At 47.8% G+C, this 142,426-nt stretch overlaps 3 protein-coding genes across 10 annotated transcripts in view; 2 read left to right on the top strand and 1 right to left on the bottom strand.

Moving 5' to 3' along the window:
• The first annotated feature begins 21,638 nt into the window (after positions 1–21,638).
• Positions 21,639–84,145, top strand: ACSF3 (acyl-CoA synthetase family member 3). Of its 6 annotated transcripts, none has more exons than XM_081920200.1 (10): positions 21,668–22,000; positions 25,277–26,005; positions 27,190–27,345; positions 38,216–38,370; positions 40,496–40,641; positions 45,739–45,851; positions 57,506–57,632; positions 78,645–78,779; positions 79,508–79,619; positions 83,783–84,145. In XM_081920200.1, exons 2-10 carry the CDS (start codon positions 25,307–25,309, stop codon positions 83,898–83,900), a joined length of 1,761 nt encoding a protein of 586 aa, XP_081776326.1. In that variant the 5' UTR covers positions 21,668–22,000; positions 25,277–25,306; the 3' UTR covers positions 83,901–84,145. The 6 variants fall into 6 exon arrangements, 5 of the variants coding, with proteins under 5 accessions (XP_081776329.1, XP_081776326.1, XP_081776325.1 ...); XM_081920199.1 differs by having other exon boundaries at positions 21,669–21,898; XM_081920201.1 differs by lacking the exon at positions 21,668–22,000 and adding an exon at positions 22,006–22,126.
• Positions 84,146–112,647: 28,502 nt separating this feature from the next.
• On the top strand, positions 112,648–133,719 carry CDH15 (cadherin 15). Of its 2 annotated transcripts, none has more exons than XM_081920175.1 (14): positions 112,648–112,799; positions 121,478–121,633; positions 122,861–123,016; positions 124,129–124,273; positions 124,894–125,054; positions 125,969–126,097; positions 126,903–127,088; positions 127,664–127,917; positions 128,598–128,737; positions 130,008–130,226; positions 130,699–130,938; positions 131,690–131,826; positions 132,283–132,447; positions 132,978–133,719. In XM_081920175.1, the coding sequence occupies exons 1-14, from the start codon at positions 112,746–112,748 to the stop codon at positions 133,173–133,175; spliced, it is 2,340 nt and encodes a 779-aa protein (XP_081776301.1). In that variant the 5' UTR covers positions 112,648–112,745; the 3' UTR covers positions 133,176–133,719. The 2 variants fall into 2 exon arrangements, with proteins under 2 accessions (XP_081776301.1, XP_081776302.1); XM_081920176.1 differs by lacking the exon at positions 112,648–112,799 and adding an exon at positions 113,861–114,002.
• A 168-nt stretch (positions 133,720–133,887) lies between these two features.
• The window catches only part of SLC22A31 (solute carrier family 22 member 31), a 10,834-nt gene continuing 2,295 nt past the window's right edge, over positions 133,888–142,426 (bottom strand). For both annotated transcript variants that reach the window (XM_081920198.1, XM_081920197.1), the window contains 7 exons: positions 141,688–141,842; positions 141,316–141,484; positions 139,213–139,358; positions 137,513–137,621; positions 136,309–136,523; positions 135,629–135,740; positions 133,888–134,603 (listed from right to left, as the gene is read on the bottom strand). In XM_081920198.1, coding sequence (XP_081776324.1) covers positions 134,174–134,603; positions 135,629–135,740; positions 136,309–136,523; positions 137,513–137,621; positions 139,213–139,358; positions 141,316–141,484; positions 141,688–141,842 — 1,336 coding nt within the window. In that variant the 3' untranslated portion in view covers positions 133,888–134,173. The remainder of the gene's footprint in view (positions 134,604–135,628; positions 135,741–136,308; positions 136,524–137,512; positions 137,622–139,212; positions 139,359–141,315; positions 141,485–141,687; positions 141,843–142,426) is intronic.

The following is a 142,426-nucleotide window of genomic DNA, read 5'->3' as shown; positions in this document are numbered from 1 at the left end:
GGAAATCCACAATTCTTATGTCTTCTTCTTCTTCTTCTTCTTCTTCTTCTTCTTCTTCTTCTTCTTCTTCTTCTTCTTCTTCTTCTTCTTCTTCTTCACAGTAGGCCTTTCTGCAACATAACCTGATACCTGCACAGACATCTAAAACAGCCTCATTGTACAATAATGTGCATTTCCTCCTCACACAGCCTGCCTTGAAGACTTTCAGCAGATGAGACCACCAGCCAAATCTCTCCCTACTCATTCTTCCTGCTCTGTCCTCCACCTACCAAATAAAGGGTTGACCTTTATTTGGGTTGACCTACCAAATAAAGATATTGCCCTAACATGGTGCTTATAACCAGTCAGAGAGAAACTGGTGGCCCTTATCCAGCACCAGTGCACTGGTTATTCTTTCGGCATCTCTCCAGCATGGCATGTAATCATCATGTGGGATGGGGGGAAAGGCAGCTCCACAACTTTATAATAGTCTGGGTTCATTCCAGTGCTGGGTTACCCAATAGGCAAATTAATCATGTGTTTAGGACACCAGCAAAGCAGAGACATAAAAAATAATAATAATGAGATTATTGTTATTTTTGAAATAATTTGACATTGGAATTTTTTTTAAAGCATCGAAGCAGTCATCATGGGAAAAATCAGAACTTTCTTGGACATCTTTACACTCCACTATACAGTCTTCCTTCATTTTTCTGTTTTTAAAAAAAATTCTCTTCCTTACCTAATCCAGAAGGCATCCTGCTAACCTAGATGAAAATAACGCAAGGCAATCAGATCCTGTCATGTGTTGCAATAAATGTTTTGTTTTAAATTTTTATTGTGCCATTCATTATGGTTTTTATCTTGTATTACCTATGGTGGGCATCAAACTGTTTTGGTGCCTGGGGCCTCTAAAGGTCTTAATCCAGGCCTGTTTCCTCCCACTGTTCCCGGCCAAGCCTGAAGTGCCAGAGATAAGTCTTTCACCAAAGTCAGACCGCAAAGTCATCTTCTGTGGGCAATTTCCACCTGGCCTGATCTGCAACATCACGGCAGACTTGAGACGACTAACACAGAGCTAGGCCAAGCCAGGATAATCCATTTGGCAGGGATTTTATTGTTATTATTTTTTACAATTGCTGAACCTGCATTGAAGCAACCCTGTTTCAGTGCCCTCTCTCTCACAGTGAGAAAATCTCAGGGAAAGCAGTTATTTTTTTCCTAATAGGCCTATGCCTACCATAGCTGCCCCGATTTCAATTGCTTCGCTGTCCTACATTATTTGACAGCATTTCCCTGATATGTGTGGGAAGAAAAGCTGAAATGTGTGTGTGTGTGTGTGTGTGTGTGTGTGTGTAAGAGAGAGAGAACGCATTCTCAAGCAATATTCAACCACCTCATTTTTGCCTGCAAAACTGACATTTCTGTTACCCTGAGCTGAAATGGCTTTAAGCATCCCCAGCTACAAATTCTGTAGCAATTAGGCATTTTAGGCGAAACAAATATTGAGTTTGGCCAACGAATGTTGTTTCTGTAATCCGCCAGGTTTCAGAGGCTGGGGTTGCCGGGGAAGTATCAATGTTGAATTTCCAAAGTGAAATTTCAACGTTTGGAATTTTGTCCCATCTTTGCACTTGTGCAACATTGCATTTTGGCTCAAGGCAGGAAGCAAATTCTTACCCCTTTGGCTGTGAGCGCTGTTGGGATTTCCATGGGATGCCAATTTGCATAATCTATTGTGGAAGGCCCAGAGTGGATACAGGAGGTCCCAGGTTCAATCCCTGGTGTCTCACACTTGAAATCTTGAGCTGTTGCCAGTCGGAGTATACAATACTGAGCTAGATGGACCAAGGCAGATTCCTATGTTCCTCTGCTCAGCATGCAAGGCTTTCAGCCACTGGTGTGTCCCACCTTTGCCTTATCTTTATGGATGCCAGCCCCCAATTCCACCCCACACTGAGCAGGCCAGTCCAACTCCATACATTGCTGGAGAGTGGATTAGTCCACCTCCATTCACTGAGCTTGTTCCAAGAGCAAGACTAATGTACTGGATTTGGGGCTGCGCCATCAAAAGGTCTGTTCAGCCTTGCTGAGGCCCAAACTGGAGGGGGGAACTATAAAATCCAGCCCCATGCCCAGACTGAGACAAAACCTTCCACTGCCAGGGGAAATGGATGGGTGCTGAAGACAAACCTAGGCAAGGTTAGACTTGTAGGCACAGAGAACACAAGCAAGAGAGGTAGAAAGCCCAGGCAATATCACAGGCTGCAAGATGTGGCTTCTTCCATGGGAGCAATGCCCAGCAGCCCAAGCTCTCTTCTGCTCGAGAGGCATAACCATGCACAAAGGCACACCGGTGTGTCACTGCACACTCGCACACTGCTGGCAGGCAAACAGCCATGCACACAGATGGACACACAAACACAGGCACACAAACGGTCTTTTTTTTCCTTGGGATAAAAAAAAATGAAGGAAGGCAAATACCTTTTTCTCGTTCCTCCTCCGGATTCACTGCCTGCTCGCTACCTGCCATGCCTTTCCAGATTCCCTGCTTCTTCCTTCCTTCCTTTCTTCCTTTCTCTCTCTCTTTTCCCTCTCTTTCGCCTGGGCTGCCGCGTCTCGGCAACCCATCCTCCATGGCACCTCTGCCAACTCAGCTGCCACCTGCTTCGCAGTGGGCTGCCAGCTTCTCAGCCTCGTATGTTCCTTTTGGCCCCATGCTGCCTTCTGGCATCCTGGCAGAGAACACCGCTCTGTCGATGGCATGGGTCCATTTTTTTTCTCCCCCTCCTTTTGCGATCCAGCCTCCCCGGCTTCTTCCTTTGGTTGCCACCGGAGCTGCCTGCAGTGCCAGCTTGAGCTCTTAGAGAAATTGGCAGGGAACAAACCCAGAGTACTGTGATCCTTTCAGCAGCTGATTGTGGAGCCACATATTTTTGGAGGAGGGGGAAGAAAGAAGGAGAAGGAGAGGAAGAAGAAGAAGAAGAAGAGGAGCCCACGAACATCCCTTCTGTTTGGAGCAAATGCCGAATCCAAGCTGGCTGGGGGGCACAGGGGGCTGCGGTGGGCTTGGCAGACGTATTCCAGGAAGAAGCACACCAGCTCCGCTTTTCCCTGCTCATGCCAAAAACGAAAGGCGGGGAGGGAGGAAGAAAAGGAATGTTGATCAATTTCGCATCCCAGATTTTCAACAAAAAGGCCGCCGTCCTTCTTGGCACGTTCCAGCAAATCCTACCCTCCTATCCTTCTCTTGGTATGGAGGTCACCAGAGACCTGTCAGGCTTCTGAGCAGAATATTTGCCCCCATTGCTTTCATCTCCATCCCTGTCTTGCTGCGCAGAAAGAGGTGTGTATGTAGGGGGAAATTGTGCTCCAGTAACACAGCAGCCCAATCCCTGGCTACTTTCACAAACAAACATCGGTCCTCCTGATGCATTGCAACAGGAACTGCCGAAGACACACCCCTTACCCATCGTTCCTCTGTGCCTCAGGTTTGCAGAGACCTTGGCGCTGAGAAGTGTCTTTGCACTGAAGGTTTGGGGAGGCAGCTAGTTTTAGCCCAGGCCAGGGCACAGGAATGTCCCCCAGGGAGGCTGGACACATGACCCACTGGAAGGGATCAGCTGATGTGCCTCTGGCAGCCAATCCCTGTGAATATTAAGAGACACACTCACACTTCCACAATGCCACTAGAAGCAAGTCTGAGTTTGTAGACAAGAGGTGGCAATACATTTCTTACCTCAGGGACAAAGTTGCCAACTGCACAAGAACCCCAAGCAAGGCCTCCTGTGTGTTTAAGACATTGCAGGGTGGTGGGCAGGCAACAGGTGTTATCAAGTCAGCAACAAGGGCCCATCCATCCCTCTGTTAACTCAGTTTGAGATTTCAGTCAACCATCTGAAGACTGGGTAGACCAGGAAACTAAGTTGGTCCCTCAAATTTGCAAAGATTGCATTCTACCATGAAGCTGCAGTGCCTGCAATGCTGGAGCATATGAGAAGGGATCTTCCGATAAAGACTTGAACATGTACAAAAAGCTATTTGTATCTGCATTCTTGGGGATGTGCATCATGGCAACAGCCCAGTTTTTGCAGACAAGGGTCATGAATGAATAAATGAGCAGTAGACGGCTATTCTGTTAAGCCATATATCCTAAGCATCCTTCCCAACCTGGTGCCTTTCGGATGTTAGATAGATAGGAAGTTGCCTTGTGCCAAGTCAGACTATTGGTCCATCTAGCTCAGTTGTGTCTGCACTTACTACCCGCAGCTTTCCAGGGTTTCCCCTGACCTACTTTGGAATGCCTGGGACCTTTTGCACGCAGGGCAGACGCTGCTGCACTGACCTACTCACCTGCCCCATGCAGCCAGGGGGTGATGGAAGGGCAAGAGGTTAAAGAAGGCTGTCCTAAATGGAGCCAGGGGCAGGGGCCTGCTCCATACTTCCAAGTCCATTTTAATGTTGACTTTGAAATTAAATGAGTTGCAACTAGCTTTGAGGGTTTGGTTCGCTGCTTTCCCAACAGTCTTTCGCTTAATGGCTGTGTGGCATTCATCGTATTATAATTGTAAACTGCATTTATATTTTTCATGGAATTGCAGTGTACAGATATTACGAAACTTTATGAAATCTGTAAATAAATAAGTATAAGCCACGGTGACAGGAGATCCAGCAGCAGCAATAGCAATAGCCAGAACAATAAATAAATGCACACTCACACACACTCGGAGTTGTTCTTCACTTGCTATGGCTTTGGCAGCCCTTGATAACAGTTCTGGACGCCTTGGGTTGTTTCCCAGGGAGAAAAGTCTTCCTCTGGGCTTCTCTCCCTGACCAAGTCCTGTATCAAGAAGCTCCTTGACTGCAAGGGCCAGATGGCATCTTACATGTGGCTGCAGTTGAGATCCAAGCATCACCAAAAGTATTCGCCTAATTTCTGTGAACAAGGAACTAATCTCCATCAATTATCATTTGATACAATTATGGTAATGGAGCAATTTTGCTCTTCCTCCTCCTTCCAAGTGATGTGGCAGCCACTTGGTGCAAGCACTTTACACTGAGGTGCTCTGGTCTCCTGGGACTTCATGCTGATAGCTACATCTCTGCAGTCTTTGGGAGGGGACTGGCATTTACAAGGACTGGTAGAAGATAGGGTTGTGTCTCATCATGGCTCAAGACTCAGATTCCCTGCTCTCAAAGGAAGGGCTTGATGACATAGACAATGGGGAAGATTGGGGGCAACAACCTTAGAAGTAACTCCCACTCCTAAAAACAACAACCTCTTAATGGAGAGAGAGAACCAGGTAAGTTCTGCCTTCACTTGCACAGCTTGTGGAGGTCAACCTGCCTCTTCCTTGGATTGTTAAGAACATAAGAAGAGCCAGATTCCCATCTAGTCCAGCATCCTGTTTTCACAACAGGCAACAAGATGCCCCAATGGGAAACCTGAATGCAGGACTTGAATTCAGCAGCACTCTCCTCACTCCTGATTCCTGGCAGCTGTTATTCAGGAGCACACTGCCTTTGACAGTGGAGGAAGAATGTATCCATCAGAGTTAGTAGCCACTGATACCTTTATCCTCCATGGATTTCTCTAATATTCTTTGAAAGCCTTCCAAGTTGGTGGCCATCAATACCTCTTGGGGAAGCTTTCTTTTGCCTGCCCTGAATCTTATGACATTCAGCTTCATTGGATGTCCCCAAGCACTAGTGTTATGAGAGTGGGAAAAGAACTCCTGTCCACTTGCTCCATGCCATGTATACTTTTAGACATATGTCGCAGCTGACTTGCCTTTTCTGAAAACTAAGCAAACCCAAATGTTGTAACCTTTTCTCATAGGGATGTTGCTCCAGTCCCTTGTTTATTCTTTTTCTGCCCTTTTCTGAACCTTTGCCAACAGAAAGGGGCAACCAGAGTAATGATGAGGATCACCTTCCCCAGAACTCTCTCCATCTCCCTCGGAGGCAGGGCTTGAGGAATAGGGCATAGCACCTTTAATACGCCCACTGACCAAAATGGCTAGAGTTTGGGACACCAACCTGACAGCAGGACTACTCAATTGGGACCAGGCCTTTGCTGGAGCAGCATTCCAAGCCTGATGCTTACGCATGTCTTGTGTCCAGCCTCAGTTTATAAAATAGTGAGGCAAAGAGCTGACCGTGGTCCTGAAACTCCTGGGAACTAACCTGAACGCTTGCCAGATTTTACCTCCTGGAGGTCCCAGACTAGAACAAGATACCATCATCATCATTTTGGCACTCCTTCAAGGAGTGCAGAGGGACACATGGGTTTTCCTTACTCCATTTTCTCCTAAGAACAACTCTGTGAGGCTTAGGAATAGGTGACTACCTCAGTACCACCAAATCAGCTTCATGAGGATTTAAAATTGGTTCTGCATTGCTCCTACTCCAGCACTCTAACCTCTGCACCACACTGGTTCTTAATATTAGGGGACCTTCCTCATCTGCATTCTCAAATGTATAAGAGAACGGAAACAGCTTTTATTTCTAATGCAAGCCCTGAGTTGGATTCACCGTCTCTGAAAAGTCCATGAAATGGGTGGCTCCTCCATATAAACAAATCTTAGAAGATTAGCCATGTTCATCAGTTGTGCAAAAACAACCCAAAGTCCTGTGATGTGTGAAATCTAACAGATTTAATTGTGGTATAAGCTTTTGTGGGCTAGAGCTGATGCCAGAAATGCATAATGTGACTGGGAAATGTATTTGCAGAGGTCTAGTTATGCATTATGTTAGTAAAATGACTGGCTGGGAGTTAGTTTGTGATTTCCCTGCAATGTCTTAAAAAGAAAGAGCCCTCGGTGTAGGGGAAGGTAACAAACCTTCCAACCATAGGGGGGAGGCAGGGGTGTGTGTGTGTGTGTGTGTGTGTGTGTGTGTGTGTGTGTAGAAAACCAGGGTGGAATTCTAACTCAAGAAGAAAGTAACCCCCCACCTCCGATTACATGTGGTGCCCGACACTTTGTGCCAAATTGTCCTGGCATTCACTGCCAGATAAAGATCTAGAATTCACAGTCCAGTTTCTGTCAAAGCCTTTAATGGATAAATCAGACCAGTGCATAGGCAAGGCATAGATTACAAGGTGCATCAGGTAAATAAGAGGTACAGATGCACAGCTAAACATGAGCTAAGACTTTGATCCAACAAGCAAAACACCCCCTGCATCTTCCTTTTGAAGAGCAGGGCAGGCACAGCCTTAGCACAGCCAGAGTCCTAGGAGTGGGCAAGCAAATGGGTACTCCTGGGGGGGGGGTGTTTTCAAAGTCTGTGTTACCATCCTATCCTTAGAGATGGAGTTAGTGTTGGCATCCGTTTTACTCTCAGTTGCCTCTCAAAAGGGGGGAGGGAGATGCCTCACAGCAGGAAGTATGTGACATGGAGGTCACAGGGGCTGAGCACTCCTTTGCCAACCCTCTTGGTTGCTCCCCTGGACCCAACTTTTCTCCCACTTGGCAACTGGCCCCCTTCCCAGACTCAGACACTTCTTGGGGACCCAATTTTACCTCTCCCATCTTTCTAGGACCCTCCCCAGGGTCCAGTGGTGTCACAAGGTGGGGGCGGGGGGTCTGTGCACCCCAGGTTCCATGTCTGGGGGGTGACAAGAAGGTATCCCATTGGGGTGCTTGCCCTGCTGCCTCGGCCTGGGCGCGGCAGCTTGAGCAGCCATCGTGCCACCGCAGCCTCATGTGGGGGGTCCTCCGTTCATGGCTGCAACCACGAGCAAAGAATCCTGCCACTGTCCATATGGCGTTCAAGTGGTGCCGGCGGCAAACTACTACGTACAATGCAAGTGCGGTGTTGCACGCATGCATTGTACATAGCGACACTGCACACGTGCTGTACATAGCGGTTTGGTGCCGGCACCGTTGGAGCGCTGTATGGATGGCGGTGGGATCCCTCCGCCGCTGGCAGGAGCAGTTTATAGCGAGCTGGGGGGCCCTCCCAGTTCCCCTCCCTCCGCAGCTCACCCTAAGCGGCTCCCGCTTTGCTGCTTTAAAGTGAGCCGGGGAGGGAGGGAGGGGGACGGACAGGAGCCATGGCTCCCAAGAGGATGATGTGCGCAGCTTTGCCAACGCCCCGGCAAAGCGGCATAGCTCTCCACTTCCCCCGATGGCTTGGGGTACTTGGAGGTCACGGGGGTGGGGGTACAGAGGCGTAGGAAGGGGAGTGGACCACTGCAGGTGTAATCGCTGAGGGGGTGACATTTGGCACCTGCCTGTGATTCCCAGCCTACCTATACCTATATAAGCTGTTGATGTGGGGGTGATAAAAAAAATTCTGCACCGGGTACCACCTGCGCTTGCTACGCCTCTGCCAGGGTCTCCCAGCTCCAAAATCCCCAAGCTCCTCCCACTCCTGGTCAAGATCCAACCACCCCCTCTATAACACAAATTGTGAGTCCTGGGCCATCATTTTGCTTTAATCTCCGCGGCCAAACAGGAAGAGCTGAGCATTCACAGAACAGGCATATCTTCCACTCCTATCCATCGCCATTGTGCCTCATGAGCCAAGCTGTTTAAGCTTGGGAGGGATTGCAAAGCGGGAGAGTCCTGATCTTCCTTGTAAAGCTGACAGGCATCCTGTGCATTCTTGTCCAGGCTTCAAAGCAGAAGCCGTTTCCCTTAGCAGGACTCACATTGTTATGGCTTCAGCTAATAATTAGAGATGAACTCAAACAATCCCAGGGAGCCTGGCTGCCTTCGGATTTAACTCATTCAAATTGAGCTATAAAATTCCCTCCTAGTTGTTGTCCAACCCCCGCCCCCCATGCTTTGCAACAAGCCAAGTTTCTGAAAGGGGCATTCCCTAAACAAACCAACCTGGGCTTTCTTGGCACCTGTGCCTCAGCACCGAGCTTTGCTTTTTCTGCACCAGCCCCTTGCTTATTTCACAGGCTCTTCCCAAGCCGATTCATCTTCCTCTTATACTAGCGACTTTTGCTCGTCTCTTCTCTAGTCTGCAACACTTTACAATTATCCTTGCTGAATTTCATTTTACAGCTATCAGTCTCTCAGCCCTGCAGTTTATTCATTTTGAATTTCTAGCTTTTTCCTCCTGGGTCGGGCTCTGTTTAATATCTTTGATAAAGCAGCAAACGGTACACTTATCAATTTCACAGATGATGCTATGCCAGGAGGGATTTCAAAGCCTGCATTTATTTGTTTACCTTTTGTATCCCATCCAAGCACGATTGCTTTCTGAAAGGGGAAGCGGCAGCATCAGGCCCTCAGCCCTGGAAACACTGGTCCTAATCCCCAATGGATGGCAGCTGGCTGTTGTTTCCCAGGGCTCTGTGTGTGCCAGGGGTTATGTCCCAAGTACCTTTCATACAAAACCAGAGGGCCAGCCCTATTGTTAGGCAATTGTCAAGACCCACAGCGATGCCCAACACCAAGGCTGTGCCTCTTGCTTGTCTGGATGGGGAACAGAGATGGGTGTGTGAGTGTGTGCAGAAACTAGCCTACTTTTAAAAAAGGTAAAAGGTAAAGGTACCCCTGCCCGTGCGGGCCAGTCGTGTCCGACTCTAGGGTTGTGCACCCATCTCACTTAAGAGGCCGGGGGCCAGCGCTGTCCAGAGACACTTCCGGGTCACGTGGCCAGCATGACGAAGCTGCTCTGGCGAGCCAGCACCAGCACAGCACACAGAAATGCCGTTTACCTTCCCGCTATAAAGCGGTACCTATTTATCTACTTGCACTTAGGGGTGCTTTCGAACGGCTAGCTGGGCAGGAGCTGGGACCGAAAGATGGGAGCTCACCCCTCCGCGGGGATTCGAACCGCTGACCATACGATCGGCAAGTCCTAGGCGCTGAGGTTTTATCCACAGTGCCACCCGCTTCCCTAGCCTACTTTACAAAGGTAAAATGTGCATTTGTTGCTCTGCCTACCTTAGCCTTTTGCCCTACCTGCCACTGGCATATGGCCCTGGAAGAAGGGTAAGTGGCTCTTGGGCCAAAAGAAGGTTTCCCATAGGAATTCATATCCACACAATGTTATCTAGCTCAGATCCTACCATGGAGAGAAACAGAGCAAGGCTCACTCCCCACACAGACCAAAGGGTTAAATCCCACTTGCTTGAGCTCTGGAAGATATGAGGAAGGAAGGCTCTGCAATGGTGAATTAATGAATTGGGTTTCTCCTGACTCAGAGCATATGGCTGCCTGACCCTCCTGCCCAGCCACCCCCCAGCTGCGGCCTGACACTGACTTTTGCCCTTTTCCTCGGCCCTCCACCTACTCTGATTAAATCACTACTTTGCGCCCAGGGGGAAAGGGAGGATGGGGGAGGAGACAGCTCTTTGGACCCCAGATATCAACTGGGTGGGGGTCCCTTCTGTGGAACAGATTAGGGCAGGATTAAAGATTAGAACCCCTGGCAGATGGAGGCAGAGAGGAGGGAGACAGGGAATATTTTACACTGCGGTGTTTATTGCAAACACCATAAGGAATTCAGCTGTCGGAGCTGTTGGACATAGGAAAACATCTTTGTGTTTGTGTTTGGGGCGTGGGATGGGGGCGGGAGGAAGAAATGACCCTGCTTGCTATAGTGTTCTTCTGTTGCAGCGACAGGGTATTTAATGGTTAGAGTTTCAGACTATGTGGTGTAACATTACACCAGTGTTGTGTAGTGGTTAAAGTGTCGGACTATGACTGGACAGACCAGGGTTCCAATCCCCAATCAGCCACGAGGCTCACAGGGTGACCTAGTCACTGTCTCTTAGACTAAAGGGGGAGGGGAGAATTATGTACTTTGAGCCCTTTGGAGGAAAAGGTGGAATATACATATGAATATAAATAAATAAATAAATATCCAAACTTCCCAAATAGATGAATGGCATTATTAGTAATAATAATATCACACTTCCCTTCAAAGGAGCTCCTGGAGGCATACATGGTCCCTCTCTTCCCTGTTATCCTCACAGAAACCCCGTGTGGGAGGTCAGGTTGAGAGCTGGTGATTGGCAAGTTTCATGGCTGAGTGGGAATCTGAACCCAGGTCTGCCCAGTTCTAGTCCAAAACTCCAACCCAGCCTTCCCCAGCCTGGAGCTCTCCTGATCCATTTCCCATCAGTCCCAAATAGCATGGTCAAGGATGATAGGAATTGTAGTCCACCAATATGTGGCGGGCAAGACACTGCCCAACCCAGGCCTAGAGTGGATCTGGAGTGCAAGTTTTAAAGTGAGGAGTTGAGGCTCATTGGCTGCCAGCTGGTCATCATCTGCTTCCAGGGCTCCGGCATTAGAAACCCACCTTGGTTCTGCTTCCAGGGCAACTGGATCGGTCTGCTTCACAGAATCTCACTACAGTATCTCTGTCAAAGCTCAGTGGCAGAGCACCTGCTTTGCAACCAGAAGGTCCCCAGCAGCATCTCCAGATAGAGCTAGGGAAAAGACTCTCTGCCTGAAACCCTTGAAAGCCACTGCCAGTCAGGGCAGACACTTCTGAGCTAGATGGACCGATGGTCTGATTTGGGATATGGTAATTTCCTGTATCCCTGCAGAGCCTAAGACATTTTTCTACTGTAAGCAAAATGCCCTGGTGACATCCCTGCCTCTCTGCAGATCCAGACTCACTCACCCCCCATCACACCTGCGCTGCCACCAGCCTCACCATCATCACCACTGCACTTTGCCGGAGCCTCTACTCCCACCACAACCCAGCAGCAGCAAGGGCACAGTGGGTGCAGTGGCAAGGTGGCGAGGATGTTGGTGCTGCAGCAGTCCCTGCAGGGCTGGCAGCAGTACAGTGGCAGGAGCAGTGGTCAGATCTGCCACCTGAAGCAAATGGCTTCACCTTGCTTCGTGGAAGGGCCACCCCTGGCATTTATAGGAGCATTGGAGGATCTCTGATCTGCCAACTGTCGATGTACTGCAACTCCCACCATCCTTGCTCATTGGCCATACTTGCTGGGGCTGATGGGAGTTGTAGTTCAGCAGCATCTGGAGGGCTAAAACTTCCCTGTTCCTAGTTTAAAGGAGGAAGGAGGAGCCGTGTGCCCTGAAGGTGGGAGAGGCACACTGTTCTGATGGAAGGCAGGCATTCTAGGCCGACCCCTGGGTCTCAGAGCAGGACATCAGAGCAGACAGGCCAGTTTCTTGGCACAATAAGAACCAACATTCTCTGATTAATTGGATTAAACTGCCCCCCATCTGTCTCTTAGGAGCTGGCCTCTATGGTTGTTCAGGGTGGTGATAGACCCCAGGCTGTGTTATTAAAGGGACAGATTGTATCCCTTGGCCCATGGATAGTTGGTTGCCAGACAGAGAGACATTTGTGCAGCCTGGAAAATCCCATCCACCCCATCCATGCACCTGTTGCATGAGCTTGGTCCATCTGGAGTCCCCTGTATGTTCCTCCAGATGGGTCTGTTCCCCATCTTTTCCCCACTCCATGCAGCCGGAAGGAGTAAATTGCTGACAGGGCCTGGAAAAGGGGCCTTTCTGTCTATCTCTGAAAGAAAAAGGGGTGCACTCAAGACTCCCCAAGTGCTTTCTCTGAATTGCTCGTTTCTGGATGTGCCTATGACTTGCCAAATCTATTAGGAGCAGAGACAGGGGAGAATTCAGTTCAGGTCACATTTAAAAGGAAAAGCTCCCTAATGTGCACTTTCCAGAACAATACAGCAACTGAAACAAAACCATCCTTCAGAATTCACACCCCTCTGAATTTTGCAGTGCAGTTCTGCCCAGTTCCTTGGGGAATTATGGTGTTCTGAATAAATTCCAGAAAAGGAGGCTGATGTACTAGGAAGGAAGAGTCTGGCTGGTGGCTGAAACTTTAAAACTAAGTAATGAAATGAAATGAAATGAAATGAAAGCAGGAGTTTCTTTCATTAGGCTACAGCCTAAAGCATGACAACATGATGTGGAAAGCAGGTCAGAGGTCCTGAAGAGGGAGACTCCTGCCTATGAAAGCTCATGTCACAAAAGAATTATTTGTTGCAAGACTATCCTCTATATTATTGCTTTGACGGTGCCTTGTTTTAAAGGTAAAGGTAAAGGTACCCCTGCCCGTACGGGCAGTCTTGACAGACTCTGGGGTTGTGCGCCCATCTCACTTAAGAGGCCAGGGGCCAGCGCTGTCCGGAGACACTTCCGGGTCACGTGGCCAGCGTGACAAAGCTGCATCTGGTGAGCCAGAGCCGCACACGGAAACGCCGTTTACCTTCCCGCTGGTAAGCGGTCCCTATTTATCTACTTGCACCCGGAGGTGCTTTCGAACTGCTAGGTTGGCAGGCGCTGGGACCGAGCAGCGGGAGCGCACCCCGCCGCAGGGATTCGAACCGCTGACCTTTCGATCGGCAAGTCCTAGGCGCTGAGGCTTTAACCCACAGCGCCACCTGCGTCCCATTGTTTTAGGAGCAAGCAATTACAGTATGTGGTATGGGTGGGGAAGGGCCATAGTTCAGCGATAAAGCACCTGCTTTGCATGCAGAAGATCCCAGGTTCAATCTCTGGCAGCATCTCCAGGCAGGGCTGGGAGTGTTCCCAACCTGAAACCCAGGACACCTGCTGCCAGCCAGTGTAGATAATATTGTGCTAGCTGCACAAATGGTCTGACTCAGTATAGGGGGTTTCCTATGTTCCTGTGCCCCTGATCAGCCTCACTGTTATTTTGTTCTTGGGGTTTTTTTGTTTGTGCAAAAAGCTAGCCACTCATGCTCGTCCCTCCCCATTTTTTGCCTCACTGATATTTGTAGCCTCCTTCCCCACGTGCCTCCAGTGGTCCTTTACGCTTTCTCCCCGTTCCTTCCTCTCTTTCCCCTACATTAAGCAGCTCCTTGATTAATTATAGATTGAAGCAGAAGCTTTTATTGCACTGAAGTTTACTTGCGACAGTGTCCCTATTTATTTTTTAAAAGTCATTACAAACGTGGCATAAAAGTTGCTGCTTTATATTGGAGGCTAAATATGCAATGGGGTCAGAGGTGTCATATTAGTGTCGATTAGGGAGTCCCAAGAATGAGCTTCGAAAGCTGGCTGAGAGACTGGGAGGTGGGCCTATCTTCTGCCCAGCAGAGAGCTCTGCATTCAGGGGGAAAGCAAAGCTGTTTGCCTGGTTTCCCTGACCCATGGAAAGGAAAGTGGTGTTTTCCTATGTAGGGTCTCCTACTGCCTCTTTCCGCTTTCTGTTTTCCTTCTGCGTTGCCTTTTCTTGGTACGTCACATTCTCACTTTGCACCTGGCAAAGGTTGAGATAATTCAGGGCTACAAAAACTGCTCATTCCCCCAGCACCACCCGCTCCCTTTGGTCTCCTGGGCAGTTTGTGCAGAAGTGAATTCCTGACTTTTGCAAGAATTTGGGCATGGCATGGCACAGCACAGCACGGCACTTGTTAATATTCCACCCCAAGCCATGCAGAAGGGGAGCTTGGCATTTTCAGCATTCCCCACTGACAATGGCAGCTCCTGATTGAAATGTTTTGTCTCCCACTTGACAAACGCATTATTGCCAGTTCACAGGCTCCTTCCTCTTCAAGGCCTGTGGGATAATGTTACCTTTGTATTGAAAGCGTGTGTGCATGGAAGAGGCCAGGGAGGAGGTATATGGATGCGCAGTGTGCCTGTGACCCTGCAAGGGCATTGCAAAGGAACACAGAAAACTCCCTTATAAGGAGCCAGTCCATTGGTCCATCTTGCTCAGCAACATCTACACGGACTGGCAGGAGCTTTCCAGGGCTTCAGACCAGTGTGTATGTGTCCCCTTTCACAGCCCCACTTGAAGATGCTAGGGACTGCACCTGGGACCTTCTGCATGCAAAACAAGTGTTCTTATCAGTGCACTATAGTAAGATAGAGAACATAGCAAGCTGCCTTATACTGAGTCAGATCCTTGGGCATAAGAAAAGCCTGCTGGATCAGGCCAATGGTCCATTTGACCCAGCATCCTGTTCTCAGTGGTCAACCCATTCTCTCCCAGCCCTGCCTGGAGATGCCGGGGTTGAGTCTGGGATCTTCTCCATGCAAAGCATCAAGGAACTTGATAAGACTCCCTGAATTGCTCTGCCTTTTCCTGGAACCCTAGTAGAGAGGGAGAGGGAGACCTCCCTCATTACCCACCATGGCAGAAGATGCCCCTTTGTCCAAATTTAAGAAAAGGGGGCAGGTGAGACCCCCTCCCAAGTAATCACTATGCCTAAAAAGAAGAAGAGTAGGAGGGAGAAACCCCAAGATCACCTGAGCCCATTGTTCCAGAATGGAAGTAGGCGACATGGGAGTGTCATTGGAGTAAGAGTTGCTCCTGGCTTGCCCCATTCTAAAACTGAAGAGCAGATTTCAATCTATGCTGTTCTGCAGCTTACAAATTATGCTAATCCTTTTAAGGCTTCTCTGATCAGAACTCATTTGCACAGGAGCAAAATGCTTGCTTTTGTTCTAAAGCTTGCTTTCGTAGGGTCCTATAGGTTGCATCTGTGCCATACATATAAAGCACGTTTAAAATTCATGACTTATACCCAAGGATCCTGGGAGCTGTAGTTTACCCCTCAGAGCTACAATTCCCACCACCCACGTCAAAGTACAGTTCCCATGGTTCTTTGTGGCCACATATGAAAAGCTGACCTGTCACCAGTACAAAAAAACAACAACAGGAAGTTTTCAGACATGTGGACTGAAAACATTTGCACGACTGCTGGAGTGGTCTGGGCCATCAGTTGCACCACCTCTCTCCTTCTTTGCCACAACTGGGTAACACAAAAAACATTTTGTTTCATTATTTTTTATTGTGTCTTTTTTTTACTGTGATTTCCTTTCTTTGGTCTGCTTTATGCACTTCTGGTTTAGTGCAAAAGCTCCAAGCCAAGAGCTACCCTGCAAACCCACTTTGTAAATCGTATTTCCTTTCCCCCATATTTATTTGCAGAGGAGCTGGACTCTTTCAGTATCCTGCCTTGGCTTTCACCCACAATATCATTGCAAAACTTTGCTTATACCTTTCTTATGGAAGTTGAGGAAAATATTTTGTTGCCATAGCTGGGAACAGACAGGGACAAGCAGGATAGTTGCATTGGCCAACTCTTTGGCTGGTTTTTAGGGGCTGTCTCAACCTCTCCACCAGACAGCCCCTAAAAACCAGCCGAAGAGTTGGCCAATGCAACTATCCTCACAACCCAGACCCCAGCCATGTGCTGGGAATTGTCACTGAACACCACTGCCCTCTGCTGGATGGCAGGGTTATCCTTTATTGTGCTCAGCCAGCCTTAGACATCCAGGTAGACTTGCCCATTTCATGCTGCCTCCTTGTTTGAAGGGGCTTCTCTTACTGCTGTCAAAAGCACTCTTTGCTTCCACAGCTTCCTTTTGTTTCTCTAGCTTGAACCAAGCTCCTTCCTTGCCTGCTTAGGGGCAATGCACTTCTGGTTCCCACTGACACCTGACTCACTGAGGGGCTTTGAAAAGGGCCTACTCAGCCAGAAACATGCTTGTCTTGCTTGAATGTGAGGAGGCTCAAAATCCTGCTTTATTTTTGGTTAACGTTGTGTACCTTTAAAGCACATTGCCCCCTTCCCTTCCTGGGAACAGTAGTGTTGAATTTTAAGAACATTATAATGCAAGAAGAGTCTCGTATGTTGGCTTAGACCGAAGGCCCATCTAGTTCAGCATCCTGTTTGCACAGTGGGCAACCGGAAACTCCAAAGGGAATCCCATAAGCAGAAACTTCCCACTTGCATACCCCCCCCCAACATTTCTCCAATGAAAATAGGGAATGCCTAAGGAAAAGTGGGACATTATTGGATCAAATCAGAAACCGGGACAGCTTCTGTAAATCCTGGATGGTCCCTGGAAAATAGAGACACCTGGAGGGTCTGAAGTCACTTGTGATTCCCAACAGCAGGTATTTAGGAGCATTAATGCATCCAGCACTCTTGGCTAGACTCCAATAGGCTAACCTTAGCCTATTGATTTATTTAAAACCATTTATAAACCGCTTAATAGTTTAAAAATCTCTAAGCGGTGTACTATATAGACATTATCTCTCTCTCTTTTAAAAACAACCATCATTAAAATGTCTTTGTAAACCGTTGAGGTACTTGTTTCTTAACAATCAAGTGGGGCATAGATTTTATGAAATAAATAATACAGCCTAAAATCAATAAAAGGGCAACGAAAAAAGCATTAAAAAATGTAATTGAGTGATTCATACAAATAAAACAGGGTCTAATCTTAAGGTTCCAGGAAAGGCTGGTGCAAACAGATGAGTCTTTACAAGATGTCTGAAGCAACTGATGGTTAATGCTTCACATATGGCAGAGGGAAAGGCAACGACAGGTTGCTGGAGAATGATGAAGCATTGTTGAATTATTTAACCGGAATCTGCCACCCCAGTATCGTCAGCCAAAAAGTGGGATTTAAAAACAAGCCAGCGAAAAAACAGAACGAGCGGAAAAGGCACGCTCCGAAAGCATGTGCCACTATTTGGAAACAAATCCGTTTTGCAGCTGCCTGGTGCTACGGCCGCAGCCACAGGTAGCTGACAAAGTGTTACACTGCCTGATTTCCCTCAACCAGAGTGGCAGAGTGGAGGCAAAGAGGCAAGCCCCCTTTGCAGCTGCTTTTGGAGCTGGCAGATGCGCCCAACGTTCTGCCATGTGTCTGAAAGCAGAGCCAGAGTCTCGAAAGCACAGGGCTGTGCCAAGGCCGCTCACGTCTGCCACACAACGCACATGCTCCGGTGCAGCAGGAATCCCCTCGTAGCTTCTGCACAGTCCAATAAGCTTTCTCCATGCCAGGCTGGCCAGCACACTTGCAGTAGTGCAGGGCCTCAGCTGTCTCTGCCCTGACTTGAGGACCTATCTCCAATCCCAGGTGTTGGGAAGCTGCCTCTGTCTCTGTGTGCAGAAGCAGTATACCTCCAAATGTCAGAAGCTGGTGGAAATAACCAAGGAAGTCTAGTATCTTGCTGCCCCACTTAAGGGATCATCTAGATGGCCACTCTTGGGAAGAGAATGCAGGACTAGAAGGTAAATATTTTCTGCCCTCCGGTGTCATTCTGAATTTGAAGAGTGGCTTGCAGATCTAAAAAAAGGAACAGAACAAATTATCCATAAAATGCAATATAATTTTAAAAACTTGAGCTAAGTCTACACTTGTGTGGAATGATGAGAATGAGGTGTGATCTAAAAACAGCAGCAGATTAACCTAAGTGCAAAGGAGGAACCGCAACAGTACAAAAATATCCCAGGGTAAGGTCTGAATTCACAGAGCCCACTGCCTTGCTGACACTAAGCAGGCCTGAGTCTGCTGATGGGAATCCACTTGGGAACCATTTATATACCATCTTGCATCCCAGAAATGTAGGATATGAATGTAAGATTTTTTTTTAAAAAAATGAAAGCAGAAAAAATAGAGGATTAAAAAGACCAGGGTAGATAAAAAGGTCTTTATTTGATACTGAAAAGGCAGTAGGCTTGGTGCCTGACATGCCTCTCAAGGAAGAGAAACTATAGGCTGGGTATCACCACTGAAAAAGCCCTCATCCCCATTCACCACCCGCCTCATCTCAAGTGGCAAGGGTTGAAGATGCTCTATAAATAATGTTTAAAAGGTAGAAAGCCCCAGTGGAAAAAGGACTGTATTGCTTAAGGATGCAGGTGAATTGCTTAAGGATGTAGGGGAAGAATGGCAGATGAAGTTGATGGACTATATGGAATTGGCGGAAATGACTGGCAGAATCCAAGACCAGGGAGAAGAGTTGGTGGAAGAAGACTGGAAAAAAATTAAAGATTATTTACAGAAATACTGTAAAATCAAAGAATGTTAGAAAAATGTTGGAATGAAGATATATGGCTTTAGCAGAAATGTTATAAGGAACTAAGTACAAATAGATTGTTAATGCATTAAAGGGAAAAATAAGGTTAGAATATGTTAAGATAAATATAGTATATAAAATAGAGGAAGGAATTGCTGAAACAGTTAATTGAAGTGGAATACAAAAAGGGAGGTGTGAGGAGGTTGCTGAAACAAGTGATGAAAGATAAGATATCGAATTTACTGGATGTGTTTTTAATTGTTTTGTTTTGTTAATTTAATGTCTTTTGTAGTGTTTTTTGTTTTTGTAATGTATTGTTTTGTCTTGTTTAATTTTTCTTCTTTTTTGTAATCTTTAAACTGTTAATAAATATTATTTTTTTTTAAAAAGAATTGCTCTCTTATGTCTGTTTTTTCAAAAAAACAAATAACCTCCCTGCAAATAGAGAGCTAGCACATCAGGGAGAAAGGTTCTAGGAAGGCCCTTTGGTGGCTGTGCTGTTGTATGTGCGTTGTTGTTGTTTAGTCGTTTAGTCGTGTCTGACTCTTTGTGACCCCATGGACCAGAGCACGCCACGCACTCCTGTCTTCCACTGCCTCCCGCAGTTTGGTCAGACTCATGTTTGTAGCTTCCAGAACACTGTCCAACCATCTCATCCTCTGTCGTCCCCTTCTTCTTGTGCCCTCCATCTTTCCCAACATCAGGGTCTTTTCCAGGGAGTTTTCTCTTCTCATGAGGTGGCCAAAATATTGGAGCCTCAGCTTCACGATCTGTCCTTCCAGTGAGCACTCAGGGCTGATTTCCTTAAGAATGGATACGTTTGATCTTCTTGCAGTCCATGGGACTCTCAAGAGTCTCCTCCAGCACCATAATTCAAAAGCATCAATTCTTCGGCGATCAGCCTTCTTTATGGTCCAGCTCTCACTTCCATATATCACTACTGGGAAAACCATGGCTTTAACTATACGGACCTTTGTTGGCAAGGTGATGTCTCTGCTTTTTTTTTTTGTATGTGTAATTTTTATGAATTCACAGCGAGTTTTAAAATATAAGGCAGCATTTAAATCTGAGACCTCCCATCTTTAGTCTGGTGACACAGTCCATTTTCCCACCTCAGGATTCTAACACTTCGTACTTGAAGTGTGCGTAGACTAAGCTTGACGTAAAGGGCCCTAACAAGTGTACAGTGTTTCACAGATGTGTGAAGGGGCAACAAGGGTTTGGCAGTCCCAAAGGCTGATCAATTATACATCACACCTCCAGGAAGAAGAAAAAAATCATGACATTGACTTAAAGATCACAAGGCCTTTATACCAGAATACTCTAGGGGCCTGCTTAATTGGCGTTTTCGTTTCTGAGCCTTTAGGGTCTCTGTTCCAGTCAGGTTTGCAAGCTGCTCTGTGCATTTGTGATGGGCTTGACATAGGCCTTGTTTAAATGAAAGCTGAGATACAAAAAACAGGGAGATTTAAGATGAAACTGTGCTCTGGAAGACTTCTGTAGGACATAATTCAGGGAAGCATCTGGATGAAACCCTTTTCTGTCCTCTCTTTTTGACAAGTACTCTTAAACCATTGAGTGGTGGGTTATTAAAATAGTAATATTTAAATAAATGAATAAAACACACCTGCCTCTAAATTTCTGAAGACCTAGGAGCAAGACTAAAAATATATATTGCTGCAGCACCTCTTGCATTGCTGATGCACTAAAATTTTGTACCTATAAATATTTGAAAGAGAAAACTATGTATAAGAAAGCACAAAAGTGAAAATCTTCATTCAGCTTGAATGTATTTTTAAAACAATAAGTTCAGAATACAAATAGTTCCACAACTCTGAAAGACTCCCTTAATATTTAGACATCATTAATGTTAAGTTGTGGGTTGACATAGCAGACGACACAGCGATTTCTCCAAAGCAGCTCTTTATTTTGTAAGCTGGAACAGAACTAAGCTGAGGAGCTCAGTCAGCCTGTTTATATAGAGCTCCAGAACAATGTAACTGTTGCCATTTTCTAAAACTATGCAATCACTGAACGTCACTTTTCGATCCTTCATTTGCATACAAAACTATCCAATCACTGAACCTCACTTTTCGATCCTTCATTTGCATAACTATCTACAGTATCCCCCTGCTGGCCCAGGGTGAGAACTTCAGTACATAACAATTAATTCATAGATTTTTTTATTATCCCACTATTATCATCTCACTCCAGAAGCATAAACAGGACCACAATCCAAAGTTTACCGCTACATAAAATTCAAATTTTAATGAACATAAGCAAATTCTGTGTTTCAAGTGTCACGTCAGAGAGGCAATGGGGATCTCTTTTGTATCCTTGGAACAAAGAAACATCACTTTAAAATAGTGTACAAAGATGCATACACTTTGCATATATGCAAATTTAGTAATAATTGCTATAATTTAAATAGAAATACAACATACATCACTCCAATGGGCACAACTACAACCAGGTGATCTGTGTGCCTGCTCATTCCTCTGCCAGGTGCTAACTGTGGATGGACAGCTTCAAGGTGCCTGGCCACATATTTATATTTAAATGAGACTTGGACCAGAAAGTCCTTCAAACCCAGCTGCCCTTCAAATACTGTAGATGACTGTGCACAGGTCACATGGTCAGCACTTACAAGTCTATAGTATAGCTGTGCCAACCAAACTGTAAAAGATGGCAAGTAAATTCTAATATTAGGCACAGGTCCGATGACGTGGGGAGGGGGGCAGCAAAACAATATATGATGAGACAACGATGGGGGTGCTGAGTGTTTATTATGCTTATTATGGTGCGTTTGTTTTCTCTGCAAACCAAATTCTGCATGTTGAGAACCTCCGAATTGTGATCCTGATCCTCTTGGCTCAACACATGAAGACGTCATAGACAATGTTGCCAAAAAACGTCATCACAGGACACCAATGACATCAGATCGGACTCCTCCACCCTAACATCCAATGACGACGTCCGGGCTCTGCAGCTACGTCAGGCGCGCGAGAGCTGCCCTCCTTCCCCGACACCTTCGCCGTCCCACGCATGCCCCGGAACTCGCGTGGCCGCTCCTCGTTTGCACGGGGGACGTCGTTGGCGGACGGACCGGCAGGTCGAAGCAGGAACGCTGTCCGTCCGTCTTGATTTGCGGGTGAGAACAAAAGCGGGGGTGGAAGCGGAGGCTGACCCGGAGAAGGGAAGGGGCTTCCGTCTTCTTCTCTGCTGGGGAGTGGAAATAATGACCGGCGGCGGGGTGAGAGGAAGGTGTCACTGCTCTTTCCTTCCCCTCTCTGGTCCCTGAAAGTGAAGCGGGGACCTTTCACCTCCACCTCCACCCGCCCCTTCCCCAGCCCAGGCGATGCACCTCCTGTCTCTTCAGGTGCATTAGTTAGTTGACAACCTGGGCTCCTTCGGGAATATAAATGGAATAAATAAATATTACCCTCTCTACACATAGGGCGTAGGGGCGGGGAGGTATTAGGATTTTCCTTTCCGTCACCCTCCATCTTCCAGCACCCTCACTGCTCTTGCCTGACCACATTTTGCAGCTAAAGTCCCCCTCCCTCCACCATATTTCTCTCTCCGTTCCAGGAAAAGCTTCATTTGCTAAAACTTTGCAGTTAAATTGCACAGGAGCAGGGCTTATTTATTTTCTAAACCACATTTTCCTCCAAGGAAATGCATGCCCCCCCCCCAAAAAAATCCTCACAACAACCCTATGAAGCAGGCTAGGTTTAGAGACTGGCTTGAGGTCACTCAAAATGAGCTTCATGGCCAAGCTGGGATTTGGACCCTGTTCTCCCAGGTCCTTTGCCAACCCTCTTAAGTGCTACACCACACTTGGTTGTGGTAGAGGGAAGTGGCAACCCACAGCCTATCCCTCTGTGTAGGAACTATTTATTTGTCTCTGTGGGGGATATCTATTCTGATGGCAGTGCTATATTTTGTGCTGTGCTTTTGTTTCTATGAAAATGGTAGACCAACAGTAGGGGTACCCCCACTTTCTTGCCTGTTGACCCTCCTTGGGGGTCACATTAGTTTTTTACAGCATCATGATCACTGTTTACAATGCAGGTCTTGCCAGTTGCTTTTAAAATAGGATGTACATTTAAAGCACAGCTTGGGTAAACTGGAAGAGGAAACTGAATTCCCTTCTCCTGAAGCTTTTGAGACTCCGGTACCGCAAGAAGTAGTGACAACCTAACAGGAATGGCTTTAAAAGAAAGCAAGGCAAATATCATCACAGGGATTGTCCTGATGTGATTAGTTTGGGAAATTGATAGAGAATAGGGCTATCAATGACTACTAGCTATGATAGCTATGTTCTATCTCTGGTGTCGAAAACAATAATGCCTCAGAATACCAGAGGGTCATATTTCCCTCAAGTCCTGCTTGCCCCAGAAACAACTGGACATCGTGAGAGCAAGATGCTGAACTAGATGAGCCTTTGGGAGAGATAAAGTTGCGACCACACTTGGAATGCAGTTCTGGTCTGAAAAGAAGTATCATAGAGCTGGAAAAGATGCAGAAAAGGGCAACCAATAGCTTGAACAACTTGTGTTTAAGAAAAGGTTACAAATTTTTGGGTTTTTTAATAGTTTAGACAGAAGGTGAATATAGGGGCACATGACAGAGGTATGTACAATTATGCATGAAGTGGACACAGAGAAGGCTATGTCCCTTCTCATATTACTAGAACCCAAAGGGGTCATCCAGTGAAGCTGAATGTTGGGAGATTTGGGACAGACAAAAAGAAAGATTTTGTTGCACAGGCAAATTATGGAATTTGCTGCACATTCATGGAAGATAAGGCTGTTAATGGCTACTAACCACGATGACTGTGTATTGTCCCGTATGAGAGGCGGTATGCCTCTGAGTACCAGTTGCTCAGGAATATGACGGGAGAATGCAGTTGTGCTCATTTTCTGCTTGTGGTCTTCCCATTAGGGCCTTTTATTCACCACTGTGAGAACTAGATGGGTCTACATCTGATCTAGCAGGGCTGTTCTATTCTTATTAAAAGGGTGGGAAATTAGCATAATTTCACAACTTTGGTTGTGAGAACAGAAGGTTAATATGTATAAAAGGGTATCTAATATGTGCCAGATTTCCTGAATTTGTGCTGTTTGTGTATATACACAGAAAATCCTTTGATAATTCCATTCCAGTGTAGCAACTCGCACCACAGTATTTTCTGCTGAGAATATGTGCCCTATTATGGATTGGTTCCATGCATGTGGAAGATATATAAGATATACACATTCCCAATTAGCACCCTTGTTAACAGCTCTCTCACACACCTTCAGCAGCAAGAATTTGTCTTGGGGAGGGGGCTTTAAAGTTATAAAGAAGGTGATTTGGTTTTTGCTAACGAACCTCATTGTTAGGTACACACACACCTTCTTAAAGTTGTGCTGCTAGGCTAGGAAGGAATGTGTGAAATGGGAAGAGGGTAAGCTGCTGTCATCGGATGTGTTTTTCCTTCTCCACTGGTGCGTGACACATTTGGTTAAAAGCCCTTCCCACGCAAAATCAGCAGCTTCTTTCAGAGTGGTTTAAAAAGTGGAGAATGTTGAAGCCAAAAAGTTTATGGCTTTTAGCTTAGAGGAAATTAAGGCGGGTGGAGAGAATTAAGCTTGTTGTCAGCAGTTGTGCACATCAATGCATACAACTTGGCCAAGCTGGGCTTCATATTAAAACCACACCTTGTTCATTAATGCATTGAATCTTGGAAAGTTTTTCCCTTTGAGCTTTTAAATCTAATTGTGAGGTGGCTATAAACAGTCCTATAAATTGCTTCAGTTCCTGTGAGCAGCCCCCCAACATGCCATCTTACACTCGGTTCCTGCTTAAACTTTCAGCTTTATTACATCCTCTGGCTTAGTGTTCCTTAAGTGAATCGCCTGGATGCATGAAAACACCTCACATTTTTGCTGTTTCATGCCAACATTTTCCGCTGGGTTACATCACTACAACAGTACTGCTGAGCCCTAATTACCTCCTACCCCAGGGTTTCCCATTCTTAATGTTCAAGATGAAACACATCTCTAGATCCGGCAAGGTCACTTCTCTTGTTGGACCAATGTCTGTTAAACTGAAAACACAGTATACTTCATGGCCCATCTTGTATCCTGAAGGGCCAAGTCAGCTTTGAGAACAGAGCACTGGGGTGCATGATATTTTCCTGGCAGCACTTCTGTGATGAGAAATTATTATTCAGTCCTGCAGAATGCTGCATGTTTTTTCTTTACGATAAAGATGCCATTGGCAGTCTTTAATCTGAAAGGAAACATGTCTTGCAGGGTGATACCATTGCCCTTCTTGTGTGTAAAATGTAAGAAGAGCCTGCTGGATCAGGCCAGGGGCCCATCTATTCCAGCACCCTGCTTTCACAGTGTCCAACTGGATATCCAATGGAAGCCCACAGGCAGGACTGAAGCGCAGTAGCTTTCTCCCTTCCTATGGGCTTTGAGCTGATCTTTTGGTCACGCTCTGCATATTGACTGAGTTTTTTTGTTTCTTTCTCCAGCACCACAGCTAGCCAGGAGGCACCAGAGAAATGTTAGGCTCCTTGATAATTTCAAATAGGAGCTATCTGGCCAAATGTCTAATTCGTGTCTTATGCCTTCGAGGCTGGAACTCCTCTGGCCTAAGAGCTGCTCACTGCATCTTTAAAGGCCTGCATACTAGCAGGACACCTTGTCATGGAAAGGTTGCTCCTGTCTTCACCAGAGCACTGGCCTTTGGAGATAAAATTGCCATTGTTGACCAACATGGAGAGCACTCCTACAAAGATCTGTACGCCCGAAGCCTCCATCTATCCCAGATGATCTGCAGGACTCTCGGGAACTCAGACGGAGACTTGAAGGGTGAACGGATTTCATTTTTGTGCCCCAATGATGCTTCCTATGTAACTGCACAGTGGGCTTCATGGATGAGTGGAGGCACAGCTGTTCCTCTTTACAGAAAACACCCTGTGTCGGAACTGGAGTATTTCATCAAGGACTCTCAAAGTGCTCTCCTTGTTGTAGAGGAAGAGTATGTGGAGAAGATCACCCCTAGTGCTGGGAAACTTGGGGTTCCTGTGCTTTCGCTTCCCAAATCTGGGAAATGTGGTTCAAAAGTGGATGCATCCCTTTTCGAAGCCAGTTGCCCCATTTCAGAGTGGAAGGGCAGGGGTGCCATGATCATTTACACAAGTGGCACAACTGGGAGACCCAAAGGTGTCCTCAGCACCCACCAGAATGTCCAAGCTGTGGTGAGTTTATTCTTCACCTACTCAATAGCAGCTCACTTGGGAACCTGTTTTGTTGTGGATGGGCTCAACTTTAGTAGTAGTAGGAAAACATTAGTAGTAGTAGTAGTAGTAGGAAAAGAGAGGGGTGCCTTTGAGTCTGTGTGGGGTGATGTTTGTTTGTTTATTTATTTGTTTCATACAATTTATATACTGTTTGATTGTAAAAAAACAACAACAAAAAACCTCTGTTAATCACAGCCATCATCCCTGTGTTTAGGATCAGGAGCAGAGCTCTAGGACAGGTTTAAACACCATCACTCTAATTTTAAGACACTTCCCAGCACTCTGCTGTATTTCTTCCCCTGCAGAGCAGAGGTGACAGTTCCAGCTTGGAGCAGTTTCTTCTCTTACCCATTTGCATTGCTACAAGATGACTACAAAGGCATCTTGAAAAGTCTGTTTACTCTTTAGCTGTGTATCCCCAAGGCAGAAAAAATCCATTAGCTCCCTGAGCAAAAAAAAAAAAAAGTTAGAAGTTTGGAGTCTTGCTGACTGCCATGGCAGCACAAGGTCTCTGCCTGCAGTGGAAAAAAGGTACCTTTAGGGAGGCAGAAACACACAGACCTTGTGGCTTGAACAAATCAAAGAGCTTGGAGCTCTTTTTTCCATACATGCTCCACAGTCTGTGGGTTTCTGTTGTTTACAGATCATGGTTAAGAAACACATTTCTTTTCTTTCTCTGCAGTAATAATAATAACAAAAACAATAGCAACTAAATTCTAACAGGTTTTTTTTTAAAAAAATCACCAATCACATGCCTGCTTTTTCTGTGGCTCATGGTAAAATGGGCTGTTGGCCCTCCTGACAAGGACCTGAACAAAGACCTGCTGTAGAACAGGGCTCAAAGCAGACACACCGGCTGCAGTTTAAATCCTGCCAATTTTTAGTCTAAAGCTCTGTTCAGAGGGGATGGCAAAGAGGTAGCAGGTTGATGCAGAAGGAGATGCTGTAGATGCCCACCAAACGTGTCAGGCTGGATAAACTGTATTTCTAACACACCTTAAAGGTTTCCTCTTTTTTTTTATGTCTCCCACTGACAGTAGTTTAAGCTCTGGGGCCCTCACTTTTGAAACAAATGGTGTGCATGCTTGTTTGTAGCCTCTACTCCTAATGCTGCTTGTTTGTTTGTTTAAATATCCTTGCAGATAACTGGGCTGGTTAACAAATGGGAGTGGACAAAGGATGACATTATTCTCCATGTTCTGCCTTTGCATCATGTCCACGGGGTGGTCAACAAGCTGCTATGTCCCCTCTGGGTTGGCGCAACATGCATCATGCTTCCTGAGTTCAGCGCAAAGGCAGTAAGTTTGCCAGGGTTGCTGGGCGGGGGGCTGCCACTTGTCTGCTAACCTTTCAGATGAAGTGCGGCAGGAGACTGCATATTAGAGTGAGGTTGGGGTGGGTGGGGGGAGGCTCGCTGTAAATAGGCTCTCACAGCAGGTAACAATCTCTTCCAGATGAGCAAAACGGGAAGCCTTTGTAAATTAAAATAAACAAGAATGGGATCTTTTCTTTTAGACTGGAAGTGGGCAATGAATGATAAATATAAGAATTTTGTGGGAGGCTAAAGAAAGTCTTAGTGGTCCAGTATCTTTTGTGTCATGACCTCAAAGGTGCACAGATTGTGGTTCATTGGCCCAAATGTGTTTTGAGTCCATTGTCTCTCTTCATTGGAGTAACTACAGTAATTTGACTTTTCCAACAAATGACCAAAAACATCTTCCCATCACATACCCATCACCTGAGCACCTTTTGAGGTTTCCTTTCTGCATCCCTTCATTTGCTGCCCTCGCATCTTTCCTTTTCTGGTAGTTTTTGTGGTCTTCCTTCAGAATGATGTTGTTACTTCATGCTCTGATCGGCTTGGGCCATGTGTCATGTGGTGAATCCTAAAGGCTTCAGAGTTCTTGTTGCCCTAGGTAAGATTGGCTGGTTGTCTCTGGTAATTTGTGCTTTCGACTCTGAGGTATTCTGCAAATGTTGATTCATTCATCCATGCTAAGACTAAGCAGTAGATCTTTTTCTTTGCTCCTGATAGCTTAGCCTTACCTCACATATACCAGCCCAATTATTACATTTGACTGGAATGGCACAGCTAAGGGTAGCCCATGATATATGCCTGGTTTCTTTAAGATACAGAGGATATGTAGTGCATCTGTGCCTCAGTTGTGGATCTTCTTGCCTGCTACTATCAAGCAAGCACCAGCAGTGCTTAGTTTTCAACACCTGCCCAAGACCGTTCTGTTTACACAACCCTTTTCTGATGTGCAGCTCTGGCATCAGTTTTTGTATATCACTGTCCAGATGTTGATAAAGTTTTTTTTAAAAAATGATGCTTTACGGATGTGTTACATTCACTGCCAACATGCTTTTTCCCACTGTGTGGTATACAAGCCAATAAATAAATAAGCAAATAGAGGAGAGGTTTAGCAAAATGGAGACGCCCTTGGAATTTCAAAAGAATAAAGGGCTGCAAAGTCAAACTGCCCTTGCCAGCTCAGGAGCAAGGAAGTTCAGCTAGCATCACTTCTGTGCCTGTGTTTTGCTTCCCTCTGGCTGGAAGTGCAGATATTGCAGCAATTCCTCAAAGGGTAGTTGTTCTTTTAATGGTATGGTATAGTTTGTTTATCTACTGCTTTGGCACCCAAAGGCTCCCCAAAGCTATGAACAGCATTAATAAACATTATGAAAGAAATATACACTAGAAACGTATATATCTCAGAGAGAGTGAGAAAGAAACAAGTCTGGCTGATGGCATGGCCTTCCCCATGCTTTTGACAATTTTCCAGGGAAGAAGTGAGTCCCACCATGTGCTCTTTCTAGCCAGTTCAGTGCCTTGTGGCGATGTGGGGGGGGCATTAACAGGAAGGACACCCTGTACTGGTTGGCCTCTCTCGCACCCAGAGGCAGGTGTCCCTTTGTCACCCATTGCTGTGATGATGGAAACTCTGTGCCAGATGTTGAGATCATGGCTCCGCAAGAGGAGACAGCTTTGATGTGCACTCTCCATCCCTGGAGACAGCGCCACAGTGGAGCAGATGAAAAGCACGGCAGCAGCCCCTTCATCAGCGCTTGTGATGTGAGATGGTACTGAAGGAGATGAAGAGGCCTGAGCATTTGGCGACGGCATTTACTCCGAGGAGCCAAACCCGCTTGGATTATTTAGGAGGGAAAAGGGGTTGTTTTCTTAAAACGATCTGTCTGTCAGGTACGAATCCAGGTGCTTCTAGGAACAGTGAAAATTTCAATGCAAAACAGTTTTAGCAAATGCTGCCTGCCTGCAGTATATTGCACAGACACTTGTTCTAGAACAGGTATGTGTGGGCAGGGGTCCAAGGAGAACATCGGGTGCCATTCAACCATAGGCCTGCGCAGAATAGACCCATTGAAGTTAATGGACATGACTAACTTAGGTTCATTCCCTTACACACTTGAGTTTTTCTGCATCTCCTTCCCAACATCTGCACGTTGCAGCCTGTGTTCTGGTGGGTGGGGAGAGGGAGTCCAAACTGATGTGTGCTGACTGGAGAGCTCAGTGGAGTCTGACAAGCAAGGGCAAGAGAGGGCACCAACTCGAGATGGTTAAGCGATGCCCTCACTTGCCCTGCCTTGGCCCAAGAATGGCTGGCCAGGGACCAGCTGCCTGGCCTGTTCTCTTCCACAAGCTCTCTAGTGCAGTAAAGGCCTTGGGAGGACTTATTTTTGTGCCTTTTTATTTTTGTTTACTTTCCCCCCTGTTTCTCTATCCTTTTTGTGAGCGCCTCCCGAGGGAGCAGGAAAGTGGTTTGATTGACATGACAAAGGAGGTGCAGGAGGGTAAATCGGGCTTTCTTGTGGAGTTTAACACAAGCCGACTTTGAGTTCCAGTCTATTTTCACCAGCTGTTTACAAAGTGCCCTTTTGCTACCGAAATCGGCTCTTGGGAAAGCAGCACAGTTTCAGCGGCGGATTTCGCAGAAGGAGCCTGAGCTTTTCCTTCCGCCTTTTGTATTTCTGTTTCTTTGCACCTCGAGAGAGCAGTCAATTACAGGGTGATATAAAGAAACCCGAATGGCAGCTCAAACACTCGACACGCCGATCAAAACAAAGCCGGGAACCTTTCCTCCAAAGCTACTGCTGCCTCCAGAATCAGCTTTGAGTAATACTGGCAAGGGTTCAGGAGAAACCGCAGCAGTGTGCCCAACCTTTCTAATCACTAACACTTCATTATGCGCAATAAATACTTTATTATTACAGTGTTTATTAGATTACTTAATTCACGACGTGCCTTTACAGTTACACGTACATGTGACAGCCTGGTTCGGTTGGTCTTTGTGACAATAGGCTCCTCGCAGGGTCAGCGCAGTGGTGCCCTTAGGTCACGAGTCATTGTAGCATCTTTCCCTGTGGCCCGTCTGTGCATCCAAGGGAAACAGCAAGAACACCCCAAGAGACGCTTGTAGTGGCTGCTTTCCTCTTCTTTCAGAGAATTTGGCATTAGTGTTTGGTGGGTTCCCAGTGGAATTATGCCCTTGTGAGCAGAATATCAGAAATGCTCAAAATCTCCTCCGGCTGGGGTGCTGCACATCTCTTCTAAGCAAAAGTTTATTTGAAGTCAAATAGAAGCAGCAACAGCGACAAACTGCAAGGCCAGAAGGGACCCTGGAAAGCAGGATATCTTGTATATGGGGAACCTTCACAATATGATCATTCAGGCTCCTCTTGAAAGCTTCCAAGGAAGTACATCGGAACATAAGAAGAGGCTGCTGGAGCCTTTCAAATTCAGCATCCTCTTCTCGCAGTGGCCAGCCAGATGCCTATGGGAAGCCAGCAAGCAGGACCTGAGCACAACAGCGATCTCTGCACCTGGTATCCAGAGGTTTACTTCCTCCAACAGAATAAATCTGGTGCTAATGCATTATTATTGTGTCAATAATATGTTGCAGAATACACCTGTGGTAAAACACCAGACTGGAGGGGTCCTCCTCCTGGGATTGGACCCTCCGGGTGTGAACACTGCCGGCTGGTTGGTTGGGGTTTGCCTCTTCCTTTCTGCACTTGTTCTAACAGCTTCCTTTGGGTGCTCCAGTTCCTGTTCCTGAATCTCACCTCCCGAGTCCCTTATTCCTGGCCTTTCAGGAACCTTGGTACAATGGTGGGATATGCCTGTGGGATAGGCAGCAATCCCTACCATCCTTCACGTGCTCTCCCCACCCCCAGGGACTGCCCTACAGTCACTACAGGGAACCAGGTGTGCAAATTACTTAGCTCCTGCCTGTCCTCTATGGCTGAGGAAGGACCAGTTTGGGTTTCGAATGCACCAGCTGTATGGACTGGATAATGGGTAAATGGAATTCCAGGGCATATTTCATGGCATATGTCTGGGGCAAAAACCCTGGCTCTAGGAAACAGGTCTCTTTTATTAAGGAGGGGGTTTCCCAATCCTATATTTCCTGGAGAAAGTTGTTGGTGGTTTCATCCCTTCACTTTCTTTAAATCTCATTCTCTACCCTCCACCCCCCTACCCCATCTGAAAGGGGACACGGGCAGGAGCATAGAAGGGGCACATCAGCATTGAACAGTTTATACTGGATCCTTTTTCACAATCCTCAGCTTGGGGAATGGGTGAAAGAAAAAGTTATATCTTCTTTTCCTTCTTGCCAGATCTGCCATTTGTCCTCAGCATCTGTTGCAGAGTAATGCCTTTTGAAGTGTGAGGGGGGAGAAGGGAGAGGCAGGAGGGAGGGAGATGATGAGAAGAAGAAGAAGAAGAAAGGAAACTGGAGCCTGTCATATTTTGTTAGATTCCTGGGTCCTGGGGAAAGTGTTTGCTCCTTTCAGCATGCCCGCAGCGTAGCGAGGGTTTAAAAGCTGTAGCCTGGGATGCTCAGGGAACAGCAGAGCCTGCAGATGAATAAGTGATTAAAACAGAATCATGCAGAGCACACAAACAGTTGGAGGGTATCACAAACAGCAAGAGCTCAGGCCGCTTTTGGAAGAAGGAGGTTTTTCCTTCCCCCTCTGTGCTGAAAACCTCTTGCCTTAGCCGAGGAGTCAGTGGAGACTCAATGGGCAGGGGTGGTGAAAGAATTGCTAGGTTGCACCAGATCCTTGGTCCACCTATCTCAGCATTCTGCCTTCACAACAGCAGCCAAGTAGATTCCTGCAGGAAGCTCCCAAGCTAGCCATTGCAGGGTGGTATCCCTGCCCTGTCATTTGTACCTGGTATACAGTAGCAGCATGTCGGGATTTGATCAACCAGGTGGGGGGAGTATGAACAGAAGTTGGCAGTGACTGAGCAGACAGGTGCAGTCTTGTCATCTAGAACTTAGCAATGCCTTTGTGGATGGGAGCAGAGCCACCCACCCCAATGGAGCAATCTCATATTCCCACAAGGCAAGAGAGTATCGCGAGTGAGCATGCCATGCCTCATCTTTAAAAGCTTAGTGGGAGGGATGGGGAAACTTGTTGGGATATCTTTGTTGCCCCCATCCGTTTCGGAACTCCTTTTCCTGCTCCTGAAATCCTGAATCGTGACTCCTGGAACCTGTATCTGCTGCTGAACTTGTACCATTACCTTCCTGAATAAAGATCTCTTACTTAGATACGGGTGGCGCTGTGGTCTAAACCACTGAGCCTAGGGCTTGCCGATTGGAAGGTCAGCAGTTTGAATCCTTGCAATGGGGTGAGCTCCTGTTGTTCGGTCCCAGCTCCTGCCCACCTAGCAGTTCGAAAGTGCGTCAAATGCAAGTAGATAAATAGGTACTGCTCCAGCGGGAAGGTAAACGGTGTTTCCGTGCGCTGTTTTGGTTCACCAGAAGTGGCTTAGTCATGCTGGCCACATGACTTGGAAGCTGTCTGCGGACAAATGCCGGCTCCCTCGGCCTATAGAGCGAGATGAGCTTGCAACCCCATAGTCGTCCGTGACTGGAGCTAACAGTCAGGGGTACCTTTACCTTTACTTACAAGTAAGAGCCTCTGTCTGCGTGTGTTAGGCGGGAGCCAGGGCACTTGCCTCTGAGCCCAGCAGCTGTGTGTTTAGCTGTTATGACAAGAGAGAGATGGGGAACATCTGGCCCTCCAGATAACACTGGACTACAACTCCCATCAGCCCCAGCCAGCATAGCCAATCGTCAGTGATTATGGGAGTTACAGAAGAAAAACATCCACAGGTCCCCCATATCTGAAGTAAAGTGAACTTTGCTCTCCATGTATTCACTAAAACCAGAGATTGGGAACCTGCAACCCTCCAGATGTTGGACTCCAACTACAATGCTCTCTGGCCATTTGCTGTGTTGTCTTGGGTAGGTATATGAAAGTCCAACAATGCCTAGAGGGCAACAGGTTTCCCCACCCCTTATCTGAACCCTTTTAAAACCATTTGGGGTTAACTGCTGTCCTAACGCCATGTTGCAGTGAGTTCCATAAGTTAACTATACATTGGGGTTAGAAGGGCCAAATGCCAAATCCAACTTTAAGGCTGGATTCTTGAGGCATCTCTCCCCACCAAAATCCATTAGCAGAGAATGGCAATAAAGTGTTTGTATAACAGTGGGACGCGGGTGGTGCTGTGGGTAAAACCTCAGCGCCTAGGACTTGCCGATCGTATGGTCGGCCGTTCAAATCCCCACGGCGGGGTGCGTTCCCGTCGTTCGGTCCCAGCGCCTGCCAACCTAGCAGTTCGAAAGCACCCCCGGGTGCAAGTAGATAAATAGGGACCGCTTAGCAGCGGGAAGGTAAACGGCGTTCCGTGTGCTGCACTGGCTCGCCAGATGCAGCTTGTCACGCTGGCCACGTGACCCGGAAGTGTCTGCGGACAGCGCTGGCTCCCGGCCTATAGAGTGAGATGAGCGCACAACCCTAGAGTCTGGCAAGACTGGCCCGTACGGGCAGGGGTACCTTTACCTGTGATAAAGTGGGATAAAGACAGCATTAGGTGACTCAAGGGTAGGGATGGGCAAATATGTCAGTTTTAGTTACTTGTTTCTAAATTTTAAGTTCAGTTCTTCACATTTCTACATTGGTCATGAAATTCAGTTTTGGGCAAAAAAATTTTTTCCATCTGAACACGTTACATGCAATTTTTCCCAATTTACACATTTTTGCAAAGCAGTTTCCCCTACTGAATCTGTGTGTGTTATTTTCACCAATATATGCATTTCTACAGAAACTTTAATCTGCTGTGTGCACTTTTATACGCATTACTTGGGTGGAGAGCTCCATTGCAGAATTTGGAAAAGTGCAAATTTCAAAGGATAAAATGTGAAATTTTAGAAGCGAACTGAATCAGATTTCTCCCCCCATCCTTGCTCAAGGGAACCAAGTTCAAAAAGCAAGTCTCTGCACAAGTTTTTTATCCCACGAAGCAGAACACCACCAAGTAGCACTATTCAGTTGGACATATTTTGTCACGAAGATGCTCAGCTATCTGGATCAGACTGAAAGCTTTAGAGAAGCTGGGGGTGAGTTGGGATATGGAGAGAAGCCTGGCAGCATTTTATTTCTTTCTTTGCAGGCGATGTAACTAGCACCCTGTCAGTCAAGACGGAAACACAAAGCTGCCTTGGAGATCAAAAGAAAAGTAAAGGGATGATTTAACATGCATTAGAAGATTGTTACTTGTGAAAAGGCCCCTTTTCCCTTTTCTGGGTAACAACATGAATTGATACGCCAATTTGCATTTGGTTCACCAAAGAGGCCCTTGTGGATTGCATATAGATACAGTTATCTGCTTAGGGCAGGGAGGTTGGGGTTCCATCTTTGGTTTTTGTTTTTATTTAATTGGAAATCTGATTTGAGAATTAGAAACACTCCAAAGGGAAAGCTTGGGGGGGGGCTGTTTAGATGAGAGAGCATGAGAAAAGAGATTGAATGGAAACCATGATATATTTCTCCGGAATTTCTGTATTAACTTGTGCTATTGTGCACCTTTGTGTGTTTGTATCAGGGATCAAATCCTTTTTAAAAAATATTTATATTTTATTAAGGTGATTTCAGTTAAAAGAAATAAAGTGATACAGAAAAAAAGAAGGGAAAGTTAGAAGGAAGGAAAACAACAAAAACGATTTGTATAAAAGTGAAAATATGCACACACAAAAAGCAATATACGATATTCCCATAAATTCATGTATAAATTGGTATAGTGTTATTGTCTTAGTGCTTATGTAAATGTTAATAGCCTACTACATTTAGTATAAACTCATTCCAAATGTTATAGTATTTATCTATACAGAGTCTGCGCCTGTAATCAGTCCGTTCATAAATTGCCAGTGATGTCATATCATCAATCCATTGACTGAAAGGTATCATATCTTTATTTTTCCAATTCCTCAATTTCAATCTCTTGGCCACCATTAGGGCACGGGAAATCTATTTCTGTTTTCCTGTTGATAATTTCCATACTGCAGGGATATAGTTCAATAAAATATTCTCTGATGAAAGGTTTAACTTTTTCTGCACAGTCATAGTTACACAGTCCAGCACTTTCTCCCAAAACTTGTTAAGTAAAGAACACTGTACAAGTATGTGTTTCAGAGAGGCATTGTCTAAGCCACATCTCCAACACTGAGCTTTCTTAGCTAACCCTTTTTTATACAACCGTAAAGGAGTCCAATAAACTCTGAATATTATTTTCTGTTGTATTAGTCTTAATTTTAAATCTAATGACACCTTAGGTATTGAAGCTAATACATTTTCCCACTGTCTGGATAATAATGAAAGTTCCAACTCTTTATTCCAATCATCTCTTGCAGTCTGCATATTGAACTTGTGTATTGTTAATAGATATCTATAGAAAGTAATTTGCTGGCTTTTTATTTTTGAATTGAGTTGTCCAATTGCTCCAATATCTCAGGTATCTCAGAAGCTGAAAGAGCTGGCAGCCCAAACACACTTGTAGATGTTGTAATTGAAGATTTTGCCATTGGGCTGCATCTGATAGATGAAATTTTTGTCTTAAAGTAGCAAAAGCATAAAATTCATCTTCCCCATCTATCAGTTGGTCCAATGTTGATACAACTGCGAGCCAGTGTGGTGTAGTGGTTAAGAGCGGTAGTCTCGTTATCTGGGGAACCGGGTTCGCGTCTCCGCTCCTCCACAAGCAGCTGCTGGGTGACCTTGGGCCAGTCACACTTATTTGAAGTCTCTCAGCCCCACTCACCTCACAGAGTGTTTGTTGTGGGGAGGAAGGGAAAGGAGAATGTTAGCCACTTTGAGACTCCTTAAAGGGAGTGAAAGGCGGGATATCATATCCAAACTCTTCTTCTTCTCTTCTTCCATCAATTTTTTTCATATCACAATCTTTTTTGTAATTCTTAGTATGGGGTTTCCCCACAAAGTAAGTTTAGCATGTGAAAATGGATCAAATTTGTTTTTATTAATCAATATATTCCATTTTTCTAAGTGATTTAATTGTTTCCAGAGTCACCTGGGATTTCATATATTTTGATCCTCATATTGTTCAACCAACCAAAGGTGCTATGTACATATATTCTAGGGTTGCCCACATTGGAAAATTAGGGCCAACAGTGGGATTCCAATATAGCTTCCGGCAGCCAATCAGAAGCCGTGCTTTGGTTTTTGACCTTTTGGAAGTCAAACAGACTGCTGGAACAGGTTCAACTTCCAGAACCCCTGTGGTTCTCAGAAGGGGTGGCGAGCCTCGTGGACCTGCAGCTAGTTTCTTCACGGCCACTTCCTTCCAGGCATCGTAAGGAAGGTCTCCCTCGACAGATGCCTCTGAATGCCAATTGCTGGGAGCCACAAGTGGGAAGAGAGCTGTAGCGCTCGGGTCCCGCTTTCAGACTTACCGTAAGCATATGGTTGGCCCCTGTGAGAACAGGGTGATGGACTAGATGGGCCATTGACCTGACCCAGAAGACTCTTCTTTTGTTCAGAGCACCCTCTAGATATGAGAGTCATCTTTCTTGGATGTACTAGAAGGCATTTCTGAGATATGGGATGACAGAGGTTGGGATGGCGCTTTCAAACCCCCTCCGTGGCCCTCGTATCCCAGGTAAGAATCTAGCGAGGGCTGCAAGCTGCCCTACGATGGTTAAAGTGCTTTAGGTGCTGTACGTTTGGAGAAAAAGGGGGAGGTGCTTTCAGATCAGGACTGTGCTAAGGGTCTGTTTTGGCAAGTAAACCCTTGTCCCTTGTCTTGGATGTACTAGAAGGCATTTCTGTGGCTCAAAGAGCTGATGGACAGAGCTGGCATCAGAAGAAGGGAGCTTGGTTTAGGAAAGAAAGTGGCTTGATCACCTTCAGTCATATCATGCCTTCCTTCCCTGTTGCTTGCACCTCTTTGTGCCTGAGCATGCTGAGCTGGCGGGGGGGGGGAAGCACCATGGTGTCATGAATTGTTAGAGAATACATTTGTCAGCAATGGGGCAGGAGCCGGGAAGAAGGGGAGGAGGAGGAAGGTTACCATAACAGAACAGGCAAGGGCTGTCTCGTTATTTATTTATGGGGTTTCTCCCTCTTGCTTGGCAGCACTGAGGGAGATGAGCAACAGCACTGGGGGCACACTAGCCAAGGTTAAATATTCATTTCACGACTTGGTCTCCCGATGCTCTCGAGGCCGGCTGCTCAGTCAAGCCCAAAGACCCCAGAATCAGCTTAGCTAGATGTGGGAGTCTGACCCACTTTGTGCCTGTTGTGGGGCACTGCAGGTGAGCAAGATGTTTCTTTCCCCCTTTTTGGATGTGAAGTGGCTATTTGTCATTCTCTGAGTTTGATCCCAAAAGAGCTTAGGTATGGCTGATCAGGTTCTGCTCTCAGTGCAACTCACTCTGCTTCTGCCTGGTCCTTTTGAGTCCTCTTCTCAGCTTCAGGGGGATGGAAAAAGCTTTCCTAACAGGCTGATACCCCACAGTGCCAGTGCTTCGCATGTGCCCTGGCTTCCGTTGCATTTCCAGACCCAATTCAAAATGCCAATTTATTTATTTATTTATTTTTAAAAAATTAGATTCTCTTCCAACCATTAAAAAGTGAAAATCACCATAACAGAAACAATAGTAACAAACACACACACACAACTATATGCCAGTTTCAACCTTGAAAGCTCCAAATGACTTGGGGCAGGATTCCCACACATTCAACAGGGATAAAGGATACAGAGAGACCCTTGCAGGAAGCGTTGTTTAGCTTTGTTGGGTTGCCTTTACAAGTGGCTTTTCCATGTCCTTGTTCCAGGTCTGGGAGGCATTTCTGAAACCCCAAGCTCCCCGGGTGAATGTATTCATGGCAGTGCCCACCATTTATGCCAAGCTGATGGAGCATTATGACAAGCATTTCCGACAGCCTCACGTCCAGGATTTCATTCATGCTGTCTGCCGGGAAAATATCAGGTAGGTGGTCCTACCTGAGCCAAAGCCACAGCCATGTTTCCTCTCCCTCTTCCCCTGACTTGAATTTAGTTGCATAATGGTAACTTTTTATCCCTTCCTAGGTACCCACCCTATCCCAGAAATGGGCTAATTTATTCTGTATTGAGAGGCTGGTACTGGTTTGTTGCAGTTGAAAGGAAGGCTCTCTGCATGTGCTTAAGGTCACCTCCAGCCCCTCTGAATGCACAGAGGACAATCCACCTCAACACATGCTCAAAACCCAGATCTGACGCTGATGGGTTCTGCCTTGAATTAAGCATGTAGGCCTTTCCTTCAGTTTAGCAAAGGCACACTACCTTTGCTGCAGGGTGGGTGATGTCCACATCATGGGCAAGGGATCAGTTCCAACAGCAGGCAGATCACCTTGACTTCAAGTTGGAAAAAAGGGTGAAATCATGGGAGGGAGATGTGCCAATTAGCAGACTCTTTTCTTCTCATTTTTTCCAATCTTAAATTCAGTTCTCCACATCTCTTTTTCAGTTTGTGATTTTTTTTAAAAAAATGCATCATCATGAACATTCATCAGCGTTTTAGTAAGAATTTCTCATAATGTACACATTTCTATGCAATGCACATTTTTGCAGTGCTGTTTTCCCAAATAATGCTATTTTCACTAATTTATTGGGTTTTTATGGACACTTTACCCCAGTATATACACTTTTGTACACATTACATGGCTGGAGAACTGCATTGCAAAATGCGGGAAAATGCAAATGTTTCAGTTCTCGCATATTGTTTAGGAAAGGGTGTATTAGGTAGACTTGCCTTTAAATGTGAACTAATTGAAATTTTTCCATGGCCCCTGCCAGGCCCTTTCTGAGAGCTGTGGGAAAGAGTAGTCCAGAGACCCATGGAGCTGCTGTGCAGATTGCAGAATCTGATTTCCTAGATTTCAGTGGGCACTTCTTTTGGCCCCCGCTCTGAAGGTCTCCAAGGAGGTTTGCAGTTGTGCAGTGAATTATACTGCCCACCACAGATGATTTCCTTCTTTCAGAAGGAGGCTTTCAGAAGGCTGAACCAGGCACCTGGCAGGGGATACTTCAGGGACAGGATATTCTGCTTCTGGGGCGGATGTTGAGCTACATGGTCGCCTTCCAATCTGGTGACGCTGAGCCTATGATTCCGTACAGCTTGCCCTCCGAGAGACAAGAGCCAGGGATCCAGCTTATTCTCCAGGCTAACCTCCTACTATCTTGTTAAAAACCATCTGTCATGTCTCTGCTCTCAGTTTGGGTTCCAAGATGTAGATGCAAAGCCCTTTTTCTGTTCTGGCAGGTGCCCAACCCTCATCGTGCTGTCACCACTTTGCAGCAGCAAATGCCGCCCTGTTTTCTTCTCTGCTTGTGGGGCGATTGCCAGGGAACGTCTTGCTCCGGGGCAAGACTGGCCTTAGAGAGTAGCCTGTCCAGTACGTTTTGCTTTCCTGGTGGCGTCTCATGTAGGTGTTTTTTCTTGGTTACATTTTGTCCAGAGGCTGTTCCTGTGCTCACGGGGGACCAGCACTTCTTGCAACCTGTATTGCATTTGCAGGAAACCAGGTCCATTACTTAGTTATGCAGAAGTTTTGGGGGAAAGGGCCCAAAGAGGCAAACATGGATATTCTAAACTGTAGGCCGAGATTCACATTTAAAATGTTAATATCAACTGATTTCCCATCCAGATCACCGCAGATCAATTCTTCAATTAACCTGCAGCCCACCACAGATCACTCCAGATCAGTTTCTCTTACATTCATTTACCCAACTTAATTTCCCAACAGATCGTGCTCCAAATCAATTCAATTCCTTTTCAATTACCCCCATTCATTATCTCTACCAAAGTCATCTTCTATTGTTTTTTTCTCACCACCCCCAGTTAATATCCTACTCGGTTACCCACCCAGACATGTCCATTCTGTATGAATCCATCCTAAGGTGTAAGGGAGTGGTAGCATGAAGCGGAGTTTCCCTTTTGTAGGTAGTGCTGCTGAAAGCAGAATCCAGCAGGCCCCTGCACTTGGTTCTAAATAGATATTGAACGGCTGTGGCAATAATCCTGCTCTGCAGTTGTTAAACAACTTAACTCTCGCTGGCATCCCTCCTTGCAGACTGATGGTGTCAGGGTCTGCAGCCCTCCCAGTCCCTATCCTGGAGAGGTGGAAGAGCATCACTGGGCACACGCTGTTGGAGAGATATGGGATGACGGAGGTTGGGATGGCGCTTTCGAACCCACTCCATGGCCCTCGTATCCCAGGTAAGAATCTAGCGAGGGCTGCAAGCTGTCCTACGATGATTAAAGTGCTTTAGGTGCTGTACGTTTGGAGAAGAAGGGGGAGGTGCTTTCAGATCAGGACTGTACTAAGGGTCTGTTTTGGCAGGTAAACCCTCGTCCCTTTAAATCCACAAATAAGGCTGCTACTGCTGTTTAAATGTGTATATATCAGGACTGGGAAAGCCTGTGGCTCACCTGATGTTGTTGGACTCCAGCTCACATAATCCCTGACATATGAGCTGTGTTGTCTGGAGCCAACAGGAGTTGGAGCCCAACAACATTAGAGGACCATAGGTTTCCCATCCTTCCAGTAGATGAACAGGCAAGAGACTGAGACTAAGCAACTTCTCCAAGGCCACACTGTGATTCTGAGGCAGAGGTATGACCTCCCAGGTGCTCATTCAGCTCTCTCCCCATTGCATCAGAGTCTGTCTGTCTATCTATCATCTATCTATTGATCTATCATCTATTTTATTTACTTCTGGAGACCCAGTTTAGATGGTGCGGAGGCCACAAACTTATAGGATAGCCCAGCCTCTTTCCTACAACCTGGTGTCCCGCCAGCTGTCTTGGAGTACAACTCCATCAACCCCTGCCATCACAGCTGATCTGGCTGGTTCTGATGGAAGCTGTCGAAAGCACTAGTGGGCCACCAGGTTGGGGAAGGCTGGCCTGGCCTGGCCTGTTGTATTGCTTATTTCCACCTGGAGCAGAACTCTGTTGCCCCTTTAGACATAAGAACATAAGAAGAGCCCTGCTGATCTGGCTAATGACCCACAAGTGGGACCCAAGCTCAACAGCACTCCCCTCCCCAGTGGTATTCAGAAGCATACTGCCTCCACCATGGAGGCAGAGCATAGCCGTCAGGGCTAGTAGCCATTTGCAGCTTTCATGAATTTGTCAGATGGCTTTAAAAGAGGATCCAACACATTTGGTAGCCATCACTGCCTCATTTGAGAGTGCATTCCGTAGTTTAACTATGTGCTGAGCTCTTTGGTTTTCCCAGAAAGTTCAGCTTTATTGGATGTCCACATGTTCTAGTGCTATGAGAGAAGGACAAAAACTTTTCTCTATCTGCTTTCTCCATGCCATGTATAATTTTTATATGCTTCTATAAGTTTTCCTCCTGCTCTTCTGTGAGCTGAAAAACCTCAAATGCTGCAGCCCAGGTCAGCAAAACACTCATCCTCAAACACATCTTCAGCTTATGTGTGCGGATATTGCTCCCCGGAGACTCTTTCAGCCACCGTGTCGTAGCAGACCCAAAGAACAGGGTTTCTTTAGAACTGCCCAGCGGAGGTGGCGAAAGGCAGCATCCTGGGCCCTGTGATTGCAGCTTTTCAGGCTAAAGGTGTTAAGAAGCAGTGGAACGATCAAAGTGCTCCAGCGCCATGACGCTCTTCCAGCGCTGTGTTCGGTAGTAGGATGCATGCCAAGAATCTCCCTAGAGACAAAGATGAAAAAGGAGCGAGATGCTGAGGTTGACACAACACAGACAAAAGAGAATAATTAGAACAACCAAAAGCTTCAGGACTGGACAGCTGGCACTGCGGGGTATGGAGTCGTCAGGCAGCATGAGAAAACGTATTGCCAAGTCAGTTCCCAGGGAGCCTCACCATGGGGGCAAACCTGTGCAAGGCCGGACTTCTGAACTCCATACTAAAAGAACAACTCCAGCGAGTCTCTGTTTGGAAGGAGCGTGAGCAGATAGAGGAGGCGCTCAAAGAAACCTGTGGCCTGTGCCCTTGGATAACCTCTCTCAGGAACCTGGCTGGCAAATGGGTGCCCAGATGTGTACAGGGTGTCTCATTCATTCCAAAGGCAGGTACAGCTCTGCACATGCAAAGGAATGTTCCCCACAGATCTGCTTTCTCTGTTGGAATGACAGGGGAAGCTGTTGTGTGCAGGCAGATCTGCCTGTGTCTTCTGCTGCCAGGACTCATACCCCTGCTCAGTTTTTCACATGTAACATACGTGTGCAATATATTTTTCATCCCAAACATATTTTAGAGTGCTGGTGGGGGGGGGTTCCCCTCTCCTCCTGCCGCCTTTGCAATTTGCAGAGGCATTTACGCCCCAGCCTCCCTCTCCACTGCCTCCCAGTTGTCTCCTTTCCACCCTCCACCCCTAGCTCCAGGGACCATGTCCTGTCATCTGTAGAGCCCTGACGCTTCTGTTCTCAAGGTGCTGAGATCTAAAAGTATAGGAGAGGTTCTGTCTGAAAGAAGAGGAGAAGAAAGATTTGGAGATAAGCGCTTTGCTCGTACATGGTTAAAACCCTGCTTAAAATGCTTCTGTTTTCTGCAGTGTGCACACACTCTTTCTCTCTCTTCTCCTCTCTCTCTCTCTTATCCCCCCGGTGTTGTTACTGTGAAGGGAGATGAATAATTCATGGCCAGCGAATGCCTCACTGGGCCTAATCACCACTTTAATTGGAGGTTTAGATCAGAGGCGGCTAATAGCTCCTACAGCGGGGACTCCATAGATTGTTGACAGGGAGAGTGCTGAGAGCCTTATCGTTGGCCTGTTTCAATTCTCCGAGGACACCACCACACATAACAGCATCCAGGTCCCCTGATACCAAAGGACACAGACCGCAGGGCCAATTAAATTTATCAGGGAAGAACTGACAACTAACTTAAACAGGGGTGGGGGGAGAAGTGGTGGAGGGCTAATAGGGTTGCTCCCTTCTCTGACGGCTGCCTGTCTTGGGTTGCCGGGGCTGATGCTTAGCTTGGCAGGCAGCTTGCCAAAAGTCCAGGAGCTCACAAACTAAAAGGGGACAGGCGCAGACACCTCTCCCCTGGTTTATATGGTGAGATTCCGGGCAAGAATCAGAAGAGGCCAAAGCTGCTTAAAAAAACAACAACAACCAAAACATCTCTCCATCTGCATAGGATTGAATCTTTCTTTCTCTTCTTCCACTCCCACCCCCTGGCCATCTTTGCCTGGCATCACCGGGGAGCCGAATTGGACCCTCTGTTACCCATACAGACTTAATTTTTATATGTCACTCGGCCCCGAGGAGCGCGAGTCATTGTCTTTGCACGAAGACTTTAATTGCACTGTCGTGCTGGTATCGCTATAATTAACGTTGTCAGCGTTTCCCAGCCTTTTATAGACCTCTGCTTTCAAAGGTTTGTCATTTTGGGTTGGGAGGGGAGAAAAAAAATAGACCCTTTCTGGAAAGAGTGCGATAAGTCAGCTCTCAGCGGGTAGCTTTTTCCTTTTAAAATATATCTATACATTGAGTTTATTTTGGCAATATAGGGACTGAATTAAAGTATGGGAGACTTGCGGTTGGTTTTCCTCTGCACGGGAGGGGGGGTTGTTGCATAGTCTGAGTACAGAGACCTCCCTATCTTTGCAATAATTAAATTGCTGTCATGTCTTCAGAGCGCATGCAGTGGTTGTGAATCAGGCACGCATGTACAGCTCACTCAGGAAGATGCACCATCCATTGTTTCCATCTTTTGTAAATTGGTGTTGAAGGAATCTCTGTCAAAACACTGCCGTGCCTTCAGGTCCTGGGTGCGGGTGGCTGGAGTCCTTTCATTTCTGATTGATGCAGCAGCTTCAAAGCCAGTTGTCAATAGGTTAGTCAAAGGGCAAGTTTGAAATGGTCGTTCTCTTCAGAGGCAGCCACAGAAAAAGCTGCTGTTGGGCCAGCACTCTCCACTCCAGTCTTCTGGATGCAACTGGTGACACCCCAATAGGGATGTTGGAGCTCACATTCTACCAGTTAGTTTCCGGGCTCAGTACAGAGTGCTGGTTTGGGCCTTTAAAGTAGGGCTGCCATATGTCTGGATCTTCCCTGACATTACCGGGATTTCAAAGGTGGAATGGATGTCTGGGGGGGATTTCTGAAAGGCGGCGCTTTGTCCTGGATCTTAGACAAGTTAATAGAAAAATCGCTCAACAATTTTGGGGTTTTTAAAAAATATGGCAGCCCTATTTAAAGCCCTATGCAGCTCAGAATACAGTACCTCAAGGACTGCCCACACCCTTCATTAGAGGGCCCCCCTCTGTGTGCCCCCCTCGAGGGAGGTACAAAGGATAGCCACCAGAACAGACCTTTTCAGTAGTGTGTCCCCTCTCCTCCCCCTGTAGAATGCTTTCCCTAGGAAGACACACCTGGCACCATCCCTGCCAGTCTTTTGACACCAAGCTAAAACCTTTTGGTATAATCAGGCCTTTGCCTGCTATGCTGGTGGTCATTTTTTAGTGAGGTGGGTAGGACTTGTCCTTATTATTATGTTACTGGATGGGAAGTTGATTTTTGGGTGTGTTGTTGATCATTTTAAATTTTTCAGGTTTTTAAATTGCTTTTGTGCGTTGCATTTTATCTTATCAAGTTGATTTGATACTTTTTCTTTTGCATAAGGCAACTGATAAACGTTGGCATAATAATGATAATAATTCTGCTGGGCCCCTGCTAGTATGCAGTATCCTTGGTCCTTGGCTGCCTCTGCCTGTTGCTTGGTGCTCTCCCCTGTCATGTCAGGGCTTTTGTGTCCCCATTGCATCCTCCCTCATGGTGTTGATGCAAGCCGGCATCAGGGCTATCCTGCCTCTTCTCTGCATCACATGACTTCCAGGTGAAATGAGAAGTGTGTGGCCTTTCTCCTGCTGCTGTGCCTTTACCATCTTGACTTCCCCAGCTCCAGCAGGGTTTCTCTGCACAGTTTGGGGCCCTCTTCAGCTTGCCTGCCCCTTTGTAACTGGACCCAGGGCTGTGCTGCTGTACTAATTCCCAAATTCGGTGCCAAGAGAACTACGTTGTGCCATCTGATTCAAATTAAAAAACCAAACTGGGCAAAAGCTGTCCAATATTTCTTTAATAGTAAACACTTAGGATTTTGTGTGTGTGTGTGTGTGTGTGTGTGTGCTTTTATGGAAAGCCACAGTTGAGAGAACTCTGAAAATGGATTTCCACTGGAACAAGGAAATGTTCTGCAAATGTCCTGATCTAAATAGCTCACATTTTGACCCATTGCTGTTAGCGGTTGGTGCTGGGCTTGGTGTCTGTCCAGTTGCTCCACCCACCGGCTTTCAACTTCCTCTTTCTTTTCCCCCTAGGGTCGGTGGGGCTTCCACTGCCCGGAGTGCAAGTGCGCATAGCCTCAGAAAGCTCGCAAAAGGAAGGCCCTGCCTACACCATCCATGCTGAAGGCAATGAGAATGGCACAAAGGTATTAACAAACTTGTGCAGAGGACAGGAAGGGCAAAGAGGTTAGGAAAGGGTTATTTTCTCCTGTCCGCTTTGGTCCCCTTGCCAGGAGGAGTGAAGTATCACTGAGGCTACTTTGGGGGCAGTTGGTGTTTTCTTCTTTTTGTTAGGTGGAGAGGCAAACTCAACTTATGTTTCTGAGTAGGCCTAGGCCCCCTGAACGCATGTTGTGAATACTGGAAAGGGGCCATAGCTGAAAGCCAGAGCACTAGCTTTGCATACAGAAAGCCTCCTGGTATCTCCAGTTAAAAAGTGGGTCAAGCAGGAGGTGATGGGAAAGGTTTATCCGCCTGAAACCCCAGAGAGCCACAGCCAGTCGGAGCTGACAGTACTCTGCTAGAAGGCGGCTTCCTCTGTTCCTACTATAATACTGATTCAAGTGGTGAACCTCCAAAATGTGGTTTCTTGGTTCAACCCAACCTGGACAAATGCCAGCACATTCAGAAGACCAGCTGAGCACTCTAGAATCTACCGGGAAAGTTAACTCAGAGGAGCTTGGCCATGAAAGAAATGGTTGCATAAATCACTTATTTAGTCTTTGGCCTGGCATGCTCATCTAGCTAGCTAGCTATCTAATATAAATAAAAACATTTTTCTAGTAAAGAAAGCCATACATGGCAGAACAAATTTCTACAAATTTAGCCAATGGTTTTAATCTTTTATCTCTTTTGCAAGAAGGCACTTTGGTCAATCATGCATTTCTCCAGGTCCACTTGTGCTGGAGGTTGTGCTGTGGGTGATTTCCAGACAGAAGCAGTGCTCATTCTAGCTGACATTAACAGGCTGCCCATTCCTCGCTTCGCTGCTGCTCCCCTCCCTAAACCTATCGATTTTATTTTTTTGCATTTTCTTTTTAAAGGCTGGAACCAAAATAAGTTATGCAAAGTGATGAAAATGTTTCTCTTTGAAAAAGTTGGAGTTCCTGGTTGTGGAATTCGTACTCTCTCCCCTTTCATTCTGCCCCTGTCAGCCACATCCACAAGAGGGCATTATCACTAATGCAGCAACTTTATACCGTATTTTTCGCTCTATAAGACGCACCAGACCACAAGACGCACCTAGTTTCTGGAGGAGGAAAACAAGAAAAAAAATATTCTGAATCTCAGAAGCCAGAACAGCAAGAGGGATCGCTGCGCAGTGAAAGCAGCAATCCCTCTTGCTGTTCTGGTTTCTGTGATAGCTGCGCAGCCTGCATTCACTCCATAAGATGCACACACATTTCCCCTTACTTTTTAAGAGGGGAAGAGTCTTATAGAGCAAAAAATACAGTAATAGCAAGAGAAATCTTATTGCTATACTACTGCTTGCCCAAAGCACAAGAAAATAACAGGTTTGGGGTTTGGTGCGTTACAGAAAAGCAGGCACCTGGCAAATATATCTGCAAAGGAAATTTCAAAATTGGATCAGAAGAAGCTGCCTTAGACCTGGTCAGACTCTGAAGGGTCCATCTAGTTCAGCACCATCAAGTATGACCAGCAGTGGCATTACAGTGTTTCAAACAGGGAGTCTTCCCCAACCCTACCTGGAGATGCCAGAAAAGCGGTGCTCTGCCACTTCCCATGGCTCTTCCTCATAATTGGGACACCTGCAAAGAAACGGTCCAGTCCGTAGTTGCTGCCTGAGGAATGAAGGAACACCTGGAGCAGCATCCCAGATGGTGATTTTAAATAGTGGATGGGCTCATGTGGTAGAAGGTGGTCCTTCAAAAATGTTATGAATGACCAGTTGTTGCTTAGAACACTTCCTTCCTCCACCTGACGTTTTTTCTTTAGAACTCCAATGTTTGGACGTGGTCTAACTTACTTGAGCTTTTGCTTCTGTAATTCCTGCCTCCAGTTTATGAGAGCCATAATTAAACCTGCCTCTCGAAAGAGAGAGAGAGATAGAAAGTTTAACCCACAGGATTAAATTCCATGGACAAGATTCTTGCAGTCATGTCAGAAAGTTGCACTTGGAAGTCCGAGAGCCGTGCGATAGTGTGCCAAAAGAGCTGATGTCATTTGCAAAGCTAGTTTCTGGCGCAGCCCAAAGATCAATAAGCTACTTAGCGGGAAGTTTGCTGGCGCTGCCTCTCTCTCCTTTCTCCCACTTTGCTTCATTAGAGAAACCTCACTCTGAACCTCGGCACCATCCACAGTTTCCGATTTGGCTTCAGCGGTTCTTTGGCTTCAGTGATTATTAACCTCCATCCCATACTTTTGCCCTTGATATACGCTTGAAGGAGGGCAAGGATCAGCATCAAGCCCCACTGCACTGTTGCTAATAGTTCCTTTTAAAAGTATATTTTATGCGATATTATATATTATTGTGATTTAGTGCCTTTATAATACAAGTAAGAAAACTATAATGCACAAATTTCCAGAGCGGTAGCTGCATTAGTGTCTTGTAGCAAAAACACTCAGATCTTTGTGGCACCTTTAAGATGACTATCTTTAACTCTTGAGAATGGTTCCCTGCCTCACTGAAGGTGTTAATATAATCATTTCAGCAATTATCACTGCTGTTGTAAAAGGTTACAAGTGTGCCTGTTTAACAGATATTTAAGCTTTAATTATCACTGGCTGTAATTTTTGCATCTCATTGCCATTCAGCTCCTGCCCTACCGTTTTCTCCTTTGTATACCTGCCAACTAAGATGTCATTTCATGTCTCTGACAAAGTGGTCTCGAGTTCACAAAACCTTATGCGGTAATAAATTTGTCAGCTTTTAAGATGCCCAATACTCTTTTGATTATAATACAGAAGCAGTGGGTGATAACTATTAGCCTGGAACCTGGTTTTTCCTAACACACATATATTATATAAAGCATGGTTATTTAAAATGGTTTTATTCTATATATTAATGATGCCTGAACTGGTGGTGACTAGCCAGGGAGTCATGGGAGATATGAAAATGTTGGCTCTGTGTACTGCAATTGAAAGTAGAAAACCAAAATGCTCAAGGGGATCGAGCAGCTCCCCTGTGAGGAACATTTGGGACTTCTTAGTTTAGAGAAAAGGTGAGTAGGAGGAAATTATGCATGGCATGGAGAAAGTGGACAGAGAAAACATTTTCTCCCTCTCTCAGTAAAATTCATAGACACCCAGCGAAGCAAAATATTGGAAGATTCAGGACAGGCAAAAGAAAGTACTTCACGCAATATATAGTCGAACTATGGAACTCACTCCCGCAGGAGGCAGTGATTGCCGCCAACTTGGATGGCTTTAAAAGAGGATTTGACACACTTTCATGGAAGATAAGCCCATGATAGGGCTGTGCTTTGCCTCCTATCACAGAGACAGTACAGGCAGACCCCGCCCCCCATTTATGCACGTTCAGTATGTGTGTGACTACACACACGGACATCACACCAAACCCAGAAGTGATCCGAAAAGTCACATAAAGGAATGGAATGGAGCTGGGATGGAACAGGGTGTTTGCAGGCCTTTTCAGTGTGTTTCAAATATAAGTGATTTCACTGGCATGTGCAGTGCCTCGGAACGCAGTAGTAGTAGTAGTAGTAGTAATAATAATAATAATAATAATAATAATAATAATAATAATAATAATAATATTTATCCCTTCCCATCTGGCTGGGTTGCCCCAGCCACTCTGGGCGGCTTCCAACACATATAAACACGTAATAAAACATAACCCAGAACATTTGTGGTATGAAAAAGTACAGGATTTCAGCAGGTAATCACTAGTCATTCCCCAACTGGAAATGAAGTGGCATGACTGCTATGGAACTTCTGCAAACGGCATGACATATAACTGCCCTGGCCCCAGTACAATCGTGAGCGCAAATCATTGTGAACGCAAAATCACAATAAAAAGGACATCTGGGGGGGGGGCTCTCTAATTTTATCAGCATTGAGGGGCAGGAAAGGGTTAACCCCCCCTTTCTTCTTTGTTGCTCAGCTCTGGATATTTCATCTTGCTTTGTTCACTGGGATGCATATTTCATAGGCTGTAGCTTCCCAGCTGGCAGGAGCTCGCAAACTCTTGGAGCATAGCGGGTATTGTCTGTCTGTTTGTTTGTTTATTTTTAAAGCCGCCCCCCCCAAACTCTGCCACCATTCTCCCCCTCCCCTTAAAAAGGGGGAAAGAAAAGAAGCGCTTGCTTAGATCCAAGAGCCGAACTCTGAGCCTTGGCAGTGGGGCGCTGTCAGCAGATAAAACGGGCTCTGCAGCTGCACAGAAATGCCACGTCTCCTAACTGGGAGATTTTTGAGAGTGAGCAGTTTTGTTGCTACAGGGGCTTCAGGAAGAAAGGAAGCAACATGTGACTAGATGAGTGGCAGAGCACACTCTTCCCGACTTTAATTCATGCCATCTCCCATTTTTAAAAAGAAGAAGAAGAAAGGGCCATGGAGCAGGTGACACCAAAGGCCTCTCTCTACCTGAGCCCCCGGAGAGCTGCTATCAATCAGAACAGACTGCACTGGCTTTGATCAGGGCTGGGGAACCTGTGGCCATCCAGATGTTGCAGGAGCATAACTCTCATCATCCCTCACAACTAGCTGTGGAAGTTGGAGTCCATGTGGGGCGCAGGACCACATGTTATTCCCCGCCCCAACTCAGATGCGCAAATAGTCTGACCTTACTTCCTACGTAGTTGGAGATGCTAGAATTGAACCAGTGGGGTTTAGTGGTTAGAGTATTGGACTAGGACTAGGGAGACCCGGGTTCAAATCCCGGCTCAGCCATGAAGCTCACTGAGTGCCCTTGGGTAAGTCGCACACTCTCAGGATAGCCTACCTCACAGGGCTGTTTTTGGATAGAACGGGGAAGGGGGGGAAACAGTGCATGCCCCCTTGAGCTTCTGGCGGAAAAGTTGGGATATAATTGTGATATTAAATAAATACAATCTGGGGCCTTTTGCATGCAAGGCAGGTGCTCCAGCTATGGTCCCTCTGGGAAACTATGCCCTTCCAAGGAGCCTAGGTCTGCCACACCTCATATTGGACTCCATTATTATTTTTCAAGGCCAGTGCAAATGGATGCACCAAGATGCATCTTGAAAAGCTGCGCTGGAGCTGGATTAAATATTTAGCAAATTGTGAGTGCAGGGAATGTTTCCTTTCCAGTGGTGAGCTGGTTAGAAAGATTAGCAAAGTGGACTTTTCGCCCCAATGAAAGGCTGCTGTATTCTGCATTACTCAGCAGATGGCATTTCCCTGCAGGGGTGGATGGAGGAGAGAGTAGCAGCAGGCTGGTCCAGAGCCAAAACTTGGCGTTGTGCCCTCTGGGAGAGCCCATTTTCTGTGGGACTGGTGGTTTTGTGGATGCTAAGAAGGAGGCACCACAAATGATGCAGAAGGGTATTGTCTTTTTGTTTGGCATAGGCCATTAGTTTTTCCAGTGTGTTTTTAGTGTATGATTTCAATCTGCTAACCTGCTCTGCTGTTTTTTGGGGGTGTTGCTGTATTTGGGATTTGTTTTTGTATGTTCATTTATGGCAGGGATTTTGAATCATAAGAAGTATGATTCGCTTAATCCAACCCCCTGCTCAGTGCAGGATCTGCTACACAGGATGCAACTATATAACTATATAACTCCTGACAGGTAGCTTGTCCATCCTCTGCTTTAAGTATTTCCTGCAAAGGAGAACTCGACAACTCCTGAGGCAGGCAGTTCCACTGTCAAACAGCTATTATCATTAGGGCTTTAAAAAAACCAACCCTAATGTTTAACTCTGCTTCTTCTACAATTTTCCACTCAGCTGCTCTTGTTCTCTGGAGCAACAGGGCACAGGCCTGCTTCATCCTCTGCCCTTCGGATATTTGAAAACAGCTGTTTGTATTCTCTTCTCTTCTTCCTAGGACCATTTGCTGTGTTGGGTTGCCTGTTTTTACCTTTTATAAGCCACTTGGTGATTGTGTGTGTGTGTTTTAAGCAGAAAAGTAGAGTATAAATAAATAAAGGATAGACTGGCATAAGAATAGGCAGGCTTTTGAATTCCCAGTGTGACAGTTCCTCTTCTGATCTCTCTCATCTCCGAGGCATGCCTGTGAATTAAAATTAATCACCTCTTTAAAACAGAATAGACAATGATTTAAACCATGCATGGGAATTTCTGGGTCATTCCAACTGCCTCCAATTCCCCACTTGTGAGCACTGAATGTCTTGAGGAATGCAAATTGGTTCAGTTCCACGAGCAAAATGTTGGGTTTTGGACTCTCTGCTTTTAGATTTGTGTGTGTGTGTGTGTGTGTGTGTGCGCGCGCACACACACACAAACATACATACAAAAACACACACACACACAAACATACATACATACAAAAACTAGATCACTTGGCTATTGCATTACAGATTCTTTACCCATGCTAATAAAATCATTATTGATGATTTACAGATTGGGCCAAGTATTTAGGATCTCTCTCCCGTATGCTTCCTTTCCTTTCTTCTCCTCCTCTTCTCATTTCGTTTTCTCCCTTCATTTTTAGAAAATATGAAACCTCCCAAAATGAAAAGCGAATTGATTGCATTATTCTAACCCTCCTTTATGAAAAGTTACCGTTGCAAAGCCAGATGTGAAATGTGGCTGTTGCAGATTACAGTCTGGGCTCTGGGTGACTTTTTTCTTCCCTCTTCTTCTTATCCTCGGTGTTGTCTCCCCAAGGAGCTGAAATCTGCCTTCTCTCCAGCAGGAGGGAAATGGCGCTGCCTTGCAATTGCCTTCTGTAGCCTCTGCTGCAGGACACGCAGCTCGTAGCAGAGATAATGCCGCTTGTGCGGAAAGGGGGCTTATGGGGGAATTTTTAATTACAAATGGGTATGAGGGACCAGGTTGCCTAGGAGATGGGTAATGTGCTGCTGAGCGTTTTACTACTAGCAAATCTGCCAGAATAGACGATTAAAAGTTTATTGCTTTATCTGATGCCTGGATTGGTGGCCTTGTGAAAAATAAGCCCCTTTGCTCTTAGCTCACCCCTTGCAGAGCCACGGCAGCAGGCAGGATGCCGCTGGCCAAGTGGCGCTTGTGCCCCAGGGCACAGGTGAGGTGTGCTTATTGCAGAAGGCAAAAAGAGGCTGGCTGCCTCTGCCTTCCTCTGCTACTACTTTTCCCTGTGGGGAGCTGGCAAACGAGGGTCCCATTTCTGCCAGCTTGTGTAGTATGACTGGTTTCCCCATCATTCTGTTGAGGCTAGGAAGCTGTGTGGTGAGGCAAAGGTAGGTTAAAGGCAAAGTGTCCTGAATTAGCAGGGAAGCTAGCCAGCAAGAAGTCATGTTGGAATGCAGGTGGCTGGGCAGAAGAAGGTGTCACACCAGCAACAGCCAGGCAGCAAGTGACCAATTTCTTCACCTGCCCAGTCACACCCATCCTGTTGTGGAATAACAGCAGTATTCTGATCCAGATTACGCGTTGATTGGTTGTTGCTTCGTTCTTCTGCATAGTTCTGATTCCGACAGATGAGCTGGGCATGAACAGGTCCTGACACAGGCAAATGGTTCTCCTTTTATACAGAAGGTTGAACTGAATGACTTCTGTGGACAGCATCCTCTGGACGACAACTCTTGTTCAAGGCATGCACAAGAATATAAGAAGAGTCCTGCTGGGTCAGGACCGAATGCCCATCTAGTCCAGTGTCTTGCTTCCCACAGGGACCAGCTCGATTGCTCTGGGGAATCTCCCAGCAGGGCATGAAGGCACTGTGGCAACTGGTATTAAGGGGCCATCACACAGCCATCCCTCCCCCTCACAGCAGACTCAGGTGGTAAGTGCCAACAGAAATTAATCCAAAATGGGGCCAACTAGAAGGAGGTGCCAACTAGCTTGGGAGAACTCTTGAAGTTTGCAGAAGTACAAAAATTACTTTAAAACAAGCCATTTTAGCCCCCCCCCCCCCCCCGGCAAAAAACAAAAACAAAACAGTCCAAGAAGGACTGAGCAACCAAGGAATGTTGAGTGTCTATTTACAAAGAAAGGCATCCTAGAAGAGGCTGGCTGGAACCTAGAAGGTGAGCACTGCTGTTAGTCATGAGAGGTGAGGACCTGCAACCCAAATATTGCAGCGTATCTTCCTCCCATTAATAAGACTTGCTGCCCATGAATTTGCCTAAGCCATCTGACCTTGTGGAAGTCATAACACTTTGTGCCTGTGAATTCCATAAATAGATCACACACAGTTTTGAGAATGTGGACCTTTGCAGCGGTGGTGGTGCCTTGTGGTTTGCCATTGGTGAGCCCTTGGCTAATGTGGATTTAACCTCTCTCCTCTGGTCAATTCCACCCTCCATCCTTGGCATCAATAGCATATACCGAATGTTATGCACCCAACTGCCTGTGCCTGTTCCACAGCATGGCAGATGCTGTATGGCCAGTGTCACGTAGCCGTGTCAAACCAGGAGGGGGGCACCGTCTAAGAGCTCCCTACTGTTTTTTTCGCTCTGATTAGAAATTGTTTATGCAGATTTCTGATTTTTGTTAAGCAAATGGATTAATAAAATGACTCATTTATGCAGACGGCACAAGCAGAAATGATTTTCTCCTGCTTAACTCCCCCCCCCCCCCGCCAAGAAGAAACTTCCTAGTATTCCTTAAGTACTTTGATTCAGGTAATCATTTAATTGCAAATATAAACCAGCAGTGCAAACCCTTTGCATTTTTAACCAGTGCCAGGCGGTGATGATGGTGGGAGTGGGAATATGCCATTCTGGAAGTGCTTCTTTAAAATTTAAATTTTATTGCTTTTTCTGCGTGCCGCCGCCGGTGATCTTGGAGAGCACAGCTGGTGCGTTTACAACCACGTCCCACTAGGAAGATTAGCATTTTTAAAAAAACTTTTTGCTGCCTTTGCTTGCTCTTTGCAGGGAATGCTGGTGCCCATGCATGGTGCCTAAGCTTGACTCTCCTCTAGAGCAAGGGCACAATCCGATAGGAAGCATCTCCTGTGTAAGCAAATGGCATAAGTGCCCATGGTGCCGTGAATTTTTGAGGGACTCTCGTGGATTGCAAAGGGACTTGCACAGGAGATGTGCCCAACATGTTACGTCCAAGGACAGTAAGTGATCTTGGCTATCTAAATTTCATGATATGCACCTCAGCACAGGGCTTTTTACCTGGCAACTGGCAGCATCTCCCAACCAGAGGAGTTCCCAGAGGCCATGGTCTGCTGAACATACAAATTTCCTTGGTGGTGGATCTGACAGTCTCCTCTAGCATTCTCTCCAGTAACGGTCAGCATGAAGCAGGACACCAGGGGCTTCCCTTTGGTTTGTCTCCATCTTTTGTTGCCCAGAGGAGGTATGCTTCAGTCTTTAATGAGAACTGCCTGAAATAATGTTAGAAGAGCCCTTCTGGATGAGGCTGAAGGTCTCAGGTAGTCGAGCATCCTCTTTCACACAGTGGACAAACAGGTGCCTCCAGGATGCTCACAAGCAGGACACAAGAGCGATAGCCCTCTCCTGCTGTCAGCCCACACTGTTGGATGTACATCAGAGTGCCATATAGGTATCACAGCTAATAGTTATTTGATTACATTTATATCTCACCTTTTCCTCTAAGGAGCTTGACTACTTGCTTCTGATATCTGGAATCCCAAGAGATGTACTTCCTCGGTGCACAGAATTTCCATTTAATTATTGCAGCTGATGGATACAGAAGTGTCAGCATGCAAATGCAGAGCATCTAGTGGCCGGTGAATGGGTGTGTTAGCCAAGGCCTCAGGCAAAGGGCCATAGCTCAGTGGTAGAGCATCTGCTTGGGAACCCGGATTGAATTCCTGGAGAGCCTCTCCCAGTCAATGTGGACTAGCACTCAGTAAGCTAGATAGACCAATGAAATGACTTGGCATAAGTTCACCTGTTTCTTGAGTAGCATGAATAATAGAATCGTAGAGTTGAAAGGGACCTGAAGCGTCATCTGGTCCAACCCACCTGCAATGCACTAAAGCAGCCCTGACAGATGCCCTTCCAACCTCTGCTTATAAACATCCAATGAAGGAGAGTCTACCACTTTCCAATGGAGTCTGTTCCACTGTAACTTACAAGAATATTGGGCTTATGCAAATGTTACATTTAGACGTAGACATCCTGTAAAACAAGTGAAGACCATAACATGGCTGGGCCAGAGCAAAGGTTGTCTAGCCAAGTCCTTTGCCTCCAGCAGCACTGATGTCCATCTCCAGTTTCTCTGCTGCAGTTTTTTCAGGGCAGCAGGCTTTAGTGCTATCCTGGAACTCACTCGTAAACAACTGAGCCTTGCCTGGGAAATGTATCAGAGAAAAGCTCTCACCTCTCTACTAGCCACCTTGGCTGCCTGCTAATAGAGAGGTAAAATTGAAGCATTGAAAATATGCATTTTATAATCACCCGGATTTATTCCTTCAGAGAGTTTATTACAACCTTTTTATTTTCATGCGTGGCAAATGTAATCTTATCTGGCGCGCCGGCTGGCCTAGCTCAGCTTGCTGAATCCGTTTTGCGGCGGAAAGCTATCAAACGCCAGTCTTCCAGGGCACACCGTGTCTGCATGTTAAAGTTGCTTGAACGCATTAAAGCAGCTGAAACGTGCATTAAAATATGGCACTTGGAGAATAGGATATCTATGCAATTAGCCATCTGATGCTTTCAACAGCTGCTTGTAAGTTAGATCCGGTGTATCAACAAAAGGGTACCTTGGAGATTTTGAAGAAGAAAAGAAAGCAAGCTTACTGGCTGCAGAAGAAGCCCTCCATTGGGAACTTCAAGGGGTTGTTGTTGTTGTTGTTTTGAAGGGATGTCAAGTTTGTGGATGTGCCATAGATGCACAAGCATCTTGAACCTCCATTTTAACACACACCCCGGCCTTTCTGCCTCTCCCCCACCCCACCCCCTGCCACCGCCTGTAGTGTTCAGGCATTGCAAGCTGATAGTGCCAAACTGGTCCACATGTTCCCAGGCACTGGGGAGCACAGCTACGAACCCTGCGAGTTCAAGAAGCAAAATCCTATTAAGATAACGTCACGGGTTTTCTGTTTTACTGTTTGCAAGCCAGCTGTAGTATCGCAAAATGGCACAACAGGGAGGTTCCTGCTGCCAAGGAGCTGTGCTGTAGATAAGATGTGGGGGGAGCATTGAACCTCTGCTAGAATCCAAGTTCAGGTGATAAGGAATTTGGAACCCATCCAGCCTTTTGATTCAGACAAGCAGGGGTGCACAAACTCCGCCTTTTGCCCACCTGGCTGGGGAATTGTGCTGCTGCTACCACTATCCCCACACCATATTCCCAGGGCATACGACATGCTGCATTTAAATAAAAATGAAAATGAAAGGGTCAGCTTGTTCTGCTCACTGCAGTGCAAGATGACACATTATGTAGGTCAGCAGCACTTGGGTCGTTATATTTCCAGAAACTCCAGGAGAGCTGGGGAAGGCGGGATCTGAAGCCTGGTCATCTTCTGCACACATCAGCACTGTCATGAAGAGTCAGCAGTCTGGGACTTGGCTATCCACATCCGGACGCTGACCTGCCATCTTTGCTCTTTGTGAATCAGGATAGGTCTGAGAAGGCTGCAGTTGCTCCATCATGCAGGTGCCTTGGGAGGGTCAGGATCCCCTTGCTTCATTGCTAGAGTGCAGCTCTTTTGGGTTGATGGGTGCAAGCAACTTGTGCTAGCAGTGGAGTACATGGCATCTCTGTTTCCCCAGGTGACCCCAGGTTTGGACGACAAAGAAGGGGAGCTCTTTGTGAAGGGGCCTACGGTATTTCTGGAATACTGGAACAGACCTAAGGAGACCAGGGATGCCTTCACTCCTGACGGCTGGTTTAAAACAGGTACCTTGATTGGGGAGGTGCTGGAGCGCCTCACTTTGCATGCAGAAGATTCAATTCCTGGCAGCACCTCCAGTTAAAAATGTCAGGTAGCCAGTGGTAGGACAGTCCCTTCTGTAACTGAGACCTTGGAGAGCCACTGCCAGCCAGAGAGATGAGATGGACAGAGTAACTGACCTGACATAAGACTGCTAACTACATTTTTTATAGGACCCCCAAGTGAGAGAGTCTTAGTGCGATGTGCCCTGTGGCAAGACTCCTCTACATTGGTTCATGGCACAAGACTATGGGAAAGATCTTCAGCCCTGGTGTGTTTGGCTGGGAACCAGGAGCTGATGCAGCACTTGCGCCTAGCTGCTGCTCAGGCAAAGTTACTGGACTAGTGTTAGTAATATTGATATATTAATACAGGAGTAGACATTGTGGTGTCCGCCATCTCCAACAGCCCCAGCCAGCATCACTAATGATCAGGGATGATGGGAGTTGTAATTCAGCAACATCTGCAGGGCACTGTGTTAGCTAAGCATAAATTAATATATCATTTATATCTCTTGTATGCAAATAATTCTGGACTTGCCTAACTCAATTTGCCCTTGCAACAAGTCAAGAGTAGCATAGTTCCCATTCGGTGTCCACTTACCTTTCCTGTTCCACGTTGAGCAGGGATTTGAACCCAAGCCCTGCTGGGACCTCCTTGTGTTCTGTCTGCAGCAGTAATATGGTTAAGTGGTGTTTTGCTCATAGGGTTCAGTCAAGGATTCTCCACTGATCATATGAACCCTTGGCTGAGTTGAGTCTCAGGAACTAAATATCCCCACCCCTGATGGGGACGCCATACAGTTGTGCCCTAAAAATGGAATGGTTCCTTCTGCTAGCTCCATCCCTCAGCAGAGCCTTGGAGTGTAGGGGGACCTGTTAAGAGTTACATTTTGGCCTCTTAAGTCTCTTGACCCAAAGCCATCTCGTTTTTGACTCTTTCCTATTCCTGTTACTAGCGACAGTGTAAGTGTGGGACATTTGTTCTCTCTTCGTTCAGCCCTGGTTGTCATTAATCTTGTAGGCTGCAGAAAGCTTGGGTGTCTGGTTAATTTCATTCCTGTCACTCAGTCTATTCCCACCCCTGCCCAGGTCTTTGTTTGCACACAGGGGGCACTTCCTTTCTGTATCGCTGCTTGTTTAATGTAATTTGGGCTGAGGAGGAATGTGAGAGGAAGACAACTATCATGCAGCATGGCACCAAATAAAATGAGCTGCAAACCAACAATGTCCCCAGTTCAAATCTCGCTGTGATAGTTTGCTGAGTGTTCTAGATCAAGTGGCTGTCAGCGTCTCATCTGCAGTATCAGAATAATATGCTGGCCTACCACGCAGGCCTGTTGTATGGATTACAGCAGGATAACATATGTGAAGCACTTTGGACAGTAAAATGCTATATAATAATAACATTAATAACCGACTTAAGTGCTTCAACCTGACTTTCTGGTGCCTTCTCTGTGGCTTTACTGTGTGTGTTCTATTCATTTTGTGGTTGGGTGGTTGGTTTTGTGACTTAAATGAGAGCTGCAGTTTGGCAAGTTTTGCTCATGCCGCAGTCCTCCTGTGAGCAGCGAGATTTTGCGGCTTGATGCTAGTGGGCAATGCAGCATTGTGGGGCAATCCGTAAAAAAAAAAAAGAACGAAAGGATTTTTTAAAAGTTGACCCTCCTGATGAATATTTCAGATGCAAACGAATGGCATGCATTAATTATTGTAAAGAGATGTCTTTAGGAGAAAATGATTTTGAAATTCAGTTTAATTTCATTGTAATGCATTGCAAACAGGAAGGGAGTATGTGTGTTTAATTGGCTCTCGGGGGTATGGCCTGGAAGATGCCATGCCTTTGTCACAGACCATTAGCGATACAGACTGCATAATGAGAAACTACAATCAGCTCACAGCTGCTGGCTCCTACGGGGAGAGAATGATATTAAATGGAAATCAGTATAAATTAAACTTAACCCTTTCGCTGGGCAAATTTTAACTTCCAAGCAAGAAATGCTGGCAGCGGGGTGGTGGTGGGAGAAAATGACAGCTCTTCTGAATTAGAGGCAAGTTGGAGAAGCCTCAGAAGCCACCCTCCGTCCTACCACTGTTAATCTCATTTGACACAGAGTGATGGCATTTTGATTGTTTCCCTCTGGTTGCACCCCACCTTCCCCTCCTCCCAATTTTCCTCCTGTCCCCTTTTGGGTCCTTTGGAAAAAAATAAATGGTAGGCAACATATTTCCAGAGCTGACACCTCTTGATCCACAGTGAGATGCAGGTTTGCTGGTGAGACTGCCTTGTTAGCTATTCAGAAAACTATTTTGCATGGAGGCATAGGAAGGAATATAGGGAAGCTGTCTTTTAATTGAGCCAGGCCATTGGTCCATTAAGCTCAGTATTGTTTACACAGGCTGGCAGCCAGTCTCCTGGATTTCAGGCAGGAGCTTTCCTCAGCCCTCCCTGGAGATGCCAGGGATTTACCCTGGGGCCTTTTCCATGTAAAGCATGCATCACAGTCCTTCACCGAGAAAAGACCAGCTCTTCAAACTGAAAGTCGTACTGAGCTCCCCACTTGTATTCTGCAGTTTTAGCAGATACTGTCCTTGTGTCTTGAAACTTGATCCCCGTAGCAATGAGGGCTACAAACTTTTTAAAAAAGAAATTGAGCAAATACTGAGATACTCAGAAGGTTGAATTCTGCTGTTGTGCTGTGGGTGCACAGAACATACCCAGCCATACACAAAAGACTGAGGAGCAGCATGCTCTTCCTCTTTTATCATGATGAATCCCAGAGAGGTACCTACTCCAAAGCATTTTGTAGCAGCAGCAAAATGAGTTCTAGAAGAAGCATTTGAATGAGTTAAACAGAGTTAATTACTGCCACGGTGTTCCAAAGAATGCAAATGAAGCAGATTATAACTGCAACAGGGGCATTTACTGACACAGCTCTATATGGCTTGGGGAAAATACCTTAAAATCCTACTTGCCAGCATTAGAGTCTTAACTGCTTGTGCAACCAGGCACTCAGGATTTTTCCCGTCCTAGTCACAGATAAAGAGAAAAGATAGAGAAAGGCAGCAGTGAACAAGGGAAGGAACTATACTCTTAGCCAACTTAGGTCTGAATACGGCCACTTATGTCCCCCCTTCCCATCCTGGGCATGGGGCCCAATGTGGCAAGGCTGCTGCTGAGGCATTCTTCAAGGGCATGTGGAAGCTGGCCCTCCGTTGGGGTGGGAGCACAACTGGAGCAAAGTAAACCTGGCGACGGTGCGCTGCTCTGCCTCTAATAACTTCTGAGCCATAATTGAGCATTTTACTTATTGCTAATGACAATCCTAGAAACCAGCAGGTCAGCAAATGAAGAATAATCGCTAGCAGAGAAAGCACATGCAGATTCTAACATGCTGCACTTGGTGATGGATTGAGCCACATTAAGATGGAGCTCCAAAGTTCTAGGCAGATAGGGTAGATAAAGTCTGTCAGGGTCAGAAAGAGAGCTAGAGGTGGGAACAAATGCCCCATGGATATAATGGAGGGCTGTTAATGATGTGTGACTTGTGTGCTTATTTATGAAAGGAAATAATGTAGCTGGCCTTGGCTCACCTTGCAACTGTTCAGGCTCTTATTTATATAAAGAAGCATCTTCTTCTGCGTCTTGACATGCCAGTAAACAACCCCACATATGATGAGCTAGCTGTGTGTGAACAACACTCTCCCTGTCATTGGCTGAGCTTCTGTGGTGTCATGAAATGTTCACTAACATTCTGACTTATCCATGGAATGATGACAAACTGCATGTTCCTGTGAGGGATGTGAAAGGTCACTTTGGTTTAGATAGACCTTTATACATGAGCCCCATAAAATGCAATAAATGCAGTCCCCTTCACGAAGACCACTGTTCTCCACAAGAAGAAGTGACCCAGGTGAATTCAGTGTAAGTAGTCACAAAATCACTCAAGCAGTTACAGGCAGCATTCTGAAGTTCACGAAGAGTACGGTACTTCCTAAATTGCAAGGTGCTACGAAATGGTGGGGCGAAAAGCAGCACTCCTAGCGCATTAGCATCATGTCCACGGTTTCATAAATCCAACTGTTGCTTTTGTGTTCTCCCAGTACCTTGAAATAGGGACATAGTCAGCCAGGAGCTTTTCCTGCTGTAACTCTGTGGAAGTGAATATAAGAGCGCAGAGTGGCTACACTAGTTTGGTTGAAAGATGGGCTTTCATCTTGAGTGTCTATGTGCATCCCCCTCCCGCTGTGCAAAGGATTTCTCCCAAAGGAAAAGCACGCTGTGCAGCATGAGTGGCAGGGAGAGGCAAGATCATAGAGCTATGTTCTCCCTGCGGATAGGCTCGCTCCATTCACATTTGCCCACACGTCTAGGAAAGTAGAACCTGGGAGCATTTGGTGAGATTTATTTTCAATTACAGGTTGAGGCAGAGACATGAAATAGTGCCGACTTTGAAAGTGGTGCATAAATCCTGCAAGCAAATCCATGTATATCAGCTCCATATAATAAGACTTTATTGATTGCTATATTGTATCTGTCAGAATAAAACTCCCTTAATGCCTGCATCAGGGCCAGGAAGATAGAGGCCTTGGCTGGTAACGGAATCTGATTCAAGAATCAATGCAGTTTGATTAATATGTCGTTAAGAAAGTAAGAGTTATTTAACTTGTTTGATGTGGGCTTTAAACCGATGACTCATTTCTATTAAGCTCCCCTGCTTTTGAGCTGTGCAGAAAACATAAATGCGATCAATGTTGCTCTTTTGCATGTAACCAAATCCTGTATTTTGGTATTCAGAGTTTATATTACAGTTCCTTTTACGGAAGTCCCAGTCTCTATCTCTCAAATGCATTTCTTATAGGTCCAAAATAAATATTCGCATACCCTAAGCTTCCAGGGCTGGCCCAAGACATCTTGCAGCCTGAGGCAAAGGATAAGATGGTGCATGCACACACAGGGGAGTTGACCGGACTAGTGGTTGAATCGTGCCTGAACACAGATGATGGGACAACATTGTCCATGATACCTGAGGGTAGCAAGCTAGTTTATGGAGCCCCGGACAGGTTGTATAACACACAGGGATCTGTCTTCCAGTCAGGGGGATACAGTCCCACTGCCCAGCTTCTGTAGCCTGCAGCATTTACCTCTCTTCCTAATAGTGGGGCTGCCTGGCAAGTTTCTGCAAATGCATTGTGCACCACACAGAGCAGGCTGCTTGATTCCACCATTCTGAGAATCTTAATTGTTGTTTCTAAGTAGCGAAGGCACCCAGAGGATGTGAAAAAAATTTTCCTGCTGTTTCTGCAGTTTTCTGCTTTTCTACCCAACAGTCTCAGACATTTTGCAGGGCACCTTGAATATCATTGCTTTTAGGGATCGCAGCTGTAAATCAGACACATTTTGGAGTGTGGATTGCAGTGTGGATGATTCCATTGTTTAGGTAGGATGCAGGTTCTGTCTGTTGCTTTTCACATTTCCCCAAATTTGGATGCTGCCCCCTGCTGGTGGACTGTGAGCACAATTGAGAGAATACCAAAAAGGGGGCAGTGGGGGATTTTCAAATCATGAACATGGCACTAATGTGCAATGATAGTTATTTTTAAATCTAACATTTCTTAACACTTTGCAGTTCAGGAACTACTAAAGCAAACAGCTGTCACTGTATTCCTCATGAGCCTCAGAATATATTTTCACAGCAGATAATTCCCCCTTCACCTAAGGAAAGTAAATCTGGTAGAGTCCACATAATTATCTGCACCTGTGGAACTACTTGCCAGTATCCACTTCAGTCATTGATGGATTTCCTTGTGGCAGGTCAAGTTTAAAAATGTTTAGACCCTTGAAGGCAACCGACCAGGACTTCTGGCGGTCCAAGGGCAGAATGCCAGTGCTCTGCTAAACTCCTGGCCCTCCCCCAATGGCTCATAGAAGAAGGATAAATTATGCAAGATTTGCAGATGTGCCTGATTTGCAGAATCCATTCAGGTGTAGAATAGATGTCATATTGGCACAGAATTTCAATCTGTTCTGTGGTTAGCCCTGAAGGTTCTGTTCATTCCCCTGTGAGTCCTTTTGCCCTTCAACCCTAAGAGGATAGAAGACCAAAAAAACAAAACAAAAACACCCCTTTGCTTGAGCTTGGCTGGTCTTGTTCTGTTCCCTTCAATGCCAGCTAGCACAGAGAAGGTTAAGCAGATGGCACGCCGCAATACTACACTGAGTTGGCAGTGGCTTTTTCTGGCTCCTTCCAATCCCCAGAGAGAAGCAGGTGTTCCCCACTCCGGGGTGGGCATTTGTTTCCATTCATGGGCGTTCACACCTGAGATAGAAATCACTTGTGCCTGTTCGGCACAAGCTATAAATAGGAACATGTCTAATTAAAATCCTAGCATGCAATATTTTCCCCATGTTTGTTTACATTGTCTCTCCCAGTCATAAATTCGATTAATACTATTTTTTTGTTTTAAATTATTGCTTAATTATGAGCTCCTGCAAATGTTGCATATGACATATCAGCAGGGTAAGCCCGCTGCATGAAATACACACGCCCAAGGCTGGGAAGAGGGAGAGCTTTCTAGTAGCCAGAGGTTGAGATCCAGAGAGTGGCCTGGTGGGATGATGTGATTAACTCAGATGGACTGGGAAGATCTGCTTAGCCTTGACCTCTAGGATTATGTCTCTTTTGACATATCCTTGCCTATGGATGGTCCCCTAACTTAATTAGCTCCAGCAGCAAGGAACTGTACTCTAGCTTTGCCCAGGGATGGGAACATCTGGCTTAGGGGTCACGTGCAGACCTCAACTTAATTTCCTGTTGGTGGTGGGGGAGGGACAGGAACGGGGGCAGGGCTTGCCCACCACTGGCTCTGCCCCTGTCTATCACTGGCACACAGTCCCCAGTAGATTTCTCACAAGGGAATATGATAGAAGCAAATGAGGAATACCATTACTGGGCCACCAGGGCTTCCTCAGTTCCACAGGAAGGACATCACTGCCTTGGAAGCCATTTCTAAATGCCCAAATATATGCAAAAATACATAAGAGGCCTCCAGTCTGGGTTCCATCCCTGGCATTTCTGAGTAGGGCTAGGAATGTCTCCTGCCTGAGACCCTGGAGAGCTGCTGCCAGTCAGTGTATACAGTATGCACTGAGATGAATCAATGGTTTGACTGAATATACGGCAGCTCCCTGCATTCCTAAATAGGACATTAAAGATGGCCATTCTCTGGGCAAATCTCTATTTGGCCTTATAGCTGCTGTACTTCAATCAAAAGAAACCCTGAGACCGTTGAAATGAGCAGCTGCAAAATTGGAATTCATTGAATAATATTATCCAGTCTCTCAGGATAGTATGGGTAGTTACTGCACAAAGAAAATGTAATTGTCCCTCATTTACTGTTCAAGCTTTGATGCACTAGCAAGCACAAATTTATGTTTAGATTGTGCATTATATTTACGTTTTCAAAAGCCAGCTATCAGAATATATGGTCTTCTCTCTCCAACTTAGGTTATAACCAGCTATGCCATAACCTCAGCTGTTCTTTTCCAAGCAATGGCCACAGCAGCATGGGGGTTCTGACCCAAGCAGGAGTTCATGGCAGGGTCAGGCAGGACAAAACAGTGCAAAGTTCTGGCTTCAGCAAGGCAGGGTCAAAGAAGAGAAGTTTACTTTTCCCAAGTTGTAGTAATAGAAGCCAGGTATGTTCACATATATTTGGTGTGGGGGACCTTTGGCATTTGAGAACTACAACTCCCATCATCCCTTTGCCATTGGCCATTCTTGCTGGAACTAATGGGAGTTGTACTTTTGAAGGGCCAAAGGTTTTCCACATTAGAAGGAAATCGGCAAGATGCAGATAGCACTTTGGACAGCTCCACTGAGAGTTTAGGACTAGGTAGGTGACATATAGAAGCAAGACTCAAATTTTGCTTCAGTAAGAGGCAACCCCAAAAGAAACATTAAACACAGCTCCATCTCCAGCTGTGCCTTTGGTGAGAGGAGTCTCTTCAGTTAAAGGGACCTAGAGCCTGCTTTAATGCCTGTTGACTCCAGCCAGAGAAAGGCAATGGAGTCAGAGAAAGGCAATGGAATCTCCTCAAGCCAGAAAGGCACTGGTGCAATGGGCTGCTTTTGTGCCGGCATTTCTAGGGTAGTAGAAGGTGATAGTTCAGGAGCTGACTCTGAAGGTGTTTCACTCTTCCATGCAGAAACTTCCTCTGAATCCATAGTATTCTGGAGTCATGACACAGCCATACACGTTGAGTTCCATTCATACATCTGATAAAGGTTTTCTTTCTTTTTTCATTTTCTGTTATTTTATGTAGCACACTCACATCTTCAAGGCTTGGCAGGTTGGTTGGCAACTGTGGCTCAGAGGTAGAGGTGGGAATGTCCCCAGTCTGAAACTCTTGGAAAGCACTGTAAAGAATATTGAGCTGACTCTGTAGCAGGCAACATCCTATGATCCTCCTCTCCTTGCATGTAAGGAAAAACAGCATCCCAAAAATGAAGGTGGGGGTGGAATCTGATAAGAAATAATATCACAGTATCCAGGGCTTTGTTTTCTCAGTTTTTAAAGCTTTCATCCCCTCTCCCCCCCCTCCCCACGCTGCCTTCTGTCACCCCAGTGTCTGGAAGCAGTGGCTTTGTTTGCAACCTCCCCAGTTCAAGGCCAAATGCCTTGTAAGCAGTTAGCCTTTTATTTAACTCTGGTGTTTTGCCCAGCCAGCTGATAAGGACATGTGAAAGAAGAAGAAGAAGCCTCTGACTTCTAAGGGCTTCCAATTCCTTCCCACTCTGTAATCCTGGGCAGATAACATCATTGGGAGTGATAGCCCCAGGCTCTTTGCTTTCAACAGAAGCCTCCCTGTGGGCTTCACTCAAGACAATTGAGAACATATTTACTCAGAACTAATGGCATTGTGATGGAAGCAGAAATGGGGGGAGGAGGGAGGGTGGCTGCAGCGCTTTGCTTACAGTGGTTGGTGAAGGAAGCTTCTCTATTTTTAAATAAAAGGGCTACTTGGACACCTTTTGCAGGGAATCCTCTGCACCACTGCCACTATGCCCACCCGCTGCTACCTTGGTGGACTATTTAACAATCCTGCTCATTCACGAGAGACAACGGGAAGGTCACTGCATGGGCGTAGCGGGAAGAGAGTTATTGCTTGCTTTAGCTAGACGTGTACCGTAATTGATCCCGGAGCTGTTCTGCAAAGGGCAGGAGCGGAGCAAAGGGGTTTTAACTCCAGCATCTTGGTTATTGCAATTACTTTTTGCCAAGCTTCAGCCTCTCAAGCTGCTGAGTGGCGTGGCAGACTCTCTTTTTTCCTTTTCACCATCTGCAGGGATGCCTATAAATACTTAAATGCTAATGTGAGAGAAAGTAGAAAAAGGGAAGGAAGGAAGGAAGGAAGGAAGGAAGGAAGGAAGGAAGGAAGGAAGGAAGGAAGGAAGGAAGGAAGGGAGTTTCCTATTTATGGTGACCTGTTTTTTTCTCTAGAAACTCTCCACAGCACCTTGACGGAAGTTGACAGGGAAGAACGTTTTTATTTCCTCAGGGTCACGCAATGAACTCAGATGGCTGGAGCTTCAGGACTGCCCAAAATTATCTGCATCCCAGAGTACATTGCATAATTAACTTACGGAACTCACTGCCACAAAATGTGGTCTTGTCCACTGGCTTGGGTGGCTCTGAAGGGAATTAGACAAATTAATAGAGGATGGATCTCTTGGTGGCTGTTAGTCATCATAAGGGGGACATGCAACAAAATGTTGCAGTGCAAAGTACTCCTTTTCAGCATGCTAGCCAGCCAGCCAGCCATGTCTTCTTTCAGAATATTCCATTCCGTTCCATCTCATTGCTTGTTTTCAGTCTTCCTTTCCTTCAGTTCTAAAAGTCAAGCCAGCATTCCATGGCCCTGTGTATGTTCAGGCCTGGGCTGTTTTGCGTCTCCTACCCACCTCTCCTTAGAGAACCCCACCGCCCAAAAAAATGTACTTCTGTAAATCTTTTTGTGCTTGTATCTTGACTGCATAAGGCTTCTTTCAGAGAATGAGTTCACCATGTGGAACCATGTTTAGAGGCAGTATGCTGCTGGGAGCAACAGCTAGTCTGAAGAGAGGGCTATGTCCCTCTATGGATGGATATGGCTTAATGGGGGGGGGGTGGAGAGATGGATTGTAAAATATTTTGCCCTACAGCTAAGAGACAAATCACCATGTAGCATTCCTAGGAGGGTTGGGTAGTTGGCAGTTCAGTCAGCTCTCGCTTAAGAATAAAAATAATAATTTTACTATTTATACCCCACCCATCTGGCTGGTTTCCTCAACCACTCTTGGCGGTTCCCAGCAGAATAGTAAAAACACCGTAAACATTAAAAAAACTTCCCTAAACAGGGCTGCCTTCAGATCTCTTCTAAAAGTCAGATAGTTGCTTATATGTAGGGAGGGTGCCACTACTGAGATAGTTGCTTATATGTAGGGAAGGTGCAACTACTGAGAAGGCCCTCTGCCTGGTTCCCTGTAAATTCACTTCTCACAGTGAGGGAACCCACAGAAGAACCTTGGAGGAGGACCTCAGTGTCCGGGCTGAACAATGGGGGTGCATTAAACACCCAGTGCAGGTACAGCCCTTTGGAGGCCCATCCTTTTAGGATACCAGATTTGCACCTGATCTAATTTTAAGGCCTGCAGTCTACACACACACCTGAGATTTCTGCACATTCCCGTGACTGATCTGTCCTTTCTGCCTGCAGGGAGAGGTGACAACAGGCCCATTAAGATCTGCACAACAAGGAATCAAGGCTCTGGCACATTATGAAAAACCACCTGTGCTTCAAGGCAGGCACTTCTTGCTTTGCCCACTTCCTCAATTACCAGCTTGACTTTTGTGTGCCCAAACCCAGGGAGTGCAGGGAGCTTGCCATGCAGGTCCCTCAACAGCACTATTAGTGGTTAGTAGCCAAATGGAGATGTAGGAGTGAGTGGCTTGGCATCCGTCAATGGAAGGCTCCCTTTGCCGAGGCTCCTGCCTTCTAGGTACCTGAAGCAGGTGTGTGAGGGAGAGCTCCTCTGCAGCCTCTCCCAGAACTCCTGGCTTGCCTCCATCCTGCCTCTTGTTGAGGAAGAGCTTATTAGCAGAGTTCTCTGCAAAAAAAAAAAAAGCCCTTGAGTGGGTTTCCTTTTCTGTCTTTCTGTTGTTCTTTTTTAAAGGTGTAAATGCCAGGGGAGGCTCTACCAGCGCCTCGCATTCTTTCATCTCGGCAGGGCTTTGCCCTTTCTCGCAGCATGACTCCGACAGCAGGCTCTGTGCTGCTGTGCACAGAATACAAACAAACTCACGGAGTTCGGAGCATGACAAGAATTCCATTGCAGGCAGGCAGGATGCTGCGTGCTCCAGGGCCCTCCATTGCGAGAGCTTCTGAGATCCGCTTCCCTGGTTAACTCCTTCTCTCCTGGCCACGGAGTGATGACATCCAGGGAGGGCAGCAGAGCACAGCTTCTCCTCATGGAGAGTGTGATAAATGGAAGGAAAAACAGGGCACTCATAAATATATACGGTTGGCATAGAAGAGGTGGACACCAGCCTTTGGGTTTAAAATACAGTCACAGCTTTTTTTATTAGATAGAGCTCATAAATGAAAAACTGTGACCAGGACATATGTCAAAGATGTCTCTTTTTTCTGTCCAAAAACATCTTTCCCCATCTTTGGCCTCAAGATTTTTATTATAGAATCATAGAATCATAGAGTTGGAAGAGACCACAAGGGCCATCGAGTCCAACCCCCTGCCAAGCAGGAAACACCATCAGAGCACTCCTGACATATGGTTGTCAAGCCTCTGCTTAAAGACCTCCAAAGAAGGAGACTCCACCACACTCCTTGGCAGCAAATTCCACTGTCGAACAGCTCTTACTGTCAGGAAGTTCTTCCTAATGTTTAGGTGGAATCTTCTTTCTTGTAGTTTGGATCCATTGCTCCGTGTCCACTTCTCTGGAGCAGCAGAAAAAAACCTTTCTCCCTCCTCTATGTGACATCCTTTTATATATTTGAACATGGCTATCATATCACCCCCTAACCTCCTCTTCTCCAGGCTAAACATGCCCAGCTCCCTTAGCCATTCCTCATAAGGCATCGTTTCCAGGCCTTTGACCATTTTGGTTGCCCTCCTCTGGACACGTTCCAGTTTGACAGTGTCCTTCTTGAACTGTGGTGCCCAGAAGCCAGTGTGGTGTAGTGGTTAAGAGCGGTAGTCACATAATCTGGGGAACCGGGTTCGCGTCTCCGCTCCTCCACCTGCAGCTGCTGGGTGACCTTGGGCTAGTCACACTTCCTTGAAGTCTCTCAGCCCCACTCACCTCACAGAGTGTTTGTTGTGGGGGAGGAAGGGAAAGGAGAATGTTAGCCGCTTTGAGACTCCTTAAAGGGAGTGAAAGGCGGGATATCAAATCCAGAACTGGACACAGTACTCCAGGTGAGGTCTGACAAGAGCAGAATACAGTGGTACTATTACTTCCCTTGATCTAGATGCTATACTCCTATTGATGCAGCCCAGAATTGCATTGGCTTTTTTAGCTGCCTCGTCACACTGTTGGCTGTTGGCTCATGTCAAGTTTGTGGTCAACCAAGACTCCTAGATCCTTTTCACATGTACTCTGACATGACTTATTTTTCAGAAATCCATGCTGACTATTGGTGATCACAGCATTCCTTTCTAGGTGCTCACAGACTGTTTGCTTAATGATCTGCTCCAGAAAATAGGGACAACATTTGCCCTCCTCCAGTCTGCTGGGACTTCGCCTGTTCTCCAGGAATTCTCAAAGATGACTGCCAGTGGTTCTGAGATCACATCTGCCAGTTCTTTTAATACTCTTGGATGCAGTTCATCTGGCCCTGGAGACTTGAATACATCTAAACTAGCCAAGTATTCTTGTACTATCTCCTTAGTTATTCTGGGCTGTGTTTCCTCCGCTGAATCATTTGCTCCAAATTCTTCAGGTCGGGCTTTGTTTTCTTTATCGGAGAAGACTGAGGCAAAGAAGGCATTGAGGAGTTCAGCCCTTTCTGTGTCCCCTGTTTGTATTTCACCATCTTCTCCTCTGAGTGCCCCCATAATTTATAAAAAATAAATTATGTTTATTTTTTAAAATGAATACATAATAAACCTACAGGCCTTACTGTCTCACCTGCCAACTGTGATTGGTATTCAGTATCTCATTGCCTATAGAAAGGTGACATGCACCCCCCACACCCACACCGCAAGGAAAGGAAAAAAATATGCCCACTCCTATCTGATAATCCTACCTGGTTCCTCTAAAACCTGGGGGAAGCTGTTGTTACTGTGATTGGCTGTGTCTTCTGTGCAGCCTGCTGGCCACAGATGAGTCTCAGCAGGGTGAAACCTAGATACTAGGAGAAGATGGACAACTACAATGGAGAATCAAGTTCTTTATAAGTATTAATAGATAATAAGCAGATGGCAAGGTTTTGAGGAAGGTTTGGACTGTCCTTTTGTGCTGTCTCCTTTCCCCACAGAAGCCTTTGATGCTTTATTAATCGTTGCAGCAGTAGGAATCCAGAAGACACCAAGAGTCTATAAGAAGAGATGCAGAGGGAATCTCTAGCAGCCACCTCAAGCCAAACTTTCCTTACAGTGTGTTTTGTTTCAGGCAGCAGTGCCTGCTGCTCAGGTGGGATGCAGCTAGGAGACAAATCCACCCACAGTCTGGTGTATACAGACTACCCTCATGGACGCCTCGGCAGACAACAGCTGGGAACCCCTTTGTCTAAGATATGCAGAGCAGGGAGACAGTCAGCACCATGGAGAGTTCCAAGTGGAGTTTGGACTAGAAGCTAGTCAAGCTATATTTGAATGTTGCTCCAGCAATTAGTCTCCTCTGACTGAGCCTTGAGTAGGGTTTTGGCTTCTTTCAGGGTGTTGGCTCTGTTGCCACAATGAATGAGGCTTTTACCTTTAAAGGGACCTTGTTTGCTCTGGGAGTCTTTGACTGTGGCGTGGTGGTGAATTTGGAGCAGGAATCTGAGGACAGAATGCAGGCCAAAATGGGGCTGGCCTCATGGTCCTTCCTGGTGACGAGAGTTCAGAAGAGAATAGGGGTATCAGGAATTATTTGGAAAGTCAAATCCTCTCCTGAGAGTTTTTCTTTTTCTCCTCAAGGAGGAAGGAATCAGAGCCCCAGTTGGTAACACTGGCTGTTTTCTCAGTGTGGTGTTACTGAAAATGAGCTGCATTCCTTGGGGCATGTAGGAATCTTTCTGCCTCCATACAGTAATCTCAGAGTTAATTTTATTAAAGAAGGACTCGGATATTGGTTGCGAAGAAGAAGAAGACGAAGACGAAGACGAAGACGAAGAAGAAGAAGAAGAAGAAGAAGAAGAAGAAGAAGAAGAAGTAGTTGTTGTTGTTCAAATTCTTAAGAAACTGGATTCCCCATCTCTCGTTTTCCCTGCACTCCCAGTTCAGTTACATCCCTCTCCCTGAAGACTTGCTTGCCTAGCTAAGCCTTTCCTGATTTTTTTTTTTATCTCCTTCCCTGCCAACTCACTTCTCTCTTCCCTGACATGTCCAGCAATATAGGCAAGCCCTCCAAGCAGATACCACACTGGTTCTTTGTCTTCTACAGCAAACATTTGGCCCTGCATAAATGAAATATAAACTGTGTCATCCACCCAGAGCCGGGAATTATGATGGGGATCCATAGTTGGACATATTAGGGGTAGAGGTGAACTGTGAACAGGAGTGGGAGTAAGTTATTTAATCTTAAAAGAAATGTACATTAAGCAATTAGAAGGGAGATTTGAACCACCAGGGGAGTGAAAATCTGCCCCAGAGATAGTCAGGGGACAGCAAAGAAGTCTGATTAGTATTAAAATGGATCTTGGTGAATTTATGAGTGGTGTATAATTTCTTAGTCTGAGGCATTGTGTCACCTGCAGAGGTCTGGAGATTTGCAAATTGATGAGTTATATAATTTCTTATTCTGAGGCATAGTTGTCACCTGCAGAGATCTGTCAGTTTTTCTCTTCCCTCTTCCTCTTCACTTATTTTGGATTTTAACTCGGGACTTGAATGCACACGAACAGGAGATGCAACATCATATGGTCCCCTGCTTTTGACACAGTGAACATTGGTTCCATTTTTGGCTTGCTGGGTCTTATTTCAAGTTACAGTTCAACTGGGGTACTGGAGGAGGGCAAAAGAGGACATAGGCAAAAACTTCTCATGGATACTCAAGAGGGTTGTGGATCAGAAGCTGCTGGTGGAAGACTTATTCACAAAGCACACAGTAAAATATGGAACACGCTCCGGTGAGATATAGTGTTGCATCTCACATCCTGCTTGCAGGCTTCTCGTGGGCATCTGGGTGGCCACTTGGAGAACAGAGTAATGGAGACTTTGGCTGACCCAGCAGAGCCCTACATATTTACTTATGGCTGTTCACATTGTCCACTGATAAATAAGATGTTGCTTTCTGAACCCTAAGGAGATTAAATGCAAGGAAGAACCTCCCTGCTATAGGACCAATTTCATTTCAAATTATTGTTACAAAATCTGGAAGGCTTTTGTTTGATGGAAAAGTTGACCAGACATCTGTTGGACTGGGAGAGGGAAAGTCCACTGGGTTCTCCCTCCCTCCCCAATTCTTTTCCATATTCTCTCTTAGCATGAGGTGACAGCCTCATGACAGGTCAGGGGGGTGTCCGGCGTGCCCCACAATTTAATTAACATGGCACTAGAGAAAACCAGGCTGATGCAATCATTCACGAGTGCCTGGGAGACTCGGCCCCTGATGGATGCTGCACTTTCTCCTGCAGCTGCGTGGCCCACGTACCATTGAGGGGAGCTTCATCTTGTCCAGGCTGCTTGCGTGCTCTCGGTGCCCTCCCTTTCCCCCAGTGTGCTATAAATACATTCCCTCAGTCCATCCCAGCACACTGTATCAATCTTGTTTAATAGACTGGAAAGCTTAATGCGCGGTGGCGGGTCGCGGGGAGCATCGGGGTGATGGATTGTGCCTTCCCAGAGTCGAGCACCGTTGATGTATAATGAAATATTTATGATTTATTCCGGCTAATAAACTGGAATGAAGTGTGTGATATATGTGAGCAGATGGGGAACTATTGATGCAGCTTTCATTTGGGGAGTGTGGGGAGGTTTATGTCCGTAACACACACGTACACACATCACAGACCCTTGCATGCCATAAACTCTGCACCTCGCATGGCTGTTGTGGGGACAAGCGATTCCCATCCCATCATTAATCTCTTACTCCTTCCCTCTAATTGTTTGTCATTCTGCATCCCCTCCCGCACCTGTTCTCCATGAGCCTCCTTTTGTACAGAGTGCCTTTTATCCAAGGGCTTTGCTGCTCTCTCTGTGCTATATGTGAGCCCTGAGACTCTGCCCTTGCACTGGAATTTTCAGAGTGTGGCACTAACATCTCCTGGGGCAGTTTTCAGCCGTGGCTGTTGTCAAGTCCAGCAGGAGGCTGGCATAACCCCTGGCAAAGGATCCCTTTTGGAGCACTGTCCTGCTGTCAATGGTTTGCTCTTCACTGGAGGCTGATCCATTTGGATGAATGGTCACTGCCCCTTTGACCTCAACCTGCCCCACCTGCCTGCCTTCTTACTTTCTTCCAACCAGTCCAGGGGATGGCAGTGCCCAAGTGCCCATCAACTTCCTCCTCCTTGGTCTCAGTATTGCCATTTTTTAGAATTCCACAGGGAGGAGGAGAAAACTAGAATTAATTGTTGCAGCCTCTTTGGTTCCTCTGACTGTTGGTTTCCCCGTCTTCTGCCCTGCCAGTCCCAGTGGGCACTAGCCACCATTGCCCCCAGGCAGGTGCTTGAGGTGGCAAAGACAAAAGGAACAACCCTTTCTCCTCCCCCACCTCTACCCGCCAACAGAACCAGAATGTTTCTCCAGTTCAAAGCATCTTGCACACCGCTGGATGCCCTTCATTTGGTGCCATGAAAGACTTGAGGAGTCTGTTCTCCACCCATCACATCCTCCACGAGCTGCCCCTCCAGCTGTTCCCCTCTCAGACTAATTAGTTGCATTTGCGGGATAATTTCAATATCTCTCTGATGAAAGCCACCAGAGGAGCACAGAGATCTGCTTCTGCTTCTGATTGCTTCAGAGGAGACCTTCCCCAAAGGGGGTGGGGGTGGGAAGGGAGATGTCTCTGTGCTGAAACGCCCAACCTTATCCTGTCAACATGCAAGTTCAGAGAGCAAGGGAGCTCTCCAAGTAGCAGGCCTCTGCAAAGGAATCCAGCAGGGAAGATGCCTCATTCTGTCTGTACCTGCTCAAAGTGAATGATCTCTGTGCTACTGAAAGAGTCTGACAGCTGGGAATTCCCTGGGAGAGTCTGTCAAGCAAAGGAAGACGTTCTCAGAAGTCGAAGAGGGACCTGGAATTCTCGCTTCCAGGGAAGCTCCTACCGCCCAACACTTTGGAGCCTAGAGTGGAAGGTGCAAAAAAACAGAGAGGGGAGCCCTTTTCAAAGCAGTTGCTGTTTCTAAAGGAAAGAAGTTGCAACAGCAGATCACATCTGCTTTCAATGATATCACAGGCCTGCACTGGAATCTTTGTGACTTCTTCAGTTGCACAGCTTGTTGCAGCTTGGTACATCTAGGAATATTTTTGACAGAATATAGCAGGTGTATGTGGAGTGCACCTAGTCAAGGAACTAGGTAAAAAAGAGGGGATTCATTAGGCACTATTGAGCCTTTTACTATGATCATGTAGAAGCCACCAGCCCTTTCCCTCTCTTGTTTTGATTTTAAAAAAGCAACCCACAAATTTTCAGGTGTAAAAAATTCAAAGAGGCATGTCACCAGTGTAATGACAAGAGACCTGTGAAATGTAGCATCACTGGGGGAGAATGAAGAGGTGCAGGGGTGCATCTGCACAGCTATGCTCAGTCCAGTAATAAGATCAAAGCAATTAACCGAACGCTGCAGTTCAATAGGAGGATTGAACTAAATATCCCCCAGTACCTTCACTACACAACCTCACTGTTGAAGCTTCTGTTCTGGGAGGCCTTCATAAAAACAGAGATCGCTACAAGTGCTTAGATGCTATTTCTGTTGTAATTGTCTAGGGCCTTGCATAGAAAGATGTTGGAAAGTACTCCTCCCCAACCCTTCCTTGGAAGAAGATTTCGCTTGCCATCTCTACACCTCTCCTTCACAAAGCTACACTACTTGACACCTCTGCATTTTCATATGCAAATTCCATCTCAGGCACTCTTAATAAAACCTGCAAGAATTTTAAAACAGCCACTCTGGAAACACTGCTGCATCCACAGCTTCCTTCCCCTTAAGATAATGAGGGGGAGATGAGCACAATCCAATCCCTTTTTGTCCTGCACATCAATTACATGGCAGGTCCTTTCCCCCACCCAGGGAGAAGGAAGCCAACACTTACCCCATTTCAGTGTCCCTTCTCTCTTGTTCCTATACCATGGTAACTGCTCTTGTGAAACCAGCCTTCTCTTGTGCTCCTTTTTACTGTCCTGACTTCATGCAAATCCAGGATTGTGATGAGGCACTACATTTTTACTATGTAGAGAGAAATACTAGTCCTTTTTTACAACAAAATGGTGTAAATAAATGTGTTTAAATGTGTTTACCATCAGGTTAGTAAAAGGAAGACCCATTTTATTCCTGCAGCCATGATGGCACTATGACGTAAGTCAGGGACGGCCAACTGAGCTGTTCGACAGTGGAATTTGCTGCCAAATTCGACAGTGGAATTTGCTGCTAAGGAGTGTGATGGAGTCTCCTTCTTTGGAGGTCTTTAAGCAGAGGCTTGACAGCCATATGTCAGGAGTGCTCTGATGGTATTTCCTGCTTGGCAGGGGGTTGGACACGATGGCCCTTGTGGTCTCTTCCAACTCTATGATTCTATGAAGCCAGCAGTGAGCGCTCTGAATGAGCTGCCACAGGAGCACCAGCAGAGAGAAGCGCAGCTATGTGCTCTGGGAGCTTTTCCTGATAGCCGGTTTAGTTCCAGAGGAAGCAGTGGAAGGCAGGGAAGGAATTCTGCCTGAGACTCTGGAATGCCCCTGCCAGTCAAATAATACTGAGTGAAATGAACCAGTGATACAACTCAGTATAAGGCAATTTAGAGTTTTAGACCACATCCACACCATACATTTGAAGCATTATGATACAGTGGTACCTCGGCTTACATACGCTTCAGGTTACAGACGCTTCAGGTTACAGACACCACTAACCCAGAAATAGTACCTCGGGTTAAGAACTTTGCTTCATGATGAGAACAGAAATCGTGCGGCAGCGGGAGGCCCCATTAACTAAGGTGGTGCTTCAAGTTAAAAACAGTTTCAGGTTAAGAACGGACCTCCGGAACGAATTAAGTACTTAACCCAAGGTACCACTGTACTACCTTAAACAGCTATGGCTTCCCCCAAAGAATTCTGGGAGCTGTGGTTTGTTGAGCGTGCAGAGAATTGTAAGGAAACCCCTGTTCCCCTTCAAGAGCTACAGTTCCCAGAATTCTCTATGAAGAGAGATTGATTGTTAAACCACTCTGGGAATTGTAGCTGGGGAAGGGGTGGCAGGGGCCCCTAACAGCACCCGTAACAAAGCACACCTCCTGGAATTCTTGGGGGGGGGGATCCCATGACTGTTTGAAATGGTGACATTTCATGGTGATGCTTGAACTGATGCAGATTTGGCCCTAGTGAGTTCATCCCATTTCTCTCTGCTACCTCATACCTCGAATGCCAACAAGCTGTAGCCAGTTGTGGGCTGAGGCAAGAGGACCATTATGACCAGTCCGCAGAGGGCAGACCCTCCCTATCTATGTTGGGCTGATGTTTCAGAGAACAGCCTTGTGTTCAGCTGACATTTCAGAATGGCAGTGGGTGGCACAGGCAAGAGAGGGGCTTGTGCTTCTCTTGCCTAGGAGGCTGCAGCTTCCCAGAGCCCTGGAGGATGTGAGGGAGGGTAAGTGAGAGAGAGGGCAGAAGGATCTGGGAGACAAGCCACAAAAGGAAACCTGGTCATGGCCAGGGTGGACTCCCTCATGGTGGAAAGGACAATGGTAAGCCTTTGGTCAGGCTCATCCAATCTAACCAATCCGTTTTAGATGAGACCCCTAAGATCCATCTAGTCCAGCATCCTGTTTGCCACAGCAGCCAACCCAACCAGATTCTTCCAAGAAGCCCAACAGGCAAGCCATGAAAGTGCTCAGTGGCATATTGTCTGTGAGCATGGAGGTCCCATGTGTCACACTGGTTCTGAAGCTGCTGCACTGGATGCTATTGAGCTACCAACCTCAATTCAAGGTGCTAGTTCTAGTGTGTAAAGTCCTGTGGCTTGAGACCCAAGTACCTAAAGAGCACATTTCCCCAATGCAACCATCTCAGGCCCTAGAGTTGGCAAGTGATGTCTTCCTTGGTGATTGTGCTGGCATCCTGCTGGTATGGATCAGCAGCTGCTATAAAAAAAAAAGTTTCTAAATTAGAACAGCCAGGTGTCCACAAACTGCTAGGTATGGCTCATAATCTGTCATAAAATAAGAGAATGAAAACAAATGGGACCAATAAGTTAGCAATGTTTACCATAGCCAAATATCTTTCACTCGAGGTCTCCCTCATTGGTCAGAACAAATAACTATAGTACAGCAAATAGTAAGTCAAATATTGTATGTGCATTGTCATGGACGTGCATTGTTTTTAATTGGTATTAAAATGCTTTTCATATATTAGAGGCACAACATCAATTCGTTCTTATTTTTGTCCCTCCTTTTTTCATCCTATTAGCTCCCTCACTAGCCATTGCCTCTTGTCTTTGCCTTCTCTGCCATCATTGCCACACCTCTTCCTCTTTCCTTATTAGTGGCTTCTAGATGTCGATCTCCAGTCTGCTGTTCCGCCCCTAGAAATGTCGCCTGCCTCGTCTTACCAGCTCCTTTCTTTTTCCAGGTGACACCGCTGTGTATAAGGAGGGCACCTACTGGATCAGAGGACGGACCTCAGTTGACATCATCAAAAGCGGCGGCTACAAAATCAGTGCCCTGGAAGTCGAGCGCCACCTGCTGGCCCACCCCAGCATTGCTGGTAAAGCCTAGCCCCGCCCTGCAGCTATTTATTGATTTGCTAACATAGTTCAGTTCATGTACTTAGTGCTTTACAAAGCGCAGCAAGGTCTGACAGGTCCCCCAATGGCATTCCACATCCCAGGTAAACCCACCCACCCTCCTTCACTTGCACACACACACCCAATCTCTCTCTCTCTCCCACCATCTCAAACGAAACTGCCCTGTATACTGAGAAAGACAGTTTGGAGGATCGTAAACAGTATCTGGCAGTGGCTCTCTGTGGTTTTAGGTGGTCCTTCCCAGCCCTACCTGAAGACATCAGGACCTGAACCTGAGACATATTCTCCCATAAATGGCACTCAGGGCAGCTAACGAGGTGTAGTTAAGGCAAAATATAAAACAATTGCAGAGCGTTTAAAGAACGAGAGAGAAACTAGTACAGCTATTGCAAATAAGTAATTTTACTATGTTTTAAAGTAGGATTGTAAAGCTTCCTTGATTTTTTACTATCAAGTGGTATATAAATTTTATGAAATAAATAATAGCATAATGAATAAATTAAATAAGTCATCTCAAGTTAAAACAGTTTTAGCAGCCTGCCCACCAAACTGAAACAGGCACCAAGTTTAACACAGAGACCAAATAATAAGCTTGGACAAAGTAAAGGCAGAGCCAGGTGAATTTCTTGTAGGAGGGAGTTCCTCCCACCTTCCCTGTGTGACTCTTTCACATTTTCCCCCTCTCCAGATGTGGCTGTGATTGGTGCCCCAGACATGACGTGGGGTCAGAAGATCAGCGCTGTGGTCAGGCTGCATGAGGGCCAGGCACTGTCTCTCACGGACCTGAAGGAATGGGCAAGGTAACATGGCAGCACCCACTGGGTATGGGGTGTCATGGGAAGGTATAGGGCAGGCCATTGTCTATTCCAGTTGAATACTTACTTGGGAGAAAGGCGGGGTATAAATATATTAAATAAGTAAAATGAATAAATGCAGGATGAACAGTAGCCAAACCAGTGGGTACAAACTAAGGTCATTTACAAGCTGGTTTCCAAACTTCCCAACATTTATGATATTTTTCCTACGGTAAGAATGAAAATATATTCAGCAGGTAAATGAAAAAGTAAATATCCTGGTAGAATGCCATTCATTTCTCTACTTTACTCCAATGTGAATTTCCTACTTCAGCCTTCTCCAACCTGGTGACCGCTGGATATCTTGTACTATAATTCCCATCAGCTCCAGCCAGCAAGACCATGACTCTGCTGGCTGAAGCTAATAGGAGTTGTAGTCCAGAACATCAGACTTTCATCTGGTTGTAGAAGTCTGTGTTTCGATTATCTAGCCAAGAGGGGACAGTTGTCCTCTGTTGCAGTTTAATGCCATCACTGACCAGAGGGTGGCATTGCAGCTATCACTGTTTAGTAGAGGGGGTCAGGTGACACCAGGAGCCAATAGGGGTCCACTTGGTTCTATAAAGCTGCTGGTTGCATCCTAGCTATTTAGTCTGTATATGTTATTCAAGTATAGGCTGGGCTGCTGTTGGACTATCTATTGCTACTTCCCTCTAGGCTAATGGGTCTGGAACAACACAGTTAATTCTTTCTGACTCATGAGGCTACAAACATGGCTCTAGATTTTTTTGTGCAATGGTATTCCTATGTGCTTTCTTGCCCTCCCCTGCTACCAAGCTGGGCCTAAATTAGAGAGCTAGTCTCCAAGGTGTGCTGAAATGATAGAAGCAGAATACATATACACACACAGACAATTTTTCATCAGTTCAACTAATACAAATTGAATAAGGGTTCCCTTGTCCCAGGTGGCTGCTCCACCCCCCACTCCCAAAAACATATTGGATGCTTTTTTAGAGGGTATGTGAAACTGGTGCTATTCACAAACCACAGGCATTCTTGTTTCATCCAGGGCTGCACAGCTGCCCAATTAAACAGTCCCCAGGATTTGCAAAAATCACAGTGGGAGGTTTGCAATTTAGCAAATGTGAGGAATACTCTTGCTACCCTCTGTTGCTCTGAATAAACAGCAAAGAAAACTCACAAAGAAATCCGGAGGTGTGGAGGCCTTGAGCCCTGGCCTCTCACTCCCCTGCCTGCATGCCAGTTTCCTCGCATAACACTTGAGAGGCTAGCTGGGCACTTGCACAGCACCCATACATTTTTTTTTTACATAACAAAATAGACCCCTAAAGGGTCATACTAAAAGCCCATCTAGTTTAGCCTTCTGCTTCCCTAGGGAAGGACGGTAGCTCAGTGGCAGAGCATGTGCTTTGTATGCAGAAGGACGTCTTCTCTATGAAATGCTAGAGACCCACCGACAGTCAGTGTAGACAGTGCTGAGCCAGACGAACAATGTAAATGAGGTTCCTACATTCCCATAGTTACGCTGCAACCAACCTGGGGTGCTCACTACACCATGCCCACGTTAGCGTTCTCCTAGGAACTGGTATATGTGGCATCTGAAAGTGTGGCCCTGGAAACTGGTTGAGCTGATTATGAGCCCAGCAGTGTTGGTTATTGGTCATTTCCTGCTTCTTGTGCTATGGAGGTGGGTTCCCCATCACCACCAAACACGTACAGCCCCACTTCCTCCTCCCAGGCAAAGATTATCCGTGTATAAAGGCCCAGCTCCTCAATAGAAAGAACAGCCCAGTGATGGCCAGAAGAGGGAATGGTATACCAGTGTTACAAAGGCTTCTTCGGCAGGCTGCGCAGGGAGAATAAGGTGTGTTGCATAAAGGCTGTAAGAGGGCGCGAAAGCCGAAAACCAGCCGCGTCAATCGCAGAGGGCCCAGCATAGCTGTTATCAAGCCTTTAACTTCCTTCACTTCTCGAGCTGTTAGGGTGGTGGCAGCAGGGGAACAAGTGCTATCCTCTTGCACATCTCCCCTCTTTGCCCTTGTGCCTCAGTTTCCTGCCTGTCTCCTCACAGCCAGGATTGCAGGGCAGGCTGCGAGAGGAGAAATCCAGCCTGAATGCGATGCGTCTCTCTGGAGCAACAGCGTTTGAGCACCTCAGGAAGGGTCCTTGGCCCGCTCTCTCCGCACGCCGCCTCCCGGGTCTCACACCCCTGCCGGCTTCTTTCACTGCCGCTCATCCTGTCTCTCCTCTTTATCTTCCACACCACTTGCCTCCCTTCGTCCCCCCGCCCCCCGCCACATTCTCTGGCAGGAGACACATGTCCCTCTTCAGAGTGATTCATTTCGTGGCTTTCGCCTCCAATCTGCTCCCGGTGACAAGCGGGTCCTGAGTTTGAGGCCTCCTCCGCATGGCAGAAAGGCATCGATAGTTTGAAGCCACGGAGGCACTGAGGGAGGAGAAGAGCCCTGACATGCTGGGCGGGCTTGGCATGTCACTCCAGACTCTGTGCCCACGAGGTACCCGTCAGAGCAGGGCATGCCCTGCAGCCAGCGGTCTAGTGAGGGAAAGCATCCCACATGCATATGATCACGCACACTTTGCAGTGGGCAAGGTGACTTTCTTTCATGCTCAGACAGTCCCCTGGTGGGGCTTTAATAAGAAGCTGAACTTGTTTGGCATCCTTCTCATCATGCATGCCTGTGATCAAGAGGAATGGGGGGAGGGGGTTGCACATGGGAGGGGGGCTTGTGTGGAGGGCCGGGAGTTTGCAAGGCTCCTTAGCGCTTATGTTGACAATTTGTCATTTGCTCTTCCTGCCATATCTAATTGCAAGGATTGATGAGAACCCATTAAAAGTGATCCATTCTGCTTCTTGGAGGTGCTTTGTCTGGGCACTTTCTCTCTCTCTCTCTCTCTCTCTCTCTCTCTCTCTCTCTCTCTCTCTCTCTCTCTCACACACACACACACACACACACACACACACACAAACACACACACTGTGGTACGTTGTTATTCAGCCTTAAGCATCCATGTGCATGGCTGGGTGACCCAGAGCAATATGTGAGTACAGAACGCCCTCCAAGCAGCTGCTCCTCCTGTGCCACCCTTGCTCTAAACCCCCTGATTGAAGGACAGCCTTCCATCAGAATAGGCACAACCGATTGCCTAACATGGGCTGTGCTGGATGAGGCCAAATCGCCTTCTAGTCCAGCATTCTGCTTCCTACAGTGGTCAGCTAGATGTCCTCCTCTGGAAGCTCACAAGCATGAGAGAAACAGCAGCCCTTGATCTTCCACAACAATGATACTCTGCCTCTGAACATGGAAATTCTTATTTGCCATGATGGCTGACAGCTGCGGAAAGACTTCCTCCTCCTCCTCCTTGACCTTCTCTAATCCCCTTTTAAAGCTATAAAAGGTCTTGCAGCACCTTGAAGACTCACACGTTTATTATAGGAGACCCTTTGCTTTGCCCATCTATGCCAGTGGCCATTAGGACAGAAGTGGAATTTGCACTGTGCAAAGAAGTGCATTCTTTTCATCTGCCCCACTTCTTGTTTTGATTCAAGATTGAACACTTCTGTCCTTGCTTGTTCTGGTCAGGGGGCCATAGGCCTCATGACACAGTGATCTGTATTCTAGTATATACGGAATATTTGCAGGGAGGGAAAGTAGAAACATGAGCACTTCACCTGTCCCAAGTTGAACAGGGCAGTGTCTCCCTGCTCTAATGACTGGAAGCCTTCACTGGTTTATTTCCAGGCTCAAATGTTTGCATAGTTTATATCTGGTGACTCTTATACCGAGGGGTGCACAGTCCTTTCCTTGAGAGTATTTTGGAGAAGGGATGTAGCTCAGTGGGAAAGGTACTGCTTTGCATGCAGGAGGTCCCATGCTCAATGCTCAGCATCTCCAGGTAGCACTGGGAGAGATTCACCACTGAAACGCTGGGCAACCATTGCCAGTCAGAGTAAACAACACTGAGCTAGATGGATCAAGGGTCTGACTTGTTGTTAGGCAGCTTCCAGTGTCCCTGTCCAGCTCTGTAACACAAGGGAAGCCATGATTCAGCGCTTGGGCAGGAGTAGAGAGGAGATGGACATTTGCAGAAGAAGTCTCTTAACCAGAACATGTGCTTGTGTGTCCCAGAGAGTTCATGGCACCTTACACCATCCCCTCTGAACTGCTGGTGGTGGAGGAGATCCCGCGAAACCAAATGGGCAAAGTGGACAAGAAGCAGCTTCTCAAGCATTTCTACTCCGCCTAGCAATGGGCGCCTGGCGGGAGTCACGCAGGACGGGGAGGCTTCGTGACAACACCCTGGCATGGAAATGTGGGGCAGCGTGGTGAGGTTTTTCCAAAAGTGTGACGGAGTGCTCTGTTTTCCAACTCCCCGGTGCTACCCTTGTGTTTTGACAAGTCCTTATCTCATGATGAGTAAGGTTGGACAGGATCTGCAATTTATTTTCTTAACTTGTGAATCAACGTCTCATAAAATCTGGCTTTCTTCTTGCTCAGTCTGTTTTTGGTTTTTTTGTTTTTGGCTGGCAATATGTTCTTCCTGCAGCGAGTTCATGGTTTGGCAGTGGTGTAATTTCGAGCCCCATGTCAATCAGGATTGCTGGCTTTACCTTCCAGGGCCTGGGGGAACTCAAGGCGTTTTGAACAGAAGCTCTGGGCCCCACCCAAGAGCACACACCCCTACCCACAGAAGGCTCCTAGTTTCATCAGTTGAACAATTACATGTACAAGCAAACTGATTGTCTGTTCTGCAAACATGGACTTGCTTAGACTCTAAAAAACAAACCAGTGGCTCCTGTCATATTCCACTCCCATCTTTAGGTGTTCTTTGTATACTTTTGGGTTCCTAAAGAGGGAATGACAATGAAAATTGTTGCTGTCCCCTCCCTCCCTCCTACATGTGTGCACACACACATCCTGAAGTCCAGAAGAGGGTGTATTCCATCAACCCCTTCTCTCCTCCTCAGCAATCTCACCTGTGGGGCTGAGCATCCACCCAAGCCCCCAGTGTATAATGCAGGTAACGTTTGTGCTACAACAGCCACCAGAAAGTGTTGCCTTGTATGGCACAATTGGAAGAGATTAATAATGCAACCCTGTCCATATTTACTCAGAAATAAATATATTAGGGGTGGATGCATCTGACAACAATTTCAGTTTCTCTCAGTTTTTCGTTTTTTCCGTCTTAAGTTCACTTTGCCCTATTTCTGCATCATTTTGAGTTTTTTATTTTAAAAGTCTGCATGAACATGTGTACATGCTCATACACATTTCTAATATACACATTTTGCCAAATATACACACTTTTTAAAAAACAGTTTTTCCTAATATGCATTTTTGTGCTTTGTTTTCACTGCTATAAACAATTTTTTATTGCACATTTCCCACGAAATATATGCTTTTTATGGTTGCATTTATTTACGCATTTTCTTTTTTGATGGAGAACTGCATTGCAGAATTCAGAGAAGTGGGAATTTAGAACTATAGCTGCAATTCAGTTTGTGTATTAGTTTGAGAACTGCAAATGAGGGACCAGATCAAACCCCCCCACACACACACACACAATTTCTACACCTTAGCAAATATGTGCAGGATTGCAGCCTACTTCAGACTGTGAACCTTACTTGGTTTAGGAAGCTGGAATGTTATGAGAGCCCATTGTACTGATGCTCATATGCTTTCCATAACTGAATGTTACAAAGTGACAAAGCTGCAAGCTGCAACCTTTCGTGTTACAAATTCCGTGTTACAAATTCGGGTGTTGCAACATTAACGGGGGGGAGGGGCAGAATCCCCATATGAAATTGGCAGTTTCTACTTAATTCTGAACTCTTTTCTATCCACTTTTGTTTGCTTTTCTGTTTTAAAGCAACATCTCAATTTGCACTAATTCTCATAATTAGACACTCTGGACGCCAGCAACACTTTGCCAATCAAAGGGCAAAGTGCAAAAGTGCACTCTCTGAGGGCTCATCCACACTTCCTCTTTTCTGGCTGATTCCTCAGGGGAAAACAGCTCTTTAGCACTCAGCAAACAGAAATTTTGGTTTCCCCCCAATTGCCATTTGTCCCAATCTATTACTAAAGAGCGATTTTCCCTTGGAAAGGAGTGGAACAAGGGGGAAAGCTATCAGACCCGTTCTTTCTAGGCACATGCGGAAGTGTGGACAGGACCTAAGTGGCTCTGCCTATCATGTGCTTCCACAAGGACGAGCATCGTAGCTCTCGCGTGTGCTGTGGAATGAGCATCATTGGGGATTCTGCTTCTCTGACCAATGTGCTTTAAAATGCTTTTACTCAGTTCCCATTCTTCTACAGCTGAAAATGTTCCCCACGGGGAGACTCTTCCATTTGGTCTCCTTTTCTGTCATCAGTCCTCGATCTGCTTCACCTTCAACCTGCATGCGGCTCCATCTCAGATGAAATAACATCTCATTTGGCAGGTATCACAGATGCACATAAACATCCTTTGCTCCGCACCCTGGTCCCCTCCTGCCCCTCTTCATTTTCCAGCCAACTCTCCCTGCTTTTTTCTTCTCTCTCTCTCTTTCTCTCCTTTTTGAGGGGTTTTCCCCTCTATTTTTATGGTGCCGTAAAAGAGTCCTTCATTAGGGGAGTGTAATCTCAGAGCGAGGACGGCTAATAACCCACCGTAAATTGCGATCTGTCCTTTTGCACGCTCTGCCACACTCTCCTTCTGTTTGGCTACAGATGCAGGGTGGTAGGGGGAGGGAATAGTCATTAGGGAAGAGCAAATAAATGTCAGCCTCTCTTAATAACCCAGGCACGCCTCTCTCCCCCCCCCCTCTCTGCGCTGCTCCCAACAGGCTTCCTAGGGTGAGTCAATTCAACCTGGAGACCCCACAGGCCTAGACCTGCTCATGCTAGTGTTCATCCATGTGGCTGGCTCTGCACACATGAGCTTCCTGCCAATGTTGCTCAAGTATAGCTAATGCACATGCCAAGATAAGGCCAATCCACAAACCACTTCAGTCTGCATACTCGGAAGATTTCAAAGGATGACTCTGGTTTGAGATAACCCAGAAACACTTAAGAGCAAAATAATTTTAGAACAGCCATTGTGGTTCAATCTGAAGGTTTCAGGTAGTCGAGCTCAGCAGACAAGCCTTTGCCTCCAGGAGAAACCACAAGCAGGACATGAGAGCAATAGCCCTCACCTGTCAACCCACCACAGCCAATATTTATTTTATTTATGACATTTGTATCTCAGCTTTTTCCTCCAAGAGGCTCTTTAAAAATATATATATTCGAAATTTTCAGTCCTCCAAGAGGCTCAAGGTGCTGTACATGGTTCTTCCCCTCCTTGTGTAATTGTCACAACAACCCTGTGAAGTACGACAGGCTGAGAGGCAGGGACTGCCGTGGCCGAGTAGGGATTCAAACAATGGTCTTCCAGGTCATTGTCTGTCACTCTAACCACTGCACCACACTGGCCATTGAAACGCATTTTGCTCCATAGATTTCTCCTGATTCCTTTTACAACCCCAACACCAGCAGTCATTCATGCCTACCTAGATCAGGGTGTTAGCTACACTCTTCTAGGGTGTAGCTAACACCCTGATCTAGGTAGGTACTTCACAACCCTGTGAAGTACGACTACGTACTTCACAACCCTGTGAAGTACGACAGGCTGAGAGGCAGGGACTGCCGTGGCCGAGTAGGGATTCAAACAATGGTCTTCCAGGTCATTGTCTGTCACTCTAACCACTGCACCACACTGGCCATTGAAACGCATTTTGCTCCATAGATTTCTCCTGATTCCTTTTACAACCCCAACACCAGCAGTCATTCATGCCTACCTAGATCAGGGTGTAGCTACACTCTTCTAGGGTCCATAGAGCAGGGTTGGCTAGCTCCTGGTCCAGGGACCTGATCCAGCCTCTGAGAAAAAATTTTAGGACATAAGAAGAGCCTGCCGGATCAGGCCAATGGCCCATCTAGTCCAGAGTCCTGTTCTTAGAGTGGCCAACCAGATGCCTTTCATTTCCACCTGCTTCCCTTTACCCCAAGACCCTAATGATTTTGGCAGAGCTGCAATAAATAAACAGATTGGAGTGCTGTGTTGGATGGTGCAGGTTTAAACCTATCTGCCCTGCCCAGCCTCCTGAATGCAAATAATCACTGCTTTGCCAGATATTGGAGTGATCATTTTATGAGCAGAGGGGGGGCTCTGTGGGGGGGGGGAGAGGGAGAGGGGGCCACATGCACTTTTGGAAGCACCCAGTGCTTCCACGCAGCCCCTTGAGGGTTGGCCAATGGTGAATGTGGCCCCCAGGCCCCCAAAGGTTAGCCTCTTCCCTGCCATAACGCTAACCCCTCCCTGTTCCTATTATCTTCCAGGGCTGTGGGGAGACCATTCATTTTCTTGGGGTTCTTTCTGCAGAAAAAGATAATGTCAGATTGTTTCCAGCCCCCTTTCCAGCTTTTCTGCTTGTAGAGAAAATCTTGGAACCATAGCTGCAGCATATGGTCTGCAAGAAGAAGGCAGTTTTAAAAATAATTAAAAGTGGGGGGGGGAGGGAATCCCTCTCCCAGGCAACATTTTTTTTCCCAAAAACCCAAAATGGGGGGGGGGGGGAATCCCTGGTTTCCCTTTGACTTCTGTTGCAGTTCTGTTGCCAAGCTATAACAGATCCTGCCGATCGCAGCGGCATCATATAGCTTATTGTGAAAAATGGGGGAGGTGGGGGGGTCAGGAACCAAGCATCCTTAGTTCCTCTCCTCCCACCCCTATTTACCCATTGGGGCACATCACCAAGCCATGGGTGCCAGGAAGGAGCGCTCTGTCTGGGGCTATCGTGCCATCCCCTTGGTTAAAACATCAACGACGCAGTAAATTTTTTCACTTACCATATAGATCAATATCAAATTATCATGTCTCGCGTTCATAACTCTTAAGCAAGCAACAATGGGGAGAGACAAGGTCACTGGAGAATAAATAGCAGCCGGTGCGCTCCGTGATCTATCATTCCCGACAAGCCTCTGCACCTTGCACCAGGCCACTGACAAGATCATTAATAAAACTCCGCCGTTGCCCGATCGATGGGTTTGATGGATGAGCACAGGTAGCAAATACAGTAAAACAGCTGCCTGTCATGCTTGGGTGAGGGATGTGAGCTCCGCCAAGGGGGCTTGCTGGTAGGCTGCGCCGTTTTCCTTGGGGCTTTCTTTTGAAAGGGAGGAAAAACAAGATCTTTAAAGGCCATTCAGCGTTTGCCAATGAACACTTGAACTCAGCACCTGAGCTCCCTGCCTGGGTGGGAAACTGTTGCTGGTGCCAAGTGGGGCGGGGAGGGGACAGTGTTGTAGTTAAAGCAGGAAGGAGAGGGAGCTTCCCTCCTCTCTCTGTCCTGGCTTATCATTTCTACTCCTTGCAGTAGGAGGTGCCAAAAGGGACAGCAGCTGTGTCCAGCTGGGCTTGCTGTTGTAGGGGAAGGCAGTAGCTGGGTGGAAGGGCATCTGCAGAAGCCCCTAGATTCAACCCTCAGCATTGCCAGGTAAAAGGTGAGTGAAAGGCTTTTGCCTGAGGCACTGGAGAGTCCTGGCCAGAGTCTGTGGCTCTGCTGGTGTTGCTAGACTCCAGCTCCCAGCAGTCCCAGGCAGCACAGTCAGTTGGCAGGAAGAATGGGAGGACCAAAGGCTTCCCCAACTCCAGAGCAGACGACATGAGGGACTTGGCCAGACATGAAGACCACATTCACACCATACATTTAAAGCACTGTGGTGCCACTTTAAACAATCATGGCTTCCCCCAAATAATTATGGGAGCTGAAGTTTATTAAGGGAGCTGAGAGTTGTTAGGAGACCCCTGTTCCCTGCACTGAGATAACAGTTTCTAGAGTTCCCTGTGGAGAGGCCTTGAAACCACTCTAGAAATTATAGCTCTGAAAGTGAACCTACCACAGCAGCAGAAAAGATTTAAGTGTAACCTTTGGGACAGGAACCATTTTTTTAGGACCCCCATTTATTACCTTTTTTGTTATTAGCTCCAATTTCTTGCTTTAGTAATTAAATAACACCATGAGGGCATCATGTTAATCTTATATTTAAAAGTTCTCTTTTAAAAGCCTTTTCCAATCTCCCCATTAATAGTGTGGATAAAATTGCTATGACCAGAGAATGCGTGTACATGGTGTGTGTGTGTGTGTGTGTGTGTGTGTGTGTGTATATACACATACACACACACACACACACACATACCGTATATAAATAAATTTAAATTTACATTCTACTCTGGCATTATAGTGCTATATAACTCTGTAACACCACAACACAACGAATTAACACTATATTGTTATGGTGCTATATTGATATGCTGCTACGCACATATCGTTGCACACCAACCCAATCTCTGAGAGGTGTGAGATTCCTGGGGTTCCAGGCACTTACTCAGGGTTTGTGTTTCCTTTGAAGTGAAGCCCAACAGAGACACTTGTATCTATATGATGCACATAACTTGAGCCTGTGATGGAGGGGTTCACGGCATCAACACTCCAAAGCGTGATTCAAACAGACATCAAATGCGGCTCTCATACTTTGCTCCAGCTTGCTGCTTTACTTCTAGATGACATCACTTCAACCCAGCTATGAACCCTGGATTTTGCCTTCTAACTATCTCTGAGTTGAGAGAGCCCCCTAATTTGTTATCTTGCGCAGTACCCCTTCCTTTGTTCTCTTAGTGGCCCGCCACCCAGGCAATCTCCTCAACACGGGAAGCTAGCCTGGCTTATATTTTAATACCTGCTGGATCCAGGGGTTAGAAGGATCTCACAAACGACCCACTTCTTTTCCCTGCAAACTCATAACAACATATAAGCATTTTATTGCAAGATGGAATTTAAATATATATGGGGTGATAAAAGGGTTGTAGGGCTGAAGGTGACTATGTGCTCAAGTGCCCCCCCCACCCCCATGTCACACCGTGTGGATGGAACATAGTGGGCTCTACACTCAGAGCACAGTGCTCTCCTTAGTGTAGAGTTCAATTCCACTTGCAGCCTGGGTAGCACTAGAAGCTGCCCCTTTGGAAGCAGCCATGACCAATGAACTCTTGTAGCCATTGGCCACCAGCTCATTCCTCTTCCCCCCTCCTGCTTGTTGCCATCCTCCTCTCTAGCTGTGACCCATGTGCCCCATTGACAGTCGGATCATATGCAGCCAGCCCTTCCCTTAGACTGCAACGTCGACAGGCTATTAAGTCATCTGTCTACTTCACTGCTGCCTGCAGGAGTCTTCAGTGACACCATGCAATAAAAGCAATTAAAAACATGCCAACCTCCCAAATCGCTCCCCCCTTAGCAGATCAGTGCCATTCTCTATCACGCCTGCCTTATTATCCGGGTGGATACCGCGGCTTGGTTTTTAAAAAGTACAGAGGGACCCGATACGTCAAAGTTAGTTAGTTAGTTAGTTAGTTAGTTATTATGGTCACTCTATACATTTATCAGTCATTTTATACCAAAGGTAAAAAGGTACGGGCCAGTCTTGCCAGACTCTAGGGTTGTGCGCTCATCTCACTCTATAGGCTGGGAGCCAGCGCTATCCGCAGACACTTCCGGGTCACGTGGCCAGCGTGACAAGCTGCATCTGGCGAGCCAGTGCAGCACACAGAACGCCGTTTACCTTCCCGCTGGTAAGCAGTCCCTATTTATCTACTTGCACCCGCGGGTGCTTTTGAACTGCTAGGTTGGCAGGCGCTGGGACCGAACGACGGGAGTGCACCCCGCCGCGGGGATTCGAACCGCCGACCATGCGATTGGCAAGTCCTAGGCACTGAGGTTTAACCCACAGCGCCACCCGCGTCCCTCTTTTATACCAAAGAGAACGTCTCAAATACACCTGACCAGATAAAATACAACAAATTAAAACCACAAGATTTTGAAACAACAAACATGACAGCACTTTTCAAATCTCTGAAGGGCTGTCAGCTAGAAGAGGCCAAAGGCTGGTCCTCTGCTGCCCCAGAGGGCAGGATTAGAGATCAAATTGACTTAAGTCACAGGAGGGTAGATTATGGTTGAAGAAATGTCTGGCTGGCATGAGCAGTCAGAGCGGGGGTGGGGTAGTAGGCTGCCCCTCACTGGAGGCCTGCAACCAGAAGGTGAACAGTCATCAGTTCAGGATTTCTTGCAGCAAGCAGAGAATAGCCTAAAATGAGAGGGTCTTATAAGCTATCTATGAAACCATGGGGTTGTATCCAATGTGAAAGTGACTTAGCACTATACTTCTCCCGGTGGTGAGAAGCTTTGTACCAGCGGAGCATTGTTGCTCAAAAGAAGGCATAAGCAGGTTGCTGGTAACTTTGCCGCACAATAGAATGTGCTGTCTGTTGAGCATCAAGGTTCCACTGGTGTATCTGTTGTATTGGGTTGCTCTGTTACACAGCATCAAAGCTCAACCTGTCTGCCAGTGCAATGGCCCTTGTGTTCATGGACGGACAATGCTGCCCAACGATTCAGCGATAGCATCCACTGATTCAGGCATCATAACGTCCATGGATCCCCCCCCCCCATGCAGAGGCTAATCTCAAAGCAAAGGCCTGTGGAGTAGCTTCAGGAAGCATGCAAAGTGCAGAGGCAACAGAGCAGTGTAAAGAATTTGGGACAGGAAGTGACCGAGGAGCAGATTCCAACTCTTCCCATTGATTGAATTGGGACGGATCGTTAATGTGATGGATATACCTGCTCTGCATGCTTTTCTCTTAAATTTGTCACTGGTTCCCCTGCTATTGACTGGATCAGGGTGAGGATAGGAGCCACAGCTGCCCAACCAGACCTGCATTGATCCAGCATGACTCAGCCCCTCCAAACCTTTCAGCTAGTAGATAAAATGGCCAAATTGAAATTGAACGGACTTTCCCCGGGGAGCTTTATCTCTGACTTAAGTTAGTGCACCATCTCTGGACATCAGCTCCACTGGTTGGTTTGGGGCAGTCTTTTCAGTGGGGTGGGGGTCATTAGGTTGTCATCTTTTTGCACCACACAGCTCTCCCCCATGCTGCAGTATGTGCTCATATAAATAAAGTGAGTTGCATTTAAAAGAACATCTGAATTGCAAGGATTCAGTGAAGTATCAATGGAATGACAGCTGGCTAAGTCAAATGGTCAAACTCTGGGGGTTCTCACTACTTGGCATATTACCTCTCAAATCTTGGCAGCCTCGTGAATCGCACAGTACCTTCTGTGAAATCTAACACACATCCAGTCAGAGGTTTTCAGCGATGCTCATTCTCTGCATTCTGAACCAACACAGCTCCGATGCTGCAGAGGAACCCCAGTGTGAGCACCTCTTGTGGGAAAGAAGTGGGCGTGCGCTGCAAGGAACCTGACAAATTTTCTGCATTGACACAAAAACTTTCGAGGTCCCAAGTGAGCAGAACAAGGAACTGATATGGGAGGAGCTAATAAGTTAAGAGCTGTGCTGAATCAGATGAAAGACCCAGCATAGTCCAGCATCTACGGAATGTCCTCAAGCAGGGCCAGAGTGAAACAGTGTTCTCGCCATTTGTGATTCCCAGCAACTGGTGTTTCTCAGAGGCATACTGCCTCTAGCAGTGGAGGGAGAACATAACCATCGTAGCTAGTAATCCTTGAGAACCTGTCCTGGGAATTGGGCTTATTCACACTCACCTTCCCTCTGTGCTTTCCAGGCACGGTCCGCACTTTAAAGTCTGCTTTTTTCTCCCTCTCCAGAGCTTTTCCCATGAAAACCCACTCTTTAAAGCTAAATCTGAACCAACGACAATCTGCAGGAAACCCCAATTGCCGTTTGTTGCACTTCAACTTTAAAGAGTGGGCATTCTCGGGAGGGGGCATAAAAAAAGAACCGGACACAGAGCCTTAAAGTGCAGACCTCCCGCTGGAAAGAGCAGGGCAAAAGCTAAGTGTGGATTAGCCCTTTGTCTAAACTGATTTTAACGTCATCCAAGTTAGCTTTCACTCCCTCTTTTGGGGGAGAGAATTCTCTCTAAATAGATGCTTCCTTTTGTCTGTCCTCAATCTTCCAACAATCAGCTTCATTGCATGACCTTGTGGGCTTCTAGCGTTTTGAGAGAGGGGGAGAGAAACCCTCTTTCCACACACCTCCGTCCTTTCCCTTCTCTCTCACTTTCCCCCACAAACTAAAAGTCCTCAACAATGTAGCCTTTCCTTTTGGGGCAGTTTTTCCAGCCCCATGACCTTTTCCTTGGTTCCCTTTCTGCGCCTTTTACAGCTCTACAGCTAGGCTTGAAATCAGCATGGATGATGAGACGCAGTTTAGAGGAACCGGCCTCTGGCCTTTGAGGGTAGTGTGTACTCTCAGGGGCATTCGTCCAGGTGGCAAGGGGGCACAGCAAGGCCCCACTGTGCCCCTACCTAAGGCCGAAAGGAAACTCTTCCCTGCCACACATACACACACAGCAGACCCCCTCCCCAAATGCACACGCTAACCCCTTTCTCCCTCAGCTGCTCCTGGCTCCTCTGCCTGCGTGCGGAAAGGGAAGCCAGCATCTCTCCCCAACCACCACCCCACCCCTCCAGAGCTGGGAACTGCCTGCGCTCTTTATAGCTGACATTATCTTTTATTGCCATATAAAATCCTAGGCTCGGGTGCCTTTATTGCTGCTGCTTCGGCATTCAGTGGCAGGGCTGCTGTCTGCCAAGAATGGCACATCTCATCTTGTGCAGTGGGGGATGCAGAGACGGGCTGCTGCATCTCCCTCTCCCTGGTGGTGCATCTCCCTGCTATGTGTGTGTGCGCCTGTGTGCAAGCCAATCGCACGCGCACACACCCTCTTTTGCAGGCTGCCTTTGTTCATTTGGGGGTCTGACACCTCGCTCAGCAAGCAGAAGGTCAAGTTCTCCACCTGTGTGTGCGATGCCAAAACCATTCATGTCTCTCACTGCACCAACAGTATGTGGTGGTGATGCCTCTCCTTCAACCCTTGCACTGGTTCCCAGTCTGCTCCCACATTCAACATAACCTCCAGGTCCTTACATTCTAAATCCTCTATGAACTTACTCCCTCACCCAACCACTTATTTCTTCTCTGCCCCTCCCAAACTACAGGAACATAAGAAGCTTCCTTATCCTGAGTCAGACCATTGGCCCCCTCGAAATTAGTATTGTTGAGGCTAACTGGTGATAGCTCTGCAGGATTTTAGGCAGCAGCTGTTTTCCAACTTTGGGAAACTTGAGGGTTTGAACCTGGAACTTTCTTCATGCAAACCATGAATGGGGTCCCGAATGGGGTAACTGTGCCCCTGAAGGACTGGGGGGGGGCAGTCCAGGAGTCATTCTGAACTCATAGCTGTCCATGGAGTCGCAGGTCAATTCTGCGTCCAGAACAGCTGTCTACCAGCTCCACCTGGTACGCCAGCTGAAACCCCTACCTGCCCGCAGACCGTCTTGCCAGAGTGGTACATGCTCTTGTTATTTCTCTTGTTATTTTGGACTACAGCAATGTGCTCTACGTGGGGCTACCTTTGAAGGTGACTTGGAAACTACAACTAATCCAGAATGCGGCAGCTAGACTGGTGACTGGGAGTGGCCGCCGAGATCACATAACTCCTGTCTTGGTTCCCAGTATGTTTCTCAGCACGGTTCAAAGTGTTGGTGCTGACCTTTAAAGCCCTAAACAGCCTCGGCCCAGTATACCTGAAGGAGCTTCTCCACCCCATTCGCTCAGCCCAGAGGGCCTTCTGGCGGTTCCGTCACTGCAAGAAGTGAGGTTACAGGGAACCAGGCAGAGGGCCTTCTCAGTAATGGTGCCTGCCCTGTGAACACCCTCACAATGTCAAGGAGATAAACAACTGTCTGACTTTTAAAAGACATCTGAAGGCAGTCCTGTAATGTTTGACAATTTTGTATATCTGCTGTAAGCTGCCCAGAGTGGCTGGGGTTAGCCAGCCAGATGGGCAGGGTAAAAATAATAAAATTATTATTATTATTATTATTATTATTATTATTATTATTATTATTATTACCAGCTGCTCTGCCACTTTGCTACTGTCCCTAAATATAAAATAAGATCCCAGTCCTCATGGTTTTGAATAAAGGGCTGGTTTAAATAGGAGCATAGGTAGCTGTCATACTAAGGCAGACTCATTGCTGCATCTAGCTCAGCATTGTCTGCCTTGACTGGCAGGGGGTGCCCACTAGGATTTCAGGCAGGCACTCTCTCCCAGCCCTACCTGGGGATTTATGTCAGGTGCCCAGTGTCCAAACCAAAGCACTGTCCCACAGAGATCCTGGAGCATCCAAGCTGAGGTCCATCAACATGGGCAGTTGAGCAGACCTGCTTCCCTTTCCTGCTTTGCCTGCTGATTGCAGCACCTGGGCTTGACGAGGCACATGACCCTCACCTGTCCTGAGCCTACTGCAGCTGAGAAATCACAACCTCATCCCAGAGCTAGTGAGTCCCACCTGGCCAGCTAGTGAGCTGGGCTGGGGGCCCTTGCCTGCCTCAGCCTCTTAGAGAGCTATTCTTGCTGCTCCCTGTGCCTCAGAGCCCGTCATATTCATGGAGACAGGGGCCCCTCTGGCTCTGATGATGGGTCCTGCTGCTCTGGTTCCTGTGCACTGATCTCCACCCTTCACCATTCTCTGCCATGCTGTGAGTACTTTCCTCCCCATTCCCTGCTTGCCCCAGCGTGTCCCAGTCCCGGCTACACCCATCTCTGAGATCCTCTTCCTCCTCCCTGTTGTCCTGCCAGTTCATGACACCCGTGATCTTTGTTCTTCCAGCCTCCACTGGCCAAAGGTCTCCTGCACACCTTGAAATTACTCTGCCCATTTTCCCTTGTTGCCCCCTTATGCTTGAAATTGCCTTGAAGAACACCTACGCAATTCCACTGTCCTTATCTCATCCAAATCCTTCCTCAAAACCCACCTTTTCCCTTGAAGCCTTTGGCACAGCCCCTTCATCCTGGTACCCTACTGTAACCAAGCCTATGTGGTTTAGTTCTTGGATCTTGAGTTCAGAGAACAGCTTGCAAAGACAAACGTGGGGAGAGGAGGGGGGCATAGTTTTCTTGGGAAGGATGCTCTTTAAACCCCTCCAGACTGGTTGGTTGGTTGTGGGTGTATTCTGCAACATACCATTTATGCAACAGTGCTGTGTTACTGGTGGATTTCTACCAGGCCATTCACACATCATTCTAATTTATTAGGTCTGTGTTATTGCACCGTTGCTGTGAACAGGGAACACTCCTGTGTTGTAGTGCAACAAAAGTGGGACAAAACAAAAAACCCAGAACATTTGTAGTATGGAAAGTTCCAGGATTATAGCAGGAAGTTAGGGGACATGCTGTTGGAAATTTCAGGTGCAACTCAGCTTGCAGAAAAGGGACTTGCTTGGGCTTGAGACAGATGGAGGAAGGCGCCTCCAGATTCCCACACTATCCCTGCACTTTTGACTTTCTAGCTGACATCCCTATTTGTTTGAAGCTAGACTGATATAGGATTAGGGACGCGGGTGGCGCTGTGGGTAAAACCGCAGTGCCTAGGACTTGCCAATCGTATGGTCAGCGGTTTGAATCCCCGCGGCGGGGTGAGCTCTCGTCTTTCGGTCCCAGCTCCTGCCCACCTAGCAGTCCTAAGTGCAAGTAGATAAATAGGTACCGCTTTATAGCAGGAAGGTAAACGGCGTTTCCGTGTGTTGCACTGGTGCTGGCTTGCCAGAGCAGCTTCGTCACGCTGGCCATGTGACCCGGAAGTGTCTCCGGACAGCGCTGGCCCCCAGCCTCTTAAGTGAGATGGGCGCACAACCCTAGAGTCGGACACGACTGGCCCGTACGGGCAGGGGTACCTTTACCTTTACCTAGACTGATATATCTTAGGTTGCATCCTGCTTACAACTTCCTTCTCCTCCTGCTTTGTTATTTTCTTACTCTACAAGCATTCTCTGTATGTGACTGCAATGCGTGAAGTCTGCTCTCTAACCAAAAATTAACAAGCCATACACTGCTCATTCGACATACCAAAGAGCTCCAATCAGTAATTGGCCTGAAGTCTTCCAATACATGCACCGATTGGAAATGAATGTTCGCCCTGAAACTCTTGGAGGTGCAAATGGTATTGAAAGCAAGATAACTGCCCCGACACCGTCATGAGCACAAATCTTTTATGAATGCAAAATCAAAAGGCTGTCTGGAGGGGATGTTGGGCATGACAACCTCATCTCAAATCTTACCAGTTGATGAGCTGGCCATCCAAATTCCCAGGTAACATTGTCATAGAACTGTCACTATGGCTGTTTCTCTCTCCCTTTTCTCTGCCACCTTTCAGACTTTCAGGATTGTGAGATCCTTCAAGCAGAGGCCTATCTATGTAAAGCATTGTGTACATTGCTGGCCCAGTGTGAATGCAACGACAGCTGCAGCAAGAGATGCATGCTTTTGCAGCTGGGGAAAGTCTACCTAAGGAACTTTCCATTCCCAATGCAAGCATCAGAGAGCTCTGCTGTAACTTGTAACAGAGCTTATTTCTGTGAGTGTGTCCTATGTGGATCACAACCAAAAATCCAAGGCCCTTGTAACCCAGAGGAATGCAGGAGGGTTGCCTTTGTATTTATGCAGTGCCAATGGAGTGCTAAGTGCTGCGAAGAACAGTGAAGCAACATGATTCCCATTTACAATCCGTGTGCTGGCTCCCCGCTCCTCTTTGCTTGAATGCAAAATGCAACCAGTTTGTTTTTGCTGGAACCAAATCAGCAGTATTTGTATTTGCTGCGGGGTGCAATATAATGAATGTGTCCAATCACACCCTGTGCAGCTCCAAACTGGGAGGGGGAGTGTCAAGAAGGGCTTATTCTCTTCCTGGTGCCAATATAGGTCTTTGATTTCCAACCCACCAATATAGTCTTTGCTTTCCAACCCACCCACAGTGATTTCTCTGGAGAATCAGATGAGTGGCCAACTTTTTGTATTTTTCTGGTGGGGCTTTTGTGCCATATAGGACTTGTGTGGCAACCATTTGTTTGAACTCTGTAAGGAAAGGGTGGGAAACGGGTGGACCATAGGCCAACTTTCATGCAGATGAAAGGAAAGGAGTGCAGGATGAGGTGAGGTGATAGAGAGAGGGAAGCCTTCTAAAAGCAATCAGTTTCAGTGTCTGGCAAGCAGGACTGTAGCTCAGTGGTATAACATCTGTTTTGCATGCAGAAGGTCCCAGGTTCAATCCCTGGCACCTCCAGGTTGGTCCATGGTCTGAAGACCCAAACAGCTCCTGCCAGCCAGTGTATTTGGGAGCCAGTGTGGCATAGTGGTTCGAGTGTTGGACTGGGACGTGGGAGAGCAGGGTTCAAGTCTCCACTCAGCCCTGAAGGCCACCAGCCTCACAACCACCCAAGTTTCTGAATTACGAACCCAGTTGCACACATGCATGCACACGTGAGGGAGCCAGAGGCCAAGATAGAGACAATATGCTTTTCTTGCGCCCGTCCCCACCGTGCCATGGCACTGCGCACACCCCTCTTCCTCCTTCGTCAAAGATGATCTGACATAATCTCCCTTTCCGTCTCCTGACATGCCAACCCCAGCCTGACCCACTTCACCGGAGTTCCAGGGTGCCAGTGGCAGGGACCATCTGCTAGACTGCCCTCCTGCCAGAGCGCATTAGGGTCAGGCTGGAGCCAGCTAATCAAGGGGCCCCGCAGGGAGGAGAGAGGCCTCTTTCGGCCAGAGGCCACCGGGGACCCAAAGCAGCAAAGTCAAAACACTTATTCTGCCCACTGCCAGGAAATGAAAAGTCTCTCTCTGTGTGTTTCCATGCATTAAAGACAAGACAAATGGCGGGGGAGGATGAGGTGGGTGGAATGCCCTCCCCAGATTGATTGGCAAAGGCTAGCAAGACCCACAACTGGGTGGAGCTGAGCTGTCCAGCAAGGTTGGAGGAGACCAGGGGCAGGTTTTGTGATAATTGTTGCCTAAGTTAACTTCAGCCAGTTGCATCCTTCTGACCTTCGTGCCTGGAAACTACCAGGCCTGGAGATGCTGCCACTGTTGCCTTGCTCAGTGCAAAGGTCTGAGAGCATTGAAAGGTGTCCCTGCGCTGGGGCCTGCTCTCAGGAAGGGCCTGACCAAATGTGCTATGAGCAGATCCACACCAGACGTTTATAGCACATGGTTTGCCCCAGAGAATCCTGGGTACTGTGGTTCATGAAGAGTCCTGGGAATTGTAGCTCTGCAAGAGGGAAAATACAGTTCCCAAGGTGCTTTGGATGCACTGGTGGAGGAAGAGGAGTGCTGGGGTAGCACACCGCCCCCGGCAGCACGATCCCAGCAGGGTGCCATCGCAGCTGCTCCGCCCATGCTGGGCGCCCCGCCCCCAGGATGCATGCCAGCCCCGCCCTCACCTGCTCTCTGCCACTGTTTGGATATACATTGAATGAGAATTCAATGCATACTGGTGACACTGTACTAGGGCAGACCAGGAGGAGCTGACGTTTTTCCTCTTATAGAACAGCCAGTACATCTTTCCAAGTCCAAAGGCAGCTAGGGAGATAGGCTGAGCACATCACTCTGGAGGGTTTTGTGGGGCTGGAAGTGGTTGCAGAAAAGAGCAACCAAAATGATTGGGAAGTTGGGATATGTTCCTTATGAGGAAAAGGCTCCAACCCAGTAGCCTCATTGATCTGACAGCCCAAAATGCAGCGCATGTGAGGCAAACACTTTCTTTAGCCTTTCTTTGTTTCAGCTGCTAGCCATGAGGGCAGTGTTCTGCCTCCGCCATCAGAGACACGGTGACTCTGAACATCAGCTGCTGGGAATCAAATGGTGAGAGTGCCACTGTTGCACCCCTGCTTGCCAACTACTCAGAGACGTCTACTGTGATGGGGAACAGGATGCGAGACTAGATGGGCCTTTTGGCCTGATCCAGCAGCCAGACTCTTCTTATTTTCTTATGCCTAAACTTGCCTTTCACATTCATGGTGCAAGCTTTTAAATCAAACAGGGCTCTTCCTTTGCTTGGACGATGGTCAAAAAGAGATTGAGCATGAAAGCGAGAAAGATGTTTCTGCACTTAGTCGTTTTGTCTTGCAAAGCTTTTCTCCCCCACCCACTTTTTTCAACCCAAGCCTCAAAAAAACATAAATAAATAACCCCCACCACTTTAGCAAGCCTGACAGTCTCTGTATGACAAGGGAGGCCTTGCAGGGATGTCTCCACCTGGGGGGCCCTTCCCATATGCTGGCATTGTGGCCTCTTTGTCACACGTCACCCTCGGATCACAGGCGATGGGCATATGTGGGCTGACAAGGTGGCATCGCCACTAGCCACCCTGCACAGATCAGTGGTTCCGCTCGACAACATCAGATGTGACAACTACAGTACAGCCAATGGCCTTTCTATGCGATTCTTTGCCGCGACTCAGGCCCTTAGGCAGCACCTCCCTTGCCCGCCCGTCTCTCCTCCTTCAAATGCACACGCTGCACACATTCACACACGGGGGGGAAGCGATGGTATCAGAGGAGCTGCTTGATCCCCTCCAAATCCTCCAGGGCATGGTATGAACTGTCCCTGTCATCTTTCCACATGGAAGGTAGTCTGGGCTTTGCTTGTCCTAAAACCCATCGCTCTCCGATCTCCTCGGAATGTCATCTGCCATCATTCCAGCGACGAGGTCAGGCTCAGGTTTTGCATCTTCAGCGGAGAAATAAAAGGTCCAGTGCCCCATACTCCACTTGGAAATGTCTCTTCTGACGCCTGCCCCCACTCCCAGGTCTTCACTGGAAGTTCTCGGAGGGAGTCGGAACAAGAAGATGGTCCCTATTGCTTGAGAAATGCTGGAGGGAGGCAGGATTTCAAACCATTTCAGTTCAGCCGGACAATATCTAAAGTCATACTCTACCTAAAAATATTTTAACTGTTTTGGTTTATGGCCACTGGTGCATTCAGCAGGTGGAACAATGGCCTATTAAGAGCATAAGAACAGCCTTGCTGGACCAGGCCCATCTAGTTCAGCATCCGGGGGCCTGTGGGAAATCCTCAAGCAGGACCTGAGCACAAGAGCAGCTGTCTCCCCTTGTGCAGTTCTCAGCAGCTGGTGTTCAGAAGCATCCTACCTCTGACCCGTGGAGGTAGAGAGCCATGCGGCTTGATAATGTTCCCCCGTTTACCCCGCCTCCAATTCCCGTTCCTTCCTCTTGTGTTCCCATCCACCTCTAGGTCAAATGTTAGACTGCAAGCTCTTTGGGGCAGGGACCTGTCCTCTTACATTCAGTAAAGTATAAATAGGCAAACCAACAGCACCATAAAAATAGAGAACCACTTTTCCAAGTGGATTTTAAACCACCTTTTTTTTAACACAGCTGTTGTCTTAAAATTCATCAGCAACGCTTGAAAGGAGTATATGTGTTGTTGAAATATACCCTACAAATTCCAGGCTGTGTACACACTCCTGTTTCACTTTGCATCCAGTGTACTCCTTTTGCTCATTTGGGAAACAGTGTGCACGCAGCGTTAGCCACGATCCTTAAATATCCTGATGTATCCCCCCCAAAAAAACCCACAAATTTGATCCAGACTAATAATTACTTTGCTGCATTTTAAGTTTGTAATATAAAGTACCTCCATTTAAAACACTTCCACCCACCCAAACCTGGGAACTGTAGTTTGTGGAGGGTTCTGAGAATTGTAGCTCTGTGAGGGATAAGCTACTCTTCCCAGGGTTCTTTGAAGGGGGAGCTTTAAATGTATGGTGTATATGCAGCTTTCTTTAAAGCACACGTAAAGCGCCTTATTTCCCTCAAAGAATTCTGGGCACTGTAGTTTATCCCTCACAGTCTTAGAGCGACTCTTAGCAAACTTTAGCACCCTGAATTCTTTGAGGGGAAAGAAGGTGCTTTGAATGCACTTTCAAAGGTGTGGTGGGTATGCACAGCCTCCATCTCTTGCAGCAAGAGTAACAAAGAGTCTTGTGGCACCTTAAAGACTAGCACGCTTTTTTATGGCCCAAGCATCCCTGGAGCACAGCCCACTTCATCAGATGCGTGGATTGTATCTTCCAAATACATAACCTTGAGAGCTAACCTACCTTGAAAATGCAAGAGCACCCACACACACGTTTTCCTCCTTGCCATGTGGCAGCAGTAGCCGCCCCACCCCCATCACAAGACTAGGTGCTCATCACAGGAGAAGGCACACCCCAATTGCAACGTGGGAAAGGCCACAGGTGGGAGCAGGATCTCTACCAGAAGAGAGAAGCTGGACTCTGTTTGAGTCAAACTGCTGCCAGGCTTCCCTTGGCTGGTTGTGCCATGATGGGCCATAACTGCCCCTCCAGCCCATCGACGGGACACAGCAGGAATGTATGGCTGTATTTTCCAGGCTTTCTTTGCTGGTGCTTGAGCTCCCCCTGCTGGCCCCGCCTAAAAAGAGTGGCTCATCCTATCCTTAACCACAGAGAGTATTTTGCACTACCAGGACAAGCTGAGCTTGGGACATTCCCCTTTTCCTGCCTCCAGTGGTGTTAAAGATTGCAGGTGTATAGGCAACCAGGGCAGGATGTGTGACATCCATTGCAGGGGAATATTTGTGACCAGGCTGATCTTGAGTTCAGCAGATAGTAACCTCAGTGGTGCCAGGGTAAAATCAGCTCTTTGGACCAGCATAGATTGGCACAGGAACAGACACGTTTGCAAGCTTCAAAGAGGAATTAAAAAATGCTTTATGCTTTGGAAGAAGCCGTTTTCCAATAGTGCAGATATTCCCAGTCACTTGTTAGCCTGTAGTTCACTCACAGCGTTATGTACATACAAACATAGTTAGGATATGTGTGGGCCTGCACCACTCCGGAAGCGAGCTCATTGTGCTTTGTTGGAAGAGGGTACTCTTCTCTTCTCCAGGGTCCAACTCAGGAAGTGAAAGTGGTTCTGCACCATTTCTGCAGAAACCAGCTGTGCACAGCACCAATTGCTTAGATCCTGTGTGTCATACACACTCCTTTATTCCCATATCCCCAAAGCAGTTCTGCGATGCTTTTTAAGTGGATTGTGCTTTTTAAATAAATAAATAAGTTCAATAAGGCAATGAATGAAGGTTAAAATCAATAAAAGTATTGCAACACTTTAAAAAAAAAAAAAGAACAGCAATGTTGGAGCAAGTTGCAATACTGAGGACATCTGTTATATACACTGCAAAGGGAGGAGGAAGCTATTTTCACAGCTATTTCGCTTAGTATAAGCATATTGGTATACCTTACCTGGCTGGAGAACTGCATTGCCAAATTCGGAGAAGTGTGGATTTCAAAGGGCTGTGTTTTGGTTTGTGCACTGTTTCAAAAAGTGTGACTTTCTCTCCCATCCCTAACAGGGATGCCTCCCTCCCCACCCCCAATATATCTTTCAGCTTCTCTGCGTTATCCTGCCAAACTCCACACAGTCGTATCCATTCACTGAGCACCACTGATTTGTGAGGCTGATTGCACATGAGCAGAATGGCCTTTCCAAAATTAATATGAAGCTCTGTGCTCCACTCTGAAAATCAGCACAGAGAGCGAAAGAGAAAGCTGGCCATGGCATCTGTGGGCCAACCTCTGCTCCTCCGCACTTTTAAACGCCCAGCGGAGAGCAAGGAGAGGGGCTTCCTCCAGCACCTCGCTCACAGCAGAGAGAGCCCTTTGCCAAGAGCTGTGCCATCTGCTAGCAAATTAATTGCCTTGGCTGGCACAAACTGCAAGTGCGTGTGACTTGCTGCACTGGGAGCAGCCTCTTTGTACCACGGCCATACCTGGGAAGGGCACGAGAGAGCACCATGCGCATCTGGCGCCTGCTGCTCCTCTGTCGTCTCCTGGATCCTCAAAATAGCCATCTGCTTCAGCCTCGGAGCCAGCAGAGGTGACTGCGGCTTCTTCCCTCCCTCCCAGGTCAGAGGATGCGATGCCCACCAAATGGAGACGAAAACAGCTTCTCCTGCTGCCTCTGCCACTGTCCTCCCCAGTACAGATACCAGCTGGCGTGCTGATGGGAGGGGGTGCTGCCCAGGCCTAGCAAAGAAGGGGCAGAAGCGCTGCATTCTCTTGCTCACACTCGTGCATGGCAGCCAAGTGTGTCATATTTGTGCTGGTGCTGCTACGCCGTCTTTGGACTTCGCCCAGGCCCTGCAGGAAGCCAGATGGTCTCGGCACCTGGGCATCAAAGCGGCAGACTGGAGGGGAGGCAGAGGCAGCAGAATGGGCCAAGCATCAGTTGAGGGAAGGCCTTGCACTGCCCAAAGAATAGATTATCCTTGAGTGAGGCCCTTCTGGCTAGGTGAGGATGGGAAATTGCTGGCACAACCCCACAATATGCATTTGTGCGGGGGGGGGGGTGCGCGCGCGCAAAGAGTGGGGAGCATTGTAGGGGGAAAGTAGGACATGCCGCAGACCACTGATACTCAGCCCATGGGGCAGCAGTGTGCCCTGTGTTGCACTCTTAATGCCTTTGCATCATCTAGAGGGTACCAAAAGGCAAGGGGAGCAGACAAAGCCAAGAAGGAGCCATTAGGGATGAATGAATCTCTGTCCATTTTGGTTTTTCATTTTATGCTTGGGCAGGAGAAATCAGATGTGCAAATCTTCTTCTTTGGCGATCACTCGTAGCCGAGTAAGATTGTCTTCCATAAACACGGTCTTAACAGTGATTCTGTAAGTGACTGTGAAGGCCAATTCTAGAACCACACGTCCTTCTACAGCGGGGACATAGGTTTCTGGGCGGGAGTTGATCACGGTGAGGATTTGCCAAGCATGCCTTCCTCTTAGTGCATTTGCCCCTTGCATCCTGAGTTTGTGCTTCTTCAAAGCCCATGACACCTTTGGTAAAGGCTGCTCTCCATTTAGAGCACTCACAGGCCAGGGTTTCCCAGTTGTCAGTGTTTATACTACATTTTTTAAGATTTGCCTTGAGACAGTATTTTAACCTCTTTTGTTGACCACCAGCGTTATGCTTTCCATTTTTAAATATAGGATAGGGGACACCTGGCTTGAAGAGTTGGGTATGTTTAACCTGGAGGAAACAAGACAGGGGTTGGGGGTATGATAAAGTAAAGGTAAAGGTACCCCTGCCCGTATGGGCCAGTCGTAACCGACTCTAGGGTTTGCATGCTCATCTCGCTCTAGAGGCAGAGAGCCAGTGCTGTCCGAAGACACCTCCGGGTCACGTGGCCAGCGTGACGAAGCTGCTCTGGCGAGCCTGCACCAGCGCAGCACACGGAACACCATTTACCTTCCCGCTAAGTAAGCGGTCCCTATTTATCTGCTTGCACTTAGAGGTGCTTTCGAACTGCTGGGTGGGCAGGAGCTGGGACCGAACGACGGGAGCTCAGCCCGCCGCAAGGATTCGAACCGTCGACCTTACAATCAGCAAGTCCTAGGCACTGAGGTTTTACCCACAGCGCCACCCGCGTCCCTTGGGGATATGATAGCCATCTTCAAATATATGAAGAGCTGTCAGACGTAAGCTTGGTTTCTGCTGCTCCAGAGGATAAGACCCAAAGCAATGGATTCAAATTTCAAGAAAGAACAGTCTGGCTAAACATTAGAGAGAACTTTCTTACAGTAAGAGCTGTTTGGCTGTCGAATAGACTCCCTCGCAAGGTAGTAGACTCTCATTGGAGGTTGGATTGGGTGCCCATTGCTCAGAGATTCTTTAGTGGTGGTTGGACTAGGTCAGTGTTTCCCAACCGGTGTTCCGCGGCACACTAGTGTGCCGCGAGACGTTGCCTGGTGTGCCGTGGGAGGGAGGCGGGCGAGTCCGGCGGCGAGAGGCGGGGCGGCGGCGGCGAGCACACGCGGGGCGGCGAGCGAGCTCCCTCCCAAATCCCATCGCCGCTCGCTTCGGCCGGCCGCCCCGTGCTCCGCGCTGGTGTTGGCAAGTCTTGCGCACCGGGGGATCTCCCCCCGGGAGCGCAAGGCTTGCGGGCGGCAGCTGGCAGCGCGGAGCACGGGGCGCCCTTCGGAGGGCTCCGCGTGCTTCGGGCAACAGGCTGCCGCCCCAAGCCTCGCGCGCCCAGCGGGAGCTCCTGCCGGGCGCGCAAGGCTTGCAGACACTCGCCCGAAGCACGGGGAGCCCTCCGGAGGGCTCCCTGTGCTTTGGGCAACAGGCTGCTGCCCCAAGCCTTACGCGCCTGGCAGGAGCTCCTGCCGGGCGCGCAGGGTTGCAGACACTCGCCCGAAGCACGGGGAGCCCTCCGGAGGGCTCCCTGTGCTTTGGGCAACAGGCTGCCGCCCCAAGCCTTGCGCGCCTGGCAGGAGCTCCTGCCGGGCGCGCAGGGTTGCAGACACTCGCCCGAAGCACGGGGCACCCTCCAGAGGGCTCCCTGTGCTTCGGGCAACAGGCTGCCGCCCCAAGCCTTGCCTGGTGTGCCGTGGGAGGGAGGCGGGCGAGTCCGGCGGCGAGAGGCGGGGCGGCGGCGGCGAGCACACGCGGGGCGGCAAGCGAGCTCCCTCCCAAATCCCATCGCCGCTCGCTTCGGCCGGCCGCCCCGTGCTCCGCGCTGGTGTTGGCAAGTCTTGCGCACCGGGGGATCTCCCCCCGGGAGCGCAAGGCTTGCGGGCGGCAGCTGGCAGCGCGGAGCACGGGGCGCCCTTCGGAGGGCTCCGCGTGCTTCGGGCAACAGATGCCACCTCAAGCCTCGCGCGCCTGGCAGGAGCTCCTGCCGGGCGCGCAAGGCTTGCAGACACTCGCCCAAGCACGGGGCGCCCTCCGGAGGGCTCCGCGTGCTTCGGGCAACAGGCTGCTGCCCCAAGCCTCGCGCGCCTGGCAAGAGCTCCTGCCGGGCGCGCAAGGCTTGCAGACACTCGCCCGAAGCATGGGGCACCCTCCGGAGGGCTCCCTGTGCTTCGGGCAACAGGCTGCCGCCCCAAGCCTTGCGCGCCTGGCGGGAGCTCCTGCCAGGCGTGCAAGGCTTGCAGACACTCGCCGAAGCACGGGGCACCCTCCGGAGGGCTCCGCGTGCTTCGGGCAACAGGCTCCTGCCCCAAGCCTCGCGCGCCTGGCGGGAGCTCCTGCCGGGCGTGCAAGGCTTGCAGACACTCGCCCGAAGCACGGGGAGCCCTCCGGAGGCTTGCGGACAGCTTGCGGACAGCTTGCGGAGCCCTCCGGAGGCTTGCGGACAGCTTCCTGAAGCCTGGAGAGCGAGAGGGGTCGGTGCGCACCGATGCCTCTTGCTCTCCAGGCTTCAGCGAAAGCCTGCATTCGCCCCATAGGACGCACACACATTTCCCCTTTATTTTTGGAGGGGAAAAAGTGCGTCCTATGGGGCGAAAAATACGGTACTTTCTTTGTGTTTATTTGATGCCTATTAAAGAGAGTTACTTTATATATAGTCAATATAGGCACAGAGTTAATTTTTTAAGCATTTTCAAATGGTGGTGTGCCTCGAGATTTTTTTCATGAAACAAGTGTGCCTTTGCCCAAAAAAGGTTGGGAAACACTGGACTAGGTGACTCTTCACACTCTGCATTTCCCCAGTTCTATCATTCTCTCTGTTTCTCATTCTTCCAGTCTTAAGTTCAGCTCGCCACATCTCTGTATTGGTTTGCAAATCTCTTTTGAAGTCAGTGTGCATATTGCACACACTTTGGGAAGCGACTGACAGCATTTTAGTGGGCGCAAACACCATTTTGTATACAGTTTTGCCTAAATACAACTTTATATGTGAGCAATTCCCCCCAATATATGTGCATGTTGGTATATTGTCCTCCCTAATATATGGGTTGTAATGTACACTTTCCCCTAATGTACAAATTCCTGCACATTCTTTTCATTGGAGAGTTCCATTTCAAAATCTGGAGAAGTGTGCATTTTAAAGGAGAGCTGCTTTGCAATCTGTGTGTTGTTTTGGGGGAGTGCCGGTTTCATAAGCACATATTACACTGAACTGAGCCCATTTTCTTCCCCTCTGGGTGTCACCAGAGGGGCGGGGAGAGAGAGTTTCCACTCCCAGAGAAACCTGCTGGCTCCAGTGTTAGCTAGACAAGAAGATGCCTGCAGAGCGGGAAGGGCTCATTCCTGGCATTGGGACCCCAGGAAATGAACAACTGTGACATTCCTCTCTGACTGGGACATCCTGCAGGCACTTAGCTTGATTCTCGGTTGTCCTGCGGCCTCCTGCTGACCAGCCAGTATCCTTAGTACTCAGAAGAGGAACCCAACAGTTCCTCAAGGCACAGCTTTTTCTAGTAGTCCCTACTGCCCCCCCCCCAATTCAAAACCACATTGGCCACCCTCACCCCCAGGCACAGGAGGCTCTGTTGATTGGACAACCACCCTCTTAATGGCAGCTATTCATCTAGGTAGCTCTCTGCCTAAGCTTGCCCCTGAGGATAGGTTTGTTCTATTCACTCCCATCTTCCACTCACAGTGGAACTCCAGGTGGAACACAGGGCAGGTTGTCCCAGACCAGCAGGTGGCATAAATGTTTCAGTTTCAGGAGGTCCCTCCAGAATGGAAGGTGCAGCTCCACAGGACTTCCACCTTGCACTGCTCCTTTCATAAAAATTATAGATGGAAACCAAACAGCCATCAAATGATGTTTAGAGGTCACAACTGTATTTCCTTGGGTTATTGAGTGAACTCATTTCTAAAATGTACCCTGTGGCTTCCTTTTTGCTTTAAGAACAAGAGCAGTTCTACTGGATCAGGCCAAAGGTCTGCCTTGCCCACCATCCTCTTTCTCACAGTGCCTCCAAAGCCCATATGCAGGGCATGAAGGAAAGACCCCACTTCCAGCAAATGGTATTCAGAGAGGTAGACTGCCTCTGTATCTGGAGGTTCCTTAGAGCCAATGGCAGACCTTCCCACTTCCACAAATTTGCCTAATCCATTTTTAAAGGCATCTAAGTTATTGGCCATCACTATTTTGTTTTTAAAATATTATACCCCACCCTTGTGTGGCAGTACGTTTTGCAGATGGGTTGTGCGTTGTGTGATGTACTGTGTGCCCTTAACCACAGAATGGGATCAGATGCCTTGGCGGTTTTGCATTTGCCACAAATTTAGGAAAGCTGTTGGCCTGAAATGCAAATTAAATAATTTCATTCAATACTTTAAATATTCATCCTCCTTACTTTATCCTCACCCCTTCTTTCTTTACAAACTTGATCGGGCTTAACCTTCAATGCAGCTCAAGGTTGCTGGTGGCTGGGGGTGGGAATGCAGACTTAAGGAACTAAGATGAGTGGGAACTTGGCAGGATGAAAAACCCTCCCCTCCCCGCTTTGATTTTCACATTGCAACCTGTTGCAAGCAGGAAACATGGACCTCTGAGACACAAGCAGAGCCTGGTAGGGAGCAGCAAAAAACCTCAGCTCTTGTTTTCTGCTTGCCCCCCCCCCCCCATTGTGACCACCACCCTGGGCAACACTCCCTCTCATGTAAGCATTTGGAATTCCTGCAGCAGCTGTTCAGAAACATCCCGGCTAGCAGACCTGGGCTTGCAAGGAGGGAGAGGCAGTCATGGTTAATCAGCCCTCGAGGCGACAGAACAGCTAACCAAAAATGCACTCAAATGCCTCCAGCGATCTTCTGCCCTGTCTCCCCCACAGCTCTTTCCAGGCCCTTGGCTCCTTGCCACCTCCTCACGTCTTTTCTCCCTTCTGCCCCTGAACCAACTTTCCATGGCTCTGCCAGGAAAGCTCAACCCCAGACTCTGCTCTCTCCCAACCTACCCTTTTTTTGCATGGGAGGCTGACTGTGACTGTTAGTAAGATCTATTTCAACTATGTCTGTTCATTGTCTTTAAACCCCGGAGGGTGAGGAATCTCAGGACTCTCCCCAGGCCACAGCGCTGCCTCCTACCCTCCTGGGGGGTTTCTGCCCGGCTGCAATGGGTCCTTGAACTCTGATCATGTTTGCTTATTTGGATGGAGGTTGGAGGGGTGTGTGTGCAGAAACAATACACATCCATTGCTTCCCCCACTTGCCTCTCTACCCATATGTGGCCCTGAAGAATGCCCAAAAGGGAATTGCAGTCCTCAGTCTGAAAAATATTTCCCTCCCTAGATGTGTAGGCTTTGGCCATCATAGCAGAGGTACATCTTCTCTACTGTCGCTCCATGTAATTATTGAATAAAGTTGCTCAGGGCCCTAGCTTTGTTTCCTACACCACTTTTTTATTGTCGTTTCTGATTTTCTGTATTGCTTTTGGAGTGTGGGGCAGGCTTGATTTTGTTGTTGTACATCAGAAATGAGGAACCTGGTGCACACCATAGGTTCCTGGACTACAACTCCCATCATCCCTGACCATTGGTCCATGCTGACTGGGGCTGATGGGAGTCGGAGTCCAGCAACATCTGGAGAGCCACAAATTCCCCATTCCTGATTTAAATGGCTGTAAGCCCTCGTGAGTGATATCAATAATTATTGCTGGTTTTTTCATATAAAGTATATTTAATTATGCTTTTCTCCATATCATCTGAAATATCTCTGGCAAATTCAGGATGCTTCTTCTAATTGCTGATAACATTATGCAGCAAATTTAAACTAATAAAGAAGTGCACACTAGCTGAAACAGCAAAGCAGAGAAATAATTTCCTATGGACAACAATTACGACTTTTTAAAAAATTGCTCCTTCTCTGGTTAAGTTCATTCACATTCAGAGTGGTGGTAAAGTGCCTTCAGGAGAGGTTATATTACCGGTAGCCTTAAATTTGGTAGAATGTATATCCTACATACTTCTATTTTTTATTGTTATCAATAATAATTTATATTTCTCCTTTCTCTTTAAAATACCTTTTTAAAATCGAAGAATACATAGCCTTCCAAATACGGTATATAAATCAATAAAATATAAGTAAATTACACAGGACAAACTAACAGGGGGAAACAGCTCCATCTGAGTTTTTTCCAACCAGTGGCCAACCTCCTGACCACCCAATCCTGACCATTTGGCAGTGCTTGTCAGGCCTTGTTATTCCACCCAAGTAGTCCAGAGAAAGAGCTCCTCTGAAACCAAATTTTGGGAGCTAAACTTGGGCTTGGGAGCACCGGAGTGGGAAACAGCCTAGGAACTCTGAATGCTTCGAGTTCCTTGGAGGAAAGGTGGGCTACAAATAACTTCTGCATCAGGACACGTCCCAGTGCTTAAAAGACCCAGAGCATAGGCCCCTGATACAGAATCTGTATAAAAAGAATAGATGCAGATCCAGGTCTATGAGTGATGCTGCAAGGGTGAGGTCTCACTGCAAAGGATGCCTCTGGATTCTTGCTGTTTCGCAGGGTTGATTTGATCACATGCCGGGAATTTGCATAATTAAAGTGGAGTCAGGTGCTCTGTCAGCTTAGCACAACAAATCCACTTAAAAACAAAAACAGAAAAGCGATGGGGGGATGCATTGAAATGCGTGAGATGAATGGATGACTAGCAGGAAGCTCTGTAAACACACTGCAAGCAAATCAGGATGAATGCTCATTGTTGTGTAACTTCCCTGCAAACATATCAGAACAAATGCTGGATAAAGGCTGGACAGAGCCTAACCTCTGTGTAGGTTTTGTCCGAACAAATCAGATCAGGTACTTCATAAATGGGGCATCTGGAGGGGCCCAAAGCTATTAGTTTTTTAAAGAAGGAGAGGAAGGGGTGGGATTTCTAGGGGCCCAGCTCCTAGGAGGCATCAACTCTCCATGGTTCCTTATAGTTATTCTTTGTCTCTTGCCATACAACCAGCCCACAGTCTGGCCCACTGTGGAGGAAAGGGCCAAAGAGAGAATACATCCTCTTTTCAGGCCATTCTTGATCCTCGCTGTGACTTGGCTTTAGTATCTTGGACTATTTCTAATTCTACAAACTTCTAGCGAGGGGTGGGTGGGATAGAAAGTGTCAATTCTACACACACACACTCTACACACACTCCTTTCTCAGGGTGTATGTGGGCAGGGGAGATATGCAGGCCATGCAGCTCCCAGGCCATCTCTCTCCCCCCCTCTCCCCGCCACCATCCGGCGTTCCTCTCCCAGGCCCCAGCACATGTGCTGTCTGTCAGAGCCTGGTCTCGGTTATTTTAGCTCTGCTCATAACAGAGGCGCTCCCTCTGTGTGTGAGAGAGAGAAGGAAGGGGACGGAGGCTGTCCGGCTCCGCGCTCTGCCTGAGGCACAACCACTAGCAAGCCATTATGGCCACCCCTTTCTGGCTCATCTCCTTCCTGCTGGCCATGTTGGGAGCTCAGGTAAGCACTGGAGAGGGCAGGTGTGTCAACCTGGAGCAGAGAGCGGTGAAGATCCTTCTCTGCACTCCAGGGCATCAGGGACTTCAGTTAGGTGGAGGGTCCTGTGTGCAATTGAGGCATTTCCCAAAGGCATTTCCACCTGGAGAACCAATCAGGGGGTTTCCCTCGCCACCAGGGTCTATTTGATTGACTGATTTGCAGCCAGGAGGAATTTTGCCAGCCTCTCTGTCCTAGACAAGGCTTATGCTGTGCCAAGGACAGTAGACAGAGCATGTGGTGGAATATACACGTCCAAGCTTCCAGCTAGCTGCTGAGCTACATTCAAGGTGTTGGTTTGGGTGTATATGCAGCTAGAGACCAGGATATCTGAAGCATCGTCTCCCCCCCATCTAGCCAATCAGTCACTGAGCTCTGAAGGTGAGGGCCTCCTGCAGATAATGATTATTATTTATTGAATTTATATACCACCCTATACCCGGGGGTCTCAGGGCAGTTCAGAGAATAATATCAAGATATAAAACCACACAATGCATAATAAAAATAAAAACAGCAACCCAATAGCCCACTCCCAAAAAAACACATCTTACCCAGCAGTCTGCTCCTTATAATATAGGAATTCAGTCTTTTCTATGTGTTGTATGGGATCCTGGATGACAGGTCGTTTTTTCTACCTGTGATCTCTACTGCCTTGGGAATTTAAGAGATTAATCTGTGCTTTTTCTGTATACACCTGTGCGATTGTATTTTGTTCCGTGCTTGGAATGAGCTGGTTTGGCTTAACGAAGTTCACTGAATTAGTTCAGAAATGTCTGGAGCACAATTCAAAGCGGCTCCCATAATTGCCAGGTGAACCAAGCAGATATTGTTCATTATGGGGGTAGACATTGAGACAATTTCTCTAGTTCAACTCTGTGTGGTTTTTCCCCCTCCTCTTTGGGTCTTTAAGCTTCAAGATGATCATTGTTTGGAAAAGTAAATTAAACCATTCACATGCCACTGTGTGTGCTCTTGGATGTTTTCTTAGTCTTCTTAAGTGTGTTTTGTAACAGGCAGCTTGTAACAGTTTGAGTGCTGGGAAAGAAAAATTGCTGAGGATCATTTGGATAAACTTGAATTCAGCTGAACTGAATGTGAACCAAACTAGTTGGTTTTGTATAGGGACAAACGAGAACTGGAATTTGTTCCTTTTGGGGCATGTTGAACGTGAGTGAGAACTTGTTCCTTTTCGAAATGAATTTTCCAAGCTCTGATTTAATTTTCTCTTTGAATGCTTGTGCAAAACTGTGTGTGTGTGTGTGTGTGTGTGTGTGTGTGTGTGTGTTTCTCTAATAAAGCTTTACTTAAACCATAACCCAACAAGTGTCTCCAACTGCACCAAGGTGGAACTCAGGTGAATGCACTTGGTGGACCAGATAATAATAAGAAAGTTTGTAGGAGTTTCCAGATCAAAATTCTTTCACCTAATCAAACAAATCTCCTAATTAAACATTAAATTCTTACACATCATTCTGTCCCTTCTTAGAAAGTTCTGAAAACTGAGACCAGCATTGGCACGCCAGACCCCAAACCATCCCTCTTTCTTTCTTTTTAAAAGCTTCTTGAACTTAGAAAAAACAACAACCCACATTTTCATAGTCAGGGGGTGCTGGGCAGGCATGTACACAATTCACAGAATCATAGAATTGTAGAGACATAGGACCTCAGGGGTCATCTAGTCCAACCCCCTGCAATGCAGATGCTTATGTTATTATTTTTACTTTGAAAATATATTTTTCCCTTTTCTATAACATCCCCCACCCCAGTAAATTCATTTGGCATCAGGGCAGCAAGAGCAAATTTCATTTTATTCCCATAGTCACAGCGGTGCTGCCATTTACATGTGTTCCCAATGCAAAACTGCACTTGTAGCTTCTTTTCTTTCAATCTGGGTTGGCAAACTGTGGATTTAGAGGAGGAGGACAGCACCAAATGGGATGAGGGTGGGGAGAACAGGAATGCTCGTGGTGTGCTCCACAACTGACATAATTACACCTGGCCCTCTAAAGTGTTCCCCATAAGACCCTTTAAGTCCAGGGTGTGAAATTACCAAGTTGTGGCACTGAATCCACAGCAAATCCACTGTAAGTCCAGCACCTGGGTTCTGAAGGAGGGGGAGTTGTTGGGAGTTAAGTTGAACAAGTCTCACCCCACTTCAGAAAGGAAACTCCAAGTCCCTGGAGAATACTGGAAACAACTGGCTTGGGTCAGGGGAGAAGTAATGAAGTTCTGCCATTACAGGCCATTTTCTGATTTCTGCAATAGGGAGATCACCTATGTCGAAAGGGGAGTGGTGACTCTGTTTGGAGTGCAGGTTGGTAACCCTGTGGCAGTTCACCACTCTCGGGAAATGCCCCCGCCTCTTCAGATGGAGATGTTGGCTTGTTCCTTTAACTTCCAACCTTCACGTAAATGTCCTGGGATCTCTCCGCTCTATTCCGTCATAACTGAAGAAAAAAATACGCTTTATCAGGGGGCTTTGGAACTCTCTCCAACAGAACTTTTCAATGCCTGGGGGGAAATACAGTTTACAGGGTGGCTTCATGAGGAAGTCCCAACAGACTGCTTAGAAAACTATAATGTGTTTTCAGGGAGAGACAGGCCTTCTGCAAATGTGGGCTGTTGTGCCCTGCGAGAGAAAGGTCTCCAGGTCCCAAAGGAGCCTGCCTTCATTTTAGCCGCACAGAGAGAGGGATCCTGTCCACACTCTCATTTCACAATCCTCGATTGTTAGGGCGAGAAGACATGTAAAGAAGGATGCCCCCAGCCCACCAGCAATGAGTCTCATAGGCATGTCTTTCAGCTGCTGCAGCTTTTCTGACTCCTGCAAAGGGAAGCCCTTCTCCTCTTCCTTTGCATCAGGCCGCCCTACAGATTCCCAAGCCTTTGCTTTCCTCACGGAGGGCTTGTGCAACTGGAATGTCCTCTCCATCCCACCCCCTTGTACCTTGGAAGCCGCTTTTCCCTTATGGCACTTTGGCCCTTGGACCCCCCCCCCCTCCAAAGAGCTGGATGGGATCAGTTGCTTTGCATGGAAAGACGCAGAGACTCTTGACCCCTACTCCCTTCAACAACAACCTATTTGGAATGGGAAACTTTCTTTCAATGAACATTAAAGGCTATGAAGCTTCAGAGATAAAAGGAAGGGAAGTTCTAGGGTTCTTCATAGGGGCAGGGTGGTGTAGATGTGGAGGAGAGCAAAGCCATTCAAACTTTGGAGAGCCAGCTCCTGGATATCCTGCAGCTCTGCAGCAGTGAAGGAGGCATCCCTCCCCCTTTCTGCCAGCTGCCCCCTGAGTCAACAACAAGCGTGAAATGTCCATGCCGGCAGCTGGGAGCATAAAAATGCAACCCACCCCAGTGACCGAGAGCAAAGAAGCTGGAATTCCATGTGGCTTGCATTAGTGACACCCTGCAGCAGAGCTCTTCTTGGAATGATGGCCAGGGAGGGAAGTGGCCGGGCAGGGAAGGAAAGTCCCATACAAAATCCTGAGGTGTGACCCACCATCCCTCTCCTCTGCTTGACTGCTGGGTGCTTCCACAAACCTCCCTTCTATGCTGAATTTCTGGGTTCTTGCCTACTTGCAGAGAGATGAGCCCCCCATGCTCTGTTTTGTGAAGTCAGCTTCTTGCTTGGGAAGAAGAGAGAGAGAGAGCGCGCACATCAGCCTGGATAGCTCAGTTGGTTAGAGCATGGTGCTGATAATGTCAAGGCTGGAAGTTCGATCCCCATATGGGACAGCTGCATATTCCTGCATTTCCAGGGGTTGGACTACATAATCCTCAGGGTCTCTTCCAAGTCTATGATTCTATGTACACCCCCTTCAACAAGTTGGAAGGTGGGCACTACAGTGGTTCCTCGGGTTAAGTACATAATTCATTCCAGAGGTCCATTCTTAACCTGAAACTGTTCTTAACCTGAAGCACCACTTTAGCTAATGGGGCCTCCCGCTGTCGCCGTGCCACCGGAGCACGATTTCTGTTCTCATCCTGAAGCAAAGTTCTTAACCCAAGGTACTATTTCTGGGTTAGCGGAGTCTGTAACCTGAAGCATATGTAACCCGAGGTTACCACTGTATACACTGCTGTGCATATACACTTCTCCTGCATCCCCCAACTTTATACTGCACCCTGTTCCAAGTAGAAGATGTCCTTCCACGCAGTTGCAGATCTGTAAGGCCCTGACCCAAATCCTAAGCCTTTCCACCAAAGGGGCCCCTCACAGCTTGCGTGAGCAGGGCAGAGTGAAAGGATCCCCTTACAGCGGAGGACGGGGTGTGTGTGGCGTTCTTTGTTGTGCTCCTGGAGGTTCGCATGCGTGTGTGCATCCCCCCTTGGCCACCTGCTGCTATGGAATCCAGGGCTGGGAGCTGGGTTACGTTTCAGGGCAAGTCGGGAGCAGGAGAGAAGGGATTGGGGGGGGGGTCACGACCGGCAGAAATGCTGCATGGGAATGTGAAGTTAAATTCAGTTACGAAAGCATCTCTCCTGGCCAGTGTGGTGTTGCTGTTAGAGTGTTGGCCTGTGGCCCAGGAGACCAGGGGCGCCTCCATACTGTCACCATTTTGTGGCGGTTCAGGCACATATGTGAACTTTAGGTTTGTGTATAAAAAATGCTCTTGTCTCCCTACTGAAACAAATCCACTCCTTTCAGACTTTCCTAAGGCTCGGTGTAGCTTAATACAACTATGTAATATATGTATGATTCATGGACTGGATATGACACATGTAATTTATGTATTATATTTTGTATTTGTTTATATGTATATATAATGATAAACCAATAAAAACTCATTTGGGAAACGAAAAGAAAGAAAGAATCAGACTTTTGCAGTGTGGAATGAAGAAATGACCGTCAGGAAGACATATGGATACCCCACAAGCAAATCAGGACGAATGCTTAATAAATAGGTCATTCAGAGGAATGCCAGGGTTCAAATCTACTGCTTGGCCATGATTAAATGACCTTGGGCTAGTCCCTGTCTCTCAGCCTCACCTACAAGGTTGTTGTGAGGATAAAATTGAGAGCCATATATTGCACCTTGAGCTCCGCGGAGGAAAGGGGGGACGTAAATGTAATAAATGCACTAGCATAAACATTGAACAAGGCAACCGGTCTCTGGAGAGATTTTGCCAAAGTTTGCGCTGCAGCCTTGTCTTTGCCCGACCCCTGGAGCAGCTGGCGGGATGGGGCTTGTGTGAAGGCGGTGCAGGAGCTGAACTCAGTCTCTTCTCTGCAAGGCTCCCAGCCACAGCAGAAGGGCAAGCGGGTCTTTTCTTAGAAGCTGGGTGCCAGGGAAGTCTGCCAAAGCAAGATGGGAATAACGTGGGAAAGGAGCTGAAGGAGGGTCCGGCCGTTCAAAATAGAAACAAAAATAGATCTCACAGGGAAGGAATGAGAGGCAGGAAGCAGCCATCACCTCCCTTGAGTCAGAAGCTCAGTAGCGTAGCCTGCACTGTGCCAAAATCTGGGCTGGGATCTTGGCTGGCTCATGAGGAAGGCCAAAGCAGATCAGTGCTAGAACATCTGCTCTGCATGCAGAATGTCCCGTCTTCTGTCTCCAGGTAGGGCTGGGAGAGACCCCTGCCTGAACCTCTAGAGAGCCGCTGCCAGTCAGTGCAAGCCATACTAAGCTAGGAGAACTGATGTGCCTGAGTCGGTCTAAGGCAGCTTCCTCTGTAAGAAGTCCAGCCGTCTCCATGCAGCTGCTTCAGGGAGGGGAGATGTGGAGGGAGCAGGGAGCAGCAGCACATTCTCAGCCAGCCCCCACAGTCCCCTTGCTTTTTATAGCCAACAGGTTCTGCTACTATCCACACCGTGATGGCATGGAGACAGGCAGCAGAAAAAAGCTTTTTCTCCCTCTCTTACGACACTAGAAACTTGTGAACACCCAGCGGAGCTGAATGCTGGAAGAGTCAGAGGACAAGTGAAAGTGCTCCTTCATGCAGCACATAGTTAAACTATGGAACTCATTCCTGCAGGGAGGTAGTGATGGCCACCGACTTGGATGGCTTTAAAAGAAGATTGGGCAAATTCATGGAGGAGAGGGATATCAGTGGCTACTAGCCATGTGCTAGACTAGATGAGCCCTCTCTGGCCTGGAGGAGAACATAATAAGGGCCCTGCTGGTTCAGGCCAGAAGGGGCCCATTTAGTCCAGCACCCTGTTCTCGCAGTGGCTGAAGCCCAAATACGCGACCAGGGCTTGGGATAAGAGCCTGGGCTACTTTTGATGGGAGAGCAACCTAGGATTCATCCTCCTAATAGGGGGTTGAGCAAATCACAAAGAATAATTTTAATGTATTCTGCTTAAAAAACCTTGGTGATTAGGTGACATACAAATGCCTTAAACCAGTGGTTCACCAAAACATTTTTGCCCGTGGACCACCTGGAAATTGCTGATGGTCTTGATTTTTCTGCCCATTGTAGCCTTTGTAATGTGCTGTACTAGATGCTGTGTTTTTAAATTTAGTTTTGTATTGCTTCTTCTATTTTTTAATATGGTATATTTTACTGTATTACACCTTGGATTCCGTAGAATTCAAATTTCAATATAATATAATAAAATGCAATGTAAGAATAATCCAATTAAAAAGCAATGAGTATTTAATGCAACAGAATGTCTTTCACCTTCAACCACAAATCCATGCACACAGCAAGGACCAACATGATGTTTGTGGGCCAGTGGTGGTCCACAGACCACAGTTTAGGGACTCTGCCTTAAACAAACTCCATCAAGGGCCCCAGCCACTGTCCATATCACTGGGACCACTCATTGACAGCCGTCCGTCTCTGTACAGTACACAAAAAACCGGGAATCCACCTTGTTACATGCTTACCTGTCAATCAGAACATTGCTGTGCTGACTCCCTGGAATCAGCCTGCCTCCTCTGTTGTGCTCTAGCAGCTCCTGGGCTGTGTAAGACCCTTCCTCACCATTTCCTCCAGGACTGTAGGGCCCTTCCCCCAAAGATGGCAAACATGCAGCTGCTCCCTACCACAAAGGGTTCTTGGGTTACCAGAGAGGAATGCACAGCCCACACCTGGCTCTTAGCAATCACTACATCCCACAGCTAGATGCTTTCAGCCATTGGCTGCTGCAAGATAAGAACAGAACATAGGAGCCCTGAAGCTGAATCAGGCACATCTAGTCCAGCCTCATCCCCTGTTGGAGGCGGGATGCTTCTCAATGCTAGCTGCTGGAAAGTTCAGGATAGGGACAGAGCTGTTGCGCTCATGTCCTGCTTGCAGTCTTCCCACAGGGATCTGATTGGCCACTGTGAGAACTGGATGCTGCACCAGATGGGCCTTTGGCCTGATCCAGGAGGCTCTTTTTATGTCCTTATTCTGTTCTCACGGTGGCCAGCTATAAGGGCTTATCCACACTTCCTCTCGGCCTGCTCTTTCCCCCGGAGAAAACTGTTTTTTTTTTATAATAATTTTTATTGGGTTTTCACATTTTTTAAAGACAGACACACAAAAATACATCAGAAACAAAACAGATATAGTCTCAACACCTTATTTTCTTAACCTTATTCCCCGGACTCCCCCCCCACCCCCTCTTCATACATCCCTATTCCCATGATTCGCTCAGCAAATTTTAATTTCTTCTTCTTAACCTATAGTTGATATTTTTAATATATCTCTTCGTGATTAGCCCCATTTCTCTTATCCCCAACTCTTATAAAGATTTAGATTCTTTCCTAAGGTCGGCCTAGGTTCACTTCCACAGATTTCCCATTTTTAAATGTAGGCCCTTTTCACCCAACCCGAAATTCATCATCATTCTTACCCTTCTGCTTCCCCCTCCCCCCTTCCCAGGTTCTGGTCCCTTTTCAAATAAAAGTCAACCGTAGTTTTTAGCCCGGATTCCTCACGTCCGAGGCCCTTAAATCAGCCCCCGGAGAAAACTGTTATTTGGCACTCAATCAGAGCAAACGGCAATTCAGGTTTTCTCTGGATTGACGTTTGCTCCGAGTTAGCACTAAAGAGCACATTTTCTCTGGGAAAGGAGTGGGGCAAGGAGAAAACCACTCCAACCCATGCCTAGAAAGTGCAGCTCAAGTGGGAGACCATGCTTTCTAGGCACAGGACCAGCAGAAGTGTGGATGAGCCCTCAGTGTCTCTTGGAAGATGCCCCTAAGCAGCACCTGAGTGCAACAGCATTTTCCTTGCTTGTGAGTTCCAGCAACTGGTATTCAGAGACATGCTGCCTCCAACATGGAGGGAGAACAGTGACTAGGAGACATTGATAAATAGCCTTATGTTCCATGAATTTCTTTATCTTTTAATCTACTCAAGGACTGATTGTACACCCAAGTTCTCAACCTAATTGAATCAGATGCTGGAGTTTTGTAGCGGCAGGGAGTAAGGGAGCTGGCCAGGCAGGAACTGTGGCCCCTGGAGGACAAAGGAGTTTTATTTCTGCCAGATCTTCATTTTACAATACTTATAGCCTGCTTTTTCAGCTGAAAGCATGATGAGCCAAAGCAGCTTGTGCAGAACACAGAGCCACCATGAAATTAAAGTCAGAACAGAAGGCATAAAAAATGGGGGGGGGGAGGCGTAGCAGACACAGTAATAAGCCTCTGAAGTCTTCAATATGTCAGAGACTGATATAACACCTTTTTTTCCCCTGGCAGGATGTCTGTTGCTCTGAAGAGGAGGTCCATAGCAGCCCCCCAGTACTGCATCTAAAGCAGCAGAAGGATGGGACAGGAAGGGTGAAGAGGGCTTGGGTGATCCCTCCCATCAGCGTGTCAGAGAACCATAAGCGGCTCCCCCATGTTTTGGTGCAGGTAAGGAGGAGAATGGGCAGTTTGGTATTCAACAGTGGTGGACAGGGTTGGTTCGGGAGAAGGCTTGGGAAGCAAAGAAGTGCCCTTCTCTTTCCCCCCTGGTGTGATGTTTCCATGGCTGCTCCTGCTCTCTGCTTGCATCCCACCAAGGTCTGCTTCAGACCCAGGATTGTGCCTTGGAAGGAAATGGCTGGACTGAGCCAGCCCTGAGTGAACTTCATTGATATGTGCCAATAGCACAGCACCCTGCAGAAAGACACCCACTTGCTCATTGTGCTCATTGCTAGATCCAGTGCACCCTTCCTTACAGCCCCATCACAATCAACCAGGTTGTGGCTGCTCCTCTCCCTCCCACTCTGCCTCTGAAGGCAGGTTAAAAATACAGTCTGGCAATGGCACACATCCTTCAATACATGCAGTGCCAGTGTGGAGTAGTGGTTAAGAGCAGTAGTCTCGTAGTCTGGTGAACCGGGTTTGATTCCCTGCTCCTCCACATGCAGCTGCTGGGTGACCGTGGGCTAGTCACACTTCCTTGAAGTCTCTCAGCTTCACTCACCTCACAGAGTGTTTGTTGTGGGGGCGGAAGGGAAAGGAGAATGTTAGCCGCGTTGTGACTCCTTAGGGTAGTGATAAAGCGAGATATCAAATCCAAACTCTTCTTCTCTTCTTCACCTACAGCCACACCGGTTCTTTACACCATGAATGTTGACCGTAAGCACTGAATATGTGTGTGTGGCCTTTGCTTTGGTGAAGGCACAGCTCCATTTGCCACAGCAGGCTCCCCCACACCTGCGGCTTGCAGGCACCCACGTGGCAGCCCCTCCTTGCACAACAGCACATGCATTCACAGGAAACCTGGCCCTCGCCTTCCAAGGATGTTGCACCGTGCATCAAGCCTTTCATTGCACCATGCATCGAAAAAGGATCCTGGCTCAGTGGCATAGCATCTGCTTTGCGTGCAGAAAGTCCTCCCAGGTTCAACCCCCAGCGGCATCTCCAAGCAGGACTTAGAAAGACTCCCTGCCTGAATCCCCCTGGAGAGCCACTGCCAGTTAGTGTAGAGATAATATCATGCTAGACGGAATCAGGCAGCCTTCTATGTCCCTGAGCCTGGTTGGGATTTAAGTCACATCTGGGTACAGAGAGGGGGAAGGGCAGCACCTGTGGGCAGGAGCAGGGGAGGTGCCGGCCCTCTCCCAGCACACAGGATTAATCTCCCTTCTGTAGATTAAATCAGACAAGCAGCAGCCCGGAGGTGTGATCTACAGCATCAAGGGTCCAGGAGTGGATGAAGATCCCAAGGGTGTGTTCTCCATTGATAAACGCAATGGGAAAGTCTACCTCAATACTGTGCTGGACCGGGAAAAGAATGAACGCTTTCGGGTAAGGAAAGCCCAACTTGCTTCACGGTTCATTGCAGGGTGTTTTAAATGTCAGGGCTGAGCTCCAGAACACATGCAAATGGTGGTAGTGATGATGGTAAGGTGCTTCTGAGCATGTGCAAAATGTATTTCCTTGAGTAGACTCCGCCAAACCTGAGATGTCTGAGATGTTGGGTTACCATCATGCCTAGCCATAGGCCAAGCTGGCTGGAGCTGATGAGAGTTTCCAGACCCAGAATATTTTAAGGATGGAAGAATCATAGAACTGTAGAGTTGGAAGAGACCCCAAGGGTCAACAAGTCCAACCCCTGCAATGCAGGAATCACAGCTAAATGTAAAATCTGACCCAAGAATAGATAAGCCAAAGGGCAGATAAGTTTGGCCACCAAGCAGTTCTCTCTCACCTCCCAAGCAGAAGGCAATTCACACCCCAGTCAGCAAGGAGGGCAGGACACAGACTGTGAGTGGAGACAGACAAGTGAGTGCCTTGTTCCAAAGTGGGGGGAGGGGCAGAGTCATGGCAGGGGGCAGGAAGTGAGGAACAAGCCTGTGCTCCAATTCAACTGGTAGACCAACTGAGTAGTCAGAGACAGTGGTGAAGTTGGTGGCTGGTTGCCAGTTCCTTATTTGGCCAAAAGTTTGAAACCCTGCTCAGTCAGAAAACTGAAAAAGGAACTAAAGTTCTCAGAGCTCCAAAATAAACTTCAGGCTGCCCCATATTATCTCTCTCAGGAAATGGTCACGTTCGAGATTCTGAAAAATTATTTTCTACCTACTGGGGGTGCCATGCCTGATGGCGTCCTTCACCCAAACAAAGCATTAGGCTGGGCTCAATAGCAATGTCATAGAGGACATTCTTCTGGAGCTGTGGGACATCATTTTGGGCAGCCCTAAGCTTAATATGGGATGTACATCCCCAGTTCCTAATTTGGGGTCATCATGCATGCATTTGTGAATGTTGCACAAAAACAGTGCTTTTGATCAAAGATACTTATTGTGGATCTTGAAGGGGACAGTCTCCCTGGTTATGTGTGGATCTTATAAGACAGAACTCGCCTTATCTTGATGATCACCTGATAATAACTTGACGCCTCTTGCTTTGCCCATGCCCAGCTCAGGGCCTTTGCACTAGACCTGAGTGGAGTTCCACTGGAGGATCCCACAGACCTGGAGATTCTGGTCATGGACCAGAATGACAACCGGCCCCTCTTCCGGCAGGCTGTGTTTGCTGGGCACGTGGTGGAAGAAGCTCCCCCAGGTGGGTGTGCCAAACCCTTGCATGGTTCTTGTTTAATACGGATGGGCCAGTTCTCTGTCTCCAAGCCCATCAAGGTGGGTTGAACTGGAAGCTGAGGGTGGGGAACTGTGAGAAACAGGTAGCAGCTGATAGGAATGACCTTCCCCTGCCTTAGACCTTCGAGAGTTTGTAGGCGACAACGGCTGAATGAATATTGATAGCCCAAAACTGGAAAGAGGAAAAAACTCCCACAGAAAAAGATTGGCAAATTAAGTTAATGGAATATGCTGAGGTGGCTAAATTAACAGGAAGACTCAGAAATCAAGACAATAACAAATTTTAAATGAATGGGAAGCATTATATACAAGTTGATACATCAGCAGGATTCTAAAAAACATTTGCAGTATTATGATAACAGATCGAACTAGATACGTACAGATAGAAAATATTATTTGGACATGCATGAATTAACAATAAATATAATGGAACCACGGAGAGGGTAGAGGGAAGTCAAGGGATTGGAGAAATCCCACATTTTGATATTGTATTGATGGTATAAACTTTTGTAATGTTTGCTGTATATGCTGTTTGTTATAATTAAAATTGTCCTGGTGGAATAAGGCATCTCTGTTCCTTCTCAGGTACTTACGTGATGACGGTAGAAGCCACAGACGCAGATGACCCTGAGACAGACAACGCTGCATTGAGATATTCCATCCTGGGACCAGAGATGGGAGACGTCTTCACCATTGACGAGTTATCAGGGGAAATTCAAACAGCCCGAGCTGGGTTTGACCGGGAGGTACAAGCCTGTCAATGTTTGTCTCAGAGCTTGAGGGTGGAATGCAGTGGTGGGTGACCAGTCAGTAGGCGCCAAAGAGCAGAGTGGACTGTATGCTGCACCAAAGAATGAAACCAGCGGAAACATTATTTCTTATTTGAATCTGCACACAAACTTTGATCATTTGAATCCTTAGGGTCTATTTTGTTATGACATTCCCAATTTTGAAAGCTATTGGGCTGAGATGTTTTTGAAAAAACGGGGGCAATCATTTTGAATGCAGCACATTAATGCTGTAACATTATTGCCCTGAATTATTTTTAATAGTGTCACACACACACACACACACACACACACTACATCTCAAAACTGTACTTGAAAGAGCGAAATGTCAGGAAATGATTTTTCAGTATTGCAGTATTCTAAAAATACACCAAACTTTTACTTTATTTTATTTGCAAAAATCCAGTACAGTACAGATAAGCTTTGACCTACCATCTTTTGAAAAGAAAGGTGGGACAGAAAACCAGGTTTTTAAACTTATCTGACACTAGTAGCCTCACACCCAGCATTGCTGAATAATTCTAAGAAACAACAGCAAAAATCAGTGCAGTTTTGAAATCGGGGTTTCAATCGGTGGAATTTTTAAAGTTTCGCTCCACCATCTTGATTCAGAATGATGCCCAGATGTATCCAAATATAGATTTTTTAAAAATTTGCTACTCAAGCTCAGGAACCGCCATGCAATTTGGTTACAGCATCTTAAAGGGTGTTCAAACGTTTAGAGAACTGCAAACAACATTCCGATAGGTATTGTAGATATGGAACCCAGGGAGGAATAGGCAGGTCCTAGAACCGTGTGAATGGTATGCTTCCCTCTCTGGCTCATCCCCTCTTCCCCACACCGTCACCTACCTCTGCTCCTCTCCACGCAGGTCGTCGGCATTTACAACTTGACACTCCAAGTGGCAGATATGTCCGGAGAGGGTCTGGCCACCACCGCCACAGCCGTTATCTACGTGGATGACATAAATGATAACCCGCCCGAGTTCACGGAGAAAGAGGTGGGGAGCCCACCCCCCACCCACTGAGGAGGCAGAACCGGCGGGAGAGGAGACTATCAAGGACCCTGGCTGGGTTCTTTATCCAGCTGGTGTGGCTGGAAGTTCCTTCTGCTCCATTTGAATGGAGTTAGGGGCTTGAGAGTTTGAATGGAGTTAGGGCCTCTCCAATATCTCCTGCATAATAACAACAGCAACAAAACCTACTCCAATTGTGAAGCAGGAGGTGATCCATGCCGATACTAATAATTATATTTATTATTCTTTATTTTTTATACCCCACCCATCTGGCTGGGTTTCCCCAGCCACTCTGGGAGTCTTCCAACAGAACACTAAAATACAATAACCTATTAAACATTAAAAGCTTCCCTAAACAGGGCAGCCTTCAGATGTCTTCTAAAAGTTTGGTAGTTATTTTTCTCTTTGACATCTGGTGGGAGGGCATTCTACAGGGCAGGTGCCACTACCGAGAAGGCCCTCTGCCTGGTTCCCTGTAACTTGGCTTCTCGTAGCGAGGGAACTGCCAGAAAGCCCTTGGTGCAGCCCACAAAACACATCAAGTGTGGGCCATAGCGCACAGGCTGCTCCTGCCAAGCCCCTTGGCAGCATCTAATTGCTATTTATCATTCTTGTTTATTCCCAACGCTTCCCCCACAAAGAGTTCAAGATGTCACACACAGTTCTGCCCCTTCTCCAGTTCTCCCTCAAAAGCCAGAAAGAAGGGGAAGACTGTGCCCTGCAAAGTGTGCACTGGCAGATCTAGCCAGGCCAAAGTACTGAATAACTCCCCGCCCCCCTTCTCTTGCAGTTCTCCATGGAGGCCCCTGAGAACAAGCAAGGTGTGGTCATTGGGCGAGTGCTGGTCCAAGACAAGGACCTCCCTGGCTCTCCCAACTGGTTGGCTAAGTTCACCATTCTAGAGGGGGACCCCAATGGGGCTTTCGCCATCCACACCGACCCCCTCACCAACGATGGCGTCATCTCCCTGGTGAAGGTAAGGAATGGCATTCAGCTGGACCCATCCCTGGAGCCTGTTTAGAGCACCAGGTTCAACCTGGGAACAATGGCCAAAGCACTGGGTGCTAATGAGCATGCACAGAGGGTGTTCCGCTCACCATGGAGTAGCCATAGCCTCCCCCATTCCCAAAATATGAGGCCTCGGGTATGGACTTTGAGGGGAGAGGGATTTACAGGCTAGCTGTCTTTGTAGAGTTTAAATAAAGACACACAATCCCAAACTTTAAACAAGCAAGATAATGATAACAAGAGTACCTCTCACCATGCGCTAAGGGCAGGTGCATCAGCACAGGGTAGCCACAACCATTCGCCAGTCCTCCTGGATGAAGGGAGCAGGATTCTGGGGCCAGAAGCCACAATACGCAAAGTGGATTTGAGTTCTTGCAACTCTTGCTTTAGCTATCAATAGCTGGTTGAAGCTCAAAACAGAGTGGACAGAGAAAAGCCTGGAAGCAGGAATGCTGGCCCTGTTTGAGGGATTTGCAACAATGGGAGCAAAAGTGTCCCATGCCACTAACCACGGCTTCACCAACTCTCTTTCCCTATCGTCAGGCCCTCAACCATGAAGAACGGGACCGGTTTGAACTGCTTGTCTCTGTCCAGAACCAAAGTCCCCTGGAGCTGTCTGCCCCAAAGGCTGCCAAGGCCTTGACCACAGTGCGAGTGAATGTGCTCGATGCCAATGAAGCCCCCTTCTTCCGGGAGAATCCCTGGAGGGGAAGCGTGAATGAAGGTGCGCCCCCTGGCACAGAGATAACCCTCTACCGTGCCAGTGACCCAGACACCCAGCAAGGGCAGCAACTCAGGTGAGCTGGGCCAGAGGGCTTCAGGCTACCGTCCAAGGAGATACTCCAGGTTAGCCTGCATTGGGAGCAGGTGGGTGATTTTAAGGAGGAAGGGAGCAGAAAACCCCCTGGCAGGGTTGGCCTCCAGGGCTTGGTGGGATTCTGCCCTTCCAGAGCTGCAGACCAAAGGCATGGCTTGGTGCCTGACATATAACTAAGCACCGCAAGAACTGCAGCTCCTGTTCCCCTTTTTGTTTTAAATAAGTTTCAAGCCTTTATGGCCGAGAAGAAAAATGTACCAACTTGCAGAAACAGAAGAAAAGTCCTGCTAGATCAGGTCAAACGCCTATTTAGTCCAGCATCCTGTTCACACAGTGCCCAACTAGATGTCTATAGGATACCCACAAGCAAAACCTGAGTGCAACAGCATTCTTCCCCATTGTGATTCCCAGCGACTGGTATTCAAAGGCATACAGCCTCCAGCAGTCAGGGGAGAGCATAGTTGTCATGACAGTGTTTTGTATGAGCCTCTGCAAAGTGCCTCCACCGCCACACAAGCCCAATTTGCCTCCCAGATGTGTGTGACATCCTGGGGAGTGTGACTTTGCCTCTAGGAAAGGGAATGCTGTTCATGAATACACACACACACACACACACACACACACAATATTAGCATCTCTTTCTCTGACCTGCATCCTCAGGTACTTCCAGGCCTCTGACCTGGCCAGCTGGCTGCAAGTGGACCCTGACTCCAGCCTGGTGCAGACACGACAGACGGTTCCCCCACGCTCAACATTCCCAGGTGGCTGGTACACCTTGCAGATCCTGGCCAGCGATAATGGTGAGAAGGTCGGGCAGAGAGTGGGAGAGGACAGGAACAAGCCCATGGCTAGAAGGTCACTGTAACAGGGGCAGGAAATCACTGCAAAACAGCCAGAATGGAGATGCAAGACACCTGATCATGTCGCTTGCAGAGCATCTACACTTCTTTCAGTTAGTGTCACTCATTTGTTCCCACACTTTTCAATGCATTTTCTCGTCGCTTTTCAAGCAGCAGAGCCAAGGGCTGTTGTTTATAATGGAGGTTTTGTTACACTGGGGCAGCAGAGGCCTTTAAGTGCACAAAAAATGTTATGATAGGTGCTTGAATAAAGGTAAAGGTAAAGGTACCCCTGCCCATATGGGCCAGTCGTGTCCGACTCTGGGGTTGCGTGCCCATCTCGCTTAAGAGGCCGGGGGCCAGCGCTGTCCGAAGACACTTCCGGGTCACGTGGCCAGAGTGACAAGCTGCATCTGGCGAGCCAGCGCAGCACACGGAAAAGTTGTTTACCTTCCCGCTAGTAAGCGGTCCCTATTTATCTACTTGCACCCGGGGGTGCTTTCGAACTGCTAAGTTGGCAGGCGCTGGGACCGATCAATGGGAGCGCACCCCGCCACGGGAATTCGAACCGCCGACCTGACGACCGGCAAGTCCTAGGCGCTGAGGTTTTACCCACAGCGCCACCCGCGTCCAAGGTGCTTGAATACCCCCTGCAAAATACTGCATCTGAAGCTGCCTTTAGAGAGTCTCAGAAGAGTATATTGGATCATAGATAAAAATCTGGCTCCACCAGTAGCCAGAAGATGCCCTTGGGAAAGTTTGCAAGAAATGTATCTATCCCTTATTTGCCACAAAGCCTCTGGTAATCAGATATAGATTTCCCCTCCACATGGAAGTTCTTTCCAAGGTAATAGTCAGTGACAGGGCAAAGCCAAGACATTTTGCTGATGGAGGTGGCCAAGATGTCTCCTCTGCCTTTCCATGCACAGGAGGTGACTGGGCTGGTAGTTGGATCTGCTGCCAACAGGGTAGCATCATACGCATCTGAAGGCAGCAAGCTAGTTTAGGGACTGTGGGACAAGTAACTTTAGGACAAGCCACATGCAACAGAGAGCTCTAGCCTCCAACCAGAGGGAATTCCAAGGGGCTCAGGAAGAACAGCCTGCAACCACCTATCAGCGGTCTGCCGGCTAAGGCAGCTTCCTCACACTGCTTATTGTTAGGGCCGGCCCTAGGCGCAATTAAAGCTATGCCTTAGGAATGCATCTACATTCTCCTGCTTTTTGTTTAGGAAACCCGTCCCTGACAGCTACGGGGACCCTGTCCATTGAGGTGCTGGAAGTCAACGACCATGCTCCTCTTCTGCTTCCGGTGACTAGCGAGCTATGCAGCCAGGGCGGACGCCTGGTGCTGAGTGCCACTGATGACGACCTGGCTCCCCATGCTGAGCCCTTCCACTTTCGCCTCAGCCCTGACATGGCTCAGAATTGGACCCTCGGACACATCAATGGTAACCTTGACCTGGTGGGAGTCAGCACCCCTACATTTACCAGAGGGTGGGAAAGAGATTCAACCAGGGATGGCATCAGCGTTTGTTATTCCCAGTCAATTCCAAGGGGCCTGAGCACCCCACCTTAAAAAAAAATACATTGACCTGGCTCTCTGAGCAAGGCTGGACCACAAAGTCCAGCCACTATTTTAATTTCCTTCAATATCACTCCAAGGTATTGTGGGAAATTAAAGTGGCAGCTAGGCTCAGCTTCCTGGCACTGCCTGTCCCTCAGCACGGCTGTTTCTGCCATTGCTGCTGCCCCCAAACAAGCCAGCCTGTGGACACCTTGTCCTGGGACCCCTCAGACCCATTTGGATTGGTCTTCCTGCAAAGGTAACAGAAAGCATTATGGGAGGAGTGCAGAAGAATAGACACAGGCTGGCGCCTGCTTGCTCCATCCTCCTCCCTGAAACTCCCCCATCTGTTACAGACACCCATGCGCTGCTGCAGACTGAAGGAGAAGTGGACATAGGGCTCCACGTCCTGCCGCTGCTCATTAGTGACTCAGGGACACCGCCACAGGTGCGAGAGCAGCTCCTGAATGTCTCTGTGTGCGCCTGTGACAAGTGGGGCTCCTGCCAGGCTCACGTTGCTGCTGTGGTGGGTGCTGTGGCAGGCCTGAGTTTCGGGGCCTTGATGATCATCCTGAGCTGCACCATCCTGCTCCTGCGTAAGTGCAACACGCCTTCTGGCATGAGATTCAGGACCTGTTCCTAAAAGGGCATTATGCTGGGGCATGTCTAATGTGGTTCAGTCCCTCAAGCTCAACCTAATGGTAGGGCCGGCCTGGCCAGTGGGACCCGAGGTACAATGTTAGAGCAGGCTTCTTGCGTCTCTTACTTGCTCATGAGTAGGAGCTGCCAAACAACAGCTGTGTGTCATGCTGTGGAGAGGCCTGGGCAGCCACCACATATAGCAAGGCCTTTTTGGAAGGAACTTGGGCCCCTGCTCTGGAACTTTTCATCAAGTCCTCCCTGCTGCTCCTCCAAAAATGGGGAGAATCGTTTCTGCTTGCACTGGCCTTTTGAGTACTAATTATTACTTTTCTCACACTGCATATCTCACTGTAATCTATCCATCCATCCAAAAATGTAATATGTTAAGGAAAATTGTTGTGCAAACCCTCCCCCCCTCCATATTAGGAAAAAAATGCATAATGGTATGCATATGAGGAGAAATTCTTGCAAAACTGCTGAAAAAAATCCATGAGGACTTTAAAAGAAAAAAAGCAAACTAATATGGAGAATTGAATTTAGGATTGGACAAAAATGAAAAACTGAGAGAAACCAGAATTGAGATATTTGCTGATTCCTACTTGCAGGAGGCTGGGGAAAGGACATGTTTTGATGCTCTACAACACACACACACACACACACACACACGGCTCCTGCTGCTTTTAACCTTTCCCTCTCTGCTTGCAGTCCTGGCCTTGCTGGTGGCTGCGCTGGAGCATTCCCGCCGTCAGGCCTTCCACAAGGGTCTCCTGGGGGGCTCTCAGGATGACTTGAGGGACAACATCATCAACTACAACGAACAAGGAGGCGGAGAAGAGGACCAGGTGAGACCCCAAATTATATGTGGGGGTGGGGTGGGAGAGCACGGCAGAGAAGGCAGCCTGAACAATCTATGATGGACTTAAAAAACTATGGAACTCCCTTCCACAAGAGGCAGTGATCGCCAACTGGGTTTGGCTTTAAAAGAGGACTAGACAAATTCATGGAAAATGAGACTGCCAATGACTGCTAGCCACAACGGCTGGTAGTAACTCCACTGTTGGAGGCAGGAGGGCTCTGAATGCCAGTGGCCAAGAATTATGGGTGGGGAGAGGTGAGGTCCTCCTTACAGGTTTCCCATTGGCCATGGTGAGAACAGGCTTTTGTATGCATTTTTGATTGGGGGTCTCCCAACTTGAATCCTCCCCTACTTCATCTGCCAGGCCCCAGCAGGGCCAGGAAGCCTTGTCTCTCTCTCACACACACATCATGGTTGTAAGGTCCCTCTTCCTGCCTTTCAGGATGCCTATGACCTCAACCAGCTGCGCAACCCCGACCTCTTCCCCCCACCATCTCTTCGGAGCAAGCCACCGCACCGGAGGGACACCCCCTACAGCTACGGCCTGCCTCAGTACCCCCGACGGCTGCCTGCCTGTCCTTCTGACATAGAGGACTTCATCAATGAGGTACTGAAGAGACACATCAGGGGCTGGGAGGATGGCAGAGGCCAATTGGGGCAGAGCTGGAAGTGGGGGTGGGAACCCTCCCTGATTTTGGCCACACGGAGCTACCCCCTTCTCAGTTCGGTGCTGGCACAAGTTATCAAGAAGCTGCAGGGCCTGAAGAAGCAGGAGTGGGGAACCTGGCAAATGGTAGATGTTGCCAAATTCCTGGCTCCCATCATCCTTGGCCTCTGGCTGTGCTGGGAATTGGGAGTCCAGCAATTGCTGCAGAGCTGTAGGCATCCTACCCTTGCGGAGCAAGAGGTAATGGCTAGGAAAAAGGAGGCCTGGCAAGTAGCTAGCCCTTAATGCAGGCTTGCCCTTTTGGCTCCATGGGGGCTGCAACTAGAACTTTTAAATATTATTTTATTCATTTAAAAATTTTATATCCCGCTTGTCACTACCCAAGTCTCAGTTAAGGGGAGAGGGTCCTTAGGATGTGGTTTGTCTTGGTAGTCCTCTGCTGAGCTCCCCTGCCTCTCCTCCCCCTGCAGGGCCTGGAGGCGGCCGACAGTGACCCCAGCGTGCCCCCATATGACACGGCTCTCATCTACGACTACGAGGGCGAAGGCTCGGCCGGCGGCTCGCTCAGCTCCATCCTCTCCAGCTTGGCTGACGAAGACCAGGATTACGACTATCTCAACGAATGGGGTCCACGATTCCGGCGCCTGGCAGAGCTGTACGGTCAATAGTGGGGGAAGATGGGGGGCGGGTAGGGGAGAGGAGAGGCAGTTCCAGCAGCCAAGTATGTGCTGGACTCTGCCAGCTGTGGACAGAGACCACACAGCCCAGTTACCCTCTTGGTCTTTGGCTGGCCCCACTGCCAGCAAACCCCCCTCCTCTCAGCAGCTGCTGCTGCAGTTATGGGGGTCACTTCCTGTTATGCCACCTACTTCCCCAGGCAGCCTTGCAGATAATAACCACTGCCCACTGTGGGGAAGGAGGGGCTCAGCGACCCTTAAACTCAGGTGCTCCAGGAAGTCAGCACCATTTCCTGGGAAGAGCCAGCCCAAAGCAGGGAGGGAAGGCAATGCCAGTCACAGAGTCCCAGGCATAGATAGGGATGAGGCCCTTTGCTATAGGCCCACTGGCCATTCTCACCCAAGGCTCTGAGCACCCAGCAGGCAAGTGGGTGGAGCCAGATGATGACAACAACCTAGGTTGGGAAAATTGGGTAGGGGGGGAGAAGACCGTAGTAGGAGCCCCCGGATGAAGGGACCTCCACTGGGCTAGATGAGGGCTTCGCTAAGGCAGAAAACTCAAGACACTTTGCTGGGCCCCAGCTGCACCCCTTAAGAAAGAGATCCAGGATGCTTTGGAGCAGTGACGGGAGGGAGGGCAGCTGGAAATAAAGCAGTTGAAGATGGAGCTACAAAGGTGTCACACAGTTTTTTATTACAGAGTCTATAAGGCACTGAGGGTAGGGCTGCAGTGGCTCTTTCCCTGCGAGACAGAGAGGTGAGTCCAAAAAGCTGGCACCCTGCAGGTGTTTTGGACTACAACTCCCATACTAGCCCCAAACGTCTGGGGGGCAAGAGGCAGATGATCCTGTGTGACGGCCAGCCGCCCTCTGTGCTCACAGCCTCACTCCAGTTTTTAGGAACATGGTGCAGTCCTTCAACCGGGGGGGGGGGGACTTAAACACCCTCCTCGCTGCCCCGAGGCATGCAGTCCAGTGGCCAGCAGGCCTCTACATCCCTTCCAGAGTGCTGTTGTTCCGGGAGCGCACCGGGAGCAGCGGTCTTGTTTGCCCAGAGCTGGCTCCATGGTGGGAGCCCAGCATCTTCTTGGTGGCTGAGACGAGGCGGGCGTAGCTGTCGGGGTCGTAGGGGCCAGCTGTGGAGCGGGTGGAGAGCAGCGGCAGGTGGTCCTTGTGGCGCTGGCGCTGACTGGAGCGGAAGAGCGGGGGCCGGTGCTGACTCTCCCCATCCTGCAGAGAGTCCGGAAGGGGCCTGCTGGTGCTCTCTGGGAGCAGCATGATGCTAAGCACCGACAGGATGGCGAAGGAGGCGAAGATCACATGGTGGAGGAAGAAGCCATGGCTGTTGTGGATCTCCATGAGTGGAGTGGTGGCCTGGCCCACCAAGCCAGCGGCCAGGATGAGGCCCAGCCCAGAACCCCTGCAGAAGAGAAAAGGGCAGCAGTGTTGGGATCAAGAAGTGCTGGACAGGGTGGGGGGGTAGAAGAGAGGAAGTCCTGCCTGGCTACATGAGGCACAAGCTCAGCAGCTAAGGACAGAGTGGGGCTCCCTGTGGGCCATGTCCAAGATCTTCCTCCCTCCCCCAAGCCCACTCCTCCTTTAAAAAAAAGTGTAGTTTTTACGGAGGATTTTTTTATGTTACAAAACAGATGCCCACTTCTCCTTTTAATGGCTAGTGCGGCTGTGTGAGAAACACACAAAGGAGCTGCCTTTGCCCAGGTCAGATCAGTGTCAAACTCTGGCTGGCAGCCTCTTCCCAGGGCTGGCCTCATGCCCAGGAAGGCTTTTACCAGGCCTACAACCCAGTATCAGAGAATGATGACTGGAGCTTCAGGAGGGGGCCACCCAGTGCTAGAGAGCAGCTGCTTTGCATCCAGAAGTTCCCACATTCCACCCCAATGACATCTTAATTAGAGAGCTGCCACCGCCAGTATATCTTCCTATATACATAAAAATGTAATGTTGTCATCACACTGCTCCTGTTGGGAGGATTTGCATGGTTGGCAAGCAAAGCAAGCAGGGGTGCGAGCCCCTTGTAAACAACACTCAGCCAGATGGACTAATGGTCGGACTCCGTAGAAGGCAGATTCCTGTATTTATATGACCTCCTGCATGCAAAGCAGATGCTCTACCACAGACCTACTTCTTCCCCAGTGGCAACCAGGGATTTAAATGTTCACAGGACTGGTCATTTGGGTAAGGCTTTCATCTGGGTAGACCTCTGCAAATTGGGCCTCTCCTGTTCCTTCCATCCCAACCCCCAGCCGAGATAATGCAGCAGTCACCCTCCCACTCTGGGTTCTGGGCCTGCCAGTCTATTATCATCCTCATTATAATTACATTTCTATACCGCCCTTCATCAGTGGAACACAGGGTGGGTTACAGTATACAGTCTAAGCCTTGTGTGCCTGCACAGCACATGCAGGGAGAGGAGAGACGCCTCACCTGACCACGGTGGGAAGTACCTCGCCGGCAAACAGGACGCTGAGGGCAGAAACAGCTTGTGATGCGAGGATCCCCAGGACAGAGAGCAGCACAATGAGCCAGGACATCAGGTCTAAGGGAGGAAGAATAGAGAGGCAGGCAGGCTAAGAAGGTCTGCCCAACTGCTATCGAAAGTGGATGGCCCAGAGAGGACTTCATAGAGCAAACCTTAGCACAACCCATGGCAGTCCAAAGCCACATTGCCTTCTGGGCTGCTTTCCAGGGGCCACATGCCAGTGCTGGGTGGGCCAGAGTAGGTGGAGAGACACATGCACATTTCCCCCTTTGGTGCAGTAGGCAGACTTCCCCACACACTTGCCACACCCCTCTCTGACCTCCAACCAGGCAAGCAAGCAAGAGGAACTGTTCTAGCCAAGCAAACACACTGGGGAGCAGGGAGGGGTTTAAACAGGGCCAGGTGCACAGGCTTGGAGTGACACAGCTCCAGGCCCAAGGCTCCCAACCCCTGCCTTAGCAGGTAACTCACGCAAGTGTGCCAAGCTGCATGTGCATGGATGAGGACAGCTCGTGGCAGCTTTGATCACTCTAAACCCAGCTAGGAGAAGAGAGCCTGGGAGGGGTGGGGTGGGGGTCTCTTCTGGGAACCTATGGTACACCCCCCCATATCACTGTCTGCTTACACTGAGTCAAGGCCAGTAGCAGCAGCGAAGAAACGCCCGTCAGGATGGTGCTGAGCAGGAGGGCGGCGCGGCGTCCAAAGTGGTCCACAGTCAGGCACAGGAAGAGGAGCGCAACTGCCTCACTTGCCACCAGCAGGAAGTAGGGGAAGTAGAAGCCCGGTGCGTAAGAGGTCAGGTTGCGGGTGAAGCTGTGGCGGATCCCACTCCCAATGAACCTGGACGGTAGGGGAGACAGGAGGTGGGGGCAGAGAGATGATAAAATGCTCTGCAGTAACTCTAGGAGGATGGACCAGGAGTTAGAGTTTGACAGTATGAGCAGGGATACGGGTCCCGTGGGTCAAATAAAGTTCCCCATCCCTGCCCAAGAGGAGAAGCGATACTTGTGAATACCGTATTTTTCACCCTATAGGACACACTTTTTCCACTCCAAAAATGAAGGGGAAATGTGTGTGTGTCCTATGGGGCGAATGCAGGCTTTCGCTGAAGCCTGGAGAGCGAGAGGGGTCGGTGTGCACCGACCCCTCTCGCTCTCCAGGCTTCGCGGACCTCTCCGCAAGCAGCGGGAGCACTCCCGCTGCTTGCGGAGAGTGGCCTGCATGCCGAAGCCTGCGCGCGCTGAGCTCAGCGCGTCCAGGCTTTGTGGACCTCTCCGCAAGCAGCGGGAGCGCTCCTGCTGCTTGCGGAGAGTGGCCTGCATGCAGAAGCCTGCGCGCGCTGAGCTCAGCGCATCCAGGCTTCACGGACCTCTCAGCAAGCAGCGGGAGCCAGCGCTGGGCTCCCACGGCTTGCAAAGAGCTGCCTGTTTGGGGGCTGGGGTCGGGGGAAGCTTGGGCAAAAAAACTAGGTGCGCCTTATGGGACGGTGCGTCCTATAGGGCGAAAAATATGGTAACTAAGGATAGATAGCAAAGAGGATCAATATATAGGTCTGTGAAGAGGCCAACTGGATGCCCCTGGGAAGCCTACTGGCAGCAGGGCGGGGAGACAGCAGCCCTCTTCCCACTGTTGCTCACTAGCAATTGGTACAGTATGCAAAGGTAGGCTGCCTCTGAACGTGGAGGTTCCAGGAAGACATTACAACTAATAGTCACTGCTGGGAGATTTCACCACCACAGCAACTTCAGAGTGGCTGTCAACACTTCCCAGCACAGCTCCCAGCTCCCACAACCAGTTCTCAAACAACCCACAACACATCAGGCTCTTACGCAGTGAAACCCAGGATAAGGCTGTTCTTCCAAATGACCCGGGTGCGGAAGATCTTGCAGATGCTGTGGTACTGTGGCAGAGGGGCCCCTCCAGACAGGTTGTCCAGCTCTGGAGACGGAATTAAAAACATATTGTGAGACAACCAGCACCACTAATCCAGGAAACCCGCAGCATATATTTTTAAAAATTAATTGACATGAAGAACGTACATGCTGGCATTCAATTATATTCTCAGGGCAACTAACAGCAAAAAGTTAACACAATGGAATAATCTCTCAACAATGCAGGAAAAACCACAGACCAAACAGCAAATAAAAATGTCAGAAGAATGAATTAAGAAGTCTTGAGATTTATTTACATTTTCAAGGTCAGTGGCAGGTGCCTAAAGGGCAGCCAAGAATCCTTGGGTGTGCCAAAGCCAAAAAGGTCCTCTTCCATCATTTCAGAGACATATGCATGGATCCTCTTTGCTATTTGTCCTGAGTTATTCACAAGTAATGCTTATCCTCTTGGGCAGGGATATACGATATCTTTATTGTCATTGTCCCATGCAGAACAATGAAATTGAAAAACTACATAAAACTACTACAAAACTACATAAAACTACATAAAAACACATAAAAACTACATAAAACTACTACAAAGCTACATAAAACATTCAAAAATCCCTAAAAACTCTGATGGGGATGGGGAACTTTTGGCCCATGTGCCAAATGTGGCCCTACTTGCCCCACAACTGACATCATATGACACCACATATGCAACTTCCAAGGAACAAACGGGAGCTTAACAGGAGCTCCTGATTGTTCCTCTGACAGAGGAAGGTGGGTTCCCACTACCCGTCAGTGCACCTTGTTCCTCAGCAGGAGAAAGCTTGCACTGAAACTGCTGCTAAAATGGGAAAGAAAGAGACACTCAAGTTTTCACAGTGGCTTCAGTGGAAAGTGCTGCCTGCCCCTGGAGCAAGTCCCTTGGAAGGGGTGCTGAGAATACACCTTCAAAGAGAAGCCACTGTGATGTCAGGTAACTCATAGACAGCCCTGCTTCCTGTCAAATTTGGCCTGAGAGGGCAGTTACAGGGATCCGGCCTGCTTGATGGGGTAGGGTAAAAGTTTCTCCAGCTGTGCTCTAGGCGATGTTGGACTCCCATCAGCCCCATCCAGCATGACTAACACTCATGGAGGATTACAGATAGGTAGCCGTGTTGGTCTGCCATAGTCAAAACAAAAAAAATTCCTTCCAGTAGCATGTGTGCATACACACGAAAGCTCATACCAAGAACTAACTTAGTTGGTCTTTAAGGTGCTACTGGAAGGAATTTTTTTTTGTTTTGACTCATGGAGGATGGAAGTCTATCTTCACCTGGAAGGTGACAGGTTCCCCATTCCCTACTCTAGGGGACCAAAAAACTCCACCCACATCAGAGAAACACATCCACCCATGTTGCAGCTTGCACACCTGCTTCTCTCACAGTGGGTCAAGAGACATCAACCCCAAAAAGGCAATTGGTGCTTTTTCCAGCCTCCAATTGCATGGGGATGGCGTACCTTGCACCCAAAGTAACCTGGCAGGGCAGATATTCACCAGCCCCACCACCCTGAGCTCCAAATGAGCACCCAGCATCCCGTTGCTCCAAGCCAGAAACTGACACAGCAGCAAGGCTTAGAGTGAGGGTCAAGCCTAGCCCTTCAGACCTCACCTGCAAACAGGTGCTCCCAAGTGTAGGAATCATCCTCCAGGTGGATTCCATTGCCCTCGGCTAAATCGTGCAGAACCTGCTTGCCTTCCTCAAACTGCTGAGTGGCCAAGAGCCAGCGGCCCGACTCAGGGGAGAGGGCAGGACACCTGCTCCCAAAAAAGAAGAACAAGCACCGCTGACGACCGGTGGAATCCTGGCAGGCAGAGCTGGAGCGTAGCTGCTCCTTTATTCTGGACAGTGTATCCCCACACGGAGAGCAACTGCCCAAAGCCCAAAGCTTGCTGGATATTCTTGGGAAACCCAGCCTCTTGGCTACAGCCTACACACACAGGAGTAACCACAACCACACTGTGCAAAAATGAACAAGGCAAAACTTTCAGGGGAGAAGAGGGAGGGAGAATACAACCAGAAAGTGTTTTAAAATCCAGAAGGAAGAGAGGGAGGAAAGGGTGAGGGAGTCATTTGTATTACATAACAGCAACTTGGGGTCCCCCCCTTCCAGACATCCATTTTATTGGGTGTTCACAAGGATTTGTGCTCATCATGCTAACAGGACCATCACACCGGATCCCACACTCAATACTGTTTGTGCCTGAAGGTGTTTTGGAACAGTCACACTGCTTCATTTCCAAACAATGCATAGCCCTGAAATGTCTTATACCGCAAGTGTTCTGGTTTATTTTTTGCCCTGCTTTTGCTGCACTATGGCCCCTCTGGAGAGCAATAATGTGGCAGCATTGGGGCAGGATGGCAGAGAAAAATTAAGTAGAACAAACCTGCCAATGATGCACTACTATTATGTCAAAACATGTTGCAGAAGACACCCACAATACCACCTTTGTCTGGAGGGGCCCGTACCCTCTCCTGGTTTCAAACTGTGGACACTGCCTTTGTGCAGTACAGAGAGAAAGAAGGGGTAGTGTGCTTTTTAGTGCTTTCTTGTATGAATCCAGGGCCTCTCCCCTAAGTGTCCCAGCATGACTCTCCCTTTCCCTGCAATGTTTAAACATCCACTCCTTCCTCTGCAGTACACACCCCACATTGCTCAAGCCTAAAGGAAGCTGCTCCAAGTTGCAGCTGGATCAAGTGTGTTCCCTCAGCCCTTGAACTGAAGGGCTCTGCCAAGGGGGTGCTCTAGTGAAGAGGGTTTGCTCAGCACCAAACACACTCAGGCGGTGACCTCTGCAAGGCTGAGGAAGTGCCAAGTGGGCTGAGGCTTCAGAGGGGCTCGCAGCAGCACCCTCTGCTGCCTGGAAGGGTTGCAAGGAAATCTTGCAAAGGAGGCAGCATGTACAGAGCAGGAGTGGGGATGCATGTGCGGCAGCAGGCAGCCACAGGATAAGCGCTGTCACCATTGGGCAAGGGTAGAGCCACCCCCATTCCTTTCCCACATTGGGTGTGCTGTACCACTATTTTGTCTCCATTCAGTGGGAAATATTTGACAATGCACACATGTGCAATGCCACAGCGTAGTGTCAGCTGAAAGCTTTTTAGGGCACCAGGTTAGGGGATCGAGCAACTTTAACACAGCTCTTGGTGCTGCAGGACTTTTGTCAGATAGGCGTAGATTTATTCTGAGAAAGCAGGGCTGGGAACCTCAGGCTCAGGGACTGAATATGACCCTCCATTTGGCCCTCGTAACTCCCCCCAGGCTACACCCCTCACTCGGTCAACTTCAGGTCCTGAGTGTTTTTTGCCTGGCTGGAATATGCCCCTGAACTTTGATAATGCCTCTTGCTTCCCTGGATGAAGGAAAGAGAGGGATGTCTGTACCAAAACTGGCCTACTGCACCAAATGTGTGTTGCTCTGCCTGTCTTTGCCTCTGTCTAACTGAATGTGGGCCTCAGAAGGTTGCCTAGAAGATAATGTGGCCCTTGGACTGAAAAAGGTTCCCTACCCATATTTTAAGGCACCAGGAGAATTACAGGGAGTTCCCACCCTGGGAAGAGTTTTCTCAAAGTGCGGCGGGAGCGTGAGAACCACACTGATCTCATTGACATGAGGTCCGCAGTGCTTGTTGTGCCTCTCATTTCAAGGAGTCATGTGTCTCCATTGTAAGGCTTCCCACCCCCTTAGTATTCAGGGCTGAGAGGCAGACTTACCACCAGCAGGCAGCCAGGAAAGTGAGTCCCAGCACTATTGTCCCCTGGAGGAGCCGCCACTCCTTGCAAGCCACCGCCAGCCCTGGCAAGAGCAGCTCCCCAGCCACCCAGAAGAAACCAGCGCCCATGGTGACTGCCAGGCGGTGCGGAGGGTCACACAACTCCAGCCCTGGGGAGAAAAAGCCAGTGAGAAACACAAGAAATGGAGACGGGGGCAGAATGTAGAGGAGAGGTGCACATGGCAGGCAGAGTTTGCTGGTAGCCTGGGAGACACACGGGCCTCTGCTTTGGCAAAGATCCAGAGTTCCCAACCCATTATCTGAAAGCAGGGGCGACTGCAGAGGACCTAACAAGGATGAGAGGGCCACTCACTTGCAACATAGAGGGAGAGGAAGGTGCCAGCCAGCAGTGCCCCAAAGAGCAGCCGGGTAAGTACAAGCATAACGTAATTCACAGCCAGCGCCACGGCAATGCCCAGAGGGATGGACAGCATCAAGGAGGAGATGAAAGTGGCCCGGCGGCCAAACCTAGAAAATCAAAGGAGGACAGTGAGCAAGGATGCAAAGTTGGGGGGGGGGTTCTACAGGAGAGCCAAAGGCCCATCTAGTCCAGCATCCTGCTCTCAGCCAGATGCCCCAGTAGGAAGCCTACAGCTCTCACTGGCTGCATCTCTGCTCAAACACTCCAGCCCCCTGGGCAGAAGTGGCCAGTTCAGATACCAGTCCACGGGTGTACAAGCAAGGGCGTCTGGCTTTTTTAACTTGGACTTTTGAAAAGTCCTTTGCAAAAGCAATGTTATGGAACGGTGGAACTCACTCCCACAGGACATAAATCCATGGGCAATAAAGCTACCAGTAGCTACTAGCCACACAATGGCTGTGCTCTTCCTCCATGGCCAGAGAAAATAATGCTTTTCAATGCCAGTTGCTGGAAATTGCAGGAGGGGAGAGTGCTCTTGTTCTCGGGTCCTGTTTGAGGGTTTCTCACAAGCACCTGGGGGGCCACAGTGAAAACAGGATGCTGAACAAGATGCATGCTGGACTGGCCTCTAACCACTACACCACACTGGCTCCAATGCAAAGTCAAACTGTTTTGTTGCTCTTGACTATTA

The sequence above is a fragment of the Podarcis melisellensis genome (genome assembly GCF_964234715.1).
Source record: "Podarcis melisellensis genome assembly, chromosome: 8".
NCBI lineage: Eukaryota > Metazoa > Chordata > Lepidosauria > Squamata > Lacertidae > Podarcis > Podarcis melisellensis.
This window is presented reverse-complemented; position numbering and strand designations above follow the sequence as displayed.

Coding starts and splice junctions, on each gene's coding strand:
- ACSF3 (XM_081920200.1), top strand. CDS start 25,307: ATGTTAGGCTCCTTGATAATTTCAAATAGGAGCTATCTGGCCAAATGT. Junction 38,371..40,495: donor GTCTGCCGGGAAAATATCAG/GTAGGTGGTCCT, acceptor CCCTCCTTGCAG/ACTGATGGTGTCAGGGTCTG. Junction 78,780..79,507: donor GGCCCACCCCAGCATTGCTG/GTAAAGCCTAGC, acceptor CCCCCTCTCCAG/ATGTGGCTGTGATTGGTGCC.
- CDH15 (XM_081920175.1), top strand. CDS start 112,746: ATGGCCACCCCTTTCTGGCTCATCTCCTTCCTGCTGGCCATGTTGGGA. Junction 112,800..121,477: donor TGGCCATGTTGGGAGCTCAG/GTAAGCACTGGA, acceptor TTCCCCTGGCAG/GATGTCTGTTGCTCTGAAGA. Junction 126,098..126,902: donor CCGAGTTCACGGAGAAAGAG/GTGGGGAGCCCA, acceptor CTTCTCTTGCAG/TTCTCCATGGAGGCCCCTGA.